We start from the raw sequence: 140,272 nt of genomic DNA, 5'->3' as shown, positions 1-140,272 counted from the left end.
TTCTGAAACCTATTTTGTTTGCTGATGATACTACCCTCATCTACTCCAACCCCAACCCACATACACTAAATGATGTTGTTAATAATGAACTAAAAAAAGTCCACTTATGGATGTCAACCAACAAACTAACACTTAACATAGAAAAGATCTATTACATCCTATTTGGAAGCAAATCTACAAATACAATTCAGCTTCAGATTGACAATGTAAACATTAGCAATAAAAATGATGGAAAGTTTCTTGGCATATTCCTAGACAAGAGACTCAACTTCAGTACCCACATACAACACATAACTAAGAAAGTCTCTAAAACAGTTGGTATACTCTCCAAAATCAGATATTATGTTCCTAACTCTGCTCTCATCTCTCTATATTATGCACTAATCTATCCCTATCTCAACTATGGTATCTGTGCATGGGGTTCAACCACTGCAAACCACCTCAAGTCCATCATCACCCAGCAAAAATCTGCTATCAGAATAATATCAAATTCTGCTTTCAGACAACACACAGCCCCCTTGTTTAACTCCCTAAACATGCTAAACATAATCTCACTCCACAAATTCTCTTGTGTCAACTACATTTACAAAACCCTGTTCTTAAATGCAAATCCTTGTCTGAAACTCTTCCTGGACAGATGTAATAGGACCCATTATCACCACACCAGAAATAAATATCTCTTTAATATCCCCAGAGTTAAACTTAATCTGTGTAAACACTCTATGCAAATAAAGGGACCCAGTTTATGGAACTCACTCCTTACTGAATTGAAAAGCTGTCCAACTTTTACATCATTCAAAATCAATACCAAAAAGTACCTAATTTCATCTTTATAGTTTTTCACTTTTTGCCTTAAAATTGCACTGTATCTATTGCTACCCAATCTCCCAACCTTTATGTTCCCAATTTGAACATCTTTACCATTGTGATCATTGCTGTCTTCTTATATGTGCTGCCAATCTGCTGTATAGTGTTTATAAATCTTGTTTATCTGTATCTTTAGCTACCCAGTCTCCCAATCTTTATGTACCCAATCTGAACATCTTTACCATTGTGATCATTGCTGTCTTATATGTGCTGTCAATCTGCTGTATGCTGTCTATTAATCTTGTTTAAATTACTAATCAAGCTGTCAATGTAATCAATCAGAGCTTTAATATAACAATGTGCTTTAATATACTTACTAAGCTCTCTCATCTTATTTTTCTATTGCAATGTATCTTTATCATTTATCAATTCTGATAGAAATTACCTACTTAAAATTATCTGCTAGATTAAGGACCTGCCCGAAACGCTGCGCGTACTAGTGGCTTTACAAGAATGTAAATACTGTACTATCCAATGTATTCTCACAAACCTAATGTACCTTCTTGTATATATATAAATAAAATAAAATAAATAAAATAAACACTGGCTACTAGTGGTTCCAAAACGTCTACTAGAGGTTCCAACACTGGCTTCTGGAGGTTCCAACACTGGCTACTAGAGGTTCCAACACAGGCTTCTGGAGGTTCCAGCATTAGCTACTATAGGTTCCAACACTGGCTTGTGGAGGTTCCAACATTGGCTACTGGAGGTTCCAACAGTGGTTTCTAGAGGTTCCAACACTGGCTACTATAGAGGTTTCAACACTGGCTACTAGAGGTTCCAATACTGGCTACTAGAGGTTCCAATACTAGCTTCTGGAGGTTCCAACACTGGCTACTAGCGGTTCCAACACTGGCTACCAGAGGTTCCAACACTGCTACTAGAGGTTCCATCACTGGCTTCTGGAGGTTCCAACACTGGCTACTTAAGGTTCCAACACTGGCGTCTAGAGGTTCCAACATTGGCTACTAGAGGTTCCAACACTGCTACTAGAGGTTCAAAAACTGGCTACTAGTGGTTCCAACACTGGCTAGTTGAGGTTCCAACACTGGCTACTAGAGGTTCCAACACTGGCTACTAGAGGTTCCAATACTGCTACTAGAAGTTCCAACACTGGCTTCTGGAGGTTCCAACACTGTCTACTAGAGGTTCCAACACTGCTACTAGCGGTTTCAACACTGCTACTAGAGGTTCCAACACTGGATATTAGAGGTTCCAACACTGGCTACCACAGGTTCCAACACTGGCTACCAGACGTACCAACACTGGATACTTGAGGTTTCAACACTGGATACTAGAGGTTCCAACACTGCTACTAGAGGTTCCAATACTGGCTACTAGAGGTTCCAGCACTGCTACTAGAGGTTCCAACACTGCTACTAGTAGTTTCAACACTGCTACAAGAGGTTCCAACACTGGATACAAGAGGTTCCACCACTGGCTACCAGAGGTTCCAACACTGGTTACCAGACATTCCAACACTGGATACTAGAGGTTTCAACACTGGCTACTAGAGGTTTCAACACTGCTACTAAAGATTCCAATACTGGCTACTAGAAGTTCCAAAACTGGGTAATAGAGGTTCCAACACTGGCTATTAAATGTTCCTACACTGCTACTAGATGTTCCAATAATGCTACTTGAGGATAAAACACTGGCTACTAGAGGTTCCAACACTGGCTACTAGAGGTTCCAAAACTGACTATAAGAGGTTCCAACACTGGCTACTAGAGGTTCCAACCCTGACTACTAGGTGTTCCAACATTGGCTACTAGAGGTTCCAACACTGCTACCAGAGGTTCCAACACTGGCTACTAGAGGTTCCAACACTGGCCAGTAGAGGTTCCAACACTGCTACTAGAGGTTCCAACACTAGCTACTAGAGGTTCCAACACTGGCTACTAAAGATTCCAACACTCCTGCTAGATGTTCCAACACTGGCTACTAGAGGTTTCAACACTGCTATTAAAGGTTCCAACACTGGCTACTAGAGGTTCCAACACTGCTACTAGAGGTTCCAACACTGCGACTAGAGGTTCCAACTCTGGCTACCAGAGGTTCCAACACTTGCTACTAGAGGTTACAACACTGTTACTAGAGATTCCAACCCTGGCTACAAGAGGTTCCAACACTGCTACTAGTGGTTTCAACACTGCTACTAGAGATTCCAACACTGGATACTAGATGTTCCAACACTGGCTACTAAAGATTCCAACACTGCTTCTAAAGGTTCCAACACTGGCTACTAGAGGTTCCAGCACTGCTACTAGAGGTTCCAACACTGCTACTAGAGGTTCCAACACTGGCTACTAGAGGGTCCAACACTGCTATTAGAAGTTCCAACACTGGCTACTAAAGATTCCAACACTGCTGCTAGATGTTCCAACACTGGCTACTAGAGGTTTCAACACTGCTTCTAAAGGTTCCAACACTGGCTACTAGAGGTTCCAGCACTGCTACTAGAGGTTCCAACACTGCTACTAGAGGTTCCAACACTGGCTACTAGAGGGTCCAACACTGCTATTAGAAGTTCCAACACTGGCTACTAAAGATTCCAACACTGCTGCTAGATGTTCCAACACTGGCTACTAGAGGTTTCAACACTGCTTCTAAAGGTTCCAACACTGGCTACAAGAGATTCCAACACTGGGTAATAGAGGTTCCAACATTAGCTATTAGAGGTACCAACACTGCAACTAGAGGTTCCAACACTGGCTACTAGAGGTTCCAACGCTGGCTACTAGAGGTTCAACACTGGCTACTAGAGGTTCCAACACTGCTACTAGAGGTTCCAACACTGGCTTCTAGAGGTTCCAACACCGACTTCTGGACGTTCCAACACTGGCTACTAATGGTTCCAACACTGGCTACTAGAGGTTCCATCATTGCTACTAGAGGTTCCAACACTCGCTACCAGAGGTTCCAACACTGCTACTAAAGGTTACAACATTGCTACTAGAGGTTCCAACACTGGCTAATGTAGGTTTCATCACTGCTACTAAAGATTCCAATACTGGCTACTAGAAGTTCCAACACTGGGTAATAGAGGATCTAACACTGGCGTCTAGAGGTTCCAACACTGGCTACTAGAGGTTCCAACACTGCTACTAAAGGTTCCAACATTGCTACTAGAGGTTCCAACACTGGCTACTAGAGGTTGCAACACTGCTACTAGAGGTTCCAACACTGCTACTAGATGTTCCAACACTGGCTACCAGAGTTTCCAACACTGGCTACTAGAGGTTACAACACTGCCAGTAGAGGTTCCAACACTGGCTACTAGGGGTTCCAACACTGCTACTAGAGGTTACAACACTGCTAGTAGAGGTTCCAATACTGGCTACTAGTGGTTTCAACACTGCTACAAGAAGTTCCTACACTGGATACTAGAGGTTCCAACAATGGCTATTAGAGGATCCAACACTGCTACTAGAGGTTCCAACACTGGCTACTAAAGATTCCAACACTGCTGCTAGATGTTCCAACACTGGCTACTAGAGGTTTCAACACTGCTACTAAAGATTCCAATACTGGCTACTAGAAGTTCCAACACTGGGTAATAGAGGATCCAACACTGGCTATTAGAGGTTTCAACACTGCTACAAGAAGTTCCTACACTGGATACTAGAGGTTCCAACAATGGCTATTAGAGGATCCAACACTGCTACTAGAGGTTCCAACACTGGCTACTAAAGATTCCAACACTGCTGCTAGATGTTCCAACACTGGCTACTAGAGGTTTCAATACTGCTACTAAAGATTCCAACACTGGCTACTAGATGTTCCAACACTGATACTGGAGGTTCCTACACTGCTACTAGAGGTTCCAACACTGTGACTAGAGGTTCCAACTGTGGGAAATTTTTACCCACCATATCTAATAATCATCTAAGAAATGTATAATTTCTATATCATATCTAAATCATATCAAAATCATATCAAAATCATATCTAAATCGTATCAAAATCATATTAGAATCATTATAGATTCATTATATAGCTTGATCCTGGATGACAATGGCACCATGAACACGTACGCAACAGGGGCCCTTTTGATGCCTAAGTGACTTTGTACATGATCTCTCAAGGATCCAGAAGCTTCTAGAAGGATTCGTTAATTAAAAAACTATTGGAACATTGATTCAACATCCGGTAGGATTAAAAATCGAATCCTTAATAAGATTCAGTGGTACTTTCAAATACTACTTATAATCTTTAAATCTTATATCTAATTATATTATAATCACATCTTATCTTAATCATAAGTCTAGACTGTAAAAATAATCAATCAATATTCATAGAAGGCTACCGTGCACAGAGAGCATGGCAGGGCGATGGGGGGAGTGAAGCGCCCACCAACAAAGCCCGAGGCACTCCGCGTTTGTTTACAAATGAGTGAACAAGTGACTGATCCTTAGCGAACATTACCAGCTCAAGGACACCTTATTTAACATTTTTATCGCCAGTGAATACTCTCTAGAACTGGGGGAGTACCTGGACAATATCTACAAGGAAAATCCTAGAACATTTATAAAAATAAGAGTGTAGTGGAGATCACAGTGACGCGGTTTCCACCACCTTCATTCCTATTCTTTATCAAATATCATTCTTCTGCAACGCAGTTAAAGAAAAATCCAAGTAGCAACGCTACCAGATCATCATACAGCAACGCTGTAGCAAAATATAGTGCCTAAACTCGACAAGAGAGTTAATCAGTCTGGCAAACTTGTCAGACAGGCACCCCGACTGGCAGAGAAGTATATTGAGGGTTATTTGGTGTATGATTGGCCAATTGTATGCCTGTGTAACTTTAATATCCTATAAATCTGTCTGTTGGTTAAAAAGCGAGGCAAAGCCTCATTCATCGGTACGTTTATTAAAATTGTAGTGTAGCTGTGAATCTTATCCAAGCACTGAACCTCATGAGTGTCCATTGTGTCAGAAAATAATTCAGCCTCAATAAGTAAAAACCTCACAAGTGTCCATAGTTTTGGAAAAGATTCAGTCAAGCTAACTGTATAAATTGAATATGTCTGCATATATATTTGAATATATAAATTAAGTTATCAATTGCTTGCTTAGTTATTTATAAGTTATCATATAAGTTCATTTAATTGAATATAATTTCTAGTACTTACTTAATAGTATTAAGACTACATTTAAGGTCATTTATTATACTTTTACAATTTAATTTGTTGTTTATAGTATAAGAATCTATTGGCTGTAAGTTATGGTGCTAGGTTAGACTATGTATGTTTAAATCCCTGATTTAAACAGAGCCAGTGTTCAGTCAGATAACTGAATTTATTAAATCTTATCCTTGTATAAAATACAAGCTGATGTGAGATCCCTGTCTACAGGTGGACTGGAACTTCTATCAACTAAGTCATTCACCCCACCTGTCCCTTACAGCCCACAGTTTGTCATTAGGAAAAGAGGATCTAGGATTTACAACCCTAGCTAGAGATTTTAGTTGAATTAATTAGCAGACAGTAAATTTTTAATTTAGTTCAGTACAAGTCCCTGGTAGTCTCCTCTTATATCAATCCCAGCAGGTTTTTCCCACATTAATGGTCCTTCGAACCTAGATAATAATGGTCCTTTGTACCTAGATATTTATGATCATTCGTTTACCGAATATTTCAATGCCAAATACATAAGAAACTTCTTGATTTTGCATTGGAATAATTCTTACATATTCTAGCCTAACCTAGCTATCAGCCAATATTTATCATAGCCATATATCTAAGTAAACAAATAGTTTGCAGTGGCTTAAGCCACCATATCCATTAACTAGTAAGCATTCATAGCATACTAATATTGTTTTGTGTTAAGAAACCACAGTAATTAAGTATATCAGTGTCAAAGACACTACACTGCATCTTAATCATAAAATACCATTATCTACCTCATTGTGGTAACATTACATATATATTTAAGTGTATTATCTAGCATTATCTCTAATCTACTGATTTTCAAAGCTGCTCATTACATAATATTCTTTAAAAAAGTGTTATCATCACTGTAAGAGCATCATTACAATCTATCTATAATCAACTATATCATACCCTATTCCAGGTAAAACCAGTAGGCATTCTACTGTATTTTATCAAACAATTATTATGGTAACAGATTTTGTAATAACTTTGCAAAAATAGTGCCATTTACTATTTTTAAAAAATTATTACAGGATTTACCAACTTGGTGCATTCGTGCATTCGGGTCACAAATCAAATTATTACAGTACTTTTGATAATGAACACCTGCTACAACCAGATTCCAGGGAGGAAATGAAGGACGATCTTTGGAATCATTACCTAAGTAGACAGGAAAGCTCATTTATCAAAATACATTAACATCATACATATTTATCAGAAAAAAAGAGAAAAATCTCGGAATCTCCGAAACTCGGAAAAGGTCAAAATGACTAACAGTATTCCACCAGCAGCTGAAACAGAAAAGAAAAGGACACAAAGTGTCTAAAAAAATCACTTGAATCTACAGCCTACAGACCATTTAAATCAGGTGATAGACAAATGTCATCATCACTTGGCTACAATAGTCTACAATTGGGGATTAAGACCAATCTTAATCTCACATCGCAATCTGAAAGGCTAACAGCCCATTGACAATGTCAATACAAATATTATCATCCATCTAAGATAACTATCTTAATCCAAGAATAAAGTCTTGATCACCTAATCTCATGCTTTCACTGGAGTGAAAGCAGCCTCAGAAAATCTGAAGTTAATCAAGCATCTCAAAGAGACTTACTTAATAGAAAAGGCAAAGCCGAGAAAAAAGAAAAAGCAAAATGCTTCATCACATCATGAATAATGTAGATACACATTATTACAGATACAATTCATCCTTTAAGGAAATCCTTGGAGGAGTACAAGTGTTACATGCTTGTATGACCTACTTGCATGTAATTACTTACCTACAAGTTTTACATACTTGTAACAACATCTTATCACAAAGCCAAATCTTTGATGGACTTCGAGCTTACGTACAAAGATTACGAAGCCGAGGAAAACTTAGATCTCAAGAAAAAATCCCCAAAAGTGAATCCACGGACAAAAATAAAAATGTCCAAAATGGCAGTCAAAAATCAAGGCAACAAAATTCCTCTTCTGCAAAGTGGAAAAAGAATAATGTTGGCTCTTATGCTATATCCCCCACAGTTAACAGAACTGTAGGAAACCAAGCTCCTAAGACAGATAAGACAAAAGGAGCTACAAGTGCCCCAAAATGTTTATTCTGTCAAGAAGCACATACCATTTACCAATGCACAGTTTATGAAGGCCGTGCCAGTCGAATCGATCGACTGAAATCTCTGAACAGGTGCATCCGTTGTTTACGGAAGCACAATACAAGTGAGTGTAACACTCCATTGCAAAACTGCCAATATTGTCATAAAAGTGTACATCACACAGCACTCTGTGGTGATATTAACACTCAATCCAGATCACAAACTTCCAATAATCAACCTGCATCTCAGGCAAAGCCCAAAGATGATAATACCACAACAGCCGTACAATTCTGTACAGTAATGAGCAATGTCAACGACTTGGATACAGAAATTGTTACAACAGCCATATTGCCTACTGCACAGCTAGAACTATGCAATCAAGGAATTTGTATTCCAACTAGAGGCTTTTTTGATCAAGGGTCACAGAAAACCTTTATCAGTAAAAAGATGGCAGAAGATTTACAACTTAAATCTTCAAAGCAAGTATCTACATCCATATCAGGGTTTTTTACTAATTCTGGTCGTAGAATCTTTCCAGTAGTAAAACTCAATGTCTAGGTACATCCCAAAGGACAGTAGAAGCCATAGTAGTTGATAAAATTCCTACTGAAATGGAAGTGACTGGTCTGACAGCAACTATTAAATTCCTAAAAGAAAAAGGAATACAATTAGCAGATCCTCTGCTTGATTCTGACTACATAGGAGATATCGGAATCCTGATTGGAGCTGACTACTATCATCGATTCATTCTGGGATCAGAAGAATCTATGGGTATGAATATACTCAAATCAGCAGGAGGCATATTGATGACAGGACCTATACTAGATCTTGAACCTTCAACTCCTGAAAAATCACATCATACAGAAACTGTAATAGTGGCATGACTAGGCAAAGAACAGTCACCACTTAAAATCCCCCACATGATTGATGATGGATTGGAATCTGTACATCAATTGTGGGAACTTGATGCCATAGGAATAATTCCTGAACAACCAAGTCCTGATGATGTCTGTGCATACAATCAATACTTAGAAACTGTACAGTACCATGATGGACAGTACAGGGTAAGGCTACCATGGAAAATCAACCATAAAACCTTACCTACCAATTATCACATGGCTTATAGTCAATTTAAATCTCAATTAGCAAAGCTAAGAAAAAGGCCTGAGCATTTAAAACTCTATCATGAGATTATTGCTCAACAATTAGAGAATAAATTCATCGAAGTCGTGAAACATGACAATAAGCAAACAGGCCATTTTTTACCACACATGGCTGTAATGAGAGAATCAAAAACAACTCCTTTACGGATAGTTTTTAATTGTAGCTCTAAATCTGGACCCCAAGGAACCAGTCTAAATGATTGTTTGCAAACAGGTCCAAGTCAAACTCAGAAATTGTATGACATACTGTTGAAGTTTAGACTTAACAAATATGCGTATTCAGCAGATATAAGTAAGGCCTTTCTCAGAGTTGGCTTGCAGGAAGAAGATAGAGACTTCACTAAGTTTCTATGGGTAGAGAACCCAGAAGATGTCAATAGTCCTGTAGTGACTTTCAGATTCTCATCAGTTCTTTTTGGTGCGACAAGCAGTCCATTTCTATTGCAAGCAACTCTAGATACTCATCTGAAGAAATCATCAAGTCCCTGTAAGACTGAAATCAGTCAAAATCTATATGTAGATAATTTTCAAGGGACAGTTAACAGTACTACTGAACTGTTACAATTATATCAAGAGGCTAACAAGGAGCTACAAGGTGCAAACATGCCACTACAATCTTGGGCCTCTAATAATGCAACATTGAATAATCAAATAGCAAGAGATTACCCTGAATATCACGTACCAGAATCACAAAAGGTGTTAGGTATGGATTGGGATTTAATCTCGGACACAATATCGATCAAATCCGTGCCAGTAAATTACATCATCACTACAAAAAGGGATTTGCTTTCACAAGTTAGCAAAGTATTCGACCCACTTGGTCTACTAAATCCTTTGACTATCAAGTGGCGTTTATTAGTGCAAGAAGCATGGAAAGCTAAGGTTGGTTGGGATGATCCACTACCAATCCAGTTACAAAAAGCTTGGATGGAAGTGGCTCAAGAACAAACTTTAGTTGAAAAGATAATCTTTCCGAGACACATAGTCGAGGAAAATGAAGAAGTATCACTACATGTATTCGCAGACTCGTCAGCCAAAGCTTTTGGAGCTTGTGCTTATTTAGTGACTTCTAAACAATCATATCTTATCACCTCTAAGGCCAGAGTCGCTCCATTAAAAAAGAGGACTTTGCCTCAGATGGAACTAACAGCACTGCTAACTGGCACACGCTTAGCAGTACATATCAAACAAGTCTTGTCTACCATGAACATCAAAGATGTCATTATATGGTCTGACAATGAAGCTGTCTTACAATGGGTACGAAACGACAACTGTCCTACTCCATATGTAAAAAATCGCGTCTCGGAAATTAAAGAAATTTCCGCAGGCTTTCAATTGTTGCATGTACCAACAAAGGATAATCCAGCTGATCTCTTATCAAGAGGTATGACATTTAAACAGTTTGCAAAGGCAGATATTTGGTTTCATGGGCCTCGATGGTTAGTGAATGGTAGTTGGCCTGAACAAAAGCCACACGTCATTACGACACAAACCATAACTACCACCAGGCAGCAAGCTCAAATATCAGTCTTGGATTGTACTCGTTACTCCTCGCTCATCAAATTAATCAATGTAACACAGAACGTGTTTCATTATCTCAGGAAAAAAGGTATAAAATACACTTTTCCTGATGCACTTATCTATTGGGTAAGACAAGCCCAGAGAGAAACTTATGGGAATAACTATGAAAATCTTCCGCATAAGTTAAAACACAATCTCGGTCTGTGGATAGACCAAGAAAATCACAACATTCTGCGTTGTGGAGGGAGACTTAAACACGCAGATATCAATCTAGATACCGTGCATCCATGGCTTTTACCAAAAAATCATTGGATCACAAGGTTGATTGTGTTGCATACACATCAACAAATCATCAAACATGGAGGAGTGTTAGACACACTCACACAAATCAGACAGCAGTACTGGATTCCTCAGGGAAGACAGTCAGTCAAATCAATCTTGAAGAATTGCATGATATGCCGAAGGTACGATGCAAGAACTTGCTCTTATCCAGGGCCACCACCCCTGCCAAAGGAACGAGTGGTCCATCTACAACCTTTCGAAACGACAGGAGTAGATTATACAGGAGCAATATATCTAACAGGGACTGCAGATAAGCAACCTATCAAGGCATACATCTGTCTGTTCACCTGTGCTACAACCAGGGCAGTACATCTAGAGGTAACACCCGATATGACTGCTCAATCATTTATTCAAGCTTTCCGCAGATTCGCAGCACGCCGATCATGCCCTAAGCTGATGATTTCAGATAACGGAGCAAACTTGGTAGCTGGAGAAGCATGTCTACGGGAAATCTGTTCCCATCCTGCAGTTACTTCCACACTGGAACAGCGTCATTGCAGATGGAAATTTATCCCTCCGAGAGCCCCATGGCACGGAGGATTTTATGAACGGTTAATTGGAACTGTAAAAAGATCCTTGAGAAAATCTCTACACCGTCAGAAAATCAATCTTCAAGAACTCCAGACAGTAATCACGGAAATAGAATCAAGGGTGAATAACCGGCCGTTGACTTACTTGTCTGAGGATCCTACTCAACATGAGCCATTAAGTCCTGCCCACCTAATGTATGGAAGACTTCTGACTCCAGTACCATCTCTAGTGGATGATGAGATCAGAGATCCCTCATATGTGGGTCAGAGCGAGTTGGTTCAGGGGTATAAGCATCTGTCCAGCATAATCCAAAAATGGAATGATGTTTGGACAAAAGAATATCTTACATCTCTACGAGAACATCACTATGGGGCCAATGTCCCACATAATATAGCTAATCTCCAACCTGGCGATATTGTCTTGGTAGACAGTGATGGCCCTAGGGCTGACTGGCCATTAGGTAAAGTTGTCTCAGTCCATCCAGATAGTCAGGGGATTTTGAGAATAGTCAAAATCCTGTCTAAAGGAACAACTTCCCTGAAGACATTGGACAAACTCATCCACATGGAATCAGTGAGCCAGCTGCAGTTAGATCCTGAGAGACCTCAAGACACTCTAACTCCACAAGACCCACAGACTCCTAACAGACACAATCGTCCACAACGGACAGCAGCACAAAAGTGCAAGCAAAATTTGCACTTGTATTATCAATCCAATGGAGAGTAAATAAATACATATGGTTACTATTGTCCTAAGTATTGGACTCTGTGCCAGTTCTCTCCCTCTGGAAGATGTGGGAAATTTTTACCCACCATATCTAATAATCATCTAAGAAATGTATAATTTCTATATCATATCTAAATCATATCAAAATCATATCAAAATCATATCTAAATCGTATCAAAATCATATTAGAATCATTATAGATTCATTATATAGCTTGATCCTGGATGACAATGGCACCATGAACACGTACGCAACAGGGGCCCTTTTGATGCCTAAGTGACTTTGTACATGATCTCTCAAGGATCCAGAAGCTTCTAGAAGGATTCGTTAATTAAAAAACTATTGGAACATTGATTCAACATCCGGTAGGATTAAAAATCGAATCCTTAATAAGATTCAGTGGTACTTTCAAATACTACTTATAATCTTTAAATCTTATATCTAATTATATTATAATCACATCTTATCTTAATCATAAGTCTAGACTGTAAAAATAATCAATCAATATTCATAGAAGGCTACCGTGCACAGAGAGCATGGCAGGGCGATGGGGGGAGTGAAGCGCCACCAACAAAGCCCGAGGCACTCCGCGTTTGTTTACAAATGAGTGAACAAGTGACTGATCCTTAGCGAACATTACCAGCTCAAGGACACCTTATTTAACATTTTTATCGCCAGTGAATACTCTCTAGAACTGGGGGAGTACCTGGACAATATCTACAAGGAAAATCCTAGAACATTTATAAAAATAAGAGTGTAGTGGAGATCACAGTGACGCGGTTTCCACCACCTTCATTCCTATTCTTTATCAAATATCATTCTTCTGCAACGCAGTTAAAGAAAAATCCAAGTAGCAACGCTACCAGATCATCATACAGCAACGCTGTAGCAAAATATAGTGCCTAAACTCGACAAGAGAGTTAATCAGTCTGGCAAACTTGTCAGACAGGCACCCCGACTGGCAGAGAAGTATATTGAGGGTTATTTGGTGTATGATTGGCCAATTGTATGCCTGTGTAACTTTAATATCCTATAAATCTGTCTGTTGGTTAAAAAGCGAGGCAAAGCCTCATTCATCGGTACGTTTATTAAAATTGTAGTGTAGCTGTGAATCTTATCCAAGCACTGAACCTCATGAGTGTCCATTGTGTCAGAAAATAATTCAGCCTCAATAAGTAAAAACCTCACAAGTGTCCATAGTTTTGGAAAAGATTCAGTCAAGCTAACTGTATAAATTGAATATGTCTGCATATATATTTGAATATATAAATTAAGTTATCAATTGCTTGCTTAGTTATTTATAAGTTATCATATAAGTTCATTTAATTGAATATAATTTCTAGTACTTACTTAATAGTATTAAGACTACATTTAAGGTCATTTATTATACTTTTACAATTTAATTTGTTGTTTATAGTATAAGAATCTATTGGCTGTAAGTTATGGTGCTAGGTTAGACTATGTATGTTTAAATCCCTGATTTAAACAGAGCCAGTGTTCAGTCAGATAACTGAATTTATTAAATCTTATCCTTGTATAAAATACAAGCTGATGTGAGATCCCTGTCTACAGGTGGACTGGAACTTCTATCAACTAAGTCATTCACCCCACCTGTCCCTTACAGCCCACAGTTTGTCATTAGGAAAAGAGGATCTAGGATTTACAACCCTAGCTAGAGATTTTAGTTGAATTAATTAGCAGACAGTAAATTTTTAATTTAGTTCAGTACAAGTCCCTGGTAGTCTCCTCTTATATCAATCTCAGCAGGTTTTTCCCACACCAACACTGGTATCTAGAGGTTCCAACACTGCTACTAGAAATTCCAAGACTGCTACTAGAGGTTCCAACACTGGCCTAAGGAGGTTCCAACACTGGCTACTAGAGGATCCAACATTGGCTTCTACAGTTTCAAACACTGGCTATTAGATGTTCCAACACTGGCTACTAGAGGTTCCAACACTGCTACTAGAGATTCTAACTCTGCTACTAGAGGTTCCAACACTGGCTACTTGAGGTTCCAACACTGCTACTAGAGGTTCCAACACTGGCTACTAGAGGTTCCAACACTGGCTACAAGTGGTTCTAACACTGCTACTAGAGATTCCAACACTGGCTTCTACAGTTTCCAACACTGGCTATTACATGTTCCAACACTGGCTACTAGAGGTTCCAACACTGCTACTAGAGCTTCCAACACTGGCTTCTGGAGGTTCCAACACTGGCTTCTGGAGGTTCCAGCACTGGCTACTAGAGGTTCCAACACTGGCTTCTGGAGGTTCCAACACCGGCTACCAGAGGTTCCAGCATTGCTACTATAGGTTCCAACACGGCTACTAGAGGTTCCAACACTCGCCTCTAGAGGTTCCAACAGTGGCTTCTGGAAGTTCCAAAACTGCTACTAGAGATTCTAACTCTGCTACTAGAGGTTCTAACACTGGCTACTAGAGGTTCCAAGACTGCTACTAGAGGTTCCAACACTGCTACTAGAGGTTCCAACACTAGCTTCTAGAGGTTCCAACACTGAATCTGGAGGTTCCAACACTGGCTACTAGTGGTTCCAACACTGGCAACTAGAGGTTCCATCATTGCTACTAGAGGTTCCAACACTCGCTACTAGAGGTTCCAACACTGCTACTAGAGGTTCCAACACTGGCTACTAAAGGTTCCATCGCTGCATTGCCACTAGAGGTTCCCACACTGGCTACAAGTGGTTCCAACACTGGCTACTAAAAGGTTCAAACACTGCTACTAGAGGTTTCAACACTGGCTTCTGGAGGTTTTCAACACTGTCTAATAGAGGTTCTAACACTGACGTCTAGAGGTTCCAACACTGGCTAGCTTACCTTGAGGTTACCTTGAGGTGCTTCCGGGGCTTAGCATCCCAGCGGATCGGTCGTCAACCAGGCCTCCTGCTTGCTGCACTGATCAACCAGGCTGTTGGACGCTTCTGCTCGCAGCCTGACGTATGAGACACAAACTCATATGGCTACTAGAGGTTCCAACACTGCTACTAGAGGTTCCAACACTGCTACTAGAGGTTACAACACTGGCTACTAGAGGTTCCAACACTTTTACTAGAGGTTCCAACACTGCCTACTAGAGGTTCCAACACTGGCTACTAGAGGTTCCAACACTGCTACTAGAGGTTCCAACACTGCTACTCGAGGTTCCAACACTAGCTACAAGAGGTTCCAACACTATCTACAAGAGGTTCCAACACTGCTACTCGAGGTTCCAACACTGCTACTCGACGTTCCAACATTGCTACCAGAGGTTCCAACACTGCTACTAGAGGTTCCAACACTCGCCCCTAGATTTTCCAACACTGGCTTCTGGAAGTTCCAATACTGGCTACTAGAGGTTCCAACACTGGCTACTAGAGGTTCCAAAACTGCAACTAATGGTTCCAACACTGCTACTAGAGGTTTCCAACACTGGCTTCAAGAGGTTTTACTCTCGCTACCAGAGGTTCCAACACTGGCTATCAGAGGTTCCAACACTGGCTACTAGATATTCCAACACTGGCTATTAGAGGTTCCAACACTGCTACTAGAGGTTCCAATACTGGCTACTAGAGGATCCAACACTGGCTACTGGAGGTTCCAACACTGGTTACTATAGGTTCCAATCTGCAACTAGAGGTTCCAACACTGCTACTAGAGGTTCCAACACTGGCTACTAGAGGTTCCAACACTGCTACTAGAGGGTCCAACACTGGCGTCTAGAGGTTCCAATATTAATACTAGAGGTTCCAACACTGCTACTAGAGGTTCCAACACTGGGTACTAGAGATTCCAACACTGCTGCTAGATGTTCTAACACTGGCCACTTGAGGTTTCAAAACTGCTTTTAAAGGTTCCAACCCTGGTTACTAGAGGTTCCAACACTGGCTATTAGAGTTTCCAATACTTGCCACTAGAGTTTTCAACACTGGCTTATGGAGAGTCCAACACTGGCTACTAGAGGTTTCAACACTGGCTTCTGGAGGTTCTAACACTGGCTACCAGAGGTTCCAACACTGGCTTCCAGAGGTTCCAACACTGGCCACTAGAGGTTCCAACACTGGCTTCTTGAGGCTCCAACACTAGCTACTAGAGGTTCCAACACTGGCTTCTAAAGGTTCCAACACTGGCTACTGGAGGTTCCAACACTGGCTTCTGGAGGCTCCAACACTAGCTACTTGAGGTTCCAACACTGGCTTGTAGGGGTTCCAACACTGGCAACTAGACGATCCAACACTGGCTACTAGAGGTTCCAACACTGCTACTAGAGGTTCCAACACTGGCTCCTGGAGGTTCCAACACTGGCTTCTAGAGGTTCCAACACTGGCTACTAGAAGTTCCAACACTGGTTTCTAGAGGTTCCAACACTGGCTACTAGAGGTTCCAACACTGCTCTTAGAGGTTCCAAAACTGGCAACTAGAGGCTCCAACACTGGCTACTAAAGAATCCAACACTGCCACTAGAGGTTCCAACACTGTCTATTAGAAGTTCAAACACTGGTATCTAGAGGTTCCAACACTGCTACTAGAGGTTCCAACACTGGCTTCTGTAGGTTCCAACACTGGCTACTAGAGGTTCCAACACTGGCTTCTGGAGGTTCCAACACTGGCAACCAGAGGTTCCAACATTGCCACTAGAGATTCCAACACTGCTACTAGAGGTTTCAACCCTCTCCTCTAGAGGTTCCAACACTGGCTTCTGGAGGTTCCAACAAGGGCTACTGGAGGTTCCAACACTGGCTGCTAGTGGTTCTAACACTGCTACTAGAGGTTCCAACACTGGCAACTAGAGTTTCCAACACTGGCTACAAGATGTTCCAACACTGGCTACTAGAGGTTCCAACACTGCTACTAGAGGTTCCAACACTGGCTTTTGGAGGTTCCAATACTGCTAATAGAGGTTTCAACACTGGCTTCTGGAGGTTCCAGCACTTGCTACTAGAGGTTCCAACACTGGCTTCTTTAGGTTCCAACACTGGCAACCAGAATTTCCAACATTGCTACTACAGGTTCCAACACTACTACTAGAGGTTCCAAAACTGGTAACCAGAGGTTCCAGCACTGGCTACTAGAGGTTCCAACACTGGCTTCTGGAGGTTCCAACACTGGCTTCTGGAGGTTACAGCACTGGCTACAAGAGGTTCCAACACTGGCTTCTGGAGGTTCCAACACCGGCTACCAGAGGTTCCAACATTGCTACTAGAGATTCCAACACTCGCCTCTTGAGGTTCCAACACTGGCTTCAGGAGGTTCCAACACTGGGTACTAGATTTTCCAACATTGCTACTAGAGGTTCCAAACCTGGCTACTAGAGGTTCAACAATGATATCTAGAGGCTCCAACACTGCTACTAGAAGTTCCAAAACTGCTACTAGAGGTTCCAACTCTGTTACTAGAGGTTCCAACACTGGCTACTAGAAGTTCCAACACTGGCTTCTAGAGGTTCCAACACTGCTACTAGAGGTTCCAACACTGCTACTACAGGTTCCAACACTCGCCCCTAGAGGTTCCAACACTGGCCTAAGGAGGTTCCAACACTGGCTACTAGAGGTTCCAACACTGGCTTCTACAGTTTCCAACACTGGCTATTAGATGTTCCAACACTGGCCACTAGAGGTTCCAACACTGCTACTAGAGGTTCCAACACTGGCTTCTAGAGGTTCCAACACTGACTTCTGGAGGTTCCAACACTGGCTACTAATGGTTCCAACACTGGCTACTAGAGTTCCATCATTGCTACTAGAGGTTCCAACACTCGCTACCAGAGTTTCCAACACTGCTACTAAAGGTTCCAACATTGCTACTAGAGGTTCCAACACTGGCTACCAGAGTTTCCAACACTGGCTACTAGAGGTTACAACACTGCCAGTAGAGGTTCCAACACTGGCTACTAGGGGTTCCAACACTGGGTAATAGAGGATCTAACACTGGCGTCTAGAGGATCCAACACTGGCTACTAGAGGTTCAAACATTGCTACTAGAGGTTCCAACACTGGCTACTAGAGGTTGCAACACTGCTACTAGAGGTTCCAACACTGCTACTAGAGGTTCCAACACTGCTACTAGATGTTCCAACACTGGCTACCAGAGTTTCCAACACTGGCTACTAGAGGTTACAACACTGCCAGTAGAGGTTCCAACACTGGCTACTAGGGGTTCCAACACTGCTACTAGAGGTTACAACACTGCCAGTAGAGGTTCCAACACTGGCTACTAGTGGTTTCAACACTGCTACAAGAAGTTCCTACACTGGATACTAGAGGTTCCAACAATGGCTATTAGAGGATCCAACACTGCTACTAGAGGTTCCAACACTGGCTACTAAAGATTCCAACACTGCTGCTAGATGTTCCAACACTGGCTACTAGAGGTTTCAACACTGCTACTAAAGATTCCAATACTGGCTACTAGAAGTTCCAACACTGGGTAATAGAGGATCCAACACTGGCTATTAGAGGTTCCAACACTGCTACTAGAGGTTACAACACTGCCAGTAGAGGTTCCAACACTGGCTACTAGTGGTTTCAACACTGCTACAAGAAGTTCCTACACTGGATACTAGAGGTTCCAACAATGGCTATTAGAGGATCCAACACTGCTACTAGAGGTTCCAACACTGGCTACTAAAGATTCCAACACTGCTGCTAGATGTTCCAACACTGGCTACTAGAGGTTTCAATACTGCTACTAAAGATTCCAACACTGGCTACTAGATGTTCCAACACTGATACTGGAGGTTCCTACACTGCTACTAGAGGTTCCAACACTGTGACTAGAGGTTCCAACACTGGTATCTAGAGGTTCCAACACTGCTTCTAGAACTTCCAAGACTGCTACTAGAGGTTCCAACACTCGCCTCTAGAGGTTCCAACACTGGCCTAAGGAGGTTCCAACACTGGCTACTAGAGGATCCAACATTGGCTTCTACAGTTTCAAACACTGGCTATTAGATGTTCCAACACTGGCTACTAGAGGTTCCAACACTGCTACTGAAGCTTCCAACACAGGCTTCTGGAGGTTCCAATACTGGCTTGTGGAGGTTCCATCACTGGCTACTTGAGGTTCCAACACTGGCTTCTGGAGGTTCCAACAGCGGCTACCAGAGGTTCCAACATTGCTACTATAGGTTCCAACACTGCAACTAGAGGTTCCAACACTCGCCTCTAGAGGTTCCAAAACTGGCTTCTGGAAGTTATTAAACTGCTACTAGAGATTCTAACTCTGCTACTAGAGGTTCTAACACTGGCTACTAGAGGTTCCAACACTGCTACTAGAGGTTCCAACACTGGCTACTAGAGGTTCCAACACTGGCTACAAGTGGTTCTAACACTGCTACTAGAGATTCCAACACTGGCTTCTACAGTTTCCAACACTGGCTATTACATGTTCCAACACTGGCTACGAGAGGTTCCAACACTGCTACTAGAGCTTCCAACACTGGCTTCTGGAGGTTCCAACACTGGCTTCTGGAGGTTCCAGCACTGGCTCCTAGAGGTTCCAACACTGGCTTCTGGAGGTTCCAACACCGGCTACCAGAGGTTCCAGCATTGCTACTATAGGTTCCAACACGGCTACTAGAGGTTCCAACACTCGCCTCTAGAGGTTCCAACAGTGGCTTCTGGAAGTTCCAAAACTGCTACTAGAGATTCTAACTCTGCTACTAGAGGTTCCAACACTGGCTACTAGAGGTTCCAAGACTGCTACTAGAGGTTCCAACACTGGCTACTAGAGGTTCAACACTGACTACTAGAGGTTCCAACACTGCTACTAGAGGTTCCAACACTGGCTTCTAGAGGTTCCAACACTGAATCTGGAAGTTCCAACACTGGCTACTAGTGGTTCCAACACTGGTAACTAGAGGTTCCATCATTGCTACTAGAGGTTCCAACACTCACTACTAGAGGTTCCAACATTGCTACTAGAGGTTCCAACACGGGCTACTAAAGGTTCCATCGCTGCATTGCTACTAGAGGTTCCCACACTGGCTACAAGTGGTTCCAACACTGGCTACTAAAAGGTTCAAACACTGCCACTAGAGGTTTCAACATTGGCTTCTGGAGGTTTTCAACACTGTCTAATAGAGGTTCCAACACTGACTTCTAGAGGTTCCAACACTGGCTAGCTTACCCTGAGGTTACCTTGAGGTGCTTCCGGGGCTTAGCGTCCCAGCGGATCGGTCGTCAACCAGGCCTCCTGGTTGCCGGACTGATCAACTAGGCTGTTGGACGCTTCTGCTCGCAGCCTGACGAATGAGACACAAACTCATATGGCTACTAGAGGTTCCAACACTGCTACTAGAGGTTCCAACACTGCTACTAGAGGTTACAACACTGGCTACTAGAGGTTCCAACACTTTTACTAGAGGTTCCAACACTGGCTACTAGAGGTTCTAACACTGGCTACTAGAGGTTCCAACACTGCAACTAGAGGTTCCAACACTGCTACTCGAGGTTCCAACACTAGCTACAAGAGGTTCCAACACTAGCTACAAGAGGTTCCAACACTGCTACTCGAGGTTCCAACACTGCTACTAGAGGTTCCAACACTCGCCCCTAGAGGTTCCAACACTGGCTTCTGGAAGTTCCAATACTGGCTACTAGAGGTTCCAACACTGGCTACTAGAGGTTCCAAAACTGCAACTAATGGTTCCAACACTGCTACTAGAGGTTTCCAACACTGGCTTCTAGAGGTTTTACTCTCGCTACCAGAGGTTCCAACACTGGCTATCAGAGGTTCCAACACTGGCTACTAGATATTCCAACACTGGCTATTAGAGGTTCCAACACTGCTACTAGAGGTTCCAATACTGGCTACTAGAGGATCCAACACTGGCTACTGGAGGTTCCAACACTGGTTACTATAGGTTCCAATCTGAAACTAGAGGTTCCAATCTGAAACTAGAGGTTCCAACACTGCTACTAGAGGTTCCAACACTGGCTACTAGAGGTTCCAACACTGCTACTAGAGGGTCCAACACTGGCTTCTAGAGGTTCCAATATTAATACTAGAGGTTCCAACACTGGCTACTAGAGGTTCCAACACTGGCTTCTGGAGGTTCCAACACTGGCAACCAGAGGTTCCAACATTGCCACTAGAGATTCCAACACTGCTACTAGAGGTTTCAACCCTCTCCTCTAGAGGTTCCAACACTGGCTTCTGGAGGTTCCAACAAGGGCTACTGGAGGTTCCAACACTGGCTGCTAGTGGTTCTAACACTGCTACTAGAGGTTCCAACACTGGCAACTAGAGTTTCCAACACTGGCTACAAGATGTTCCAACACTGGCTACTAGAGGTTCCAACACTGCTACTAGAGGTTCCAACACTGGCTTTTGGAGGTTCCAATACTGCTAATAGAGGTTTCAACACTGGCTTCTGGAGGTTCCAGCACTTGCTACTAGAGGTTCCAACACTGGCTTCTTTAGGTTCCAACACTGGCAACCAGAATTTCCAACATTGCTACTACAGGTTCCAACACTACTACTAGAGGTTCCAACACTGGTAACCAGAGGTTCCAGCACTGGCTACTAGAGGTTCCAACACTGGCTTCTGGAGGTTCCAACACTGGCTTCTGGAGGTTACAGCACTGGCTACAAGAGGTTCCAACACTGGCTTCTGGAGGTTCCAACACCGGCTACCAGAGGTTCCAACATTGCTACTAGAGATTCCAACACTCGCCTCTTGAGGTTCCAACACTGGCTTCAAGAGGTTCCAACACTGGGTACTAGATTTTCCAACATTGCTACTAGAGGTTCCAAAACTAGCTACTAGAGGTTCAACAATGATATCTAGAGGCTCCAACACTGCTACTAGAAGTTCCAAAACTGCTACTAGAGGTTCCAACTCTGTTACTAGAGGTTCCAACACTGGCTACTAGAAGTTCCAACACTGGCTTCTAGAGGTTCCAACACTGCTACTAGAGGTTCCAACACTTCTACTACAGGTTCCAACACTCGCCCCTAGAGGTTCCAACACTGGCCTAAGGAGGTTCCAACACTGGCTACTAGAGTTCCATCATTGCTACTAGAGGTTCCAACACTCGCTACCAGAGTTTCCAACACTGCTACTAAAGGTTCCAACATTGCTACTAGAGGTTTCAACACTGGCTAATGTATGTTTCATCACTGCTACTAAAGATTCCAATACTGGCTACTAGAAGTTCCAACACTGGGTAATAGAGGATCTAACACTGGCGTCTAGAGGATCCAACACTGGCTACTAGAGGTTCAAACATTGCTACTAGAGGTTCCAACACTGCCTACTAGAGGTTGCAACACTGCTACTAGAGGTTCCAACACTGCTACTAGAGGTTCCAACACTGCTACTAGATGTTCCAACACTGGCTACCAGAGTTTCCAACACTGGCTACTAGAGGTTACAACACTGCCAGTAGAGGTTCCAACACTGGCTACTAGGGGTTCCAACACTGCTACTTGAGGTTACAACACTGCCAGTAGAGGTTCCAACAGTGGCTACTAGTGGTTTCAACACTGCTACAAGAAGTTCCTACACTGGATACTAGAGGTTCCAACAATTGCTATTAGAGGATCCAACACTGCTACTAGAGGTTCCAACACTGGCTACTAAAGATTCCAACACTGCTGCTAGATGTTCCAACACTGGCTACTAGAGGTTTCAACACTGCTACTAAAGATTCCAATACTGGCTACTAGAAGTTCCAACACTGGGTAATAGAGGATCCAACACTGGCTATTAGAGGTTCCAACACTGCTACTAGAGGTTCCAATACTGGCTACTAGAGGATCCAACACTGGCTACTGGAGGTTCCAACACTGGTTACTATAGGTTCCAATATGAAACTAGAGGTTCCAACACTGCTACTAGAGGTTCCAACACTGGCTACTAGAGGTTCCAACACTGCTACTAGAGGGTCCAACACTGGCTTCTAGAGGTTCCAATATTAATACTAGAGGTTCCAACACTGCTACTAGAGGTTCCAACCCTGGGTACTAGAGATTCCAACACTGCTGCTAGATGTTCCAACACTGGCTACTAAAGATTCCAACACTGCTGCTAGATGTTCCAACACTGGCTACTAGAGGTTTCAATACTGCTACTAAAGATTCCAACACTGGCTACTAGATGTTCCAACACTGATACTGGAGGTTCCTACACTGCTACTAGAGGTTCCAACACTGTGACTAGAGGTTCCAACACTGGTATCTAGAGGTTCCAACACTGCTACTAGAACTTCCAAGACTGCTACTAGAGGTTCCAACACTCGCCTCTAGAGGTTCCAACACTGGCCTAAGGAGGTTCCAACACTGGCTACTAGAGGATCCAACATTGGCTTCTACAGTTTCAAACACTGGCTATTAGATGTTCCAACACTGGCTACTAAAGGTTCCAACACTGCTACTAGAGCTTCCAACACAGGCTTCTGGAGGTTCCAATACTGGCTTCTGGAGGTTCCAGCACTGGCTACTTGAGGTTCCAACACTGGCTACTGGAGGTTCCAACAGCGGCTACCAGAGGTTCCAACATTGCTACTATAGGTTCCAACACTGCAACTAGAGGTTCCAACACTCGCCTCTAGAGGTTCCAAAACTGGCTTCTGGAAGTTATTAAACTGCTACTAGAGATTCTAACTCTGCTACTAGAGGTTCTAACACTGGCTACTAGAGGTTCCAACACTGCTACTAGAGGTTCCAACACTGGCTACTAGAGGTTCCAACACTGGCTACAAGTGGTTCTAACACTGCTACTAGAGATTCCAACACTGGCTTCTACAGTTTCCAACACTGGCTATTACATGTTCCAACACTGGCTACGAGAGGTTCCAACACTGCTACTAGAGCTTCCAACACTGGCTTCTGGAGGTTCCAACACTGGCTTCTGGAGGTTCCAGCACTGGCTCCTAGAGGTTCCAACACTGGCTTCTGGAGGTTCCAACACCGGCTACCAGAGGTTCCAGAATTGCTACTATAGGTTCCAACACGGCTACTAGAGGTTCCAACACTCGCCTCTAGAGGTTCCAACAGTGGCTTCTGGAAGTTCCAAAACTGCTACTAGAGATTCTAACTCTGCTACTAGAGGTTCCAACACTGGCTACTAGAGGTTCCAAGACTGCTACTAGAGGTTCCAACACTGGCTACTAGAGGTTCAACACTGACTACTAGAGGTTCCAACACTGCTACTAGAGGTTCCAACACTGGCTTCTAGAGGTTCCAACACTGAATCTGGAAGTTCCAACACTGGCTACTAGTGGTTCCAACACTGGCAACTAGAGGTTCCATCATTGCTACTAGAGGTTCCAACACTCGCTACTAGAGGTTCCAACATTGCTACTAGAGGTTCCAACACTGGCTACTAAAGGTTCCATCGCTGCATTGCTACTAGAGGTTCCCACACTGGCTACAAGTGGTTCCAACACTGGCTACTAAAAGGTTCAAACACTGCTACTAGAGGTTTCAACATTGGCTTCTGGAGGTTTTCAACACTGTCTAATAGAGGTTCCAACACTGACTTCTAGAGGTTCCAACACTGGCTAGCTTACCTTGAGGTTACCTTGAGGTGCTTCCGGGGCTTAGCGTCCCAGCGGATCGGTCGTCAACCAGGCCTCCTGGTTGCCGGACTGATCAACCAGGCTGTTGGACGCTTCTGCTCGCAGCCTGACGAATGAGACACAAACTCATATGGCTACTAGAGGTTCCAACACTGCTTCTAGAGGTTCCAACACTGCTACTAGAGGTTACAACACTGGCTACTAGAGGTTCCAACACTTTTACTAGAGGTTCCAACACTGGCTACTAGAGGTTCTAACACTGGCTACTAGAGGTTCCAACACTGCTACTAGAGGTTCCAACACTGCTACTCGAGGTTCCAACACTAGCTACAAGAGGTTCCAACACTAGCTACAAGAGGTTCCAACACTGCTACTCGAGGTTCCAACACTGCTACTCGAGGTTCCAACACTAGCTACAAGAGGTTCCAACACTAGCTACAAGAGGTTCCATCACTGCTACTCGAGGTTCCAACACTGCTACTAGAGGTTCCAACACTCGCCCCTAGAGGTTCCAACACTGGCTTCTGGAAGTTCCAATACTGGCTACTAGAGGTTCCAACACTGGCTACTAGAGGTTCCAAAACTGCTACTAATGGTTCCAACACTGCTACTAGAGGTTTCCAACACTGGCTTCTAGAGGTTTTACTCTCGCTACCAGAGGTTCCAACACTGGCTATCAGAGGTTCCAACACTGGCTACTAGATATTCCAACACTGGCTATTAGAGGTTCCAACACTGAAACTAGAGGTTCCAATACTGGCTACTAGAGGATCCAACACTGGCTACTGGAGGTTCCAACACTGGTTACTATAGGTTCCAATCTGAAACTAGAGGTTCCAACACTGCTACTAGAGGTTCCAACACTGGCTACTAGAGGTTCCAACACTGCTACTAGAGGGTCCAACACTGGCTTCTAGAGGTTCCAATATTAATACTAGAGGTTCCAACACTGCTACTAGAGGTTCCAACCCTGGGTACTAGAGATTCCAACACTGCTGCTAGATGTTCCAACACTGGCCACTTGAGGTTTCAACACTGCTTTTAAAGGTTCCAACCCTGGTTACTAGAGGTTCCAATACTGCTACTAGAGTTTTCAACACTGGCTTCTGGAGAGTCCAACACTGGCTACTAGAGGTTTCAACACTGGCTTCTGGAGGTTCTAACACTGGCTACCAGAGGTTCCAACACTGGCTTCCAGAGGTTCCAACACTGGCCACTAGAGGTTCCAACACTGGCTTCTTGAGGCTCCAACACTAGCTACTAGAGGTTCCAACACTGGCTTCTAAAGGTTTCAACACTGGCTACTAGAGGTTCCAACACTGGCTTCTAGAGGCTCCAACACTAGCTACTAGAGGTTCCAACACTGGCTTGTAGAGGTTCCAACACTGGCAACTAGACGATCCAACACTGGCTACTGGAGGTTCCAACACTGCTACTAGAGGTTCCAACACTGGCTACTGGAGGTTCCAACACTGGCTTCTAGAGGTTCCAACACTGGTTACTAGAGGTTCCAACACTGGTTTCTAGAGGTTCCAACACTGGCTACTAGAGGTTCCAACACTGTTCTTAGAGGTTCCAACACTGGCAACTAGAGGCTCCAACACTGGCTACTAGAGAATCCAACACTGCTACTAGAGGTTCCAACACTGTCTATTAGAAGTTCAAACACTGGTATCTAGAGGTTCCAACACTGCTACTAGAGGTTCCAACACTGGCTTCTGTAGGTTCCAACACTGGCTACTAGAGGTTCCAACACTGGCTTCTGGAGGTTCCAACACTGGCAACCAGAGGTTCCAACATTGCCACTAGAGATTCCAACACTGATACTAGAGTTTTAAACCCTCTCCTCTAGAGGTTCCAACACTGGCTTCTGGAGGTTCCAACAAGGGCTACTAGAGGTTCCAACACTGGCTGCTAGTGGTTCTAACACTGCTACTAGAGGTTCCAACACTGGCGACAAGATGTTCCAACACTGGCTACTTGAGGTTCCAACACTGCTACTAGAGGTTCCAACACTGGCTTTTGGAGGTTCCAATACTGCTAATAGAGGTTTCAACACTGGCTTCTGGAGGTTCCAGCACTTGCTACTAGAGGTTCCAACACTGGCTTCTTTAGGTTCCAACACTGGTAACCAGAGGTTCCAACATTGCTACTAGAGGTTCCATCACTACTACTAGAGGTTCCAACACTGGTAACCAGAGATTCCAGCACTGTCTACTAGAGGTTGCAACACTGGCTTCTGGAGGTTCCAACACTGGCTTCTGGAGGTTACAGCACTGGCTACAAGAGGTTCCAACACTGGCTTCTGGAGGTTCCAACAGCGGGTACCAGAGGTTCCAACATTGCTACTAGAGGTTCCAACACTCGCCTCTAGAGGTTCCAACACTGGCTTCTGGAGGTTCCAACACTGGGTACTAGATTTTCCATCATTGCTACTAGAGGTTCCAAAGCTGGCTACTAGAGGTTTAACAATGATATCTAGAGGCTCCAACACTGCTACTAGACGTTCCAAAACTGCTACTAGAGGTTCCAACTCTGTTACTAGAGGTTCCAACACTGGCTACTAGAAGTTCCAACACTGGCTTCTAGAGGTTCCAACACTGCTACTAGAGGTTCCAACACTGCTACTACAGGTTCCAACACTCGCCCCTAGAAGTTCCAACACTGGCCTAAGGAGGTTCCAACACTGGCTACTAGAGGTTCCAACACTGGCTTCTACAGTTTCCAACACTGGCTATTAGATGTTCCAACACTGGCTACTAGAGGTTCCAACACTGCTACTAGAGCTTCCAACACTGGCTTCTGGAGGTTCCAACACTGGATTCTGGAGGTTCCAGCACTGGCTACTAGAGGTTTCAACACTGGCTTTTGGAGGTTCCAACACCGGCTACCAGAGGTTCCAACATTGCTACTAGAGGTTCCTGTTGGAAATTTCCAACACTAATACAACACTGTTGTATTATTATTCATTATTACTAAATCTACTAATCATTGTAGTAATTAAAATTAACCAAACGTAGAGTTCACATGTACTAATAATTACATCTGTACAATAAGGCTAGAATTCTTACGTCACCAGACGCAAGTATTGCGTCAGATTCCATTATAATAAACACATCTATATCCAGTGTGTCTGAGAATTGAGTTTCATTCTCTATAAAACAACGGTGTTCTGTGTGATAATTATTTACAGATAAACTGATCCCCAACTAATGCCAAATAGAGCGTTTATAGTTACAACTGTTATCTGGTAATAAATTTAACGTCACGCGTGAATGCCCTGGAGAGACTTTAATTCATCTCCATTGCTTGTTAACCATCGTAAAACGAGCAATTAATAATATTTAACTCCTTGACGCCATTACCCGAGACTCTTGCTTAAGGACGCCACCGAGAGCGGGAGGAGGAAAGTCGCCACTGTGAGGTGTGAAGATTAGTTGCAGAATATAGCAACTTAGCTGGTTTTTAGTGTCACGGGATACTTCGTGTTGGATTGTCAACGAGAATTAACTTGACGTTCAGTCGGGAACCTGTTAATTGGTTCCGTGTAGCCAACGTGACCGGCCAGAGAAGCGCGTCAATGCCTAGGCTAGGCTCGACACCACGTGTTCATTATTATGACGCCAGAACCTAGGACGCGAGCTTCGGCAAGCCTCAACTTACACAGTGCCCTTTTAGCTAAGTACCTTTATTCCCTTTTGATGCATCATTATGGATAGGTTATAGCCGGGTAGCTTGTCATCACGCCGAGTGACTATAATAAACCACAGGTTATTATCTGTCTCCACTCTCCATTTTAATTTCTTGAACATAGATATTTAGCAACCTAATATGTTGCTACTGAATATATTTTGATTTGCAGCGTGTGCGAAGAATTCCCCGAGCTGTCATTTCCCGTGTTAATCATCTCCCAGTGTTCCATGATGAGTTCAGGAGATTCCGAGGATGAGTCATAACCGATGTCTTGGAAAACGTCTTCAAGCTAAGACCCTTTTCTGTATTCCTTAAATTACATTATCTGTAGTATATCATTCTTGCGGATCACTGTTTTCTGGATTAACATGTGTTTATTATAATCATTAATTTCTCATGTTCATAATCTATGTTCTTATTGGTGATTGTTTTATTGATTCTATAATTGGTCATAGGATTAGATTTATTGCATAATGAACTGGTGCACGAACCACACTAGTTCCTAGGCATATATGAAGTTCTAATAATAACCCCCCAATGTAGGTGTTTGAGGCTTTGATTCAGTTAAATTATATACAGCCCATTAATTATACAAGTGATTATATTCTCTAGTATTTATCCATAGTTACTGGTTCATCTAGGAATTTTCTAATGATCACATTTTATTAGTTTCCCTCTTTACTATAAAAGCGGGTGGTCCTTCGTAATTGATTTTCATTACATTAATATTTAAATAAATAGAGTCAAGCCCCAAATGTCCCACATTATGGTCCTTCGAACCGGATAAACATAAATTATAATTATAAATACTAATTAGTAATAACTAATCCTTGTGTGATGTAGTCTAGACTAACCATTTTAATTAATTGTGTCTGCCAACAGCGTAACACATAAGTTAGTCTAAGTCACACCAATTCATTGCTACTTTCACCTCATGTATAAGGTAGCACTCGTGGGACACAGTCAATTACCCACAGCACTTAGACCTATACCTCATACAGAAGTAAGAATCTTTAGGTCACCAGGAGCAACAGCTCATAACTTTTATAACAATTCCACACTAACACCTGCGTTAGAGTGGCCTCACCATCTAACCATTATATACTTAGGTGGTAATGACATCCATCCTACTCGTCATCCAGCTGAGGTGATCAAGCACCTTAAAGCCATAATTTCTTCTTTCAAGCTCATCAGTAATTCGGTAGTATTCACGTTAGTGGAACCTCGCCAACCAAGTCAAGATAATCGTTGGGGAGTAACACAAGAATACTACCAGAGAGCTGTTAAGTACATAAATTTCAGGCTGAAAAAACGAGTGAGATTGGATGCCACTTATATCCAATTTACAGCCAGCCCTTATAGACAAAACCTGGCCAGAGATGGTGTACACTTGTCAGGTGAGTCTAGGTTGCATGTGGTTGACAAGTTGGTCAACACCATCAACTATCACAAACGGCTGTGGCTAACAAGCCAAACTTAACTGTATATAATTGTTTTCACTTGTGTGTGCAAGTGCACCCTTATAAAAACAAAAAAACTCAAAAATACAGCACAATTATATTCACCTTACTGCACCACAATAATCTTTACCAATCTTATTAGGTAGAATTTAGGCTGAGATTGTGCTGAATTTGGTACAAGCCCAGACTAAATAAATTTATAGTTCTTAGTTAGGAATTATCACGACTAGACTTGAACTAGTCAGTAGTGTATGTATTATACTATTTGTGCTGACCCTATCCAGGGTGGGATTAAACTTTGAGATAACTCTGATTGGAGTGTCTCCATAATATTTCATCTTGTACTCATTATTTTGTGTATTGCTGGATGATCCCCATTACCTTTAATGGTGATATAGAAGAGCTAACCGGACGAGAACTAATGGTGAAGTTCAGACAATGCACAACATATCTAGCTACTTGTTGTTAGGTAGGTACATTTAACCTCAAGTGAGGTAGAGTATAAATTAGCCACATTAAATTAGGCTACATTTAATGTTACTTGTCAACTAATGAACAAGTACCCAAGCTTCATTAGTAATACATATACTAATCCCATGAAGTTTGGACCCAAGCCCAACATGGCTACTCCTGAACAATTAAGGAGAACCTATATTGGCCTTAAAGGTCATTTGACCAGATTAATTAACAAGGCTGAGGGCTTATCTAAAGAAACTCCCATTGACTCTTATCACTTAGAGACATCAGTAAGAGTAGCTGATCTGAAATTTGATCAAGTTAGGTCTACAAGTCAGTCTTATATTACTCAACTGAATACCACAGAAACTGATCCTGATGAAGTGAGTCAAATTGTAGACGATATCTCCCAGTATGAAGATGAGACTCAAGATATACTTTACAGGCTAAACTAGCAAAACAATCTAAATCCAATACCAGTAGCACAGGGTCTCAATTCAGTAACCAACTACCAGATGTTCGTTTACCTACTTTAGACTTGCCTACATTTTCAGGATTAGATACAGAAAATTGGGATAATTTTTGGACTTCATTTGAAGTTCATATACATAAGAAATCGTCTCTTGACAAGGTTTCTAAATTCTCATACCTGCTTAGTCTTCTCAAAGGAGAGGCTAAAAAGGTCATACATAACCTAACTCTCGATGAGAGTAATTATGAGGAAGCTATAAAACTGTTGAAGTTGAACTATTGCAACAAAGAGTTGAGTATAGCTACCCTCTATTACCAATTGCTAGATCTGAATGCACCAAATAGTAGACCAGAGTCACTTCAAAGCTTCAGACTAGAAGTAGAGTCTCTAGTAAAGGCCTTAGGTACTAAAGTTGATATACCAGCTTCAGAATGGTCAATCAAGTTACTTTTGCAGAGGAAATTACCTCGAAATGTCTTAACAGAGCTCTGCTCACACAATAATACCGAGTTTCTCACTCTTGACCAAATATTCGAGGGACTGAGAATAACGGTTAACAGGTTGAAGACCCATGATAAAATTAAACCTGAGTCTAAACCAACTAGTACTGACACTTCGGTCAAACCCAAACCGACTTTGAATAAGTCTAGTAAATATAAATCCAAGACTACTCCATCCACTGGGAAAAGAAGTGGAAATGTAGGTACTTATTCGGTGTCTCCTTCTGAGATAACCAATGACTTGTCTACTAAAGAGACCAAGTCAAACAAGGAGAGAAGGTGTCTGTTTTGTAATAAAGGACATGCCACCTACCAATGCTCTGTTTATCCTACTTATAATACTAGGATTAAAAGGTTGCAAGAAATACACAAGTGCACCAGGTGCATGGGCTCTCATGATCCCAAAAAAATGTGTAGCGCAGCTACGTTCCTGCAACAGATGCAACCAAGGTGTACATCACTACGCCTTATGTAGAAAATCTTCTACACCAACCATGACCACTGGGGAGAATTCCACGAATTCTACCACAGTGCAATATTGCAAAGTGCATCAAGAAATAAATGTACTTGCTACTGAGTCAGGCAATAATACCACTCTGCCTATAGCTCAACTTAGACTAATGAACAGGAGATCTAGAGTTAACACTAGAGGTCTTTTTGATCAAGGATCACAGAAAACCTTCATTACACAACAGTTAGTAGAGCAGTTAAATTTAAAACCTGCCAAAAGTGTGAGGTTAAATATTTCTGGTTTCTTGACTAATAGTGGACCTCGTGAATACCAAGTAGTTAAGGTATTAGTGAGACTTGGATCTTCCACTAGTCCAATACAAGCGGTAGTAGTAGATAAACTTCCTACAGACCTGCAGGTCACAGGGTTAGTTCGCACTGCGAAACATCTTAAACGAAACCGCATGAGGCTAGCAGATTATAAAATAAATTCTGACTGCCTCACTGATGTTGGAATACTTATAGGCGCGGATCATTATTACAAATTTATAACTGGATGCACCAGACAACACGGAATGAATTTGTTGTCATCTGCTGGAGGCAAATTGCTTACGGGACCGGTGCTTTTCCGACAAAATCCAGCGTCGACAAACCAACAGTCTAACAACATAATAGTGGCGTGACTAGGCTTGTAACAGTCACCCCTATGTTTCAGAGAAATATCTGAAGATATTGAGTCTGATCCACCTGTACATCGTCTGTGGGATTTAGACACTTTAGGTATTATCCCTGAACAACCAAGCCCTGATGATATGTGGACTTACCAGCAATATCTGGATACAGTTGTCTATGAAAATAAACAATACTGGGTAAGACTCCCATGGAAGTTGAATCATCCACAACTTCCAGTTAATTATTTTATGGCAGCCTCACAATTGCAGTCTCAATTAGCACGACTACAGAAGCAGCCGGACAAACTGAACATGTATCATCAACTCATCCAACAACAACTTAACAGTAAATTTATTGAAGTTGTTGATAATGATGACCGAAAAATAGGTCATTATTTACTTCATCACGCTGTGGTGAAAGACTCATTGACAACACCTATTCGTATTGTCTTCAACTGTAGTGCTAAAGTAAAGCCCAGCAGTGTGTCTTTAAATGAATGTCTCCAAACGGGACCTAGCCTAACACAAAGGCTACATGATGTGCTGTTACGATTTCGCACTGGTATTTTCGCCTATACTGCTGATATCAGCAAAGCTTTCCTCCGAGTAGGTTTGCAGGAGGAAGATCGTAACTACACAAAATTTCTCTGGATTAAGGACCCACTGGACCCTAACAGTGATATCATCACATATCGTTTTGCCTCAGTATTATTCGGAGCTACGTCCTCACCGTTTCTTTTGCAAGCAACATTAGACACACATTTGAGGAAATCAAATAGCCCTTATAAGGCAGACATTAGCGACAACTTGTATGTCGACAATTTCCAGGGAACAACTAATGATCAAACTAATTTGGTAGAAATCTACCATGAGGCTAACCGTGAGCTATTAGGAGCCAATATGCCACTACAGTCATGGGCCTCAAATAATGAATTACTAAACCAGGTAATCGAGAAAGAATTTCCAGGTTATCAGGTACCCAATCAATTAAAGGTTCTAGGCGTGGAATGGAACACAAGTACTGACGAGATGAATGTCAAGTCAGTACAAACCGATAACTCAACCCTTACCATGAGAACATTGCTCTCGTTTGTCAGTCAACCATTTGACCCTTTAGGCTTACTTAGTCCTATATTAATAAGGGGCAAACTCCTAATGCAGGAGTGCTGGCAGAAACATATGGGATGGGATGATCCGTTACCAAGTGAGTTACAAGCTAAATGGCAGATACTCTCAACGGATTTTAATCAGTTAGGTGTTTTGAAATTTCCTCGTAATGCTTCAGGACCAAACTTACCCACCAATTTGCACGTTTTCTGCGATGCCTCTGGCAAAGCATATGGCGCTGTAGCCTACTTAGTTAATAGTGCACAATCAATTTTGCTCACATCTAAAGCAAGAGTTGCTCCCATTAAGAAGAGATCTTTACCTCAAATGGAGTTGACTGCTTTGCTGGTGGGAGTAAGATTGGCTCATTGCCTGACAAAGACACTCAATAATATCCACTTTGGTGAGATTGTCGTGTGGTCAGACAATGAGGCAGTCTTACAATGGGTAAGAAACAATAACAACAAGACTCCCTACGTCAGTAATCGTGTTAGGGAGATTCATGAGTTATCTGCTGGATATAAATTCAGACATGTTCCTACTAAGGACAATCCTGCAAATTATTTATCTCGAGGATTAACACTAAAACAACTCATCAAGTCTTCGCTGTCGTTCAATGGACCTTCATGGCTTGTTGGTGGTCAGTGGCCCAAACAAAAGCCACAAGTCATAGTGACCAATATCACCACTCCCATGAAAGAACCAGAACCTCAACGAATCTTAGCCATTGATCCTCACAATTATTCTAGCTTAAGTAAGTTATTAAGAGTGACTGCACATGTGTTTGACTTTCTTGCTAAGATAGGAATTCGACATAAGTTTCCCAATCCTATCCTCTACTGGATCAAACGTGCACAACAAGAGACATATGGAAGTGAATATGAAAATCTTCCAGATAAATTAACTAAGTCTCTAGGTATCTGGTATGATGCCGACACTCATAATATACTAAGATGTGGAGGACGTTTGCTTCATGCAAAAATTGATCTGGACACAAAGAATCCAATTCTTCTACCTCGTCACCACATCATCACTAAACTTCTTGTTTTACATCACCATCAATATGGTACTTTACATGGTGGAGTGTTAAATACTCTCACCGACCTTAGACAAAAGTACTGGCTTCCTCATGGTCGTCAGACAGTTAAGTCAATTATTAAATTCTGTGTAATCTGTAAAAGATACGATGCTAGAGTATGTCCGTACCCAGGACCTCCACCACTCCCTGAAGAAAGAGTGGTTCATCTTCGTCCTTTTGAAACCACTGGTGTTGATTACACAGGAGCCTTACTTCTCACTGGCAACCCAGACAAGATACCAGTGAAAGCATACATTTGTCTCTTTACGTGTGCTACAACCAGAGGCGTACATTTAGAAGTGACTTCAGATATGAGTGCTGAAGCCTTCCTCCAGGCCTTCCGTAGATTTGCAGCTCGCAGATCTTGTCCCAAACTAATGATATCGGACAATGGTTCCAATTTTGTGGCAGGAGAGGCTTGTCTGCGAGAAGTCTGGAATCATCCAGAAGTACAGTCAGTCCTGCAGAGACGACAATGTCACTGGAAATTTATAGCACCAAGAGCCCCTTGGCAAGGTGGGTTCTATGAGCGAATGATAGGCACAGTCAAGAAGTGTTTAAGAAAAACCTTACACAGACAAAAGGTCAGTTACTCCGAACTCCAAACCATTGTTGTGAAAATCGAGGCGCGAGTCAATAACCGCCCATTAACATACCTGTCCGATGATTTCACCCAGAGAGAGCCTCTGAGTTCCTCACACTTGATGCATGGAGGTCTACTGAGCCCTCTCATCCCTTTAGCCGAAGAGGACCCCGTAGACCCGTCACATGTAACCACAGGTGACTTAGTAGAAAGCTACCAGCATCTCTCAAGGATTATTAACAGATGGAATGAGGTGTGGACTCGAGAGTATCTCACAGCTCTACGAGAGTACCACTACGGAGCTTCGAGTCCTTATAATAAAGTGCAACTTAAACCAGGGGACCTAGTACTAGTCGACAGTGATGGACCAAGGTCAGAGTGGCCCATAGGCAAAATTGTTGCCATTCATCCAGATCATCAAGGTGTCCTGAGAGTAGTGAAAGTTTTATGCCGAGGCAACACTACTCTAAAAACTTTAGAGAAGCTGGTTCCTCTCGAATTGGCAGAACGAGAGTATCAGCCAGAACCAGTTTCTCCAGTAGTTTCCGAGGACAGTAATTCTGATCCTCCGAGCAACCGCCCCACTAGAGCTGCTGCTCAACAATGTAAGCGGAAACTGCAAGCCTATTACAGCTCTGTCCAAGAGTAAATCCTTTTACATCCAATTTAGATAACCATGATGATACTGTGGTGTGATGTCAAGTAACAAACCATTACAAGTCACTATGACCCAGGACATTCTCATCACCGTAGAATTTGTTGTTTGAATTGTGAGATTCAAATCTTTAATTGTTGTATAGGCTATAAATAATATTATTTATCTAGAGTATCTGAGAGTTTGCAGACTTTGAGATTTTGTAACATACACATTACATGTCATAGCGACACCAGTCACAGAGTCTATTGTAAGTTTTCTTAGTTATTAGCTTTAGGTAATTCATAATAACATGTTCCATTTAACATGAAATCAGCAAGACTTAAGTTTCTTGTATGTCCTTGACAAATACGGGACATTCGTTATGTGTGTACTAACATACTAACATACTAATATTAATACTAACTTCGGGATGGGTGTGTCAGTACTCCACATTACACTGCGACCCTAAAATTCTCCCCCCGGAGTTATGTTGGAAATTTCCAACACTAATACAACACTGTTGTATTATTATTAATTATTACTAAATCTACTAATCATTGTAGTAATTAAAATTAACCAAACGTAGAGTTCACATGTACTAATAATTACATCTGTACAATAAGGCAAGAATTCCTACGTCACCAGATGCCAGTATTGCGTCAGATTCCATTATAATAAACATATCTATATCCAGTGTGTCTGAGAATTGAGTTTGATTCTCCATAAAACAACGGTGTTCTGTGTGATAATTATTTACAGATAAACTGATCCCCAATTAATGCCAAATAGAGTGTTTATAGTTACAACTGTTATCTGGTAATAAATTTAACGTCACGCGTGAATGCCTTGGAGAGACTTTAATTCATCTCCATTGCTTGTTTACCATCGTAAAACGAGCAATTAATATTATTTAACTCCTCTGAATAATAAACCCGTCCTTATCCGAGCATTTCAATCGCAACTGCGAGAAATGATATTATTTGTAGTAAATAATTTGTGTATCAAATGCGGGACGCGGAGCGGGGAGGGAGGAGACGCCATTACCCGAGACTCTTGCTGGAGGACGCCACCGAGAGCGGGAGGAGGAAAGTCGCCACTGTGAGGTGTGAAGATTAGTTGCAGAATATAGCAACTTAGCTGGTTTTTAGTGTCACGGGATATTCGTGTTGGATTGTCAACGAGAATTAACTTGACGTTCAGTCGGGAACCTGTTAATTGGTTCTGTGTAGCCAACATGACCGGCCAGAGAAGCGCGTCAACATCTAGGCTAGGCTCGACACCACGTGTTCATTATTACGACGCCAGAACCTAGGACGCGAGCTTCGGCAAGCCTCAACTTACACAGTGCCCTATTAGCTAAGTACCTTTATTCCCTTTTGATGCATCATTATGGATAGGTTATAGCCGGGTAGCTTGTCATCACGCCGAGCGACTATAATAAACCACAGGTTATTATCTGTCTCCACTCTCCATTTTAATTTCTTGAACATAGATATTTAGCAACCTAATATGTTACTACTGAATATATTTTGATTTGCAGCGTGTGCGAAGAATTCCCCGAGCTGTCATTTCCCGTGTTAATCATCTCCCAGTGTTCCATGATGAGTTCAGGAGATTCCGAGGATGAGTCATAACCGATGTCTTAAAAACGTCTTCAAGCTAAGACCCTTTTCCGTATTCCTTAAATTACATTATCTGTAGTATATTATTCTTGCGGATCACTGTTTTCTGGATTAACATGTGTTTATTATAATCATTAATTTCTCATGTTCATAATCTATGTTCTTATTGGTGATTGTTTTATTGATTCAATAATTGGTCATAGGATTAGATTTATTGCATAATGAACTGGTGCACGAACCACACTAGTTCCTAGGCATATATGAAGTTCTAGTAATAACCCCCAATGTAGGTGTTTGAGGCTTTGATTCAGTTAAATTATATACATCCCATTAATTATACAAGTGATTATATTCTCTAGTATTTATCCATAGTTACTGGTTCATCTAGGAATTTTCTAATGATCACATTTTATTAGTTTCCCTCTTTACTATAAAAGCGGGTGGTCCTTCGTAATTGATTTTCATTACATTAATATTTAAATAAATAGAGTCAAGCCCCAAATGTCCCACAGTTCCATCATTGCTACTAGAGGTTCCAACACTCGCCTCTAGAGGTTCCAACACTGGCTTCTGGAAGTTCCAACACTGGCTACTAGAGTTTTCAACACTGCTACTAGATTTTCCAACATTGCAACTAGAGGTTCCAACACTGTTACTAGAGGTTCCAACACTGGTATCTAGAGGTTCCAACACTGCTACTAGAATTTCCAAAACTGTTACTTGAGGTTCCAACTCTGCTACTAGAGGTTCCAACACTGGCTGCTAGAGGTTCCAACACTGCTACTAGAAGTTCCAGCACTGGCTACTAGAGGTTCCAACACTGGCTACTAGAAGTTTCAACACTGCTACTAGAGGTTCCAATACTGGCTTTTAGAGGTTCCAACACTGAATTCTGGAGGTTCCAACACTGGCTGCTAGAGGTTCCAACACTTTGCTACTAGAGAGGTTCCATAATTGCTACTAGAGGTTCCAAAACTTGGTACTAAAGGTTCCAATACTGCTACTAGAGGTTCCAACACTGGCTACTAGAGTTTCCCACACTGGCTTCAAGTGGTTCCAACACTGGCTTCTGGAGGTTCCAACACTGGCTACTAGAGGTTCCAACATTGGCTTCTGGAGGTTCCAGCACTGGCTACTAGAGGTTCCAACACTGGCTACTAGAGTTTCCCACACTGGCTTCAAGTGGTTCCAACACTGGCTTCTGGAGGTTCCAACACTGGCTACTAGGGTTTCCCACACTGGCTTCAAGTGGTTTCAACACTGGCTTCTGGAGGTTCCAACACTGGCCAAAAGAGGTTCCAACACTGGCTTCTGTAGGTTCCAGCACTGGCTACTAGAGGTTCCAACACTGCTACTAGAGGTTCCAACACTGGTTACTAGAGGTTCCAACAATGGCTACTAGAGGTTCCAACACTGCTACTAGAGGTTCCAGCACTGGATACTACGGGTTCCAACACTGCTACTAGTGGTTCCAACAATGCTACTAGAGGTTCCAACACTGGCTACTAGAGGTTCCAACACTGGCTACTAGAGGTTCCAACACTGGCTACTAGAGGTTCCAACACTGGCTATCAGAGGTTCCATCACTGGCTACTAGATATTTCAACACTGGCTATTAGAGGTTCCAACACAGCTACTAGAGGTTCCAATACTGGCTACTAGAGATTCCAACACTGCTACTAGTGGTTCCAACACTGCTACTAGAGGTTTCCAACACTGGTTTCTAGAGGTTTTACCCTCGCTACCAGAGGTTCCATTACCGGCTATCAGAGGTTCCAAAACTGGCTACTAGATATTCTAACACTGGCTATTAGAAGTTCCAACACTGCTACTAGAGGTTCCAACACTGCTACTAGAGGTCCCAGCTTCTTGTTCTCATATCCCAGCACTTTGTCCCCATATCTCAGCTGCATGTCCTCATGTCCCATCTCCTTGTCTTCATATCCCAGCTCCTTGTCCTCATATCCCAGCTCTTTTTCCTCATATCCTAGATCCTTGTCCTCATATCCCAGCTCCTTGTGTTCATATCCAAGCTCCTTGTCCTCATACCCCAGCTCCTTGTCCTCATAGTCTAGCTCAATGTCCTCATATATCAGCTCCTTGTACTCATATCACAGCACCATGTCGTCATATCCCAGCTCCTTGTTCTCATATCCAAGCTCCTTGTCCTCATATCTCGCCTCCTTGTCCGCATATCCCATCTCCTTGTCCTCATATCCCAGCTCCTTTTCGTCATATCCCAGTTCCTTGTCCTCATATCCCAGCACCTTGTCCTTATATCCCAGCTCCTTGTCCTCATATCTCACCTCCTTGTCCTCATATCCCAGCATTTTGTCCTCATATCCTAGCACCTCGTCCTCATATCCCAGCTCTTTGTCCTTATATCCCAGCTCCTTCTCCTCATATCCCAGCTCCTTGGCCTCATACCCTACCACCTTTTCATCATATCCCAGCACTTTGTCCTCACATCCCAGCTCCTTGTCCTCGTGTCACAAATCCTTGTTCTCATATCCCAGCTCCTTGTCCTCATATCCCAGCTCTTTGTCCTCATATCCCATCTCCTTGTCCTCATATCCCAGCTCTTTGTCCTCATATCCCAGTACCATGTCCTCATATCCTAACTCTTTGTCCTCATATTCCAGCTCCTTGTCTTCATATCCCAGCTCCTTGACCTCATACCCTTAGCACCTTGTCCTCATATCCCAGCACTTTGTCCCAACATCCCAGCTCCTTGTCCTGATGTCCCAATTTCTTGTCCTCATATCCCAGCTCCTTGTCCTCATATCCCAGCTCCTTGTCCTCATATCCCAGCTCCTATTTCTCATATCCTAGCTCCTCTTCCTCATATCCCTGCATCTTGGACTCATATCCCAGCCACTTGTCCTCATATCCTAGCACCTTGTCCTCATATCCTAGCTCCTTGTCCTCATATCCCAGCTTCTTGTCCTCATATCCCAGCTCCTTATTCTCATATCCCAGCTCCTTGTTCTCATTTCCCAGCTCCTTGTCCTCATATCCTAGCTCCTTGTCCTTATATCTCAGTTCTTTGTCCTCATCCCAGCTCCTTGTCCTCATTTCCTAGCTTCTTGTCCTCAAATCCCAGCTCCTTGGCCTCATACCCTAGTACCTTGTTCTCATATCCCCACACTTTGTCCCCACATCCCAGCTCCTTGTCCTCATATCCCAACTCATTGTCTTCATATCCCAGATCCTTGTTCTCATATCAATATTCCTTTTCTTCATATCCCAGATCCTTGTCTTCATATCCCAGATTTTTTTCGTCATTTTCCAGCTCCTTGTCCTCATATCCCAGCACCATGTCCTCATATCCCAGCTCCTTGTCCTCATATCCCAGCTCCTTGTTCTCATATCCCAGCTCCTTGGCCTCATACCCTAGAACCTAGTCCTCATATCCCAGCACCATGTCCTCATATCCCAGCTGCTTGTTCTCTTATCCCAGCTCCTTGTCCTCATATCCCAGCACCTTGTCCTCATATCCCAGCTCTTTGTCCTCATTTCCCAGCTCCTTGTCCTCATATCCCAACTCCTTGGCCTCATACCCTAGAACCTTGTCCTCATATCCCAGCAATTTGTTCTCATATCTCAGCTCTATGTCCTCATATCCCAGCTCCTTGTCCTCATATCCCAGTACCATGTCCTCATAACCCTGCACCATGTCCTCATATCCCTGCACATTTTCCTCATATCCTAGCACCTTGTCTTCATATCCCAGCTCTTTGTCCTCAATTCCCAGCTCCTTGTCCTCATATCCTAGCTCCTTAGCCTCATACCCTAGCACCTTGTCCTCATATCCCAGCACTTTGTCCTCATATCCCAGCACCATGTTCTCACATCTCAGCTCCATGTCCTCATATCTCAGCACCATGTCCTCATGTCCCAACTCCTTGTCTTCATATCCCAGCTCCTTTTCCTCATATCTCAGCTCAATGTCCTCATATCCCAGCTACTTGTCCTCATATCCTAGCACCGTGTCCTCATATTCCAGCTGCTTGTCCTCATATCCCAGCTCCTTGTCCTCATATCCCAGCACCTTGTCCTCATATCCTAGCACCTTGCCCACATATCCCAGCTCTTTGTCCTCATACCCCAGCTCCTTGTCCTTATATCCCAGCTGCTTGGCCTCATACCCTAGCACCTTGTCCTCATGACCCAGCACTTTGCCCCCGTATCCCAGCTCCTTGTCCTCATATCACAGCTCCTTGTCATCATATCCCAGCTCCTTGTCCTCATATCCCAGCTCCTTGTTCTCATATCCCCGCTCCTTGTCCATATAACACAGCTCCTTGTCCTCATGTCCCAGCCCCTTGTCCTCATATCCCAGCACCTTGTCCTCATATCCTAGCACCTTGTCCTCATATCCCAGCTCTTTGTCCTCATATCCCAGCTCCTTTTCCTAATATCCCAGCTCCTTGTCCTCATATCCCAGCTCCTTGGCCTCATACCCTAGCACCTTGTCCTCATATCCCAGCACTTTGTCCCCACATCCCAGCTCCTTGTCCTCATATCCCATCTCCTTATCTTCATATTCCAGCTCCTTGTCCACATATCCCTGCTCCTTGTCCTCATATCCCATCTCCTTGTCCCTATATCCAAGCTCCTTGTCCTCATATCCCAGCTCCTTGTTCTCATATCCCAGCTCCTTGTCCTCATATCCCAGCTCCTTGTCCTCATATCCCATCTCCTTGTCCCTATATCCAAGCTCCTTGTCCTCATATCCCAGCTCCTTGTTCTCATTCCCCAGCACCTTGTCCTCATATCCTAGCACCTTGTCCTCATATCCTAGCTCTTTGTCCTCATATCCCAACTCCTTGTCTTCATATCCCAGCTCCTTGTCCTCATATCCCAGCTCATTTTCCTTATATCCCAGATCCTTGTTCTCATATCCCAGATCCTTGTCCTCATATCCCAGCTCCTTGTCCTCATATCCCAGCTCCTTTTCCTTATATCCCAGATCCTTGTCCTCATATCCCAGATCCTTGTCCTCATACCCCATCTCCTTGTCCTCGTAGCCTAGCTCGATGTCCTCATATCTCTGCTCCTTGTCCTCATATCCCAGCTCCTTGTCTTCATATCCCAACTCCTTGTCCTCATATCCAAGCACCATGTCGTCATATCCCAGCTATTCGTTCTCATATCCAAGCTCCTTGTCCTCATATCTCAGCTATTTGTCATCATATCCCAGCTCCTTTTCTTCATATCCCAGCTCCTTTTCCTCATATCCGATCACCATGTTCTCAAATCCCAGCTTCTTGTCCTCATATCTCAGCTCCTTGTCCTCATATCCCTGCTCCTTGTCCTCATATCTCATCTCCTTTTCCCTATATCCAAGCTCCTTTTCCTCATTTCCCAGCTCCTTGTTCTCATACCCCAGCACCTTGTCCTCATATCCTAGCTCCTTGTCCTCATATCCCAGCTCCTTGTCCTCATATCCCAGCTCCTTGTCCTCATATCCCAGCTCCTTGTTTTCATATCCCAGCTCCTTGTCCTTATACCCAGCTTCTTGTCCTCATATTCCAGCTCCTTTTCCTCATATCCCAGCACCTTGTCCTCATATCCTAGCACCTTGTCCTCATATCCTAGCTCTTTGTCCTCATATCCCAGCTCATTGTCCTCATTTCCCAGCTTCTTTTCCTCATATCCCAGCTCCTTGGCATCATACCCTAGCACCTTGTTCTCATATCCCAGCACTTTGTCCCCACATCTCAGCTCCTTGTCCTCACACCCCAACTCCTTGTCTTCATATCCCAGCTCCTTTTCCTCATATCCAAGCTCCTTGTCCTCATATCTCAGCTTCTTGTCCTTATATCCCAGCTCCTTGTCCTCATATCCCAGCTCCTTTTCGTCATATCCCAGCTTCTTGTCCTCATATCCCATCATCATGTTCTCAAATCCCAGCTTCTTGTCCTCATATCTCAGCTCCTTGTCCTCATATACCAGCTCCTTGTCCTCATATCCCAGCACCTTATAACTATCTGTGATAGACAGGATATCTATTTGTGTGAAATAGTTTAAATCCATTTATTTGATATTCAGCTAATAGTTCTCTATTTTCTACATTCATCCACGTTTCGGTAAGTGCAACAATATCTATTTTTTCTGTACAGACAAGAGCATTTAACTCGTTTATTTTGTTTCTTAGACTTCTACTGTTAGTGTAATATACCCTAAGTGAATTGTTATTTTGAGGCCCTTCTCTTTCCCTGATCATTTTGCCAATTCTTTTCTCCCACGAACACATACTTTTATTATCTCCTTCCTCCAAATCAATTCCCATACCACTATCTACTAACAGTTTAAACCCAAACAAACACCTCTAACCACTGGTTCCAACGAGTTCGCAACAGCAACAACCCCAGCCCTCGATAGATGCACCCCATCACGAGCATACATTTCATTTCGTCCATAGAAGTGTTCCCAGTTGTCTATGAAAGATATTGCATTAGATTTGCAATATCTTTCCAGCCTGCAATTGACACAAGTGCCCTCGACATCCATGATTTGGTGGTTATAGATAGGAGCTGCCTCATATGGGCCAATAGGCTTTCTTCAGTTACCATGTTCTTATGTTCTTATGTATTGGTCCATACGAGGCAGTTCTTATTGGTCTATACGAGGAAGCTCCTATTGGTCCATATGAGGCAGTTCCTATCGGTCCATACGAGTTCAGGAGATTCCGAGGATGAGTCATAACCGATGTCTTAAAAACGTCTTCAAGCTAAGACCCTTTTCCGTATTCCTTAAATTACATTATCTGTAGTATATTATTCTTGCGGATCACTGTTTTCTGGATTAACATGTGTTTATTATAATCATTAATTTCTCATGTTCATAATCTATGTTCTTATTGGTGATTGTTTTATTGATTCAATAATTGGTCATAGGATTAGATTTATTGCATAATGAACTGGTGCACGAACCACACTAGTTCCTAGGCATATATGAAGTTCTAGTAATAACCCCCAATGTAGGTGTTTGAGGCTTTGATTCAGTTAAATTATATACATCCCATTAATTATACAAGTGATTATATTCTCTAGTATTTATCCATAGTTACTGGTTCATCTAGGAATTTTCTAATGATCACATTTTATTAGTTTCCCTCTTTACTATAAAAGCGGGTGGTCCTTCGTAATTGATTTTCATTACATTAATATTTAAATAAATAGAGTCAAGCCCCAAATGTCCCACAGTTCCATCATTGCTACTAGAGGTTCCAACACTCGCCTCTAGAGGTTCCAACACTGGCTTCTGGAAGTTCCAACACTGGCTACTAGTGGTTCTAACACTGCTACTAGAGGTTCCAACACTGGCTACTAGAGTTTTCAACACTGCTACTAGATTTTCCAACATTGCAACTAGAGGTTCCAACACTGTTACTAGAGGTTCCAACACTGGTATCTAGAGGTTCCAACACTGCTACTAGAATTTCCAAAACTGTTACTTGAGGTTCCAACTCTGCTACTAGAGGTTCCAACACTGGCTGCTAGAGGTTCCAACACTGCTACTAGAAGTTCCAGCACTGGCTACTAGAGGTTCCAACACTGGCTACTAGAAGTTTCAACACTGCTACTAGAGGTTCCAATACTGGCTTTTAGAGGTTCCAACACTGAATTCTGGAGGTTCCAACACTGGCTGCTAGAGGTTCCAACACTTTGCTACTAAAGAGGTTCCATAATTGCTACTAGAGGTTCCAAAACTTGGTACTAAAGGTTCCAATACTGCTACTAGAGGTTCCAACACTGGCTACTAGAGTTTCCCACACTGGCTTCAAGTGGTTCCAACACTGGCTTCTGGAGGTTCCAACACTGGCTACTAGAGGTTCCAACATTGGCTTCTGGAGGTTCCAGCACTGGCTACTAGAGGTTCCAACACTGGCTACTAGAGTTTCCCACACTGGCTTCAAGTGGTTCCAACACTGGCTTCTGGAGGTTCCAACACTGGCTACTAGGGTTTCCCACACTGGCTTCAAGTGGTTTCAACACTGGCTTCTGGAGGTTCCAACACTGGCCAAAAGAGGTTCCAACACTGGCTTCTGTAGGTTCCAGCACTGGCTACTAGAGGTTCCAACACTGCTACTAGAGGTTCCAACACTGGTTACTAGAGGTTCCAACAATGGCTACTAGAGGTTCCAACACTGCTACTAGAGGTTCCAGCACTGGATACTACGGGTTCCAACACTGCTACTAGTGGTTCCAACAATGCTACTAGAGGTTCCAACACTGGCTACTAGAGGTTCCAACACTGGCTACTAGAGGTTCCAACACTGGCTACTAGAGGTTCCAACACTGGCTATCAGAGGTTCCATCACTGGCTACTAGATATTTCAACACTGGCTATTAGAGGTTCCAACACAGCTACTAGAGGTTCCAATACTGGCTACTAGAGATTCCAACACTGCTACTAGTGGTTCCAACACTGCTACTAGAGGTTTCCAACACTGGTTTCTAGAGGTTTTACCCTCGCTACCAGAGGTTCCATTACCGGCTATCAGAGGTTCCAAAACTGGCTACTAGATATTCTAACACTGGCTATTAGAAGTTCCAACACTGCTACTAGAGGTTCCAACACTGCTACTAGAGGTCCCAGCTTCTTGTTCTCATATCCCAGCACTTTGTCCCCATATCTCAGCTGCATGTCCTCATGTCCCATCTCCTTGTCTTCATATCCCAGCTCCTTGTCCTCATATCCCAGCTCTTTTTCCTCATATCCTAGATCCTTGTCCTCATATCCCAGCTCCTTGTGTTCATATCCAAGCTCCTTGTCCTCATACCCCAGCTCCTTGTCCTCATAGTCTAGCTCAATGTCCTCATATCTCAGCTCCTTGTACTCATATCACAGCACCATGTCGTCATATCCCAGCTCCTTGTTCTCATATCCAAGCTCCTTGTCCTCATATCTCGCCTCCTTGTCCGCATATCCCATCTCCTTGTCCTCATATCCCAGCTCCTTTTCGTCATATCCCAGTTCCTTGTCCTCATATCCCAGCACCTTGTCCTTATATCCCAGCTCCTTGTCCTCATATCTCACCTCCTTGTCCTCATATCCCAGCATTTTGTCCTCATATCCTAGCACCTCGTCCTCATATCCCAGCTCTTTGTCCTTATATCCCAGCTCCTTCTCCTCATATCCCAGCTCCTTGGCCTCATACCCTACCACCTTTTCATCATATCCCAGCACTTTGTCCTCACATCCCAGCTCCTTGTCCTCGTGTCACAAATCCTTGTTCTCATATCCCAGCTCCTTGTCCTCATATCCCAGCTCTTTGTCCTCATATCCCATCTCCTTGTCCTCATATCCCAGCTCTTTGTCCTCATATCCCAGTACCATGTCCTCATATCCTAACTCTTTGTCCTCATATTCCAGCTCCTTGTCTTCATATCCCAGCTCCTTGACCTCATACCCTTAGCACCTTGTCCTCATATCCCAGCACTTTGTCCCAACATCCCAGCTCCTTGTCCTGATGTCCCAATTTCTTGTCCTCATATCCCAGCTCCTTGTCCTCATATCCCAGCTCCTTGTCCTCATATCCCAGCTCCTATTTCTCATATCCTAGCTCCTCTTCCTCATATCCCTGCATCTTGGACTCATATCCCAGCCACTTGTCCTCATATCCTAGCACCTTGTCCTCATATCCTAGCTCCTTGTCCTCATATCCCAGCTTCTTGTCCTCATATCCCAGCTCCTTATTCTCATATCCCAGCTCCTTGTTCTCATTTCCCAGCTCCTTGTCCTCATATCCTAGCTCCTTGTCCTTATATCTCAGTTCTTTGTCCTCATCCCAGCTCCTTGTCCTCATTTCCTAGCTTCTTGTCCTCAAATCCCAGCTCCTTGGCCTCATACCCTAGTACCTTGTTCTCATATCCCCACACTTTGTCCCCACATCCCAGCTCCTTGTCCTCATATCCCAACTCATTGTCTTCATATCCCAGATCCTTGTTCTCATATCAATATTCCTTTTCTTCATATCCCAGATCCTTGTCTTCATATCCCAGATTTTTTTCGTCATTTTCCAGCTCCTTGTCCTCATATCCCAGCACCATGTCCTCATATCCCAGCTCCTTGTCCTCATATCCCAGCTCCTTGTTCTCATATCCCAGCTCCTTGGCCTCATACCCTAGAACCTAGTCCTCATATCCCAGCACCATGTCCTCATATCCCAGCTGCTTGTTCTCTTATCCCAGCTCCTTGTCCTCATATCCCAGCACCTTGTCCTCATATCCCAGCTCTTTGTCCTCATTTCCCAGCTCCTTGTCCTCATATCCCAACTCCTTGGCCTCATACCCTAGAACCTTGTCCTCATATCCCAGCAATTTGTTCTCATATTTCAGCTCTATGTCCTCATATCCCAGCTCCTTGTCCTCATATCCCAGTACCATGTCCTCATAACCCTGCACCATGTCCTCATATCCCTGCACATTTTCCTCATATCCTAGCACCTTGTCTTCATATCCCAGCTCTTTGTCCTCAATTCCCAGCTCCTTGTCCTCATATCCTAGCTCCTTAGCCTCATACCCTAGCACCTTGTCCTCATATCCCAGCACTTTGTCCTCATATCCCAGCACCATGTTCTCACATCTCAGCTCCATGTCCTCATATCTCAGCACCATGTCCTCATGTCCCAACTCCTTGTCTTCATATCCCAGCTCCTTTTCCTCATATCTCAGCTCAATGTCCTCATATCCCAGCTACTTGTCCTCATATCCTAGCACCGTGTCCTCATATTCCAGCTGCTTGTCCTCATATCCCAGCTCCTTGTCCTCATATCCCAGCACCTTGTCCTCATATCCTAGCACCTTGCCCACATATCCCAGCTCTTTGTCCTCATACCCCAGCTCCTTGTCCTTATATCCCAGCTGCTTGGCCTCATACCCTAGCACCTTGTCCTCATGACCCAGCACTTTGCCCCCGTATCCCAGCTCCTTGTCCTCATATCACAGCTCCTTGTCATCATATCCCAGCTCCTTGTCCTCATATCCCAGCTCCTTGTTCTCATATCCCCGCTCCTTGTCCATATAACACAGCTCCTTGTCCTCATGTCCCAGCCCCTTGTCCTCATATCCCAGCACCTTGTCCTCATATCCTAGCACCTTGTCCTCATATCCCAGCTCTTTGTCCTCATATCCCAGCTCCTTTTCCTAATATCCCAGCTCCTTGTCCTCATATCCCAGCTCCTTGGCCTCATACCCTAGCACCTTGTCCTCATATCCCAGCACTTTGTCCCCACATCCCAGCTCCTTGTCCTCATATCCCATCTCCTTATCTTCATATTCCAGCTCCTTGTCCACATATCCCTGCTCCTTGTCCTCATATCCCATCTCCTTGTCCCTATATCCAAGCTCCTTGTCCTCATATCCCAGCTCCTTGTTCTCATATCCCAGCTCCTTGTCCTCATATCCCAGCTCCTTGTCCTCATATCCCATCTCCTTGTCCCTATATCCAAGCTCCTTGTCCTCATATCCCAGCTCCTTGTTCTCATTCCCCAGCACCTTGTCCTCATATCCTAGCACCTTGTCCTCATATCCTAGCTCTTTGTCCTCATATCCCAACTCCTTGTCTTCATATCCCAGCTCCTTGTCCTCATATCCCAGCTCATTTTCCTTATATCCCAGATCCTTGTTCTCATATCCCAGATCCTTGTCCTCATATCCCAGCTCCTTGTCCTCATATCCCAGCTCCTTTTCCTTATATCCCAGATCCTTGTCCTCATATCCCAGATCCTTGTCCTCATACCCCATCTCCTTGTCCTCGTAGCCTAGCTCGATGTCCTCATATCTCTGCTCCTTGTCCTCATATCCCAGCTCCTTGTCTTCATATCCCAACTCCTTGTCCTCATATCCAAGCACCATGTCGTCATATCCCAGCTATTCGTTCTCATATCCAAGCTCCTTGTCCTCATATCTCAGCTATTTGTCATCATATCCCAGCTCCTTTTCTTCATATCCCAGCTCCTTTTCCTCATATCCGATCACCATGTTCTCAAATCCCAGCTTCTTGTCCTCATATCTCAGCTCCTTGTCCTCATATCCCTGCTCCTTGTCCTCATATCTCATCTCCTTTTCCCTATATCCAAGCTCCTTTTCCTCATTTCCCAGCTCCTTGTTCTCATACCCCAGCACCTTGTCCTCATATCCTAGCTCCTTGTCCTCATATCCCAGCTCCTTGTCCTCATATCCCAGCTCCTTGTCCTCATATCCCAGCTCCTTGTTTTCATATCCCAGCTCCTTGTCCTTATACCCAGCTTCTTGTCCTCATATTCCAGCTCCTTTTCCTCATATCCCAGCACCTTGTCCTCATATCCTAGCACCTTGTCCTCATATCCTAGCTCTTTGTCCTCATATCCCAGCTCATTGTCCTCATTTCCCAGCTTCTTTTCCTCATATCCCAGCTCCTTGGCATCATACCCTAGCACCTTGTTCTCATATCCCAGCACTTTGTCCCCACATCTCAGCTCCTTGTCCTCACACCCCAACTCCTTGTCTTCATATCCCAGCTCCTTTTCCTCATATCCAAGCTCCTTGTCCTCATATCTCAGCTTCTTGTCCTTATATCCCAGCTCCTTGTCCTCATATCCCAGCTCCTTTTCGTCATATCCCAGCTTCTTGTCCTCATATCCCATCATCATGTTCTCAAATCCCAGCTTCTTGTCCTCATATCTCAGCTCCTTGTCCTCATATACCAGCTCCTTGTCCTCATATCCCAGCACCTTATAACTATCTGTGATAGACAGGATATCTATTTGTGTGAAATAGTTTAAATCCATTTATTTGATATTCAGCTAATAGTTCTCTATTTTCTACATTCATCCACGTTTCGGTAAGTGCAACAATATCTATTTTTTCTGTACAGACAAGAGCATTTAACTCGTTTATTTTGTTTCTTAGACTTCTACTGTTAGTGTAATATACCCTAAGTGAATTGTTATTTTGAGGCCCTTCTCTTTCCCTGATCATTTTGCCAATTCTTTTCTCCCACGAACACATACTTTTATTATCTCCTTCCTCCAAATCAATTCCCATACCACTATCTACTAACAGTTTAAACCCAAACAAACACCTCTAACCACTGGTTCCAACGAGTTCGCAACAGCAACAACCCCAGCCCTCGATAGATGCACCCCATCACGAGCATACATTTCATTTCGTCCATAGAAGTGTTCCCAGTTGTCTATGAAAGATATTGCATTAGATTTGCAATATCTTCCCAGCCTGCAATTGACACAAGTGCCCTCGACATCCATGATTTGGTGGTTATAGATAGGAGCTGCCTCATATGGGCCAATAGGCTTTCTTCAGTTACCATGTTCTTATGTTCTTATGTATTGGTCCATACGAGGCAGTTCTTATTGGTCTATACGAGGAAGCTCCTATTGGTCCATATGAGGCAGTTCCTATCGGTCCATACGAGGCCGCTGATATTACATAAGAACATAAGACCAAAGGCAACTGCAGAAGGCCTATTTGCCCATACAAGGCAGCTCCTATTTATAACCACCCAATCCCACTCATATACATGTCCAACCCGCGCTTGAAACAATCGAGGGACCCCACCTCCACCACGTTACGCGGCAATTGGTTCCACAAATCAATAACCCTGTTACTGAATAGTATTTACCCAAGTCTTTCCTAAATCTAAACTTATCCAATTTATACCCATTGTTTCGTGTTCTGTCTTGTGTTGATACTTTTAAAACCCCTATTAATATCCCCTTTGTTATGTCCATTCATCCACTTGTAAACCTCTATCATGTCACCCCTAACTCTTCGCCTTTCCAGTGAATGCAACTTAAGTTTTGTTAGTCAATCTTCATATGAAAGATTTCTAATTTGGGTAATTAACTTAGTCATCCTACGCTGGACACGTTCCAGTGAATTTATATCCATTTTATAATACGGCGACCAAAACTGAACTGCTATGTTCTTAAATACTGGTTCAGTAACAGGGTTGTTGATTTGTGGAACCAATTGTCGCGTAACATGGTGGAGGTGGGGTCCCTCCATTGTTTCAAGCGCGGGTTGGACAAGTATATGAGGGGATTGGGTGGTTATAGATAGGAGCTGCCTCGTATGGGCCAATAGACCTTCTGCAGTTACCTTTGTTCTTATGTTCATTAATCTAAATGGGGCCTAACCAAAGCAAGATATAGCTGAAGAACCACACCAGGTGTCTTGTTACTAACGCAGCGATTAATAAATCCGAGTGTCCGATTTGCCTTATTACGAACATTCATGCATTGATCTTTTTGTTTTAAATTCTTACTAATCATAACTCCCAGATCCCTTTCGCAATCCGATTTCGCATTCTCAACACCATCTAGCTCGTATCTTGTAATTCTATCATCATTACCTAGCCTCAGAACTTTACATTTATCAGCATTAAACTGCATCTGCCAATCCTTTGACCATTTCAAAACCCTATCTAGATCAAGTTGAAGTGATAGTGAGTCCTCCTCCGAATTAATTTCCCTACCGATTTTCGTATCATCGGCAAATTTGCAAATGTTGCTACTCAAACCTGAATCTAAATCATTTATATATATTATAAACAATAGAGGTCCCAGGACATAGCCTTCAGGCACTCATAAGAACATAAGAACAAAGGTAACTGCAGAAGGCCCATTGGCCCATACGAGGCAGCTCCTATCTATAGCCACCCAATCCCACTCATATACATGTCCAACCCACGCTTGAAACAATCGAGGGACCCCATCTCCACCACGTTACGCGGCAATTGGTTCCACAAATCAACAACCCTGTTACTGAACCAGTATTTACCAAAGTCTTTCCTAAATCTAAACTTATCCAATTTATACCCATTGTTTCGTGTTCTGTCTTGAGTTGATAATTTTAATACCCTATTAATATCCCCTTTGTTATATCCATTCATCCACTTGTAAACCTCTTTCATGTCACCCCTAACTCTTCGCCTTTCTAGTGAATGCAACTTAAGCTTTGTTAATCTTTCTTCATACGACAGATTTCTAATTTGGAGAATTAACTTAGTCATCCTACGCTGGACACGTTCAAGTAAATTTATATCCATTCTATAGTACGGCGACCAAAACTGGACTGCATAATCTAAATGGGGCCTAACCAGAGCAAGATATAGCTTGAGAACCACACCAGGTGTCTTGTTACTAACGCTTCGATTAATAAATCCCAGTGTCCTATTCGCCTTATTACGAACAATCATGCATTGATCCTTTTGTTTTAAATTCTTACTAATCATAACTCCCAGATCCCTTTCACAATCCGACTTCGCAATCTCAACACCATCTAGCTCGTATCTTGTAACTCTATCATCATTACCTAGCCTCAAAACTTTACATTTATTAGCATTAAACTGCATCTGCCAGTCTTTTGACCTTTTTAAAACCCTATTTAGATCAACTTGAAGTAATAGCAAGTCTTCTTTCGTGTTAATTTCCTTACCGATTTGTGTATCATCTGCAAATTTGCAGATTTTGCTCAAAACTTTACATTTATTAGCATTAAACTGCATCTGCCAGTCTTTTGACCTTTTTAAAACCCTATTTAGATCAACTTGAAGTAATAGCAAGTCTTCTTTCGTGTTAATTTCCCTACCGATTTGTGTATCATCTGCAAATTTGCAGATTTTGCTACTCAAACCTGAATCTAAATCATTTATATATATTATAAACAACAGAGAACCCAGGACAGAGCCCTGAGGTACTCCACTAACAACATTATCCCACTCTGACTTAACCCCATTTATACTAACTCTCTGTTTCCTTTGGAATAGCCATGCCCTAATCCAACTTAATATAGCACCCCCAATACCATGAGCTTCTATTTTTTTAATTAGTCTTTCATGTGGCACTGTATCAAAAGCTTTTCTAGTGTCAAGGTACACAACATCACAATCCTTACCACTATCAACTGCCTCGACTATGCTGGAATAAAAAGTTAGCAAATTTGTTAAACATGAACGGCCATTTGTAAAACCATGTTGCGACTCATTTATTAATTTATGTTTTTCAAGATGAAGACGAATTGTATTTGCAATTATTGATTCAAGTAACTTTCCCACAATAGACGTTAGGCTAATTGGCCGATAGTTTGACGCAAGTGATCTATCTCCTTTCTTAAAAATTGGTACCACATTAGCTACCTTCCATGACTCTGGAACTCTGCCTGACTCTATTGATTTATTAAATATGATAGACAGTGGCTCGGAAATCTCCTCTTTGCATTCTTTAAGCACCCTGGCAAACACTTCATCCGGCCCTGGTGATTTGTTTGGTTTTAGTTTTTCTAATTGTTTAATTACATACTCCCTGGTAACTGCTAAACTAGTCAACCTGTCCTCATCCGCACCCACATAGACTTGTTCGGCTGAAGGCATATTGTTAAGTTCTTCTTTAGTAAATTCAGATATAAAATATTTGTTAAAAATACTACTTATCTCCTTGTCATTATCCGTTATTTGACCTGTCTCAGTTTTTAATGGACCTATCCTTTCCCTTGTCTTAGTTCGATATAACTAAAAAAAAACTTTAGGATTTGACTTTGCTTGCTCTGCTATGCGAACTTCATAGTTTCTTTTTGCTTTCCTAATCTCTTTTTTAACATTTCTAACCAGTTGTATGAATTCCTGTTCTAAACTGACTTCCCCATTCTTAATCGTTTTGTACCAAGCTCTCTTTTTACCTATAAGGTTCTTCAAATTAATTGTTATCCACTTTGGGTCATTAGTATTCCATCTATTCAATTTGTATGGTATACTATGTTCCTGTGCTTTGTTTAGAATATTCTTAAATAAGTTATATATTAAATCCACACCGAAATCCCCTTTTACGTCACCTATCGCTGGGTTCATGTCTCGCTCCAAGACCGGCCCACACCCCATACCAAGACTTTCCAATCTATTTGACCCAAAAAATTTCTTAGGCTATTAAAATCGGCTTTTCGAAAATCTGGCACTTTAACGGAATTTTTTCCTACAGGTCTATTCCATTCTATGCTAAATCTGATTTATTTGTGATCACTGTTCCATAGCTCACTCCCTATTTCGATGTCATTAATTTGTGTTTCCCTGTTAGTTAACACTAAATCTAAAATATTATTTTCCCGCGTTGGTTCATTAATGTGTTGCGTAAGAAAGCAATCGTCAATTAATTCTAGAAAATCTTCTGCTTCACTATTCCCTGTTTTGTTCAACCAGTTTATTCCACTAAAGTTAAAGTCACCCATGACATATATACTGTGTAATGTGACGGTAAAGCGTTGGTGTTCGGCTGTTTCAAAAGCTGGGGGCAGGGCCTCGTCACATAACAAAAAAAAAAAGAGAAGTTTGTCCTTTTGTCTGTGGTAAGGTAATGGGAAGACACACAAAACACAAAGTATAAACAATGAAATTTTAATTACTCCAGAAAACAAGATATGAATAAAGACAATCTCGTAAAATTCAAAACAAGTCAACAAACAAAACAACATGAATAATTACTGGCAATGAAAAGTTACTCTAAGACAAGTAAGTGCAAGTTAAAATAAATCAAATAAGTGAGGTGCTGGGAATACTGGCTTCAAGCTGCCACCTCCCTTAGTACACGACAGCCAGGGCTTAGTCTACTAGCGAGAGATGTCAACTCCATGGAGCACAGAGATATTCTGAGGAGTCGGCGTGCTGCTGGCCCAGACGTCGACTCATGGTGGTGGCGTGAGTGCAGGTGCGGCGAAACACCAGCCAATCAGCAACAGGCAGGCGGAGAATGAGCAGTTTGCTGGTTGACGGCGGGCGGTAGCATGGTTGTGCATGGTACGCTTTGCTTCCTGGGCAAAACGTTTGGCGATACTGGTGGACGTATCTTCAATATAGTATCTTGTACTTATCTTGAGGTTATCTTGAGATGATTTCGGGGCTTTAGTGTCCCCGCGGCCCGGTCCTCGACCAGGCCTCCACCCCCAGGAAGCAGCCCGTGACAGCTGACTAACTCCCAGGTACCTATTTACTGCTAGGTAACAGGGGCATTCAGGGTGAAAGAAACTTTGCCCATTTGTTTCTGCCTCGTGCGGGAATCGAACCCGCGCCACAGAATTACGAGTCCTGAGCGCTATCCACCAGGCTCAGGTATCATCTTGTGCCTCTTCATACTTCCAAGACGACTGAATCTCTTCCCACACTCTGGACAGTCGTGAGGTTTATCACCTGAATGCACTAACATGTGCCTTATTATAGTTTCACGTTTTCTAAATTTTTTACCACACTCGGCACATTGAAAAGGTCTCTGATCCGCATGCACCATCCTGTGAGTCTTCATACTTCCAAGATGACTGAATCTCTTTCCACACTCTGGACATTCATGAGGTTTGTCACGTGAATGCACTAACATGTGCCTTATTATTTTTCCACGTTCTGTAAATTTTTTGCCACACTCGGCACATTGAAAAGGTCTCTCATCCGCATGTATCATCTTGTGCCTCTTCATACTTCCAAGACGACTGAATCTCTTCCCACACTCTGGACACTCGTGAGGTTTGTCACCTGAATGCAATAACATGTGTGTCTTCATATTTCCACGCCGAGTGAATCTCTTCCCACACTCTGGACAGTCGTGAGGTTTATCACCTGAATGCACTAACATGTGGCTTATTATAGTTCTACGTTCTCTAAATTTTTTGCCACACTCGGCACATTGAAAAGGTCTCTCATCCGCATGCACTATCCTGTGAGTCTTCATATTTCCAAGCAGCCTGAATCTCTTACCACACTCTGGACACTCGTGAGGTTTGTCACCTGAATGCAATAACATGTGTGTCTTCATACTTCCACGCTGAGTGAATCTCTTCCCACACTCTGGACAGTCGTGAGGTTTATCACCTGAATGCACTAACATGTGCCTTATTATAGTTCTACGTTCTCTAAATTTTTTGCCACACTCGGCACATTGAAAAGGTCTCTCATCCGCATGTATCATCCTGTGAGTCTTCATACTTCCAAGCAGACTGAATCTCTTCCCACACTCTGGACACTCGTGAGGTTTATCACCTGAATGCAATAACATGTGTGTCTTCATATTTCCACGCCGAGTGAATCTCTTCCCACACTCTGGACATTCATGAAGTTTGTCACCTGAATGCACAAACATGTGACGCTTTGCATCTCCAGAACGGGTGAATACCTTTGGACACTGTGGACACTGGTGAGGTTTATCACCTGAATGCACTAACATGTGAGTCTTCACATGTGAAGGACTGGGGAATACCTTCAGACACTGTGGACACTGGTGAGTCTTCATCTTCTTTATGACGGGTGCAGTTTGTGTGAAGGTTTTCTCCCCCGGATGTTGGGAGAAGCGTCAAGGCTTGAGTGTTGTTTCTTAGAGTTAGATCTTGATGTGAGCACTTGGCGGTCAATGGTGGTGCTTCTTCTTTATGATAGGTGCATTTTGTGTCAAGGTTTTCCCTTAATGCTCGTGCTGGACATCCCCGGCTGTAGCGCTGCTAAAATGGCGACGGTTGTTTTACTTGAAAGACGTAAATATGTAGGGAAGAGCAGGCTCAAACTATCTTGAAAGAGATTATCGTCACAACTCTCCCCCGAAGCCTGCGGTTCTGGAAGAAGTTACGTCTTCATGTGGTGGAGTGATAGCTGGAGTTGCTTCTACTTCATAGACTCTGGAGAGGGCGTCGGCTATGATGTTGTCAGAACCCATGATATAGCGGATCTCCAGGTTGAAATCTTGCAGATATAAAGCCCATCGTTGAAGACGTTGGTTATTGAATTGGGCTTGATGTAAGAAGCGGAGAGGATTGTGGTCTGAGAAGATGGTGGTAGACCTGGCACCTTGTAGGTATGGAGCAAAGTGCTGGAGATTTAGGACGATGGAGAGTAGCTCCTTCTCGATAGTGCTGTAGTTCCTCTGGTGGGGTTTCAACTTGTAGCTGTAGTAGCTGATAGGCAGAACCTCCTCGCCTCGTTGCTGCATCAGGACAACTCCGATGCCGGTACCACTGGCGTCGACATGAAAGATGAAAGGCTTGGTGATATCTGGCCAGGCGAGAATTGGATTAGAACAGAGGAGGAATTTGAGTTGTTCGAAAGCAACGGTTTGCTGCATGGTCCAATTATACCGTTGCTTGGGACTGGTTAAAGTAATTAATTGTGTTGCTACCGTACTAAAATTTTTCACAAACCTACGGTAGTAGGAGGCAAGACCAAGGAAGCGCAGGAGCTGCTTTCTGGTGGTAGGCTGTGGATAATGCTGGATGGCTTGAGTGTGTGTGTTTAACGGAGCTAGGCTGCCACTCCCAATTACATGACCCAGATAACGCACTTTACCTTTGGCAAAGGTGGACTTGCCCAGGACAAGGAGATGCGATATGATGACAAAAAGCTAGGATATGGCGACATGGTGCTAGGGTATGAGGAAAAGGAGCTGGGATATGGGGACAAGGAGCTGGGATATGAGGACAAGGAGCAGGGATATGAGGACAAGGATCTGGGATATGAAGACAAGGAGTTGCGATATGAGGACAAGGAGCTGGTATGTGGGGACAAAGTGCTGGGATATGAAGACAAGGTTCTAGGTTATGAGGCCAAGGAGCTGGGATATGAGGACAAGGAGCCGGGATATTAGGAAAAGGAGCTGGGATATGAGGACAAAGAGCTGGGATATGAGAACAAGGTGCTTGGATATGAAGACAAGATGCTGGGATATGAGGACAAGGAGCTGGGACATGAAGATAAAGTGGTGGGGTATAAGGACAAGGAGCTGGGATATGAGAACAAGGAGCTGGGATATGAGGACAAGGAGTTGGGACATGAGGACAAGGAGCTGAGGTATGAGAACAAGGAGTTGGGATATGATGACTTGGAGCTGGGATATGTGGACAAAGTGCTGGGATATGAAGACACAGAGCTGGGATATGTGGACAAGGTGCTAGGATATGAGGACAAGGTGCTGGGATATGAGGACAAGGAGCTGGGATATGAGTACAAGCAGCTGGGATATGAGGACATGGTTCTGGGATATGAGAACAAGGAGCTGGGATATGAGGACATGGAGCTGAGATATGAGGACAAGGAGCTGGGATATAGGGACAAGAAGCTGGGATATGAGGATATGGAGCTGAGATATGAGGAAATAGTGCTGGGATATGAGAACAAGGAGCTGGGATATGATGACATGGAGCTGAGATATGTGGACAAAGTGCTGGGATATGAGGACAAGGTGCTAGGGGTATGAGGCCAAGGAACTGGGATATGAGGCAAGGACCTGGGAAATGAGGACAAAGAGCTGGGATATGAGGATAAGGGCTGAGATATGAGGACAAGGAACTTGGATATGAGAACAAGGAGCTTGGATATGAGGACAAGAAGCTTGGATATGAGAACAAGGAGCTTGGATATGAAAACAAGAGCTTGGGAAATGCGGACATGGTGCTGGGATATGAGGACAAGGAGTTGGGATATGAGAACAAAGAGCTGGGATATGAACATAAGGTGCTAGGGTATGAGGACAAGGGGCTGGGATATAAGGACAAGGAGCTTGGATACAGGGCCAAGGCGCTGGGGTATAAGGGCAAGGAGCTGGGATATGAGAACAAGGAGCTGGGATATGAGGACAAGGAGCTGGGATATGAGAACAAGGAGCTGAGATATGAGGAAAAGGAGCTAGGATATGGGGACAAGGAGCTGGGGTATGAGAACAAGGAGTAGGGTTATGAGGACAAGGAGCTGGGATATGGGGGCAATAGCTGGGATATGAGGAAAAGGAGCTGGGATATGAGGACAAGGAGCTGGGATATGAAGACCAGGAGTTGGGATATGAGGACGAGGAGCTGGGATGTGGGGACAAAGTGCTGGGATATGAGGACAAGGTGCTAGTGTATGAGGCCAAGGAGCTGGGATATGAAGACAAGGAGCAGGGATATGAGGAAAAGAAGCTGGGATATGAGGACAAAGAGCTGAGATATGATGACAAGGTGCTAGGATATGAGGGCAAGGAGCTGGGATATGAGGACAAGGAGCTGGGACATGAGGACATGGAGCTGGGGTATAAGAACAAGGAGCTGGGATATGAGAACAAGGAGTAGGGATATTAGGACAAGGATCTGAAATATGATGACAAGGGGCTGGGATATGAGGACAAGGAGCTGGGATGCGGGGACAAAGTGCTGGGTATTGAGGACAAGGTGCTAGGATATGAGGAGAAAGAGCTGGGATATGAGGACAAAGAGCTGGGATATGAGGACAAGGTGCTAGGATATGAGGACAAGGTGCTGGGATATGAGGAGAAGGAGCTGGGATATGAGGACAAAGAGCTGGGATATGAGGACAAGGTGCTAGGATATGAGGACAAGGAGTTGGGACATGATGACAAGGAGCTGGGATGCGGGGACAAAGTGCTGGGATATGAGGACAATGAGCTGGAATATGAGGACATGGAGCTGGGATATGAGGACAAGGAGCAGGGATATGACGGCAAGGAGCTTGGATATGAGGACATGGAGCTGGGATATGAAGAGAAGGAGTTGGGATATGAGGACGAGGAGCTGGGATGTGGGGACAAAGTGCTGGGATATGAGGACAAGGTGCTAGGGTATGAGGCTAAGGAGCTGGGATATGAGGACGAGGATCTGGGATATAAGGGAAAAGCTGGGATATGAGGACAAGGTACTAGAATATGAGGACAAGGTGCTGAGATATGAGGACAAGGAGCTAGGACATGAAGACAAGGAGCTGGGGTATAAGAACAAGAAGCTCGGATATGAGAACAAGGAGCTGGAATATGAGGACAAGGAGCTGGGATATGATGACAAGGAGCTGATAAATGAGGACAAGGAGTTGGGACATGAGGACAAGGAGCTGGGATGCGGGGACAAAGTGCTGGGTTTTGAGGACAAGGTGCTATGGTATGAGGCCAAGGAGCTGGGATATGTGTACAATGAGCTGGGATTTGAGGACAAAGAGCTGGGATATGAGGACAACGTGCTAGGATATGATGACAAGGTGCTGGGATATGAGGACAAGGAGCTGGGATATGAGGACAAGCAGCTGGGATATGAGGACATGGTGCTGGGATATGAAGACAAGGAGCTGGGATATGAGGACATGGAGATAAAATATGAGGAGAAGGAGCAGGGATATGAGGACAAGGAATTGGGTCATGAGGACATGGAGCAGGGATGTGGCGAAAAGTGCTGGGATATGAGGACAAGGTGCTAGGGTATGAGGCCAAGGAGTTGGGATATGAGGACAAGGAGCTGGGATATGACGACAAAGAGCTTGGATATGAGGACAAGGTCCTAGGGTATGAGGCCAAGGAGCTGGGATATGAGGACAAGGACCTGGGAAATGAGAACAAAGAGCTGGGATATGAAGATAAGGTGCTAGGATATGAGGACAAGGTGCTGGGATATGAGGACAAGGAGCTGGGGTATGAGGACAATCAGCTGGGATATGAGGACATGGTGCTGGGATATGAGGACAAGGAGCTGGGATATGAGAACATGGAGCTGAGATATGAGTACAAGGAGCTGGGATATGAGGACAAGGAGCTGAGATATGAGGACAATGAACTGGAATATGAGTACATGGAGCTGGGATATGAGGACAAGGAGCTGGGGAATGAGAACAAGGAGCTGGGATATGAGAACAAGGAGCTGGGATATGGGGACAAGGAGCAGGGATATGACGGCAAGGAGCTTGGATATGAGGACATGGAGCTGGGATATGAAGAGAAGGAGTTGGGATATGAGGACGAGGAGCTGGGATGTGGGGACAAAGTGCTGGGATATGAGGACAAGGTGCTGAGATATGAGGACGAAGATCTGGGATATAAGGGAAAAGCTGGGATATGAGGACAAAGAGCTGGGATATGAGGACAAGGTACTAGGATATGAGGACAAGGTGCTGAGATATGAGGACAAGGAGCTGGGACATGAAGACAAGGAGCTGGGGTATAAGAACAAGAAGCTCGGATATGAGAACAAGGAGCTGGAATATGAGGACAAGGAGCTATGATATGATGACAAGGAGCTGATAAATGAGGACAAGTAGTTGGGACATGAGGACAAGGAGCTGGAATGCGGGGACAAAGTGCTGGGTTTTGAGGACAAGGTGCTATGATATGAGGCCAAGGAGCTGGGATATGTGTACAATGAGGTGGGATATGAGGACAAAGAGCTGGGATATGTGGACAAGGTGGTAGGATATGAAGACAAGGAGCTGGGATATGAGGACATGGAGCTGAGATATGAGGACAAGGAGCAGGTATAAGAGGACAAGGAGTTGGGACATGAGCACAAGGAGCTGAGATATGAGAACAAGGAGTTGGGATATGATGACTTGGAGCTGGGATATGTGGACAAAGTGCTGGGATATGAAGACACAGATATGGGATATGTGGACAAGGTGCTAGGATATGAGGACAAGGTGCTGGGATATGAGGACAAGGAGCTGGGATATGAGTACAAGCAGCTGGGATATGAGGACATGGTTCTGGGATATGAGAACAAGGAGCTGGGATATGAGGACATGGAGCTGAGATATGAGGACAAGGAGCTGGGATATAGGGACAAGAAGCTGGGATATGAGGATATGGAGCTGAGATATGAGGAAATAGTGCTGGGATATGAGAACAAGGAGCTGGGATATGATGACATGGAGCTGAGATATGTGGACAAAGTGCTGGGATATGAGGACAAGGTGCTAGGGGTATGAGGCCAAGGAACTGGGATATGAGGCAAGGACCTGGGAAATGAGGACAAAGAGCTGGGATATGAGGACAAGGAGCTGAGATATGAGGACAAGGAACTTGGATATGAGAACAAGGAGCTTGGATATGAGGACAAGAAGCTTGGATATGAGAACAAGGAGCTTGGATATGAAAACAAGAGCTTGGGAAATGCGGACATGGTGCTGGGATATGAGGACAAGGAGTTGGGACATGAGAACAAAGAGCTGGGATATGAACATAAGGTGCTAGGGTATGAGGACAAGGGGCTGGGATATAAGGACAAGGAGCTTGGATACAGGGCCAAGGCGCTGGGGTATAAGGACAAGGAGCTGGGATATGAGAACAAGGAGCTGGGATATGAGGACAAGGAGCTGGGATATGAGAACAAGGAGCTGAGATATGAGGAAGAGGAGCTAGGATATGGGGACAAGGAGCTGGGGTATGAGAACAAGGAGTAGGGTTATGAGGACAAGGAGCTGGGATATGGGGGCAAGGAGCTGGGATATGAGGACAAGGAGCTGGGATATGAGGACAAGGAGCTGGGATATGAAGACCAGGAGTTGGGATATGAGGACGAGGAGCTGGGATGTGGGGACAAAGTGCTGGGATATGAGGACAAGGTGCTAGTGTATGAGGCCAAGGAGCTGGGATATGAAGACAAGGAGCAGGGATATGAGGAAAAGAAGCTGGGATATGAGGACAAAGAGCTGAGATATGATGACAAGGTGCTAGGATATGAGGGCAAGGAGCTGGGATATGAGGACAAGGAGCTGGGACATGAGGACAAGGAGCTGGGGTATAAGAACAAGGAGCTGGGATATGAGAACAAGGAGTAGGGATATTAGGACAAGGATCTGGAATATGATGACAAGGGGCTGGGATATGAGGACAAGGAGCTGGGATGCGGGGACAAAGTGCTGGGTATTGAGGACAAGGTGCTAGGATATGAGGAGAAGGAGCTGGGATATGAGGACAAAGAGCTGGGATATGAGGACAAGGTGCTAGGATATGAGGACAAGGTGCTGGGATATGATGACAAGGAGCTGGGATGCGGGGACAAAGTGCTGGGATATGAGGACAATGAGCTGGAATATGAGGACATGGAGCTGGGATATGAGGACAAGGAGCTGGGGAATGAGAACAAGGAGCTGGGATATGAGAACAAGGAGCTGGGATATGGGGACAAGGAGCAGGGATATGACGGCAAGGAGCTTGGATATGAGGACATGGAGCTGGGATATGAAGAGAAGGAGTTGGGAAATGAGGACGAGGAGCTGGGATGTGGGGACAAAGTGCTGGGATATGAGGACAAGGTGCTAGGGTATGAGGCTAAGGAGCTGGGATATGAGGACGAGGACCTTGGATATAAGGGAAAAGCTGGGATATGAGGACAAGGAGCTGGGATGTGAGGACAAGGTACTAGAATATGAGGACAAGGTGCTGAGATATGAGGACAAGGAGCTGGGACATGAAGACAAGGAGCTGGGGTATAAGAACAAGAAGCTCGGATATGAGAACAAGGAGCTGGAATATGAGGACAAGGAGGTGGGATATGATGACAAGGAGCTGATAAATGAGGACAAGGAGTTGGGACATGAGGACAAGGAGCTGGGATGCGGGGACAAAGTGCTGGGTTTTGAGGACAAGGTGCTATGGTATGAGGCCAAGGAGCTGGGATATGTGTACAATGAGCTGGGATTTGAGGACAAAGAGCTGGGATATGAGGACAACGTGCTAGGATATGATGACAAGGTGCTGGGATATGAGGACAAGGAGCTGGGATATGAGGACAAGCAGCTGAGATATGAGGACATGGTGCTGGGATATGAAGACAAGGAGCTGGGATATGAGGACATGGAGCTAAAATATGAGGAGAAGGAGCAGGGATATGAGGACAAGGAATTGGGACATGAGGACATGGAGCAGGGATGTGGCGAAAAGTGCTGGGATATGAGGACAAGGTGCTAGGGTATGAGGCCAAGGAGTTGGGATATGAGGACAAGGAGCTGGGATATGACGACACAGAGCTTGGATATGAGGACAAGGTCCTAGGGTATGAGGCCAAGGAGCTGGGATATGAGGACAAGGACCTGGGAAATGAGAACAAAGAGCTGGGATATGAGGATAAGGTGCTAGGATATGAGGACAAGGTGCTGGGATATGAGGACAAGGAGCTGGGGTATGAGGACAATCAGCTGGGATATGAGGACATGGTGCTGGGATATGAGGACAAGGAGCTGGGATATGAGAACATGGAGCTGAGATATGAGTACAAGGAGCTGGGATATGAGGACAAGGAGCTGAGATATGAGGACAATGAACTGGAATATGAGTACATGGAGCTGGGATATGAGGACAAGGAGCTGGGGAATGAGAACAAGGAGCTGGGATATGAGAACAAGGAGCTGGGATATGGGGACAAGGAGCAGGGATATGACGGCAAGGAGCTTGGATATGAGGACATGGAGCTGGGATATGAAGAGAAGGAGTTGGGATATGAGGACGAGGAGCTGGGATGTGGGGACAAAGTGCTGGGATATGAGGACAAGGTGCTGAGATATGAGGACGAAGATCTAGGATATAAGGGAAAAGCTGGGATATGAGGACAAAGAGCTGGGATATGAGGACAAGGTACTAGGATATGAGGACAAGGTGCTGAGATATGAGGACAAGGAGCTGGGACATGAAGACAAGGAGCTGGGGTATAAGAACAAGAAGCTCGGATATGAGAACAAGGAGCTGGAATATGAGGACAAGGAGCTGGGATATGATGACAAGGAGCTGATAAATGAGGACAAGTAGTTGGGACATGAGGACAAGGAGCTGGAATGCGGGGACAAAGTGCTGGGTTTTGAGGACAAGGTGCTATGGTATGAGGCCAAGGAGCTGGGATATGTGTACAATGAGGTGGGATATGAGGACAAAGAGCTGGGATATGTGGACAAGGTGGTAGGATATGAAGACAAGGAGCTGGGATATGAGGACATGGAGCTGAGATATGAGGACAAGGAGCAGGTATAAGAGGACAAGGAGTTGGGACATGAGGACATGGAGCAGGGATGTGGCGAAAAGTGCTCGGATATGAGGACAAGGTGCTAGGGTATGAGGCTAAGGAGTTGGGATATGAGGACAAGGAGTTGGGATATGAGGACAAGGAGCTGGGATATGACGACAAAGAGCTGGGATATCAGGACAAGGTGCTAGGGTATGAGGCCAAGGAGCTAGGATATTAGGACAAGGACCTGGGAAATGAGGACAAAGAGCTGGGATATGAGGACAAGGAACTGAGATATGAGGACTAGGAGCTTGGATATGAGAAAAAGGAGCTTGGATATGAGAACAAGAAGCTGGGAAATGCGGACATGGTGCTGGGATATGAGGACGAAAAGCTGGGATATGAGGACAAGGAGTTGGGATATGAGAACAAAGAGCTGGGATATGAACATAAGGTGTTAGGATATGAGGACAAGGGGCTGGGATATGAGGACAAGGAGCTGGGATATGAGAACAAGGAGCTGGGATATGAGGAAAAGGAGCTGGGATATGAGGACAAGGAGCTCGGATATGAGGAAGAGGAGCTGGGATATGAGAACAAGGAGCTGGGATATGAAGACAAGGAGCTGGGAGTTGGCGACAAGGAGCTGGGATATGAGGACAAGGAGTTGGGATATGAGGACAAGGAGCTGGGATATGAAGACAAGGAGTTGGGATATCAGGACAAGGAGCTGGGATGTGGGGATAAAGTGCTGGGATATGAGGACAAGGTGCTAGGGTATGAGGCCAAGGAGCTGGGATATGAGGACAAGGAACTGGTATGTGAGGAAAAGGAGCTGGTATACTCAACAACATACTCAACACCTTGAGAAGTTCAGGAAAGCTACTCAACGCCTTGAGAAGCTCAGGAAACATACTCAACGCCTTGAGAAGCTCAGGAAACATACTCAACACCTTGAGAAGCTCAGGAAACATACTCAACACCTTGAGAAGCTCAGGAAACATACTCAACACCTTGTGTAGCTCAGGAAACATACTCAACACCTTGAGAAGCTCAGGAAACATACTCAACACCTTGAGAAGCTCAGGAAACATACTCAACACCTTGAGAAGCTCAGGAAACATACTCAACACCTTGAGAAGCTCAGGAAACATACTCAACACCTTGAGAAGCTCAGGAAACATACTCAACACCTTGAGAAGCTCAGGAAACATACTCAACACCTTGAGAAGCTCAGGAAACATACTCAACACCTTGAGAAGCTCAGGAAACATACTCAACACCTTGAGAAGCTCAGGAAACATACTCAACACCTTGAGAAGCTCAGGAAACATACTCAACACCTTGAGAAGCTCAGGAAACATACTCAACACCTTGAGAAGCTCAGGAAACATACTCAACACCTTGAGAAGCTCAGGAAACATACTCAACACCTTGAGAAGCTCAGGAAACATACTCAACACCTTGAGAAGCTCAGGAAACGCACAAACCTAACCATACCACTTAACCTATCAAGGGCTTGGGGAAATGTCCATTTTACGGTGCTTTCAAGTTATTGAAAATGTGTCGCATTTTTAATTGGCGGATTCCGTTACAAAATTGACACTTGGTGAGATCGATTGACATTATTGTCAATCTGTTACTCTCTGGAAGCTTCTAGAAGGTTCTAGAAGGTTCTCGAAGCTTTTAGAATGCTTTAAAGGTGTCTATAATTTTCTGGAAGTTTCCAGAAGTTTCTAAAGGGGTTCTGGAAGCCTTAAGAAAGTTATAAAGGTTCTAGAAGTTTCTGAAAGCTTTAAAAAGGTTCTAGAAGCTTCTAGAAGCTTCTAGAAGGTTCTGAAAGCTTTTAAAAAGGTTCTAGAAGATTCTAGAAGCTTCTAGAGTATGTCATAGTTCCCTTTTGATAAACAACACATCAGCAGAATCACACGTCTTTCCCTAATAACTCACATATATTACAATATGTATGAATACATACATATTCATACACATGGCCATTATATCTCAAAATATATATACTTTATTGAAGCAAGTTAGATATAATAATTAAAGTTTATGTCAATCTGTTGCTAGAAGCTTCTAGAAGGTCCTAGAAGGTTCTAGAAGGTTTTGGAAGCTTTTAGAAAGTTTTAAAGGAGTCTAGAAATTTTTGGAAGCTCTTGGAAAGTTCTAGAAGGTTCTAGAAGCTTTTGGAAGGTTCTAGAAGATTTTAAAAGGTTCTGGGAGCATTTAGAAAGTTTTAAAAGAGTCTAGAAATTTTTGGAAGCTCTTGGAAGGTTCTAGAAGCTTCTGGAAGGTTCTAGAAAATTTTAAAAGGTTCTGGGAGCATTTAGAAAGTTTTAAAGGAGTCTAGAAATTTAAGGAAACTTTTAAAAAGTTCTAAATGGTTCAAGAAGATTCTAGAAGGTTATGAAAGTTCTACCTTTAATACTCGAATTACATATATCACATCAATCCTGGATAGTTTGCTAATGCCTTTTCGAACTGAATTCTAAATCCTATTTCAGTTAGGGGTTTAAGAGCATTTTTTTGACGGCCTTGGAGGGATTCGAACAGGGTTTGTGTTGGTGGAACAAGAGATTAAGGGATTATCCGTAGTGCCTCTTGAGATGAGCTTGAGTGTGATGACAGAACAAAGCCTATTGGGCTTTGGCTATTTATTGTCCTTTATTGCCTTATTCCTCTGATTCTCTCTTTACTCATTGTTTTTATTCAGGACACTTTTACTCAGGAGACCTTTACTCATCACCTTGGGTAACTCAGAGGACCTTTACTCATCACCTTGAGTAACTCAGAGGACCTTTACTCATTACCTTGAGTAACTCAGAGGACCTTTACTCATCACCTTGAGTAACTCAGAGGACCTTTACTCATCACCTTGAGTAACTCAGAGGCCCTTTGCTCATCACCTTGGGTAACTCAGAGGACCATTACTCATTACCTTGAGTAACTCAGAGGACTTTTACTCATCACATTGAGTAACTCAGAGGACCTTTACTCATCACCTTGAGTAACTCAGAGGTCCTATACTCATCACCTTGAGTAACTCAGAGGCCCTTTACTCATCACCTTGGGTAACTCAGAAAACCTTTACTCAGCACCTTGGGTAACTCAGGAGACCTTTACTCATCACTTTAAATAACTCAGAGGACCTTTACTCATCACCTTGGGAAACTCAGAGGACCATTACTCGTAACCTTGGGTAACTCAAAGGACCTTTACTCATCACCTTGTGTAACTCAGAGGACCTTTACTCAGCACCTTGAGTAACTCAGAGGACCTTTACTCATCACCTTCAGTAACTTAGAGGACCTTTACTCACCACCTTGGGTAACTCAGGAGACCTTCACTCAGCACCTTGGGAAACTCAGGAGACCTTTACTCATCACCTTGGGTAACTCAGAGGACCTTTACTCATCACCTTGGGTAACTAAGAGGTCCTTTACTCACCACCTTGTGTAACTCAGAGGACCTTTACTCATCACCTTGAGTAACTCATAGGCCCTTTACTCAGCACCTTGGGTAACTCAGGAGACCTTTACTCATCACCTTGGGCAACTCAGAGGACCTTTACTCATCACCTTGAGTAGCACAGAGGTCCTTTACTCATCACCTTGGGTAACTCAGAGGACCTTTACTCATCACCTTGAGTAACTCAGAGGACCTTTACTCAGCACCTTTGGAAACTCAGAGGATCTTTACTCATCACCTTGAGTAACTCAGAGGACCTTTACTCATCACGTTGTGTAACTCAGGAGACCTTTACTCATCACCTTGAGTAACTCAGAGGATCTTTACTCATCACTTTGTGTAACTCATAGGTCCTTTACTCATCACCTTGGGTAACTCAGGAGACCTTTACTCATCACCTTGTGTAACTCAGAGGACCTTTACTCATCACCTTGTGTAACTCAGAGGACCTTTACTCATCACATTGGGTAACTTAGAGGACCTTTACTCATCACCTTGAGTAACTCAGAGGACCTTTACTCATCACCTTGGGTAACTCAGAGGACCTTTACTCATCACCTTGAGAAACTCAGAGGACCTTTACTCATCACCTTGAGTAACTCAGAGGACCTTTACTCACCACCTTGTGTAACTCAGAGGCCCTTTACTCATCACCTTGGGTAACTCAGAGGACTTTTACTCATCACATTGAGTAACTCAGAGAACCTTTACTCATCACCTTGAGTAACTCAGAGGTCCTTTACTCATCACCTTGAGTAACTCAGAGGACCTTTACTCATCCCCTTGAGTAACTCAGAGAACATTTACTTAGCACCTTGGGTAACTCAGGAGACCTTTACTCATCACTTTCAATAACTCAGAGGACCGTTACTCATCACCTTGGGTAAATCAGAGGACCTTTACTCATCACCTTGGGTAACTCAAAGGACCTTTACTCATCACCTTGAGTAACTCAGAGGACCTTTATTCATCACCTTCAGTAACTTACAGGACCTTTACTCACCACCTTGGGTAACTCAGGAGACCTTTACTCAGCACCTTGGGAAACTCAGGAGACCTTTACTCATCACCTTGGGTAACTCAGAGGTCCTTTTCTCACCACCTTGTGTAACTCAGAGGTCCTTTACTCATCACCTTGGGTAACTCAGAGGACCTTTACTCATCACCTTGAGTAACTCAGAGGACCTTTACTCATCCCCTTGGGTAACTCAGAGAACCTTTACTCAGCACCTTGGGTAACTCAGGAGACCTTTACTCATCACTTTAAATAACTCAGAGGACCTTTACTCATCACTTTGGGTAACTCAGAGGACCTCTACTCATCACCTTGAGTAACTCAGAGGACCTTTACTCAGCACCTTGGGTAACTCATGAGACCTTTACTCATCACCTTGGGTAACTCAGAGGACCTTTACTCAGCACCTTGGGTAACTCAGGAGACCTTTACTCATCACGTTGAGTAACTCAGAGGACCTTTACTTATCACCTTGAGTAACTCAGAGACTTTTACTCAATACATTGAGTAACTCAGAGGACCTTTACTCATCACCTTGAGTAACTCAGAGGACCTTTACTCAGCACCTTGGGTAACTTATGAGACCTTTACTCATCACCTTGGGTAACTCAGAGGACCTTTACTCATCACCTTGAGTAGCTCAGAGGTCCTTTACTCATCACCTTGGGTAACTCAGAGGACCTTTACTCATCACCTTGAGTAACTCAGAGGACCTTTACTCAGAACCTTGGGTAACTCAGAGGATCTTTACTCATCACCTTGAGTAACTCAGAGGACCTTTACTCATCACCTTGTGTAACTCAGAGGACCTTTACTCATCACCTTGTGTAACTCAGAGGACCTTTACTCAGCACCTTGAGTAACTCAGAGGACCTTTACTCATCACCTTCAGTAACTCAGAGGACCTTTACTCACCACCTTGGGTAACTCAGGAGACCTTCACTCAGCACCTTGGGAAACTCAGGAGACCTTTACTCATCACCTTGGGTAACTCAGAGGACCTTTACTCATCACCTTGGGTAACTAAGAGGTCCTTTACTCACCACCTTGTGTAACTCAGAGGTGCTTTACTCATCACCTTGAGTAACTCATAGACCCTTTACTCAGCACCTTGGGTAACTCAGGAGACCTTTACTCATCACCTTGGGAAACTCAGAGGACCTTTACTCATCACCTTGAGTAGCACAGAGGTCCTTTACTCATCACCTTGGGTAACTCAGAGGACCTTTACTCATCACCTTGAGTAACTCAGAGGACCTTTACTCAGCACCTTTGGTAACTCAGAGGATCTTTACTCATCACCTTGAGTAACTCAGAGGACCTTTACTCATCACGTTGTGTAACTCAGAGGATCTTTACTCATCACCTTGAGTAACTCAGAGGATCTTTACTCATCACTTTGTGTAACTCATAGGTCCTTTACTCATCACCTTGGGTAACTCAGGAGACTTTTACTCATCACCTTGTGTAACTCAGAGGACCTTTACTCATCACCTTGGGTAACTCAGAGGACCTTTACTCATCACATTGGGTAACTTAGAGGACCTTTACTCATCACCTTGAGTAACTCAGAGGACCTTTACTCATCACCTTGGGTAACTCAGAGGACCTTTACTCATCACCTTGAGAAACTCAGAGGACCTTTACTCATCACCATGAGTAACTCAGAGGACCTTTACTCACCACCTTGTGTAACTCAGAGGCCCTTTACTCATCACCTTGGGTAACTCAGAGGACTTTTACTCATCACATTGAGTAACTCAGAGAACCTTTACTCATCACCTTGAGTAACTCAGAGGTCCTTTACTCATCACCTTGAGTAACTCAGAGGACCTTTACTCATCCCCTTGAGTAACTCAGAGAACCTTTACTTAGCACCTTGGGTAACTCAGGAGACCTTTACTCATCACTTTCAGTAACTCAGAGGACCTTTACTCATCACCTTGGGTAAATCAGAGGACCTTTACTCATCACCTTGGGTAACTCAAAGGACCTTTACTCATCACCTTGAGTAACTCAGAGGACCTTTACTCATCACCTTCAGTAACTTAGAGGACCTTTACTCACCACCTTGGGTAACTCAGGAGACCTTTACTCAGCACCTTGGGAAACTCAGGAGACCTTTACTCATCACCTTGGGTAACTCAGAGGTCCTTTTCTCACCACCTTGTGTAACTCAGACGTCCTTTACTCATCACCTTGGGTAACTCAGAGGACCTTTACTCATCACCTTGAGTAACTCAGAGGACCTTTACTCATCCCCTTGGGTAACTCAGAGAACCTTTACTCAGCACCTTGGGTAACTCAGGAGACCTTTTCTCATCACTTTAAATAACTCAGAGGACCTTTACTCATCACTTTGGGTAACTCAGAGGACCTCTACTCATCACCTTGAGTAACTCAGAGGACCTTTACTCAGCACCTTGGGTAACTCATGAGACCTTTACTCATCACCTTGGGTAACTCAGAGGACCTTTACTCAGCACCTTGGGTAACTCAGGAGACCTTTACTCATCACGTTGAGTAACTCAGAGGACCTTTACTTATCACCTTGAGTAACTCAGAGGACTTTTACTCAATACATTGAGTAACTCAGAGGACCTTTACTCATCACCTTGAGTAACTCAGTATTATAGTCTATGGGTTGGTTGGTGTTGTCGTCGTCGATCCTTCTCTATGGACAACCCAACCCACAACTCGGCAGAGTGCTTATACTAGGAGATCACCCTTGGCGCTTCTGGCTCTTGGAGAGGGGCTCAACGTCACACGTTTAGGGGATGCGGCTCCAACACTTAGCCTCGTTGTCACGTGCACACACCCACTCGAGCCGCTGTGACTCCCCACTCTCTCCTTATGAGATATGATCTCCTCAATCCCCTATGACTTACTAGTATTACCTCTTACCCTGTCCACAGCAGTGGTTCTTGGTTCTTTCTCTCTCTCTCTCCTTCTTCACTACTTCCTGGGAAGCCTCACTAGGACAAGGGCAAACACCAGCAAATTGTGACACATTTACTGGACAAAGCACATACACGATACATACACACATATAATAATAATGAATCCTACACTCTATAATATCACAATCAGGTTGCACTCCAACACCATCAGAACTCTATTATCAGCTTATCAAGTGGTATCCTATCTCCTGGTTCACCACCTGATACTATTAACCTCCTCAAGTTGGTCAAGCCTACATACACTGTTGCACTATCAGCAAGATAATGTATATATAGAAAATCAGCATTTGAATGCAATAACATATATCAGTATAAATGTTCATTGATACACAACAATGATTAATCGATCAATATCAGTCTTAGAACGCATGCATCTGTAGGTAATCAAGCCTACGACTGTAACTCTAAACTTCAGTATAAAACACTTCCTGACATAAGAATGCAAACAGTCACTCACCTCTCACTGCGTCTTGCATGCTACTGACAACCAAACACTATCAACTCCCTACAAGTAATCCACCAGAACTTCCCCTTCCACCTCTGGAAGTTCACAACCCTAATATCCTTAGGTTCTTCCGGGCTTCACTACCAGGATCCTCTGCAGCTCCTCCAGGCTGCTATCATGAAGTTTCCTTGAGTAACTACGGTGCTTCACCCTTCTGCTAGGTTCCTCCACAGCTCTCTTGGCTGCTACACCATGAAGTTTCCCCGAGCAACTGTGGTGCTTCTCCACCTCTACAGAAGCACGTGACACTCCTCTTCACTGCTGCTTCTCCTCACAGCTCGAGGTTCTCTGCTCCACTACCTTGGAGTCTCATCAGCTACTTCATCTGCTGGCTTCGAAGTTCTCAGCGACTTCTTCCCCAAAGAACAAACCTGCAACCCATCGACACTCCAATAAAATGTTCCCCTTTAACACATAAACAAAAATAACCACACAATATGCTTGCCTCAAACCTCTATCTGTCCTCTACATACAGTGAGAGTGGACTCCCCCGTTTTGGGCGGGTCCATACTCCACCTCGCCTGGCGGCGGTCCTCACTCGCTGGGAGGGTCTTCCTACATCTGGAGCCAGGCTCCCTCAGTCGTCCGCCAGCGCTCAGAGGGGGCGGACGTCGCTCCGTGTTCCTCCCTCTCCACTCTCTTATTTCAGGCCTTCTGCCTTATTAAAACATGTCTAACTTATAAATAAACATCGCTACTGTCGCTGGGCACACGACCAACTATAAGCAATCACTATGAACTGGCGTATATCGTGCTTACCACAGATTAACTGGTCGAGGGTGCTTTCCCTCTGACGGCGTCTGGTCAGGGCGCTCCACACAGCCCACGAAAATGCCTCTGAGTAGCTTATTAAACTCTGCTCGTCGACCAGGACTTGATACCACAACGTTCCCAGCTCGGTTCCACAGCTGGCACGTCTACACACTTCTCTTCTCTTCGAGATATATCACTAGGGGTTCCCTTCTGGCGGGAGCTCACGGAGCGCAGCTTTCCCCTGCGATGTCTGGCACTCAAGTGAGGTCAAGGTCCTCCGGAAGCGAGCCTCACGCCTCCAGCAAAATGTCCACATCTCCTAGCCAGTCATTTATCTATTTCCTTACTTACTGCCCATAATCTTAAATTGTTTTACATATCCAACCAGCCATTTTACATATGGGTTATCACCTCAATATTTGTTAGACCTTCTAATCAGGTCAGGCTTGCTGAATAACTCTCAAGAAGGGAGACTCGTTTCTCCTGCAGGCTGAGATCATAACACTCCCCTCCCCTTATTTTTGAGAGTTATTCCAGTGGCAAAGCTCGGGATAATACATCCGCCACCATACTGTCTCGTTCTTCAACCGATATACTCTCTTAGGAGTCTACAATTAATTCGTTGCACCTTGCAACATCTGGCTCACAACTCTCCAGAAACACGATCTTCTCATAAACGATTTGACTTCTCTGGCACCTCTTGGCTAGGCTGTCCCCCTTGGACGCCTGCAATCCATTGGTCCACTCTACTTACTGTCTCCACCCTCCGTTTCTTCGTCTTCTTCTCTTCACGTCCAGAGTCAGACATCTGCTGTCTGTACCTCCTCTGTCGTCTTCACACTTCCATCTACTGCCATTATACTTTCGTCTCCTGTCATCATACTTCACTTCCTCGTCTTCACCGACGATCCTCCCTTTTGTCTCCTCATTTATCCGAGACCTCATCCTGTTTGACTTCCATCGAGTCCTCGGCTTTCTTCTACTCATCCATGCTTGCATCATCATCCTCTTCCCACATCTCTCACCTCTATACAACTCCATTTCTTCTCCTTCAACTCTTCTTCGTTCCCTAAAAGTTTCTTCGGGCACTATACTACATCCAACAGCACTCGACCGTACACGTCGCCTTGCCTCTCCCAGAGTGCTCGTAACCATCTCTCCACACATACTGTCTCTTCTCCTTTCATTTTCTCGACTATCACTCTTCTTCATTATTTCTCCGCCACGTTTTCTGTGAAACATGTCAACTCCTGACATCTCAAACAACTTAACTCTACTATCCAGATGCCTCTGTGCTCGTGGACAACTTGACGTTCTACTTCCGTCCTCAGTCTGTCCACATCTTTCCTCATTCCCACTCAGCACAGTTGCATTCGCCTTCCGACTCTTAATTTCAGCAGTCTGGGCTCTACTCAGGTCCGCTCTCTTCACATGATTCTTCTTCGGCTGGGTCATCCTCACTTTCGACCTCACCGAGACTCCATTTGCCTGGGCTGGACCTTCATCAAACAGCCATGCTATATCTACATCGATATCTTCCACTGGTTGAATCGACACTGTATCATCTTCTCCAGCGTCTTCCTTGTCGGCCACCTCTGCCTTCCTCACTACCGAGACAGGGTACTCAATGGCTTGGCGGTCTCCTGACTCATCCCCTCGGATGTCAGTCAGGTTCACACTCTCAGGTGTCCCACTCGTGCCCTGGCCTCCTGGGCACTCCTCTGGCACAGTCTCCGCTACGACTCTCGGCAACACCTTTGTCCCGCACAAGTCATTTCCCAGGATCACTTGGACTCCTGGAACAGGTATGTCGGGGCACACTCCCAACATCACCTCTGCCGACACATATTCCGACCTTAGCTGGACAGTACAAACGGGCATGTCACTTTCAGACAACAACCCATATACCCTCATCTTACTCCTGCCAGCTAACCGTCGATCATTCCCAATCAGGCTTCTCGCAATCAAGCTCTGATTAGCTCCGGTATCCCTTAAGATACCAACTTCTACTTCAGGCTGGCCTCCTATACTGATCCAACCTTTGCTCATGAACGGCCTATACCTCTCGTTCACTAAGTTCGCTCTCTGTGGTTTGTCTTGGAACACATTAGTATATTTACTTTGGGGGTCACACATGGCCAGGGTCACAACTCTCTTGCCCCGCCGACAATCTCGCATCACGTGACCCAATCCGTTACAATTGTAACATCTCACCTGGGAAATGTCTCTTCTATATGTACCAGAGTAGCTCTGACTCTGCCCACTCGCATGAGAATTCCTCGGGCCAGGTACACTACCTGCACTCTGTGGGGTTTTACTGGACTCTTGATTTCCAGGATAACGATTAGTTTCTCGTTTAGCTCCTCCATCTTCACTTTCAGATGAAGTGCGCGACCTACTCTTCTGAGTTTTAGGGTACTTACTTTTATGTGCCCATTTATCAAAATTTTTCTCACCCCAGACTCTTCTGGGTCTCTCATAATTTCTTCCTCCCCAGACTCCACTGGGTCTGCCATTGCTGCGTCTCACCTCGCTTCTCACTCTGTTCTCCTTTAAGCTCTTATATGCTTCAGTAATCATATCCGCCCTATCTGCGGCATCTTTCACCTCCATTATCCCTGCTTCCTGGATCTTGAACTTTGTTTCGGGATGCATCATCTCCAAGAACTTCTCCATGACCATCAGTTGCTTCAGGTCAGCGTAAGATCCAACTCCAGCAGCCTCAATCCACTTCTGGAATCGTCTTTCCAGATCTCTTGCTGTCTCAGCAAACGTACATGCTCCAACTTTGCTCATCTCTCTGAAGCGCTTTCTATAAGCTTCTGGGGTTAACTGAAACGAGCGCAATATGCTGCTCTTTACTGTGGCATAATCCTGGCACTCTTCCAGTGACAATTGGGTGTATGCCTCCCTGGCTGCACCGGTCAATCTTAACTGGACCAGCTGGGCCCATTCCTCCTGTGGCCACTCCTTGATGCTGGCTACTTTTTCAAAGTGCTCGAAAAAGCTCTCTGCCTCTTCGGGAACAAACAAGGGAATGTCCTTCTCCCTAACCCTAACATCTGGTGGGTGTGATACCTGGGTGGTGCTCTCTGGCAACCCATGTTCAATCCTTTGCTCAGCCAAGGTTCTATTCGCTTCTATCTGCATTTGTTATGTTCTCTCTTTTTCTTTTTCGACCTGGGCTCTTTCTTTTTCGACCTGGGCTTTTTCTTTTTCTTTCTCCTGTTCCAACTCCAGTTCTCTTACTCTGGTTTTCTCTTTTTCTATTTCCAGTCTGGTTTTCTCTTTTTCCTTCTCGGCTTCATTTTTCATCTGGAGTTCCAATTTCATCTTTTCCAGCTGGAACTGTCTCTCCTCACGCTGTTGTTGGATCTGGAGCTCTAACTGGAATCTCTCCAAGCTCCTATTTCGGCTACTCCTACTACTGCGGCTACTCTTGCTGCTCCTACTCGATCCCTGGGACCTCACTTCATCCTGCCCATCATCCTCCTTTCCACTTTCAGCTCCTTTCTGGGCTCCTTGTTCTGCCGCTTCATTTTTGGCTCTTAACTGCCTCAGGATCTCTTCCTTCATCCCAGCTACTTTAGATGCTTTCAACCTAATGCCACATTTTTCTGCTATTTGTTTCAATTGATCCCTCGTGCAACCTTCCAAGTCCTCAGGCTTGCCTGACTCCACAAATGCTTGCACCTTATCCATCTTTGTCCTGTGAGTCTTCCCAAGAGAGAGAATATACACCTGCGGTCACACAGTTTATCTATTTCAGCAAGGGTGTACAAATCCACTCTTGGACAGGGTGTGGGTGTGTCAGTTCACTCTCCCGGACAGGCCCCCAATTTATTATAGTCTATGGGTTGGTTGGTGTTGTCGTCGTCGATCCTTCTCTATGGACAACCCAACCCACAACTCGGCAGAGTGCTTATACTAGGAGATCACCCTTGGCGCTTCTGGCTCTTGGAGAGGGGCTCAACGTCACACGTTTAGGGGATGCGGCTCCAACACTTAGCCTTGTTGTCACGTGCACACACCCACTCGAGCCGCTGTGACTCCCCACTCTCTCCTTATGAGATATGATCTCCTCAATCCCCTATAACTTACTAGTATTACCTCTTACCCTGTCCACAGCAGTGGTTCTTGGTTCTTTCTCTCTCTCTCTCCTTCTTCACTACTTCCTGGGAAGCCTCACTAGGACAAGGGCAAACACCAGCAAATTGTGACACATTTACTGGACAAAGCACATACACGATATATACACACATATAATAATAATGAATCCTACACCCTATAATATCACAATCAGGTTGCACTCCACCACCATCAGAACTCTATTATCAGCTTATCAAGTGGTATCCTATCTCCTGGTTCACCACCTGATACTATTAACCTCCTCAAGTTGGTCAAGCCTACATACACTGTTGCACTATCAGCAAGATAATGTATATATAGAAAATCAGCATTTGAATGCAATAACATATATCAGTATAAATGTTCATTGATACACAACAATGATTAATCGATCAATATCAGTCCTAGAACGCATGCATCTGTAGGTAATCAAGCCTACGACTGTAACTCTAAACTTCAGTATAAAACACTTCCTGACATAAGAATGCAAACAGTCACTCACCTCTCACTGCGTCTTGCATGCTACTGACAACCAAACACTATCAACTCCCTACAAGTAATCCACCAGAACTTCCCCTTCCACCTCTGGAAGTTCACAACCCTAATATCCTTAGGTTCTTCCGGGCTTCACTACCAGGATCCTCTGCAGCTCCTCCAGGCTGCTATCATGAAGTTTCCTTGAGTAACTACGGTGCTTCACCCTTCTGCTAGGTTCCTCCACAGCTCTCTTGGCTTCTACACATGAAGTTTCCCCGAGCAACTGTGGTGCTTCTCCACCTCTACAGAAGCACGTGACACTCCTCTTCACTGCTGCTTCTCCTCACAGCTCGAGGTTCTCTGCTCCACTACCTTGGAGTCTCATCAGCTACTTCATCTGCTGGCTTCGAAGTTCTCAGCGACTTCTTCCCCAAAGAACAAACCTGCAACCCATCGACACTCCAATAAAATGTTCCCCTTTAACACATAAACAAAAATAACCACACAATATGCTTGCCTCAAACCTCTATCTGTCCTCTACATACAGTGAGAGTGGACTCCCCCGTTTTGGGCGGGTCCATACTCCACCTCGCCTGGCGGCGGTCCTCACTCGCTGGGAGGGTCTTCCTACATCTGGAGCCAGGCTCCCTCAGTCGTCCGCCAGCGCTCAGAGGGGGCGGACGTCGCTCCGTGTTCCTCCCTCTCCACTCTCTTATTTCAGGCCTTCTGCCTTATTAAAACATGTCTAACTTATAAATAAACATCGCTACTGTCGCTGGGCACACGACCAACTATAAGCAATCACTATGAACTGGCGTATATCGTGCTTACCACAGAATAACTGGTCGAGGGTGCTTTCCCTCTGACGGCGTCTGGTCAGGGCGCTCCACACAGCCCACGAAAATGCCTCTGAGTAGCTTATTAAACTCTGCTCGTCGACCAGGACTTGATACCACAACGTTCCCAGCTCGGTTCCACAGCTGGCACGTCTACACACTTCTCTTCTCTTCGAGATATATCACTAGGGGTTCCCTTCTGGCGGGAGCTCACGGAGCGCAGCTTTCCCCTGCGATGTCTGGCACTCAAGTGAGGTCAAGGTCCTCCGGAAGCGAGCCTCACGCCTCCAGCAAAATGTCCACATCTCCTAGCCAGTCATTTATCTATTTCCTTACTTACTGCCCATAATCTTAAATTGTTTTACATATCCAACCAGCCATTTTACATATGGGTTATCACCTCAATATTTGTTAGACCTTCTAATCAGGTCAGGCTTGCTGAATAACTCTCAAGAAGGGAGACTCGTTTCTCCTGCAGGCTGAGATCATAACACTCAGAGGGCCTTTACTCAGCACCTTGGGTAACTTATGAGACCTTTACTCATCACCTTGGGTAACTCAGAGGACCTTTACTCATCACCTTGAGTAGCTCAGAGGTCCTTTACTCATCACCTTGGGTAACTCAGAGGACCTTTACTCATCACCTTGAGTAACTCAGAGGACCTTTACTCAGAACCTTGGGTAACTCAGAGGATCTTTACTCATCACCTTGAGTAACTCAGAGGACCTTTACTCATCACCTTGTGTAACTCAGAGGACCTTTACTCATCACCTTGTGTAACTCAGGAGACCTTTACTCATCACCTTGAGTAACTCAGAGGATCTTTACTCATCACCATGTGTAACTCATATGTCCTTTACTCATCACCTTGGGTAACTCAGGAGACCTTTACTCATCACCTTGTGTAATTCAGAGGACCTTTACTCATCACCTTGGGTAACTCTGGAGACCTTTACTCATCGCCTTGGGTAACTCATAGGATTTTTACTCACCACGTTGAGTAACTCAGAGGACCTTTACTCATCACCTTGAGCAACTCAGAGGACCTTTACTCTTCGCCTTGAGAAACTCATAGGGCCTTTACTCATCACCTTGAGTACTCAGAGGACCTTTACTCATCACCTTGAGCAACTCAGAGGACCTTTACTCGTCACCTTGAAAAACTCATAGGACCTTTACTCATCACCTTGAGTACTCAGAGGACCTTTACTCAACACCTTGAGCAACTCAGAGGACCTTTACTCATCACCTTGAGTAACTCAGAGGACCTTTACTCATCACATTGAGTAACTCAGAGGACTTTTACTCATCACCTTGTGAAACTCATAGGACCTTTACTCATCACCTTGAGTACTCAGAGGACCTTTACTCATCACCTTGAGTACTCGGAGGACCTTTACTCGTCACCATGAGAAACTCATAGGACCTTTACTCATCACCTTTAGAAACTCAGAGGACCTTTACTCATCACCTTGGGCAACTCAGAGGACCTTTACTCATCACCTTGAGCAACTCAGAGGACCTTTACTCATCACCTTGTGCAACTCATGATACCGTTACCAATAATGATACCAACGGACCAATAGCAGCTGCCTCGTATGGACCAATAGGAGCTCCCTCGTATGGATTAATAGGAGCTCCCTCGTATGGACCAATAGCAGGTGCCTCGTATGGACCAACAGCAGCTGCCTCACATGAACCAATAAGAACTGCCTCGTATGGACCAATAGCAGCTGCCTCGTATGGACCAATAGCAGCTGCCTCATATGGACCAATAGCAGGTGCCTCGTATGGACCAATAGCAGCTGCCTCACATGGACCAATAAGAACTGCCTCGTATGGACCAATAGCAGCTGCCTGGTCTGGAGCAATAGCAGCTGCCTCGTATGGACCAATAGCAGCTGCCTCGTATGGACCAATACCAGCTGCCTCGTATGGACCAATAGGAACTGCCTAGTATGGACAGATAGTGATGAAGAGATGAGTAGTATTTTTAATAAATATTTTGTATCTGTATTTACTAAAGAGGAACTTAACAATATGCCTTCAGCCGAACAAGTCTATGTGGGTGGGGACGAGGACAGGTTGACGAGTTTAGCAGTTACCAGGGAGGATGTTCTTAAACAAATAGTAAAACTCAAACCAAACAAATCCCCAGGGCCGGATGAAGTGTTTGCCAGGGTGCTTAAAGAATGCAAAGAAGAGCTTTGCGACCCACTGTCAACCATATTTAATAAATCAATACAGTCAGGCAGAGTGCCAGGGTTTTGGAAAGTTGCTAATGTGATACCAGTTTTTAAGAAAGGAGATAGATCACTTGCGTCTAACTATCGATCAATTAGCCTAACGTCTATTGTGGGGAAGTTACTCGAATCTATAATAGCAAATAAAATTCGTCTTCATCTTGAAAAACATAAATTAATAATTGAGTCGCAACATGGTTTTATAAATGGCCGTTCATGTTTAACAAATTGGTGATCTTTTTATTCTATCATTGTTGAGGCAGTTGATAGTGGTAAGGATTGTGATGTTGTGTACCTTGACTTTAGCAAAGCTTTTGATACAGTGCCACATGAAAGACTGATTAAAAAGAGTCTCATGGTATTGGGGGTGCTATATTAAGCTGGATTAGGGCATGGCTATACAAAAGGAAACAGAGAATTAGTATAAATGGAGTCAAGTCAGAGTGGGAAAATGTTGTAAGTTGGGTGCCTCAAGGCTCTGTCCTGGGACATCTGTTGTTTATAATATATATAAATGATTTAGATTCAGGTTTGAGTAGCAACATTTGCAAATTTGCCGATGATACGAAAATCGGTAAGGAAATTAATTCGGAGGAGGACTCACTATCACTTCAAGTTGATCTAGATATGGTTTTGAAATGGTCGAAGGATTGGCAGATGCAGTTTAATGCTGATAAATGTAAAGTTCTGAGGTTAAGTAATGATGATAGGGCTACAAGATACGAGCTAGATGGTGTTGAGATTGCGAAGTCAGATTGCGAAAGGGATCTGGGAGTTATGATTAGTAAGAATTTAAAACAAAAGGATCAATGCATAAATGTTCGTAATAAGGCAAATCGGACTCCTGGATTTATTAATCCCAGCGTTAGTAACAAGACACCTGGTGTGGTTCTCAAGCTATATCTTGCTCTAGTTAGGCCCCATTTAGATTATGCAGTTCAGTTTTGGTCGCCATATTATAGAATGGATATAAATTCACTTGAACCTGTCCAGCGTAGGATGACTAAGTTAATTCCCCAAATTAGAAATCTTTCATATGAAGAAAGAATAACAAAGCTTAAGTTGCATTCACTGGAAAGGCGAAGAGTTAGGGGCGACATGATAGAGGTTTACAAGTGGGTGAATGGACATAACAAATGGGATATTAATAGGGTATTAAAAGTATCAACACAAGACAGAACACGAAACAATGGGTATAAACTGGATACGTTTAGATTTAGGAAAGACTTGGGTAAATACTGGTTCAGTAACAGGGTTGTTGTTTTGTGGAACCAATTGCCACGTAACATTGTGGAGGTGGGGTCCCTCGATTGTTTCAAGCATAGGTTGGACATGTATATGAGTGGGATTGGGTGGTTATAAATAGGAGCTGCCTCGTATGGGTCAATTGGCCTTCTGCAGTTGCCTTTGTTCTTATGTTCTTATGGACCAATAGCAGCTGCCTCGTATGGACCAATAGCAGCTGCCTCGTATGGACCAATAGCAGCTGCCTCGTATGGGCCAATAGCAGTTCCCTTGTATGAACTAATAGCAGCTGCCTCGTATGGACCAATAGCAGCTGCCTCGTATGAACCAATAGCAGCTACCTTGTCTGGACCAATAGCAGCTGCTATTAGTTCATACAAGGGAACTGCTATTGGCCCATACGAGGCAGCTGCTATTGGTCCATACGAGGCAGCTGCTATTGGTCCATACGAGGCAGCTGCTATTGGTCCATAAGAACATAAGAACAAAGTCAACTGCAGAAGGCCAATTGGCCCATACGAGGCAGCTCCTATCTATAACCACCCAATCCCACTCATATACATGTCCAACCCGCGCTTAAAACAATCCAGGGACCCCACCTCCACAATGTTACGCGGTAATTGGTTCCACAAATCAACAACCCTGTTACTGAACCAGTATTTACCCAAGTCTTTTCTAAATCTAAACTTATCCAATTAATACCCATTGTTTCGTGTTCTGTCTTGCGTTGATACTTTTAATACCCTATTAATATCCCTTTTGTTATTTCCATTCACCAACTTGTAAACCTCTATCATGTCACCCCTGACTCTTCGCATTTCCAGTGAATGCAACTTAAGCTTTGTTAATCTTTCATCATATGAAAGATTTCAAATTTGGGGAATTAACTTAGTCATCCTACGCTGGACACGTTCAAGTGAATTTATATCCATTCTATAATATGGCAATCAAAACTGAACTGCATAATCTGAATGGGGCCTAACTAGAGCAAGATATAGCTTGAGAACCACACCAGGTGTCTTGTTACTAACGCTGCGATTAATAAATCCAAGTGTCCGATTTTCCTTATTACAAACATTTATGCATTGATCCTTTTGTTTTAAATTCTTACTAATCATAACACCCAGATCCCTTTCGCAATTCGACTTCGCAATCTCAACACCATCTAGCTCGTATCTTGTAACCCTATCATCATTACCTAACCTCAGAACTTTACGTTTATCAGCATTAAACTGCATCTGCCAATTCTTCGACCATTTCAAAACCCTATCTAGATCAACTTGAAGTGATAGTGAGTCCTCCTCCGAATTAATTTCCTTACCGATTTTCGTATCATCGTCAAATTTGCAAATGTTGCTACTCAAACCTGAATCTAAATCATTTATATATATTACAAACAACAGAGGTCCCAGGACAGAGCCCTGAGGCACCCCACTTACAACATTTTCCCACTCTGACTTGACTCCATTTATACTAAGTCTCTGTTTCCTTTGGTATAGCCATGCCCTAATCCAGCTTAATATAGCACCCCCAATACCATGAGACTCTATCTTTTTAATCAGTCTTTCATGTGGCACTGTATCAAAAGCTTTGCTAAAGTCAAGGTACACAACATCGCAATCCTTACCACTATCAACTGCCTCAACAATGATAGAATAAAAAGATAACAAATTTGTTAAACATGAATGGCCATTTATAAAACCATGTTGCGACTCAATTATTAATTTATGTTTTTCAAGATGAAGACAAATTTTTTTGCTATTATAGATTCGAGTAACTTTCCCACAATAGTTAGGCTAATTGGTCGATAGTTGACGCAAGTGATCTATCTCCTTTCTTAAAAACTGGTATCACATTAGCAACTTTCCAAAACTCTGGCACTCTGCCTGACTCTATTGATTTATTAAATATAGTTGACAGTGGGTCACAAAGCTCCTCTTTGCATTCTTTAAGCACCCTGGCAAACACTTCATCCGGCCCTGGGGATTTGTTTGGTTTGAGTTTTACTATTTGTTTAAGAACATCCTCCCTGGTAACTGCTAAACTCGTCAACCTGTCCTCGTCCCTACCCACATAGACTTGTTCGGCTGAAGGCATATTGTTAAGTTCCTCTTTAGTAAATACAGATACAAAATATTTATTAAAAATACTACTCATCTCTTCATCACTATCTGTTATTTGACCTGTCTCAGTTTTTAATGGACCTATCCTTTCCCTAGTCTTAGTACGATATAACTGAAAAACGCCTTTAGGATTTGTCTTTTCTTGCCCTGCTATGCGAACTTCATAGTTTCTTTTTGCTTTCCTTGTCTCTTTTTTAACATTTCTAACAAGTTGTACGAATTCCTGTTCTAAAGTGACCTCCCCATTTTTAATCCTTTTGTACCAAGCTCTCTTTTTACCTATAAGGTTCTTCAAATTCTTTGTTATCCACTTTGGGTCATTAGTATTCGATCTATTCAATTTGTATGGTATACTACGTTCCTGTGCTTCGTTTAGTATATTCTTAAATAAGTTATATATTGAATCCACATCGAAATCCCCATTTACGTCACCTATCGCTGGGTTCATGTCTCACTCCAAGACCGGCCCCCACCCCATACCCAAAACTTTCCAATCAATTTGACCCAAAAAATTTCTTAGGCTATTAAAATCAGCTTTTCGAAAATCTGGCACTTTAACAGAATTTGCTCCTACAGGTCTCTTCCATTCTATGCTAAATCTGATTTCTTTGTGATCACTGTTCCCTAGCTCACTCCCTATTTCGATGTCATTAATTTGTGTTTCCCTGTTAGTTAACACTAAATTTAAAATATTATTTTCCCATGTTGGTTCCTTATTGTGTTGCGTAAGAAAGCAATCGTCAAATAATTCTAGAAAATCTTCTGCTTCACTATTCCCTGTTTTGTTCACCTAGTTTATTCCACTAAAATTAAAGTCACCCATGACATAAATACTGTTAGATCTAGATGCTCTAGATATTTCATCCCATAGATGCTTTGCTTCCATTCTGTCTAAATTTGGTGGCCTATATATAACTCCTATTATAATATTATTTGCTTTTTCGTATAATTCTATCCAAATAGTTTCTGTGTGTGGCTCAGTTTTGATTCCCTCTTTGAGACTACATTTCAAATTGTCCCTAACATATATGGCTACTCCTCCTCCTCGTCTAATATATCTATCTGTGTGAAATAGTTTAAATCCATTTATTTGATATTCAGCTAATAGTTCTCTATTTTCTACATTCATCCACGTTTCGGTAAGTGCAATAATATCTATTTTTTCTGTGCAGACAAGAGCATTTATTTCGTTAATTTTATTTCTTAGACTTCTACTGTTAGTGTAATATACCCTAAGTGAATTGTTATTTTGAGGCCCTTCTCTTTCCCTGATCATTTTGGCAATTCCTTTCTCCCACAAACACATACTTTTATTATCTCCTTCCACCAAATCAATTCCCATACCTCTATCTACTAACAGTTTAAACCCAAACAAACACCTCTAACCACTTCTTCCAACGAGTTCGCAACAGCAACAACCCCAGCCCTCGATAGATGCACCCCATCACGAGCATACATTTCATTTCTTCCATAGAAGTGTTCCCAGTTGTCTATGAAATATATTGCATTTGATTTGCAATATCTTTCCAGCCGGCAATTGACACTAATTGCCCTCGACATCCATTCATTTCCCACTCCCTTTCTTGGAAGAATGCCACATATGATCGGGATTCCTCCCTTGCTCCTAACTAATTCAATGGCTGTCCTGAATCTCTGTATTAGTTCCTCACTCCTAACTCGTCCAACATCATTACCCCCTGCACTAATACAAATAATGGGTTTGTTTCCATTTCCTGTCATAATATCATTCATGTTTCCAACAATATCACCAATTCCAGCTCCCGGATAGCAAACCCTTAATCTGTTCCCCCTATCTCTGGCACAAAACGTTCTGTCTAAATACCTCACCTGGGAATCACCCACAACCAAAATTCGCTTCGATTTTCCCTTTTCCTTTCGAGCAGTTTGAGGGACCTGCGCTTCAATGCTCCTCGTTACTTTGTCTTTGCCACCTCGTTGAACAACAGGTTCAACACAGCACTGGTCCTCTAATACGTCAAATGCGTTAAAAGTCCTTAGGTGTAGGCTATTAGTTGTCGGTTTTGCCAAAGTCTTCTTAAGACCCCTGTCTTTCACAACTTACCAAGACGAGGACTTCTTAATTCTGGTCCCGTCAGTCCTTCTTAATGAGGTCCCGTCAACACTGGCCTCCTCCTTCGTTTTCTCCCGAAGTCTCAGCCGTCGTACCTCCTCCCGCAGGGAATCCATCTCTGCCCTCAGAGCTCCAACCAGACTCACCAAATCCTTCAATAATCCTTCCATTATTGCAATAATAATGTTATTAGAATCGGAGCTCCAGCTAACACAACCTCTCACTGTGACTGCACCTGACTGGAATAGAATGGATATAAATTCACTTGAACCTGTCCAGCGTAGGATGACTAAGTTAATTCCCCAAATTAGAAATCTTTCATATGAAGAAAGATTAACAAAGCTTAAGTTGCATTCACTGGAAAGGCGAAGAGTTAGGGGTGATATGATAGAGGTTTACAAGTGGATGAATGGACATAACAAAGGGGATATTAATAGGGTATTAAAAGTATCAACACACAACAGAACACGAAACAATGTGTATAAATTGGATAAGTTTAGATTTAGGAAAAACTTGGGTAAATACTGGTTCAGTAACAGGGTTGTTGATTTGTGGAACCAATTGCCGCGTAACGTGGTGGAGGTGGAGTCCCTCGATTGTTTCAAGCGCGGGTTGGACATGTATATGAGTGGGATTGGGTGGTTATAAATAGGAGCTGCCTCGTATGGGCCAATAGGCCTTCTGCAGTTGCCTTTGTTCTTATGTTCTTATGTAATATCAGCGGCCTTGTATGGACCGATAGGAACTGCCTCATATGGACCAATAGGAGCTTCCTCGTATAGACCAATAAGAACTGCCTCGTATGGACCAATACATAAGAACATAAGGGCATGGTAACTGAAGAAAGCCTATTGGCCCATATGAGGCAGCTCCTATCTATAACCCCAAAATCATGGATGTCGAGGGCACTTGGTGTCAATTGCAGGCTGGAAAGATATTGCAAATCTTATGCAATATCTTTCATAGATAACTGGGAACACTTCTATGGACGAAATGAAATGTATGCTCGTGATGGGGTGCATCTATCGAGGGCTGGGGCTGTTGCTGTTGCGAACTCGTTGGAACCAGTGGTTAGAGGTGTTTGCTTGGGTTTAAACTGTTATAATAATAATAATAATAATAATTTTTATTTAGGTAAGGTACATGCATAAAGAGATTTTACAAAGTTTGTTGGCTTTATAGATAGAGCTAGTACATACAATGCCTTAAGCCACTATTACGCAAAGCGTTTCGGGCAGGATATGGGATATGGGATATGTTAGTAGATAGTGGTATGGGAAATGATTTGGAGGAAGGAGATAATAAAAGTATGTGTTTGGGGGAGAAAGGAATTGGCCAAATCATCAGGGAAAGAGAAGGGCCTCAAAATAAAAATACACTTAGGGTATATTACACTAACAGTAGAAGTCTAAGAAATTAAATAAACGAATTAAATGCTCTTGTCTGCACAGAAAAAATAGATATTATCGCTCTTACCAAAACGTGGATGAATGTAGAAAATAGAGAACTATTAGCTGAATATCAAATAAATGGATTTAAACTATTTCACACAGATAGATATCCTGTCTAACACAGATAGATAGAAGGTGCTGGGATATGAGGAAAAGGAGCTGAGATATGGGGACAAGGAGCTGGGATATGAGGACATGGTGATGGGATATGAGGACAAGGAGCAGAGCTATGACGAAAAGGAGCTGGGATATGAGAACAAGGAGCTGGGATATGAGGACATGGAGCTGAGATATGAGGACAAAGTGCTGGGATATGAGGACAAAGTGCTAAAGTATGAGGCCAAGGAGCTGGGATATGAGGACAAGGAGCTGGGAAATGAGGACAAAGAGCTGGGATATGAGGACAAGGTGCTAGGATGTGAGGACAAGGAGCTGGGATATGAGGACAAGGAGCTGAGATATGAGGACATGGTGCTAGGATACGAGGAAATGGAACTGAGATATGAGGACATGGTGCTGGGATATGAGGACAAGGAGCTGGGATATGAGGACATGGAGCTGAGATATGCGGACAAAGTTCTGGGATATGAGGACAAGGTGCTAGGGTATGTGGCCAAGGAGCTGGGATATGAGGACAAGGAGCTGGGAAATGAGGACAAAGAGCTGGGATATGAGGACAAGGTGCTGGGATATGATAACAAGGTGCTGGGATATGAGGACAAGGAGCTGGGATATGAGGAGATGGAGCTGAGATATGAGAAGATGGTGCTGGGATATGAGGACAAGAAGCTGGGAAATGAGGACAAGGAGTTTGGATATGTGAATAAGATACTGGGATATGCGGACATGGTGCTGGGATATGAGGACGAGGAGCTGGCATATGAGGACAAGGAGTTGGGATATGAGGACAAAGAGCTGGGATATGAAGACAAGGATCTAGGATATGAGGAAAAGCTGGGATATGAGAACAAGGAGCTGGGAAATGAAGACACGGAGTTGGGATATGAGGACAAGGAGCTGGGATGTGGGGACAGAGTGCTGGGATATGAGAATAAGGTGCTAGGGTATGAGGTCAAGGAGCTGGGACATGAGGACAAGAAGCTAAGAAATGAGGACAAGGAGCTGGGATGAGGACAAAGAACTGGGATATAAGGACAAGGAGCTGGGATATGAGGACAAGGAGCTGGGATATGAGGACAAAGAGCTGGGATATGAGGACAAGGGGCTGGGATATGAGGACAAGGTGCTGGGATATGAGGACAAGGGGCTGGGATATGAGGACAAGGAGCTGGGATATGAGGACAAAAAACTGGGATATGAGTACAAGGGGCTGGGATATGAGGACAAGAAGTTGGGACATGAGGACAAGGTGCTAGGGGTATGAGGTCAAGGAGCTGAGATATGAGGACAAGGAGCTGGAATATGAGGACAAAAAGTTAGGATATGAGGATATGGTACTGGGATATGAGGACAAGGAGCTGGGATATGAGGAGAAGGAGCTGGGATATGAGGACATGATGTTGGGATATGATGACAAGGAGCTGGGATATAAGGACATGGTGCTGGGATAAGAGGACAAGGAGTAGGGATATGAGGACAAGGAGCTGGGATATAAGGAAAAGGAGCTGGGATATGAGGACAAGGATTTGTGACATGAGGACAAGGAGCTGGGATGTGATGAAAAAGTGCTGGGATATGATGGCAAGGTGCTAGCGTTTGAGGCCAAGGAGCTGGGATATGAGGACAAGGAGCTGGGATATAAGGACAAAGAGCTGTGATATGAGGACAAGGTGCTAGGATATGAGGACAAGGTGCTGGGATATGAGGACAAGGATGTGAGATATGAGAACAAGGAGCTAGGATATGAAGACAAGGTGCTGGGATATGAGGAAAAGGAGCTGGGATATGACGAAAAAAAGCTAGGATATGAGGACAAGGAGCTGGGATATGAGGACAAGGAGGAGAGATATGAGGACAAGGAGATTGGATATAAGAACAAGGAGCTGGGATATGACGAAATGGTTCTGGGATATGAGGACAAGAAGCTGGGATATGAAGACAAGGAGCTGGGATATGATGACAAGAAGCAAAGATATAAGGATATTGAGCTAGGCTATGAGGACAAGGAGCTGGGGTATGAGGACAAGGATCTTGGATATGAGTACAACGAGCTGGGATATGAGGACAAGGATCTGGGATATGAGGACAAGGAGCTGGGAAATAGGGACAAAGAGCTGGGATATGAGGACAAGGTGCTGGGATATGATAACAAGGTGCTGGGATATAAGGACAAGGAGCTGGGATATAAGGACATGGAGCTGATATATGAGAAAGATGGTGCTGGGATATGAGGACAAGGAGCTAGGAAATGAGGACAAAGAGCTGGGATATGAGGACAAGTAGCTGAGATATGAGGACAAGGAGTTTGGATATGTGAACAAGATACTGGGATATGCGGACATGGTGCTGGGATATGAGGACGAGGAGCTGGGATTTGAGGACAAGGAGTTGGGATATGAGGACAAAGAGCTGGGATATGAGGACAAGGTGCTAGGATATAAGGAAAGGGGGCTGGGATATGAGAACAAGTAGCTGGGATAAGAGGACAAGGAGCTGGGATATGAAGACATGGTGCTGGGATATGAGGAAAAGAGCTGGGATATGACGAAAAGGAGCTGGGATATGAGGACAAGGATCTGGGATATGAGGAAAAGAAGCTGGGATATGAGAACAAGGAGCTGAGATATGAAGGCACGGAGTTGGGATATGAGGACAAGAAGCTGGGATGTGGGGACAGAGTGCTAGGATATGAGAATAAGGTGCTAGGGTATGAGGCCAAGGAGCTGGGATATGAGGACAAGAAGCTAAGAAATGAGGACAAGGAGCTGGGGAGAGGACAAAGAACTGGGATATAAGGACAAGGAGCTGGGATATGTGGACAAGGAGCTGGGATATGAGGACAAGGAGCTGGGATATGAGGACAAGGTGTTGGGATATGAGGACAAGGGGCTGGGATATGAGGACAAGGAGCTGGGATATGAGGACAAAGAGCTGGGATATGAGGACAAGGGGCTGGGATATGAGCACAAGGTGCAGAGATATGTGGAATAGGAGCTGGGGTATAAGGACAAGGAGCTGGGATATGAGGACAAGGTGCTAGGGGTATGAGGTCAAGGAGCTGAGATATGAGGACAAGGAGTTGGGACATGAGGACAAGGTGCTAGGGGTATGAGGAGAAGGAGCTGGGACATGAGGACAAGGTGCTAGGGGTATGAGGTCAAGGAGCTGAGATATGAGGACAAGGAGCTGGAATATGAGGACAAAAAGTTGGGATATGAGGATATGGTACTGGGATATGAGGACAAGGAGCTGGGATATGAGGAGAAGGAGCTGGGATATGAGGATATGGTGTTGGGATAAGAGGACAAGGAGCTGGGATTTGAGGACATGGTGCTGGGATATAAGGAAAAGGAGCTGGGATATGAGGACAAGGATTTGTGACATGAGGACAAAGTGCTGGGATATGATGGCAAGGTGCTAGGGTTTGAGGCCAAGGAGCTGGGATATGAGGACAAGGAGCTGGGATATAAGGACAAAGAGCTGTTATAGAGGACAAGGTGCTAGGATATGAGGACAAGGTGCTGGGATATGAGGACAAGGAGGTGAGATATGAGAACAAGGAGCTGGGATATGAGGACAAGGTACTGGGATATGAGGAAAAAGAGCTGGGATATGACGAAAAGGAGCTGGGACATGAGGACAAGGAGCTGGGATATGAGGACAAGGAGGTGAGATATGAGGACAAGGAGATTGGATATGAGAACAAGGAGCTGGGATATGACGAAATGGTTCTGGGATATAAGGACAAGAAGCTGGGATATGAAGACAAGAAGCAAAGATATAAAGACATTGAGCTAGGCTATGAGGACAAGGTGCTGGGGTATGAGGACAAGGAGCTTGGATATGAGTACAAGGAGCTGGGATATGTGGACAAGGATCTGGGATATGAGGACAAGGAGCTGGGAAATGAGGACAAAGAGCTGGGATATGAAGACAAGGTGCTGGGATATGATAACAAGGTGCTGGGATATGAGGACAAGGAGCTGGGATATGAGGACATGGAGCTGAGATATGAGAAGATGGTGCTGGGATATGAGGACAGGGAGCTGGGAAATGAGGACAAAGAGCTGGGGTATGAGGACAAGGAGCTGAGATATGAGGACAAGGAGTTTGGATATGTGAACAAGATACTGGGATAGGCGGACATGGTGCTGGGATATTAGGACAAGGAGCTGGGATATGAGGACAAGGAGTTGGGATATGAGGACAAAGAGCTGGGATATGAGGACAAGGTGCTAGGATATGAGGAAAAGGGGGCTGGGATATTAGAACAAGGAGCTGGGATAAGAGGAAAAGGAGCTGGGATATGAGGACATGGTGCTGGAATATGAGGACAAAGAGCTGGGATATGACGAAAAGGAGCTGGGATATGAGGACAAGGATCTGGGATATGAGGAAAAGAAGCTGGGATATGAGAACAAGGAGCTGGGATATGGAGACACGGAGATGGAATATGAGGACAAGGAGCTGGGATGTAGGGAGAGAGTGCTGGGATATGAGAATAAGGTGCTAGGGTATGAGGCCAAGGAGATGGGATATGAGGACAAGAAGCTAAGAAATGAGGACAAGGAGCTGGGATGAGGACAATGAACTGGGATATAAGGACAAGGAGCTGGGATATGAGGACAAGGAGCTGGGATATGAGGACAAGGAGCTGAGATATGAGGACAAGGAGCTGGGATATGAGGACAAGGAGCTGGGATATGAGGACAAGGTGCTGGGATATGAGGACAAGGGGCTGGGATATGAGGACAAGGAGCTGGGATATGAGGACAAACAGTTGCGACGTGAGGACAAGGTGCTGGGATATGAGGACAAGGAGTTGGGACATGAGGACAAGGTGCTAGGGGTATGAGGTCAAGGAGCTTAGATATGAGGACAAGGAGCTGGAATATGAGGACAAAAAGTTGGGATATGAGGATATGGTACTGGGATATGAGGACAAGGAGCTGGAATATTAGGAGGAGCAGGGATATGAGGACATGGTGTTGGGATATGAGGACAAGGAGCGGGGATATGAGGACATGGTGCTGGGATATGAGGACAAGGAGCTGGGATATGAGGAAAAGGAGCTGGGATATGACGAAAAGGAGCTGGGATATGAGGACAAGAAGCTGGGATATGAGGAAAAGGAGGTCAGATATGAGGACAAGGAGATTGGATATGAGAACAAGGAGCTTTGATATGACGAAATGGTTCTGGGATATGAGGACAAGAAGCTGGGATATAAAGACAAGGAGCTGGGATTCGATGGCAAGGAGCAAAGATATAACGACATTGAGCAAGGCTATGAGGACAAGGAGCTGGGGTATGAGGACAAGGAGCTTGGATATGAAGACAAGGAGCTAGGATATGAGGACAAGGTGCTGGGATATGAGGACGAGGAGTTGGGATATGAGTACAAGCAGCTAGGATATGAGGACATGGTGCTGAGATATGAGGACAAGGATCTGGGATATGAGGACATGGAGCTGAGATATGAGGACAAGGAGCTGGGATATTGGGACAAGGATTTGAGACATGAGGACATGGTGCTGGGATATGAGGAGAAGGAGCTGTGATATGAGAACATGGAGCTGATATATGTGGACAAAGTGCTGGGATATGATGACAAGGAGCTGGGAAATGAGGACAAAGAGCTGGGATATAAGGACAAGGAGCTGAGATATGAGGACAAGGAGCTTGGATATGAGAACAAGAAGCTGGGAAATGCGAACAAGGAACTGGGATATGAGGACAAGGAGTTGGGATATGAGGAAGAGGAGCTGGGATATGAGGACAAGGAGCTGGGGTATAAGGACAAAGAGCTGTGATATGAGGACAAGGAGCTAGGATATGAGGACAAGGTGTTGGGATATGAAGACAAGGAGGTGAGATGTGAGAACAAGGAGCTGGGATATGAGGAAAAGGAGCTGGGATATGAGAAAAAGGAGCTGGGATATGAGGACAAGGAGCTGGGATATGAGAACAAGGAGGTGAGATATAAGGACAAGGAGATTGGATATGAGAACAAGGAGCTGGGATATGACGACATGGTGCTGGGATATGAGGACGAGGAGCTGGGATATGAAGACAAGGAGCTGGGATATGATGACAAGGAGCAGAGATATAAGGACATTGAGCTAGGCTATGAGGACAAGGAGCTGGGGTATGAGGACAAGGAGCTTGGATATGAGTACAAGGAGCTGGGATATGAGGACAAGGATCTGGGATATGAGGAAAAGGAGCTGGGATATGAGGACAAGGAGCTGGGATATGAAGACAAGGAGCTGGGATATAATGACAAAAAGCTAGGATATAACGACAAGGTGCAAGGATACGAGGACAATGTGCTGGGATATGAGGACAAGGAGCTGGGATATGAGAACAAGCAGTAGGGATATAAGGAAAAGGAGCTGGGATATGAGAACAAAGAGCTGGGATATGAGGACAAGGAGCTGGGATATGAGGACAAGGAGCTGGGATATGAGGACAAGGAGCTGGGATATGAGGACAAGGAGCTGGGTTATGAAAACCGGGAGGTGGTATATGAGGAAAAGGAGCTGGGATATGGGGACAAGGAGCAGGGATATGAGGACAAGAAGCTGGGAAATGAAGATAAGGAGTTGTGATATGAGGACAAGGAGCTGGGATGTGGGGACAAAGTGCTGGGATATGAAGTCAAGGTTCTAGGTTATGAGGCAAAGGAGCTGTGATGTCGGGACAATGAGCAGGGATATTAGGAAAAGGAGTAGGGATATGAGGACAAAGAGCTGGGATATGAGAACAAGGTGCAAGGATATGAAGACAAGGTGCTGGGATATGAAGACAAGGAGCAGGGATGCGGGGACAAGGAGCTGGGATATAAGGACAAAGAGCTGGGATATGTGAACAAGGTGCTAGGATATGAGGACAAGGTGCTGGCATATGAGTACAAGCAGCTGGGATATGAGGACATGGTGCTGGGATATGAGGACAAGGAGCTGGGATATGAGGACATGGAGCTTAGATATGAGGACAAGGAGCTGGGATATAGGGACAAGGAGTTGGGACATGAGGACATGGTGCTTGAATATGAGGAAAAGGAGCTGGGATATGAGGACATGGAGCTTAGATATGAGGACATGGTGCTGGGATATGAGGAGAAGAAGCTGGGATATGAGGACATGGAGCTGAGATATGTGGACAAAGTGCTAGGATATGAGGACAAGGTGACAGGGTATGAGACCAAGAAGCAGGAATATGATGACAAGGAGCTGGGAAATGAGGACAAAGAGCTGGGATATAAAGACAAGGAGCTGAGATATGAGGACAAAGGGCTTGGATATAAGAACAAGGAGCTTGGATATGAGAACAAGAAGCTTGGAAATACGGACATGGTGCTGGGATATGAGGACAAGGGGCTGGGATATGAGTACAAGGAGTTGGGATATGACAACAAAGAGCTAGGATATGAGGACAAGGGGTGTGATATGAGGACAAGGAGCTGGGATATGGGGACAAGGAATTGGGGTATAAGGACAAGGAGCTGGGATATGAGAACAAGGAGCTAGGATATGAGGACAAGGAGCTGGGATATGAGGACAAGGATCTGGGATATGAGGAAGAGGAGCTGGGATATGAGGACAAGTAGCTGGGGTACGAGAACAAAGAGCTGGGATATGAGAAAAAGAAGCTGGGATATGGGGACAAGGAGCTGGGATATGAGGACAAGGAGCTTGGATGTGAGGACATGGAGCTGGGATATGAAGAGAAGGAGTTGGGATGTTAGGAAAAGGAGCTGGGATATGAGGACAAAGAGCTGGGATATGAGGACAAGGAGCTGTGATATGATGACAAGGAGCTGGGATATGAGGAAAAGCTGGGATATGAGGACAAGGTGCTAGGATATGAGGACGAGGTGCTGGGATATGAGGACAAGGAGCTGGGTCATGAGGAGGAGCTGGGGTATAAGATTAAGGAGCTGGGATATGAGAACAAGGAGCTGGGATATGAGGACAAGGAGCTAGGATATGATGACAAGGAGCTGGGTTATGAGGACAGGGAGTAAGGACATGAGGACAAGGAGCTGGGATGCGGGGACAAGGTGCTAGGTTTTGATGACAAGGAGCTAGGGTATGAGGCCAAGGAGCGGGGATATGAGTACAAGGAGCTGGGATATGTGGACAAAGAACTGGGATATGAGGACAAGGTGCTAAGATATGATGACAAAGTGCTGGGATATGAGGACAAGGAGCTGGGATATGAGGACAAGCAGCTGGAATATAATGACATGGTGCTGGGATATGAGGACAAGGAGCTGGATTATGAGGACAAGGAGTTAGGACATAAGGACATTGAGCAGGGATGTGGGGAAAAGTGCTTGGATATGAGGACAAGGTTCTTGGGTATGAGGCCAAGGAGTTGGGAAATGAGGACAAGGAGCTCAGAAATGAGGACAAGCAGCTGGGATATGAGGACATAGTGCTGGGATATGAGGACAAGGAACTGGGATTTGAGTACATGGAGCAGAGATATGAGGACAAGGAGCTGGGATATGAAGACAAGGAGCTGGAATATGAGGAAAATGAGCTGGGATATGAGGACAAGGAGCTGGGATATGAGAATAAGAAGCTGGGATATGGGGACGAGGAGCATGGATATGAGGACAAGGAGCTTGGATATGAGGACAAGGATCTGGGATATGAGGAAAAGCTGGGATATGAGGACAAAGAGCTGGAATATGAGGACAAGGGGCTAGGATATGAGGACGAGGTGCTGGGATATGAGGACAAGGAGCTGGGTCATGAGGAGGAGCTGGGGTATAAGATTAAGGAGCTGGGATATGAGAACAAGGAGCTGGGATATGAGGACAAGGAGCTGGGATATGATGACAAGGAACTGGGTTATGAGGACAGGGAGTAAGGACATGAGGACAAGGAGCTGGGATGCGGGGACAAGGTGCTAGGTTTTGATGACAAGGAGCTAGGGTATGAGGCCAAGGAGCGGGGATATGGGTACAAGGAGCTGGGATATGAGGACAAAGAACTGGGATATGAGGACAAGGTGCTAAGATATGATGACAAAGTGCGGGGATATGAGGACAAGGAGCTGGGATATGAGGACAAGCAGCTGGAATATAATGACATGGTGCTGGGATATGAGGACAAGGAGCTGGATTATGAGGACAAGGAGTTAGGACATAAGGACATTGAGCAGGGATGTGGGGAAAAGTGCTGGGATATGAGGACAAGGTTCTTGGGTATGAGGCCAAGGAGTTGGGAAATGAGGACAAGGAGCTGGGAAATGAGGACAAAGAACTGGGATATGAGGACAACGTGCTGGGATATGAGGACAAAGTGCTGGGATGCGGGGACAAAGTGCAGGATTTTGAGGACAAGGTGCTAGGGTATGAGGCCAAGGAGCTGGGACATGAAGACAAAGAGCTGAGGTATAAGGACAAGCAGCTGGGATATGAGAACAAGGAGGTGGAATATGAAGACAGGGATCTGGGATATGATGTCAAGGAGCTGGGATATAAGGACAAAGAGCTGGGATATGAGGACAAGGTGCTATGATATGAGGACAAAGTGCTGGGATATGAGGACAAGGAGCTGGGACATGAAGACAAAGAGCTGAGGTATAAGGACAAGGAGCTGGGATATGAGAACAAGGAGGTGGAATATGAAGACAGGGAGCTGGGATATGATGAAAAGGAGATGGAATATGAGGACAAGAAGTTGGGACATGAGGACAAGGAGCTGGGATGCGGGGACAAAGTGCAGATGTTTTGAGGACAAGGTGGTAGGGTATGAGGCCAAGGAGCTTGGATATGAGGACAAGGAGCTGGGATATGAGGACAAAGAGCTGGGATATGTGGATAAGGTGCTAGGATATGAGGACAAGGTGCTGGGATATGAGGACAAGGAGCTGGGATTTGATGTCAAGGAGCTGGGATATGAGGACAAGGTGCTAGGATATGAGGACAAGGTGCTGGGATATGAGCACAAGGAACTGGGATATGAGGAGAAGCAGCTGGGATATGAGGATATGGTGCTGGGATATGAGGACATGGAGGTGAGATATTAGGACAAGGAGATTGGATATGAGAACAAGCAGCTGGGATATGACGACATGGTGATGGGATATAAGGACAAGGAGCTGGGATATGAAGACAAGGAGCTGGGATATGATGACAAGGAGCAGATATATAAGGACATTGAGCTAAGCTATGAGGACAAGGAGCTGGGGTATGAGGACAAGGAGCTTGGATATGAGTACAAAGAGCTGGGATATGAGGACAAGGATCTGGGATATGAGGAAAATGAGCTGGGATATGAGGGCAAGGAGCTAGGATATGAAGACAAGGAGTTGGAATATGAGGACATGGAGCTGGGATGTGGGGACAGAGTGCTGGGATATGAGAATAAGGTGCTAGGGTATGAGGCCATGGAGCTGGGATATGAGGACAAGAAGCTAAGAAATGAGGACAAGGAGCTGGGATGAGGACAAAGAACTGGGATATAAGGACAAGGAGCTGGGATATGAGGACAAGGTGCTGGGATATGAGGACAAGGAGCTTGGATATGAGAACAAGAAGCTGGGAAATGCGGACAAGGAACTGGAATATGAGGACAAGTAGTTGGGATATGAGGAAGAGGAGCTGGGATATGAGGACAAGGAGCTGGGGTATAATAACAAAGAGGTGTGATATGAGGACAGGGTGCTAGGATATGAGGACAAGGTGCTGGGATATGAAGACAAGGAGGTGAGATATGAGAACAAGGAGCTGGGATATGAGGAAAAGGAGCTGGGATATGACAAAAAGGAGCTGGGATATGAGGACAAGGAGCAGGGATATGAGAACAAGGAGGTGAGATATAAGGACAAGGAGATTGGATATGAGAACAAGGAGCTGGGATATGACGACATGGTGCTGGGATATGAGGACAAGGAGCTGGGATATGAAGACAAGGAGCTGGGATATGATGACAAGGAGCAGAGATATAAGGACATTGAGCTAGGCTATGAGGACAAGGAGCTGGGGTATGAGTACAAGGAGCTTGGATATGAGTACAAGGAGCTGGGATATGAGGACAAGGATCTGGGATATGAGGAAAAGGAGCTGGGATATGAGGACAAGGAGCTGGGATATGAAGACAAGGAGCTTGGATATGAGGACAAGCAGCTGAGATGTGAGGACAAAGTGCTGGGATATGAGAACAAGGTGCTAGGGTATGATACAAAGGAGCTGGGATATAAGGACAAGAAGTTGGGTAATGAGGGCAAGGAGCTGCGATATAATGACAAAAAGCTACGATATAACGACAAGGTGCAAGGATACGAGGACAAGGTGCTGGGATATGAGGACAAGGAGCTGGGATATGAGAACAAGCAGTAGGGATATAAGGAAAAGGAGCTGGGATATGAGAACAAAGAGCTGGGATATGAGGACAAGGAGCTAGGATATGAGGACAAGGAGCTGGGATATGAGGACAAGGAGCTGGGGTATGAAAACCGGGAGCTGGTATATGAGGAGAAGGAGCTGGGATATGGGGACAAGGAGCAGGGATATGAGGACAAGAAGCTGGGAAATGAAGATAAGGAGTTGGGATATGAGGACAAGGAGCTGGGATGTGGGGACAAAGTGTTGGGATATGAGGACAAGGTTCTAGGTTATGAGGCAAAGGAGCTGTGATATCGGGACAATGAGCTGGGATATTAGGAAAAGGAGCAGGGATATGAGGACAAAGAGCTGGGATATGAGAACAAGGTGCAAGGATATGAGGACAAGGTGCTGGGATATGAGGAAAAGGAGCTGGGATATGACGAAAAAAAGCTGGGATATGAGGACAAGGAGCTGGGATATGAGGACAAGGAGGAGAGATATGAGGACAAGGAGATTGGATATAAGAACAAGGAGCTGGGATATGACGAAATGGTTCTGGGATATGAGGACAAGAAGCTGGGATATGAAGACAAGGAGCTGGGATATGAGAACAAAGAGCTGGGATATGAGGACAAGGAGCTAGGATATGAGGACAAGGAGCTGGGATATGAGGACAAGGAGCTGGGGTATGAAAACCGGGAGCTGGTATATGAGGAGAAGGAGCTGGGATATGGGGACAAGGAGCAGGGATATGAGGACAAGAAGCTGGGAAATGAAGATAAGGAGTTGGGATATGAGGACAAGGAGCTGGGATGTGGGGACAAAGTGTTGGGATATGAGGACAAGGTTCTAGGTTATGAGGCAAAGGAGCTGTGATATCGGGACAATGAGCTGGGATATTAGGAAAAGGAGCAGGGATATGAGGACAAAGAGCTGGGATATGAGAACAAGGTGCAAGGATATGAGGACAAGGTGCTGGGATATGAGGAAAAGGAGCTGGGATATGACGAAAAAAAGCTGGGATATGAGGACAAGGAGCTGGGATATGAGGACAAGGAGGAGAGATATGAGGACAAGGAGATTGGATATAAGAACAAGGAGCTGGGATATGACGAAATGGTTCTGGGATATGAGGACAAGAAGCTGGGATATGAAGACAAGGAGCTGGGATATGATGACAAGAAGCAAAGATATAAGGATATTGAGCTAGGCTATGAGGACAAGGAACTGGGGTATGAGGACAAGGATCTTGGATATGAGTACAACGAGCTGGGATATGAGGACAAGGATCTGGGATATGAGGACAAGGAGCTGGGAAATAGGGACAAAGAGCTGGGATATGAGGACAAGGTGCTGGGATATGATAACAAGGTGCTGGGATATAAGGACAAGGAGCTGGGATATAAGGACATGGAGCTGAGATATGAGAAAGATGGTTCTGGGATATGAGGACAAGGAGCTAGGAAATGAGGACAATGAGCTGGGATATGAGGACAAGTAGCTGAGATATGAGGACAAGGAGTTTGGATATGTGAACAAGATACTGGGATATGCGGACATGGTGCTGGGATATGAGGACGAGGAGCTGGGATTTGAGGACAAGGAGTTGGGATATGAGGACAAAGAGCTGGGATATGAGGACAAGGTGCTAGGATATAAGGAAAGGGGGCTGGGATATGAGAACAAGTAGCTGGGACAAGAGGACAAGGAGCTGGGATATGAAGACATGGTGCTGGGATATGAGGAAAAGAGCTGGGATATGACGAAAAGGAGCTGGGATATGCGGACAAGGATCTGGGATATGAGGAAAAGAAGCTGGGATATGAGAACAAGGAGCTGAGATATGAAGGCACGGAGTTGGGATATGAGGACAAGAAGCTGGGATGTGGGGACAGAGTGCTAGGATATGAGAATAAGGTGCTAGGGTATGAGGCCAAGGAGCTGGGATATGAGGACAAGAAGCTAAGAAATGAGGACAAGGAGCTGGGGAGAGGACAAAGAACTGGGATATAAGGACAAGGAGCTGGGATATGAGGACAAGGAGCTGGGATATGAGGACAAGGAGCTGGGATATGAGGACAATGAGCTGGGATATGAGGACAAGGTGTTGGGATATGAGGACAAGGGGCTGGGATATGAGGACAAGGAGCTGGGATATGAGGACAAAGAGCTGGGATATGAGGACAAGGGGCTGGGATATGAGCACAAGGTGCAGAGATATGAGGAATAGGAGCTGGGGTATAAGGACAAGGAGCTGGGATATGAGGACAAGGTGCTAGGGGTATGAGGTCAAGGAGCTGAGATATGAGGACAAGGAGTTGGGACATGAGGACAAGGTGCTAGGGGTATGAGGAGAAGGAGCTGGGACATGAGGACAAGGTGCTAGGGGTATGAGGTCAAGGAGCTGAGATATGAGGACAAGGAGCTGGAATATGAGGACAAAAAGTTGGGATATGAGGATATGGTACTGGGATATGAGGACAAGGAGCTGGGATATGAGGAGAAGGAGCTGGGATATGAGGATATGGTGTTGGGATAAGAGGACAAGGAGCTGGGATTTGAGGACATGGTGCTGGGATATAAGGAAAAGGAGCTGGGATATGAGGACAAGGATTTGTGACATGAGGAGAAAGTGCTGGGATATGATGGCAAGGTGCTAGGGTTTGAGGCCAAGGAGCTGGGATATGAGGACAAGGAGCTGGGATATAAGGACAAAGAGCTGATATATGAGTACAAGGTGCTAGGATATGAGGACAAGGTGCTGGGATATGAGGACAAGGAGGTGAGATATGAGAACAAGGAGCTGGGATATGAGGACAAGGTACTGGGATATGAGGAAAAAGAGCTGGAATATGACGAAAAGGAGCTGGGACATGAGGACAAGGAGCTGGGATATGAGGACAAGGAGGTGAGATATGAGGACAAGGAGATTGGATATGAGAACAAGGAGCTGGGATATGACGAAATGGTTCTGGGATATAAGGACAAGAAGCTGGGATATGAAGACAAGAAGCAAAGATATAAAGACATTGAGCTAGGCTATGAGGACAAGGTGCTGGGGTATGAGGACAAGGAGCTTGGATATGAGTACAAGGAGCTGGGATATGAAGACAAGAAGCAAAGATATAAAGACATTGAGCTAGGCTATGAGGACAAGGGGCTGGGGTATGAGGACAAGGAGCTTGGATATGAGTACAAGGAGCTGGGATATGAGGACAAGGATCTGGGATATGAGGACAAGGAGCTGGGAAATGAGGACAAAGAGCTGGGATATGAAGACAAGGTGCTGGGATATGATAACAAGGTGCTGGGATATGAGGACAAGGAGCTGGGATATGAGGACATGGAGCTGAGATATGAGAAGATGGTGCTGGGATATGAGGACAGGGAGCTGGGAAATGAGGACAAAGAGCTGGGGTATGAGGACAAGGAGCTGAGATATGAGGACAAGGAGTTTGGATATGTGAACAAGATACTGGGATAGGCGGACATGGTGCTGGGATATTAGGACGAGGAGCTGGGATATGAGGACAAGGAGTTGGGATATGAGGACAAAGAGCTGGGATATGAGGACAAGGTGCTAGGATATGAGGAAAAGGGGGCTGGGATATTAGAACAAGGAGCTGGGATAAGAGGAAAAGGAGCTGGGATATGAGGACATGGTGCTGGAATATGAGGACAAAGAGCTGGGATATGACGAAAAGGAGCTGGGATATGAGGACAAGGATCTGGGATATGAGGAAAAGAAGCTGGGATATGAGAACAAGGAGCTGGGATATGGAGACACGGAGATGGAATATGAGGACAAGGAGCTGGGATGTGGGGACAGAGTGCTGGGATATGAGAATAAGGTGCTAGGGTATGAGGCCAAGGAGATGGGATATGAGGACAAGAAGCTAAGAAATGAGGACAAGGAGCTGGGATGAGGACAATGAACTGGGATATAAGGACAAGGAGCTGGGATATGAGGACAAGGAGCTGGGATATGAGGACAAGGAGCTGGGATATGAGGACAAGGAGCTGGGATATGAGGACAAGGTGCTGGGATATGAGGACAAGGGGCTGGGATATGAGGACAAGGAGCTGGGATATGAGGACAAACAGTTGCGACGTGAGGACAAGGTGCTGGGATATGAGGACAAGGAGTTGGGACATGAGGACAAGGTGCTAGGGGTATGAGGTCAAGGAGCTTAGATATGAGGACAAGGAGCTGGAATATGAGGACAAAAAGTTGGGATATGAGGATATGGTACTGGGATATGAGGACAAGGAGCTGGAATATTAGGAGGAGCAGGGATATGAGGACATGGTGTTGGGATATGAGGACAAGGAGCTGGGATATGAGGACATGGTGCTGGGATATGAGGACAAGGAGCTGGGATATGAGGAAAAGGAGCTGGGATATGACGAAAAGGAGCTGGGATATGAGGACAAGAAGCTGGGATATGAGGAAAAGGAGGTCAGATATGAGGACAAGGAGATTGGATATGAGAACAAGGAGCTTTGATATGACGAAATGGTTCTGGGATATGAGGACAAGAAGCTGGGATATAAAGACAAGGAGCTGGGATTCGATGGCAAGGAGCAAAGATATAACGACATTGAGCAAGGCTATGAGGACAAGGAGCTGGGGTATGAGGACAAGGAGCTTGGATATGAAGACAAGGAGCTAGGATATGAGGACAAGGTGCTGGGATATGAGGACGAGGAGTTGGGATATGAGTACAAGCAGCTAGGATATGAGGACATGGTGCTGAGATATGAGGACAAGGATCTGGGATATGAGGACATGGAGCTGAGATATGAGGACAAGGAGCTGGGATAATGGGACAAGGAGTTGAGACATGAGGACATGGTGCTGGGATATGAGGAGAAGGAGCTGTGATATGAGAACATGGAGCTGATATATGTGGACAAAGTGCTGGGATATGATGACAAGGAGCTGGGAAATGAGGACAAAGAGCTGGGATATAAGGACAAGGAGCTGAGATATGAGGACAAGGAGCTTGGATATGAGAACAAGAAGCTGGGAAATGCGAACAAGGAACTGGGATATGAGGACAAGGAGTTGGGATATGAGGAAGAGGAGCTGGGATATGAGGACAAGGAGCTGGGGTATAAGGACAAAGAGCTGTGATATGAGGACAAGGAGCTAGGATATGAGGACAAGGTGTTGGGATATGAAGACAAGGAGGTGAGATGTGAGAACAAGGAGCTGGGATATGAGGAAAAGGAGCTGGGATATGACAAAAAGGAGCTGGGATATGAGGACAAGGAGCTGGGATATGAGAACAAGGAGGTGAGATAAAAGGACAAGGAGATTGGATATGAGAACAAGGAGCTGGGATATGACGACATGGTGCTGGGATATGAGGACAAGGAGCTGGGATATGAAGACAAGGAGCTGGGATATGATGACAAGGAGCAGAGATATAAGGACATTGAGCTAGGCTATGAGGACAAGGAGCTGGGGTATGAGGACAAGGAGCTTGGATATGAGTACAAGGAGCTGGGATATGAGGACAAGGATCTGGGATATGAGGAAAAGGAGCTGGGATATGAGGACAAGGAGCTGGGATATGAAGACAAGGAGCTGGGATATAATGACAAAAAGCTAGGATATAACGACAAGGTGCAAGGATACGAGGACAATGTGCTGGGATATGAGGACAAGGAGCTGGGATATGAGAACAAGCAGTAGGGATATAAGGAAAAGGAGCTGGGATATGAGAACAAAGAGCTGGGATATGAGGACAAGGAGCTGGGATATGAGGACAAGGAGCTGGGATATGAGGACAAGGAGCTGGGATATGAGGACAAGGAGCTGGGTTATGAAAACCGGGAGCTGGAATATGAGGAAAAGGAGCTGGGATATGGGGACAAGGAGCAGGGATATGAGGACAAGAAGCTGGGAAATGAAGATAAGGAGTTGTGATATGAGGACAAGGAGCTGGGATGTGGGGACAAATTGCTGGGATATGAAGTCAAGGTTCTAGGTTATGAGGCAAAGGAGCTGTGATGTCGGGACAATGAGCTGGGATATTAGGAAAAGGAGTAGGGATATGAGGACAAAGAGCTGGGATATGAGAACAAGGTGCAAGGATATGAAGACAAGGTGCTGGGATATGAAGACAAGGAGCTGGGATGCGGGGACAAGGAGCTGGGATATAAGGACAAAGAGCTGGGATATGTGAACAAGGTGCTAGGATATGAGGACAAGGTGCTGGGATATGAGTACAAGCAGCTGGGATATGAGGACATGGTGCTGGGATATGAGGACAAGGAGCTGGGATATGAGGACATGGAGCTTAGATATGAGGACAAGGAGCTGGGATATAGGGACAAGGAGTTGGGACATGAGGACATGGTGCTTGAATATGAGGAAAAGGAGCTGGGATATGAGGTCATGGAGCTTAGATATGAGGACATGGTGCTGGGATATGAGGAGAAGAAGCTGGGATATGAGGACATGGAGCTGAGATATGTGGACAAAGTGCTAGGATATGAGGACAAGGTGACAGGGTATGAGACCAAGAAGCAGGAATATGATGACAAGGAGCTGGGAAATGAGGACAAAGAGCTGGGATATAAAGACAAGGAGCTGAGATATGAGGACAAAGGGCTTGTATATAAGAACAAGGAGCTTGGATATGAGAACAAGAAGCTTGGAAATACGGACATGGTGCTGGGATATGAGGACAAGGGGCTGGGATATGAGTACAAAGAGTTGGGATATGACAACAAAGAGCTAGGATATGAGGACAAGGGGTGTGATATGAGGACAAGGAGCTGGGATATGGGGACAAGGAATTGGGGTATAAGGACAAGGAGCTGGGATATGAGAACAAGGAGCTAGGATATGAGGACAAGGAGCTGGGATATGAGGACAAGGATCTGGGATATGAGGAAGAGGAGCTGGGATATGAGGACAAGTAGCTGGGGTACGAGAACAAAGAGCTGGGATATGAGAAAAAGAAGCTGGGATATGGGGACAAGGAGCTGGGATATGAGGACAAGGAGCTTGGATGTGAGGACATGGAGCTGGGATATGAAGAGAAGGAGTTGGGATGTTAGGAAAAGGAGCTGGGATATGAGGACAAAGAGCTGGGATATGAGGACAGGGAGCTGTGATATGATGACAAGGAGCTGGGATATGAGGAAAAGCTGGGATATGAGGACAAGGTGCTAGGATATGAGGACGAGGTGCTGGGATATGAGGACATGGAGCTGGGTCATGAGGAGGAGCTGGGGTATAAGATTAAGGAGCTGGGATATGAGAACAAGGAGCTGGGATATGAGGACAAGGAGCTAGGATATGATGACAAGGAGCTGGGTTATGAGGACAGGGAGTAAGGACATGAGGACAAGGAGCTGGGATGCGGGGACAAGGTGCTAGGTTTTGATGACAAGGAGCTAGGGTATGAGGCCAAGGAGCGGGGATATGAGTACAAGGAGCTGGGATATGTGGACAAAGAACTGGGATATGAGGACAAGGTGCTAAGATATGATGACAAAGTGCTGGGATATGAGGACAAGGAGCTGGGATATGAGGACAAGCAGCTGGAATATAATGACATGGTGCTGGGATATGAGGACAAGGAGCTGGATTATGAGGACAAGGAGTTAGGACATAAGGACATTGAGCAGGGATGTGGGGAAAAGTGCTTGGATATGAGGACAAGGTTCTTGGGTATGAGGCCAAGGAGTTGGGAAATGAGGACAAGGAGCTCAGAAATGAGGACAAGCAGCTGGGATATGAGGACATAGTGCTGGGATATGGGGACAAGGAACTGGGATTTGAGTACATGGAGCAGAGATATGAGGACAAGGAGCTGGGATATGAAGACAAGGAGCTGGAATATGAGGAAAATGAGCTGGGATATGAGGACAAGGAGCTGGGATATGAGAATAAGAAGCTGGGATATGGGGACGAGGAGCATGGATATGAGGACAAGGAGCTTGGATATGAGGACAAGGATCTGGGATATGAGGAAAAGCTGGGATATGAGGACAAAGAGCTGGAATATGAGGACAAGGGGCTAGGATATGAGGACGAGGTGCTGGGATATGAGGACAAGGAGCTGGGTCATGAGGAGGAGCTGGGGTATAAGATTAAGGAGCTGGGATATGAGAACAAGGAGCTGGGATATGAGGACAAGGAGCTGGGATATGATGACAAGGAACTGGGTTATGAGGACAGGGAGTAAGGACATGAGGACAAGGAGCTGGGATGCGGGGACAAGGTGCTAGGTTTTGATGACAAGGAGCTAGGGTATGAGGCCAAGGAGCGGGGATATGGGTACAAGGAGCTGGGATATGAGGACAAAGAACTGGGATATGAGGACAAGGTGCTAAGATATGATGACAAAGTGCGGGGATATGAGGACAAGGAGCTGGGATATGAGGACAAGCAGCTGGAATATAATGACATGGTGCTGGGATATGAGGACAAGGAGCTGGATTATGAGGACAAGGAGTTAGGACATAAGGACATTGAGCAGGGATGTGGGGAAAAGTGCTGGGATATGAGGACAAGGTTCTTGGGTATGAGGCCAAGGAGTTGGGAAATGAGGACAAGGAGCTGGGAAATGAGGACAAAGAACTGGGATATGAGGACAACGTGCTGGGATATGAGGACAAAGTGCTGGGATGCGGGGACAAAGTGCAGGGTTTTGAGGACAAGGTGCTAGGGTATGAGGCCAAGGAGCTGGGACATGAAGACAAAGAGCTGAGGTATAAGGACAAGCAGCTGGGATATGAGAACAAGGAGGTGGAATATGAAGACAGGGATCTGGGATATGATGTCAAGGAGCTGGGATATAAGGACAAAGAGCTGGGATATGAGGACAAGGTGCTATGATATGAGGAAAAAGTGCTGGGATATGAGGACAAGGAGCTGGGGCATGAAGACAAAGAGCTGAGGTATAAGGACAAGGAGCTGGGATATGAGAACAAGGAGGTGGAATATGAAGACAGGGAGCTGGGATATGATGAAAAGGAGATGGAATATGAGGACAAGAAGTTGGGACATGAGGACAAGGAGCTGGGATGCGGGGACAAAGTGCAGAGGTTTTGAGGACAAGGTGGTAGGGTATGAGGCCAAGGAGCTTGGATATGAGGACAAGGAGCTGGGATATGAGGACAAAGAGCTGGGATATGTGGATAAGGTGCTAGGATATGAGGACAAGGTGCTGGGATATGAGGACAAGGAGCTGGGATTTGATGTCAAGGAGCTGGGATATGAGGACAAGGTGCTAGGATATGAGGACAAGGTGCTGGGATATGAGCACAAGGAACTGGGATATGAGGAGAAGCAGCTGGGATATGAGGATATGGTGCTGGGATATGAGGACATGGAGGTGAGATATTAGGACAAGGAGATTGGATATGAGAACAAGGAGCTGGGATATGACGACATGGTGATGGGATATAAGGACAAGGAGCTGGGATATGAAGACAAGGAGCTGGGATATGATGACAAGGAGCAGATATATAAGGACATTGAGCTAAGCTATGAGGACAAGGAGCTGGGGTATGAGGACAAGGAGCTTGGATATGAGTACAAAGAGCTGGGATATGAGGACAAGGATCTGGGATATGAGGAAAATGAGCTGGGATATGAGGGCAAGGAGCTAGGATATGAAGACAAGGAGTTGGAATATGAGGACATGGAGCTGGGATGTGGGGACAGAGTGCTGGGATATGAGAATAAGGTGCTAGGGTATGAGGCCATGGAGCTGGGATATGAGGACAAGAAGCTAAGAAATGAGGACAAGGAGCTGGGATGAGGACAAAGAACTGGGATATAAGGACAAGGAGCTGGGATATGAGGACAAGGTGCTGGGATATGAGGACAAGGAGCTTGGATATGAGAACAAGAAGCTGGGAAATGCGGACAAGGAACTGGAATATGAGGACAAGGAGTTGGGATATGAGGAAGAGGAGCTGGGATATGAGGACAAGGAGCTGGGGTATAATAACAAAGAGGTGTGATATGAGGACAGGGTGCTAGGATATGAGGACAAGGTGCTGGGATATGAAGACAAGGAGGTGAGATATGAGAACAAGGAGCTGGGATATGAGGAAAAGGAGCTGGGATATGACAAAAAGGAGCTGGGATATGAGGACAAGGAGCAGGGATATGAGAACAAGGAGGTGAGATATAAGGACAAGGAGATTGGATATGAGAACAAGGAGCTGGGATATGACGACATGGTGCTGGGATATGAGGACAAGGAGCTGGGATATGAAGACAAGGAGCTGGGATATGATGACAAGGAGCAGAGATATAAGGACATTGAGCTAGGCTATGAGGACAAGGAGCTGGGGTATGAGGACAAGGAGCTTGGATATGAGTACAAGGAGCTGGGATATGAGGACAAGGATCTGGGATATGAGGAAAAGGAGCTGGGATATGAGGACAAGGAGCTGGGATATGAAGACAAGGAGCTGGGATATAATGACAAAAAGCTAGGATATAACGACAAGGTGCAAGGATACGAGGACAATGTGCTGGGATATGAGGACAAGGAGCTGGGATATGAGAACAAGCAGTAGGGATATAAGGAAAAGGAGCTGGGATATGAGAACAAAGAGCTGGGATATGAGGACAAGGAGCTGGGATATGAGGACAAGGAGCTGGGATATGAGGACAAGGAGCTGGGATATGAGGACAAGGAGCTGGGTTATGAAAACCGGGAGCTGGTATATGAGGAAAAGGAGCTGGGATATGGGGACAAGGAGCAGGGATATGAGGACAAGAAGCTGGGAAATGAAGATAAGGAGTTGTGATATGAGGACAAGGAGCTGGGATGTGGGGACAAAGTGCTGGGATATGAAGTCAAGGTTCTAGGTTATGAGGCAAAGGAGCTGTGATGTCGGGACAATGAGCTGGGATATTAGGAAAAGGAGTAGGGATATGAGGACAAAGAGCTGGGATATGAGAACAAGGTGCAAGGATATGAAGACAAGGTGCTGGGATATGAAGACAAGGAGCTGGGATGCGGGGACAAGGAGCTGGGATATAAGGACAAAGAGCTGGGATATGTGAACAAGGTGCTAGGATATGAGGACAAGGTGCTGGGATATGAGTACAAGCAGCTGGGATATGAGGACATGGTGCTGGGATATGAGGACAAGGAGCTGGGATATGAGGACATGGAGCTTAGATATGAGGACAAGGAGCTGGGATATAGGGACAAGGAGTTGGGACATGAGGACATGGTGCTTGAATATGAGGAAAAGGAGCTGGGATATGAGGACATGGAGCTTAGATATGAGGACATGGTGCTGGGATATGAGGAGAAGAAGCTGGGATATGAGGACATGGAGCTGAGATATGTGGACAAAGTGCTAGGATATGAGGACAAGGTGACAGGGTATGAGACCAAGAAGCAGGAATATGATGACAAGGAGCTGGGAAATGAGGACAAAGAGCTGGGATATAAAGACAAGGAGCTGAGATATGAGGACAAAGGGCTTGGATATAAGAACAAGGAGCTTGGATATGAGAACAAGAAGCTTGGAAATACGGACATGGTGCTGGGATATGAGGACAAGGGGCTGGGATATGAGTACAAGGAGTTGGGATATGACAACAAAGAGCTAGGATATGAGGACAAGGGGTGTGATATGAGGACAAGGAGCTGGGATATGGGGACAAGGAATTGGGGTATAAGGACAAGGAGCTGGGATATGAGAACAAGGAGCTAGGATATGAGGACAAGGAGCTGGGATATGAGGACAAGGATCTGGGATATGAGGAAGAGGAGCTGGGATATGAGGACAAGTAGCTGGGGTACGAGAACAAAGAGCTGGGATATGAGAAAAAGAAGCTGGGATATGGGGACAAGGAGCTGGGATATGAGGACAAGGAGCTTGGATGTGAGGACATGGAGCTGGGATATGAAGAGAAGGAGTTGGGATGTTAGGAAAAGGAGCTGGGATATGAGGACAAAGAGCTGGGATATGAGGACAGGGAGCTGTGATATGATGACAAGGAGCTGGGATATGAGGAAAAGCTGGGATATGAGGACAAGGTGCTAGGATATGAGGACGAGGTGCTGGGATATGAGGACAAGGAGCTGGGTCATGAGGAGGAGCTGGGGTATAAGATTAAGGAGCTGGGATATGAGAACAAGGAGCTGGGATATGAGGACAAGGAGCTAGGATATGATGACAAGGAGCTGGGTTATGAGGACAGGAAGTAAGGACATGAGGACAAGGAGCTGGGATGCGGGGACAAGGTGCTAGGTTTTGATGACAAGGAGCTAGGGTATGAGGCCAAGGAGCGGGGATATGAGTACAAGGAGCTGGGATATGTGGACAAAGAACTGGGATATGAGGACAAGGTGCTAAGATATGATGACAAAGTGCTGGGATATGAGGACAAGGAGCTGGGATATGAGGACAAGCAGCTGGAATATAATGACATGGTGCTGGGATATGAGGACAAGGAGCTGGATTATGAGGACAAGGAGTTAGGACATAAGGACATTGAGCAGGGATGTGGGGAAATGTGCTTGGATATGAGGACAAGGTTCTTGGGTATGAGGCCAAGGAGTTGGGAAATGAGGACAAGGAGCTCAGAAATGAGGACAAGCAGCTGGGATATGAGGACATAGTGCTGGGATATGGGGACAAGGAACTGGGATTTGAGTACATGGAGCAGAGATATGAGGACAAGGAGCTGGGATATGAAGACAAGGAGCTGGAATATGAGGAAAATGAGCTGGGATATGAGGACAAGGAGCTGGGATATGAGAATAAGAAGCTGGGATATGGGGACGAGGAGCATGGATATGAGGACAAGGAGCTTGGATATGAGGACAAGGATCTGGGATATGAGGAAAAGCTGGGATATGAGGACAAAGAGCTGGAATATGAGGACAAGGGGCTAGGATATGAGGACGAGGTGCTAGGATATGAGGACAAGGAGCTGGGTCATGAGGAGGAGCTGGGGTATAAGATTAAGGAGCTGGGATATGAGAACAAGGAGCTGGGATATGAGGACAAGGAGCTGGGATATGATGACAAGGAACTGGGTTATGAGGACAGGGAGTAAGGACATGAGGACAAGGAGCTGGGATGCGGGGACAAGGTGCTAGGTTTTGATGACAAGGAGCTAGGGTATGAGGCCAAGGAGCGGGGATATGGGTACAAGGAGCTGGGATATGAGGACAAAGAACTGGGATATGAGGACAAGGTGCTAAGATATGATGACAAAGTGCGGGGATATGAGGACAAGGAGCTGGGATATGAGGACAAGCAGCTGGAATATAATGACATGGTGCTGGGATATGAGGACAAGGAGCTGGATTATGAGGACAAGGAGTTAGGACATAAGGACATTGAGCAGGGATGTGGGGAAAAGTGCTGGGATATGAGGACAAGGTTCTTGGGTATGAGGCCAAGGAGTTGGGAAATGAGGACAAGGAGCTGGGAAATGAGGACAAAGAACTGGGATATGAGGACAACGTGCTGGGATATGAGGACAAAGTGCTGGGATGCGGGGACAAAGTGCAGGGTTTTGAGGACAAGGTGCTAGGGTATGAGGCCAAGGAGCTGGGACATGAAGACAAAGAGCTGAGGTATAAGGACAAGCAGCTGGGATATGAGAACAAGGAGGTGGAATATGAAGACAGGGATCTGGGATATGATGTCAAGGAGCTGGGATATAAGGACAAAGAGCTGGGATATGAGGACAAGGTGCTATGATATGAGGACAAAGTGCTGGGATATGAGGACAAGGAGCTGGGACATGAAGACAAAGAGCTGAGGTATAAGGACAAGGAGCTGGGATATGAGAACAAGGAGGTGGAATATGAAGACAGGGAGCTGGGATATGATGAAAAGGAGATGGAATATGAGGACAAGAAGTTGGGACATGAGGACAAGGAGCTGGGATGCGGGGACAAAGTGCAGAGGTTTTGAGGACAAGGTGGTAGGGTATGAGGCCAAGGAGCTTGGATATGAGGACAAGGAGCTGGGATATGAGGACAAAGAGCTGGGATATGTGGATAAGGTGCTAGGATATGAGGACAAGGTGCTGGGATATGAGGACAAGGAGCTGGGATTTGATGTCAAGGAGCTGGGATATGAGGACAAGGTGCTAGGATATGAGGACAAGGTGCTGGGATATGAGCACAAGGAACTGGGATATGAGGAGAAGCAGCTGGGATATGAGGATATGGTGCTGGGATATGAGGACATGGAGGTGAGATATTAGGACAAGGAGATTGGATATGAGAACAAGGAGCTGGGATATGACGACATGGTGATGGGATATAAGGACAAGGAGCTGGGATATGAAGACAAGGAGCTGGGATATGATGACAAGGAGCAGATATATAAGGACATTGAGCTAAGCTATGAGGACAAGCAGCTGGGGTATGAGGACAAGGAGCTTGGATATGAGTACAAAGAGCTGGGATATGAGGACAAGGATCTGGGATATGAGGAAAATGAGCTGGGATATGAGGGCAAGGAGCTAGGATATGAAGACAAGGAGTTGGAATATGAGGACATGGAGCTGGGATGTGGGGACAGAGTGCTGGGATATGAGAATAAGGTGCTAGGGTATGAGGCCATGGAGCTGGGATATGAGGACAAGAAGCTAAGAAATGAGGACAAGGAGCTGGGATGAGGACAAAGAACTGGGATATAAGGACAAGGAGCTGGGATATGAGGACAAGGTGCTGGGATATGAGGACAAGGAGCTTGGATATGAGAACAAGAAGCTGGGAAATGCGGACAAGGAACTGGAATATGAGGACAAGGAGTTGGGATATGAGGAAGAGGAGCTGGGATATGAGGACAAGGAGCTGGGGTATAATAACAAAGAGGTGTGATATGAGGACAGGGTGCTAGGATATGAGGACAAGGTGCTGGGATATGAAGACAAGGAGGTGAGATATGAGAACAAGGAGCTGGGATATGAGGAAAAGGAGCTGGGATATGACAAAAAGGAGCTGGGATATGAGGACAAGGAGCAGGGATATGAGAACAAGGAGGTGAGATATAAGGACAAGGAGATTGGATATGAGAACAAGGAGCTGGGATATGACGACATGGTGCTGGGATATGAGGACAAGGAGCTGGGATATGAAGACAAGGAGCTGGGATATGATGACAAGGAGCAGAGATATAAGGACATTGAGCTAGGCTATGAGGACAAGGAGCTGGGGTATGAGTACAAGGAGCTTGGATATGAGTACAAGGAGCTGGGATATGAGGACAAGGATCTGGGATATGAGGAAAAGGAGCTGGGATATGAGGACAAGGAGCTGGGATATGAAGACAAGGAGCTTGGATATGAGGACAAGCAGCTGAGATGTGAGGACAAAGTGCTGGGATATGAGAACAAGGTGCTAGGGTATGATACAAAGGAGCTGGGATATAAGGACAAGAAGTTGGGTAATGAGGGCAAGGAGCTGCGATATAATGACAAAAAGCTAGGATATAACGACAAGGTGCAAGGATACGAGGACAAGGTGCTGGGATATGAGGACAAGGAGCTGGGATATGAGAACAAGCAGTAGGGATATAAGGAAAAGGAGCTGGGATATGAGAACAAAGAGCTGGGATATGAGGACAAGGAGCTAGGATATGAGGACAAGGAGCTGGGATATGAGGACAAGGAGCTGGGGTATGAAAACCGGGAGCTGGTATATGAGGAGAAGGAGCTGGGATATGGGGACAAGGAGCAGGGATATGAGGACAAGAAGCTGGGAAATGAAGATAAGGAGTTGGGATATGAGGACAAGGAGCTGGGATGTGGGGACAAAGTGCTGGGATATGAGGACAAGGTTCTAGGTTATGAGGCAAAGGAGCTGTGATGTCGGGACAATGAGCTGGGATATTAGGAAAAGGAGCAGGGATATGAGGACAAAGAGCTGGGATATGAGAACAAGGTGCAAGGATATGAGGACAAGGTGCTGGGATATGAAGTCAAGGATCTGGGATGCGGGGACAAGGAGCTGGGATATAAGGACAAAAAGCTGGGATATGTGAACAAGGTGCTAGGATATGAGGACAAGGTGCTGGGATATGAGTACAAGCAGCTGGGATATGAGGACATGGTGCTGGGATATGAGGACAAGGAGCTGGGATATGAGGACATGGAGCTTAGATATGAGGACAAGGAGCTGGGATATAGGGACAAGGAGTTGGGACATGAGGACATGGTGCTTGAATATGAGGAAAAGGAGCTGGGAAATGAGGACATGGAACTTAGATATGAGGACATAGTGCTGGGATAAGAGGAGAAGAAGCTGGGATATGAGGACATGGAGCTGAGATATGTGGACAAAGTGCTAGGATATGAGGACAAGGTGACAGGGTATGAGACCAAGGAGCAGGGATATGAGGACAAGGAGCTGGGAAATGAGGACAAAGAGCTGGGATATAAAGACAAGGAGCTGAGATATGAGGACAAGGGGCTTGGATATGAGAACAAGGAGCTTGGATATGAGAACAAGAAGCTTGAAAATACGGACATGGTGCTGGGATATGAGGACAAGGGGCGGGGATATGAGTACAAGGAGTTGGGATATGACAACAAAGAGCTAGGATATGAGGACAAGGGGTGTGATATGAGGACAAGGAGCTGGGATATGGGGACAAGGAATTGGGGTATAAGGACAAGGAGCTGGGATATGAGAACAAGGAGCTAGGATATGAGGACAAGGAGCTGGAATATGAGGACAAGGAGCTGGGATATGAGGAAGAGGAGCTGGGATATGAGGACAAGTAGCTGGGGTACGAGAACAAAGAGCTGGGATATGAGAAAAAGAAGCTGGGATATGGGGACAAGGAGCTGGGATATGAGGACAAGGAGTTGGATGTGAGGACATGGAGCTGGGATATGAAGAGAAGGAGTTGGGATGTTAGGAAAAGGAGGTGGGATATGAGGACAAAGAGCTGGGATATGAGGACAGGGAGCTGTGATATGATGACAAGGAGCTGGGATATGAGGAAAAGCTGGGATATGAGGACAAAGAGCTGGAATATGAGGACAAGGTGCTAGGATATGAGGACGAGGTGCTGGGATATGAGGACAAGGAGCTGGGTCATGAGGAGGAGCTGGGGTATAAGATTAAGGAGCTGGGATATGAGAACAAGGAGCTGGGATATGAGGACAAGGAGCTGGGATATGATGACAAGGAGCTGGGATATGAGGACAGGGAGTAAGGACATGAGGACAAGGAGCTGGGATGAGGGGACAAGGTTCTAGGTTTTGATGACAAGGAGCTAGGGTATGAGGCCAAAGAACGGGGTTATGAGTACAAGGAGCTGGGATATGAGGTCAAAGAGCTGGGATTTGAGGACAAGGTGCTAAGATATGATGACAAAGTGCTGGGATATGAGGACAAGGAGCTGGATTATGAGGACAAGGAGTTAGGACATAAGGACATTGAGCAGGGATGTAGGGAAAAGTGCTGGGATATGAGGACAAGGTTCTTGGGTATGAGGCCAAGGAGTTGGGAAATGAGGACAAGGAGCTGGGAAATGAGGACAAAGAACTGGGATATGAGGACAACGTGCTGGGATATGAGGACAAAGTGCTGGGATGCGGGGACAAAGTGCAGGGTTTTGAGGACAAGGTGCTAGGGTATGAGGCCAAGGAGCTGGGACATGAAGACAAAGAGCTGAGGTATAAGGACAAGGAGCTGGGATATGAGAACAAGGAGGTGGAATATGAAGACAGGGAGCTGGGATATGATGTCAAGGAGCTGGGATATAAGGACAAAGTGCTGGGATATGAGGACAAGGAGCTGGGACATGAAGACAAAGAGCTGAGGTATAAGGACAAGGAGCTGGGATATGAGAACAAGGAGGTGGAATATGAAGACAGGGAGCTGGGATATGATGGAAAGGAGCTAGGATATGAGGACTAGAAGTTGGGACATGAGGACAAGGAGCTGGGATATGAGGACAAGGAGCTGGGATATGAGGAAAATGAGCTGGGATATGAGGACAAGGAGCTGGGATATGAGGACAAGGAGCTGGGGTATAAGAACAAGGAGCTGGGATATGAGAATAAGAAGCTGGAATATGGGGACGAGGAGCAGGAATATGAGGACAAGGAGCTTGGATATGAGGACAAGGATCTGGAATATGAGGACAAGGATCTGGGATATGAGGACAAGGATCTGGGATATGAGGAAAAGCTGGGATATGAGGACAAAGAGCTGGAATATGCATAATGAGATATGGGGACAAGGCGCTGGGATATGAGGAGAAGGAGCTAGGATATGGGGCAAGTAGGTGGGATATGGGGACAAGGAGCTGGGATATGAGGACAAGGAGCTGGTATATGAAGACAAGGAGTTGGGATATGAAGATAATGGGCTTGGATATGAGGACAAGGAGGTTGGATATGAGGACAAGGAGCTGGTATATGAGGACATGGAGTTGGGATATGAAGACAATGAGCTCGGATATGAGGACAAGGAGTTGGGATATGAAGACAAGGAGCTGGGATATGAGGACAAAGAGATGGGATATGAGGACAAGGTGTTGGGATATGGGGACTAGGAGCTGGGATATGAGGGCAAGGAGGTGGGATATGAGGATAAGGAGCTGGGATATGAGGAGAAGGAGCTGGGGTATAATAACAAAGAGGTGTGATATGAGGACAGGGTGCTAGGATATGAAGACAAGGTGCTGGGATATGAAGACAAGGAGGTGAGATATGAGAACAAGGAGCTGGGATATGAGGAAAAGGAGCTGGGATATGACAAAAAGGAGCTGGGATATGAGGACAAGGAGCAGGGATATGAGAACAAGGAGGTGAGATATAAGGACAAGGAGATTGGATATGAGAACAAGGAGCTGGGATATGACGACATGGTGCTGGGATATGAGTACAAGGAGCTGGGATATGAAGACAAGGAGCTGGGATATGATGACAAGGAGCAGAGATATAAGGACATTGAGCTAGGCTATGAGGACAAGGAGCTGGGGTATGAGTACAAGGAGCTTGGATATGAGTACAAGGAGCTGGGATATGAGGACAAGGATCTGGGATATGAGGAAAAGGAGCTGGGATATGAGGACAAGGAGCTGGGATATGAAGACAAGGAGCTTGGATATGAGGACAAGCAGCTGAGATGTGAGGACAAAGTGCTGGGATTTGAGAACAAGGTGCTAGGGTATGATACCAAGGAGCTGGGATATAAGGACAAGAAGTTGGGTAATGAGGGCAAGGAGCTGCGATATAATGACAAAAAGCTAGGATGTAACGACAAGGTGCAAGGATACGAGGACAAGGTGCTGGGATATGAGGACAAGGAGCTGGGATATGAGAACAAGCAGTAGGGATATAAGGAAAAGGAGCTGGGATATGAGAACAAAGAGCTGGGATATGAGGACAAGGAGCTGGGATATGAGGACAAGGAGCTGGGATATGAGGACAAGGAGCTGGGATATGAGGACAAGGAGCTAGGGTATGAAAACCGGGAGCTGGTATATGAGGAGAAGGAGCTGGGATATGGGGACAAGGAGCAGGGATATGAGGACAAGAAGCTGGGAAATGAAGATAAGGAGTTGGGATATGAGGACAAGGAGCTGGGATGTGGGGACAAAGTGCTGGGATATGAGGACAAGGTTCTAGGTTATGAGGCAAAGGAGCTGTGATGTCGGGACAATTAGCTGGGATATTAGGAAAAGGAGCATGGATATGAGGACAAAGAGCTGGGATATGAGAACAAGGTGCAAGGATATGAGGACAAGGTGCTGGGATATGAAGTCAAGGATCTGGGGTGCGGGGACAAGGAGCTGGGATATAAGGACAAAAAGCTGGGATATGTGAACAAGGTGCTAGGATATGAGGACAAGGTGCTGGGATATGAGTACAAGCAGCTGGGATATGAGGACATGGTGCTGGGATATGAGGACAAGGAGCTGGGATATGAGGACATGGAGCTTAGATATGAGGACAAGGAGCTGGGATATAGGGACAAGGAGTTGGGACATGAGGACATGGTGCTTGAATATGAGGAAAAGGAGCAGGGAAATGAGGACATGGAACTTAGATATGAGGACATAGTGCTGGGATAAGAGGAGAAGAAGCTGGGATATGAGGACATGGAGCTGAGATATGTGGACAAAGTGCTAGGATATGAGGACAAGGTGACAGGGTATGAGACCAAGGAGCAGGGATATGAGGACAAGGAGCTGGGAAATGAGGACAAAGAGCTGGGATATAAAGACAAGGAGCTGAGATATGAGGACAAGGGGCTTGGATATGAGAACAAGGAGCTTGGATATGAGAACAAGAAGCTTGAAAATACGGACATGGTGCTGGGATATGAGGACAAGGGGCGGGGATATGAGTACAAGGAGTTGGGATATGACAACAAAGAGCTAGGATATGAGGACAAGGGGTGTGATATGAGGACAAGGAGCTAGGATATGGGGACAAGGAATTGGGGTATAAGGACAAGGAGCTGGGATATGAGAACAAGGAGCTAGGATATGAGGACAAGGAGCTGGAATATGAGGACAAGGAGCTGGGATATGAGGAAGAGGAGCTGGGATATGAGGACAAGTAGCTGGGGTACGAGAACAAAGAGCTGGGATATGAGAAAAAGAAGCTGGGATATGGGGACAAGGAGCTGGGATATGAGGACAAGGAGTTGGATGTGAGGACATGGAGCTGGGATATGAAGAGAAGGAGTTGGGATGTTAGGAAAAGGAGGTGGGATATGAGGACAAAGAGCTGGGATATGAGGACAGGGAGCTGTGATATGATGACAAGGAGCTGGGATATGAGGAAAAGCTGGGATATGAGGACAAAGAGCTGGAATATGAGGACAAGGTGCTAGGATATGAGGACGAGGTGCTGGGATATGAGGACAAGGAGCTGGGTCATGAGGAGGAGCTGGGGTATAAGATTAAGGAGCTGGGATATGAGAACAAGGAGCTGGGATATGAGGACAAGGAGCTGGGATATGATGACAAGGAGCTGGGATATGAGGACAGGGAGTAAGGACATGAGGACAAGGAGCTGGGATGCGGGGACAAGGTGCTAGGTTTTGATGACAAGGAGCTAGGGTATGAGGCCAAAGAGCGGGGATATGAGTACAAGGAGCTGGGATATGAGGTCAAAGAGCTGGGATTTGAGGACAAGGTGCTAAGATATGATGACAAAGTGCTGGGATATGAGGATAAGGAGCTGGGATATGAGGTCAAGCAGCTGGAATATAATGACATGGTGCTGGGATATGAGGACAAGGAGCTGGATTATGAGGACAAGGAGTTAGGACATAAGGACATTGAGCAGGGATGTGGGGAAAAGTGCTGGGATATGAGGACAAGGTTCTTGGGTATGAGGCCAAGGAGTGTGGAAATGAGAACAAGGAGCTGGGAAATGAGGACAAAGAACTGGGATATGAGGACAACGTGCTGGGATATGAGGACAAAGTGCTGGGATGCGGGGACAAAGTGCAGGGTTTTGAGGACAAGGTGCTAGGGTATGAGGCCAAGGAGCTGGGACATGAAGACAAAGAGCTGAGGTATAAGGACAAGCAGCTGGGATATGAGAACAAGGAGGTGGAATATGAAGACAGGGAGCTGGGATATGATGTCAAGGAGCTGGGATATAAGGACAAAGAGCTGGGATATGAGGACAAGGTGCTAGGATATGAGGACAAAGTGCTGGGATATGAGGACAAGGAGCTGGGACATGAAGACAAAGAGCTGAGGTATAAGGACAAGGAGCTGGGATATGAGAACAAGGAGGTGGAATATGAAGACAGGGAGCTGGGATATGATGGAAAGGAGCTAGGATATGAGGACTAGAAGTTGGGACATGAGGACAAGGAGCTGGGATATGAGGACAAGGAGCTGGGATATGAGGAAAATGAGCTGGGATATGAGGACAAGGAGCTGGGATATGAGGACAAGGAGCTGGGGTATAAGAACAAGGAGCTGGGATATGAGAATAAGAAGCTGGAATATGGGGACGAGGAGCAGGAATATGAGGACAAGGAGCTTGGATATGAGGACAAGGATCTGGAATATGAGGACAAGGATCTGGGATATGAGGACAAGGATCTGGGATATGAGGAAAAGCTGGGATATGAGGACAAAGAGCTGGAATATGCATAATGAGATATGGGGACAAGGCGCTGGGATATGAGGAGAAGGAGCTAGGATATGGGGCAAGTAGGTGGGATATGGGGACAAGGAGCTGGGATATGAGGACAAGGAGCTGGTAAATGAAGACAAGGAGTTGGGATATGAAGATAATGGGCTTGGATATGAGGACAAGGAGGTTGGATATGAGGACAAGGAGCTGGTATATGAGGACATGGAGTTGGGATATGAAGACAATGAGCTCGGATATGAGGACAAGGAGTTGGGATATGAAGACAAGGAGCTGGGATATGAGGACAAAGAGATGGGATATGAGGACAAGGTGTTGGGATATGGGGACTAGGAGCTGGGATATGAGGGCAAGGAGGTGGGATATGAGGATAAGGAGCTGGGATATGAGGAGAAGGAGCTGGGGTATGAGGACATGGAGCTGGGTTATGAAGACATAGAGGTAGGATAGGAAGACAAGGAGCTTTGATATTAGGACATGGAGCTGGGGTATGAGGACAAGGAGTTTGGATTTGAGGACAAGGAGCTTCGGTATGAGGACAAGGAGCTGGGATATGAGGAAAAAGAGCTGGGATATGAAGACATGGAGCTGGGATATCAGGACTAGGTGCTGGGATATAAGGACAAAGAGCTAGGATATGAGGACAAGAAGCTGGGATCTAGAGACAATGTGCTGGGATATAAGGACAAGGAGCTGGGATATGATGACCAGGCGCTGGGATATGAGGAGAAGGAGCTGGGATATGAGGACAAAGAGCTGGGATATAAGGACAAGGTGTTGGGATATAAGGATAAGGAGCTGGGATATGAGGAGAAGGAGCTGGGAAATGAGGACAAGGTGCTGTGATATGAGGACAAGGAGCTGGGATATGAAGAAAAGTAGCTAGGATATGAGGGCAAGGAGCTGGGATATGAGGACAAGGTGCTGTTATATGAGGACAAGGAGCTGGGATATGAAGAAAAGTAGCTAGAATATGAGGGCAAGGAGCTGGGATATGAGGACAAGGAGCTGGGATATGAGATCATATAGCTTAGATATGAGGACAAATAGCTGGGATATGAGGACAAGGAGCTGGGATATGTGGACAAGAAGCAGGGATTTGGGGACAATGAGCTGGTATATGAGGACAAGGAGCTGGGATATGAGGACAAGGAGCTGGAATATGAGGACAAGGAACTGGGATATGAGGACAAGAAGCTGGGAAATGAGGACAAGGAGGTGGGATATGAGGACAAGGAGCAGGGATATGAAGGCATCGAGCTGGGATATGAAGGCATGAAGCTGGGATATGAGGACAAGGAGCTGACATATGAGGACAAGGAGCTGGGGTATGAGGAAAAGGAGCAGGGATACGAGGACAAGGAGATTGGATATGAGGACAAGGAGTTTGGATTTGAGGACAAGGAGCTTCGGTATGAGGACAAGGAGCTGGGATATGAGGAAAAAGAGCTGGGATATGAAGACATGGAGCTGGGATATCAGGACTAGGTGCTGGGATATAAGGACAAAGAGCTAGGATATGAGGACAAGAAGCTGGGATCTAGAGACAATGTGCTGGGATATAAGGACAAGGAGCTGGGATATGAGGACCAGGCGCTGGGATATGAGGAGAAGGAGCTGGGATATGAGGACAAAGAGCTGGGATATAAGGACAAGGTGTTGGGATATAAGGATAAGGAGCTGGGATATGAGGAGAAGGAGCTGGGAAATGAGGACAAGGTGCTGTGATATGAGGACAAGGAGCTGGGATATGAAGAAAAGTAGCTAGGATATGAGGGCAAGGAGCTGGGATATGAGGACAAGGTGCTGTTATATGAGGACAAGGAGCTGGGATATGAAGAAAAGTAGCTAGAATATGAGGGCAAGGAGCTGGGATATGAGGACAAGGAGCTGGGATATGAGATCATATAGCTTAGATATGAGGATAAATAGCTGGGATATGAGGACAAGGAGCTGGGATATGTGGACAAGAAGCAGGGATTTGGGGATAATGAGCTGGTATATGAGGACAAGGAGCTGGGATATGAGGACAAGGAGCTGGAATATGAGGACAAGGAACTGGGATATGAGGACAAGAAGCTGGGAAATGAGGACAAGGAGGTGGGATATGAGGACAAGGAGCAGGGATATGAAGGCATCGTGCTGGGATATGAAGGCATGAAGCTGGGATATGAGGACAAGGAGCTGACATATGAGGACAAGGAGCTGGGGTATGAGGAAAAGGAGCAGGGATACGAGGACAAGGAGATTGGATATGAGGACAAGGAGCTGGGATATGAGGACAAGCAGCTGGGATATAAGGACAAGGAGCTGGGATATGAGGACAAGAACCTGGGATATGAGGACAAGGAGCTAGGATATGAGGACAAGAAGCTGGGATATGATACCTGGTTGATAGGGTTCTGGGAGTTCTACTCCCCAAGCCCGGCCCGAGGCCTGGATATACTTGTGAGAGTTTTGTCCACTAGGCTGCTGCTTGAAACGGCCCGCAGGCCCACATACCCACATCGCCTTGAAATTGGTGACCTGACTCCTAATTACTCTCTCAAATACCTTTATTATGTGCGATGTTAGTGCAACTGGTTTATAATTCTTTGTCAATGCTTTGCTCCCTCCCTTGTGTAGAGGGGCTATGTCTACTACTTTAAGTGCATCTGGTATCTCCCCCGTGTCCAAGCTCTTCCTCCACACTATACCACAAAGTGCTACCGGCACTTTGCATTTCTTTATAAATATTGAATTCCATGAATCTGGACCTGGGGCCGAGTGCATGGGCATGTTTTCAATTTCTTTTTCAAAGAATAGTGCGCTCGTGTTTATATCAGTCATATCTACAGGGATTTGAATATCCCGCATAAAGAAATTGTCTGGATCTTCCACTTTCATGTTGTTTATTGGAGTGCCTCATACTCATACAGTATGTCCTCATACTGCCTTTTTTAGGATTTCACTAATTTCTTTGTCATCCTCCGTGTATGAACCTTCACTTGTACGAATAGGTCCAATACTGGCAGTGGTTTTTGATTTCGCATATGTGAAGACGTATTTTGGATTTTTCTTTATTTCCTGAATTGCTTTCTGTTCTAACTGCCTTTCTTCAGTTTGATATGTGAGTTTCAATTTCCGCTCGATTTCTTCAATCTCCCTATTTAAATTATTCCTTCTCTGACGGGAAATTCGTGTCTGCATAAGCAGTTCCGTTATTTTTTTCCTGCGTTTATAGTGTCGTCTGCGTTCTCTTTTTTCGTTGGATCTCTTTCTGTCTTTCCTCAAAGGAACATGTTTCAGACAGACTTGATACGCTTCCGAAGTCAGTTTTTCTGTTCCTTCTGTAGGACTTGTATTACTTAGAACAGTTTCCCATGGAATGTTTGTAAGTTCCCTGTTTATTATCTCCCAGTCTATCCTTTTATTATTAAAATTGAATTTACTGAATAGCCCCTCTCGCTTTATCAACATTTTAGGTATATTCTGAGTATTGATGGTCGTTTGCACTTCAATGAGCTTGTGATCTGAATATGTGGTATCTGATATCGTAATGTCTCTGATAATGTCTTCATTGTTCGTAAAGAACAAATCTAGAATATTTACATTTCTCGTTGGCTCCGATATCTGCTGTTTGAGTGAAAATTTGTCACAAAATCTAAGTAGTTTTCTAATCTGTGGTTATTAAGGTCCCGATAGATATCCTGGTACAATATTATTGTTTGCTATTCTCTATTTGCAGATATTAATATTCTCTATCTGTTCTATTTGCAGTGGATATGAGGACAAGGAGCTGGGATATGAGGACAAGGAGCTGGGATATGAGGACAAGGAGCTGGGATATGAGAACAAGGATCTGGGATATAAGGACAATGATCTAGGATATAAGGACAAGGAGATAAGATATGAAGACAAGAAGCTGGGAATATAAGGATAATTATATATAACTAGGATATGTATGAACTTGGATATGTATGCTGCATGTTGAAGTGTTGTCTGTTACCCTCATGCTGCTGCTGTATGCTGCAGGCACTGCTGCCTATCACCTCGTGCCATTGCAAGGATGACGCTACATTCCATCTGACAAATTAAACTCTTGGTATCAAAGGATTTAATTAAACTAATGGAAGTTTTTGACAGTCCGATACATCGCAGATGACTGCGAAAAAAGTCCATTGCAAAGGTTTAAAAAAAAGAGGATCATTGCAGAGATTCAAATGAAATCATTGCAGAGGCTCTAAAACTGAGCCCAAGAGACTTTAGTGGACCCCAGTGGACTTTAGTGGACACCAGTGGACTTTAGTGGACCCCAGTGGACTTTAGTAAACCCCAGTGGACTTTAGTGGACCCCAGTGGACACCAGTGGACACCAGTGAACTTTAGTGGACCCTTGTGAACTTTAGTGGACACCAGTGAACTTTAGTGGACCCCAGTGGACTTCAGTGGACACCAGTAGATTTTAGTACACCCCTGTGGACTTTAGTGAATACCAGTGAACTTTGGTGGACTCCAGTGGACCTTAGTGGACCCCAGTGGGCCTTAGTGGACCAGTGTGGACTTTAATGGACCCCAGTGGACTTTTCTGGACACCAGTGGATTTTAATTGATCCCAGTGGACTTTAGAAGACCCCAGTGGATTTTAGAGGACCCCAGTGGATTTTAGAGGACCCCAGTGGACTTTAGAGGACCCCAGTGGACTTTAGAGGACCGCAGTGGACTTTAGTGGACACCAGTGAACTTTAGTGGACACCATTGGACTTTAGTGGACCCTAGTGGACTTTAGTGGACCCCAGTGGACTTTAGTGGACACCAGTGGACTTTAGTGGACACCAGTGCAATTTAGTGGACCCCAGTGAACTTTAGTGGACCCCAGTAGACCCCAGTGGACTTTAGAGAACCCCAGTTGAGGTTAGAGGACCCCAGTGCACTTCAATGGACTTTAGAGGACCCCAGTGGACTTTAGTGGACCCCAGTGGATTTTAGTGGACACCAGTAGATTTTAGTGGACCCCAGTAGACTTTAGTGGACCCCAGTGGACTTTAGTGGACCCCAGTGGACTTTAGTGGACAACAGTGGACCCCAGTGGACTTTAGCGGACAACAGTGGACCCCAGTGAACCCCATTGGACTTTAGAGGAACCCAGTGGACTTAAGAGAACCCCAGTGGACTTTAGAGGTCTCCAGTGGACTTTATTGGATCCCAGTGGACTTTAGTGGACCCCAGTGGACTTTAGAGGACCCAAGTGGACCCCAGTGGACTTTAGGGTACCCCAGTGGACCCCAGTGAACTTTAGTGAAAACTAGTGGACCCCAGTGGACTTTAGAGGACCCCAGTGGGCTTTAGAGAACCCCAATGGATTTTAGTGGATCCTAGTGGACTTAAGAGGACCTCAGTGGACATTAGAGGACCAAAGTGGACCCCAGTGGACTTGAGTGGACCCAAGTGGACCCCAGTGGACTTTAGACCCCAGTGGACTTTAGTGGACCTTAGTGGACTTACGACAACCCCAGTAGACCCAAGTGGACTTTAGTGGTCCCCAGTGAACTTTAGTGGTCCCCAGTAAACTTTAGGGGACCCCAGTGGACCCCAGTGGACTTTAGTGGACCCCAGTGGATACCCGTGGACTTTAGAGGACCCTATTGAACCCCAGTGGACTTTAAAGTACCCCAGTGTACCCCAGTAGACCCCAGTGGATTTTAGTGGACCCCCGGGGACATAAGAGGACCCCAGTGGACATAAGAGGACCCCAGTGGACCCCAGCGGACTTTTGGGTACCCTAGTAGACTTTATGGCACCCCAGTGAATCCCAGTGAAGTTTAGTGGAAACCAGTGGACCTCAGTGGACTTTAGATGACCTACAGTGGACTTTAGAGAACCCCAATGGATTTTAGTGGACCCTAGTGGACTTAAGAGGACCCCAGTGGACATTAGAAGACCAAAATGTACCCCTAGTGGACATGAGTGGACCCAAGTGCACCCCAGTGGACTTTAGAGGACCCCAGTGGACTTTAGCGGACCTTAGTGGACTTACGAGGACCCCATTAGACCCAAGTGGACTTTAGTGGTCCCCAGTGAACTTTAGAGGACCCCAGTGGACTTTAGAAGACCCCAGTAAACCCCAGTGGACTTTAGTGGACCCCAGTGGATACCCGTGGATTTAGAGGACCCTATTGAACCCCAGTGGACTTTAAAGTACCCCAGTGTACCCCAGTAGACCACAGTGGACTTTAGTGGACCCCCGGGGACATAAAAGGACCCCAGTGGACATAAGAGGACCCCAGTGGACCCTAGTGGACCCCAGTGGACTTTAGGGTACCCTAGTGGACTTTAGGGTACCCCAGTTGACCCCAGTGAACTTTTGTGGAAGCCGGTAAACCCCAGTGGACTTTGGATGACCCCCAGTGGACTTTAGACAACCCCAATGGATTTTAGTGGACCCTAGTGGGCTTAAGAGGACCCCAGTGGACATTAGAAGATCAAAATGGACCCTAGTGTACCCCAAGACTGGACCCAAGTTGACCCCATTGGAATTTAGAGGACCCCAGTTGACTTTAGAGGACCCCAGTGGACTTTAGTGGACCTTAGTGGACATAAGAGGACCCCAGTAGACCCTAGTGGGCTTAAGAGGACCAAAGTGGACATTAGAAGATCAAAATTGACCCTAGTGTACCCCAAGATTGGACCCAAGTTGACCCCAGTGAACTTTAGAGGACCCCAGTGGACTTTAGAAGACCCCAGTGGACCCCAGTGGACCCCAGTGGACTTTAGTGGACCCCAGTGGATCCCGGTGGACTTTATAGGACCCCATTGGATCCCAAAGGACTTTAAAGTACCCCCAGTCTACCCCAGTGGACCCCAGTGGACTTTAGTGGACCCCTGGGGACATATGAGGACCCCAGTGGACATAAGAGGACCCCAGTGGACCACAGTGGACTTAAGAGAACCCCAGTGGACTTAAGAGGATCCAAGTGTACATCAGTAGACCACAGTGGACCCCAGTGGACTTTAGTGGATCCCAGGGAACCCCAGTGGATTTTATTGGACCTCAGTGGACTTTAGTGGAACCCAGTAGACTTTAGCGGACCCCAGTGGACCCCAGTGAACTTTAGAGGACACCAGTGGACTTCAGAGTACCCTGTGGACTCTAAGTAGAACCCAGTGGACTTTAGCGGACCCCAGTGGACCCCAGTGAACTTTAGAGAACACCAGTGGACTTTAGAGTACCCCAGTGGACTTTAGTGGACCCCAGTGGACGTTAGTGGACCCCAGTGCACCCCAGTGGACTTTAGTGGACTCCAGTGAACCCTAATGGACTTTATTGGACCCCTATGCACTTAAGATGACCCCAGTGAACATCAGAGGACCCCAGTGGACCCCAGTAGACTTTAGTGAACCCCAGTAGTCTTTAGTGGACCCCAGTGGACTTAAGAGGACCCCAGTGGATTTAGTGGACCCCAGTAGACTTAAGAGAACCCCAGTAGACATTAGTGGACCCCAGTGGGTTTTAGTACACCCCAGTAGACTTTAGTGGACCCCAGTGAACTTTAGTGGACCCCAGTGGACCTCAGTGGACTTTAGTGGACCTCAGTGGACTTTATTGGACCCAAGTGTACTTTAGTGGAACCCAGTGGATCTTAGTGGACCCCAGTGGACTTTAATGGACCCCAGTGAACTTTAGTGGACCCTTGTGGACCCCAGTGGAATTTAGTAGACCACAGTGAAATTTAGTGGACCCCAGTAAACTTTAGTGGACCAAAGTGGTCTTTAGTGGACCCCAGTGGACTTTAGTGGACCCCAGTAGGCTTTAGTGGCCCCAGTGGACTTTAGTGGACCCCAGTGGAGTTCAGTGGACCCCAGTGGACTTTAGTGGACTTTAGTAGACCCCAGTGGACTTTAGTGGACCCAAGTGGACTTTAGTGGACCTTAGTGGACTTTAATGGACTCCAGAGGATCCCAGTGGACTTTACAGATTCCAGTGAACTTTACTAGACTTCAGTGGACTTCAGAGGGCACCAGTGGACCCCAGTGGAATTAAGAGGACCCCAGTCAACCCCAGTGGACCCCAGAGGACATTAGTGGACCTCAGTGGACTTTATAGGACCCCAGTGAACTTTAAAGGACCCCAGTGAACCCCAGTGGACTTTAGTGGACCCCAGTAGACCTTAGTGAACCCCAGTAGTCTTTAGTGGACCCCAGTGGACTTAAGAGGATCCCAGTGGACATTAGAGGACCCCAGTATATCCCAGTGAATCCTAGTAGACTTTAGTGGACCCCAGTGGACTTTCGTGGACCCCAGTGGATTTAGTGGACCCCAGTAGACTTAAGAGGACCCCAGTGGACATTAGTGGACCCCAGTGGGTTTTAGTAGACCCCAGTAGACTTTAGTGGACCCCAGTGAACTTTAGTGGACCCCAGTGGACGTCAGTGGACTTTAGTGGACCTCAGTGGACTTTATTGGACCCAAGTGTACTTTAGTGGAACCCAGTGGATCTTAGTGGACCCCATTGGAATTTAATGGACCCCAGTGAACTTTAGTGGACCCTTGTAGACCCCAGTGGAATTTAGTAGACCCCAGTGAAATTTAGTGGACCCCAGTAAACTTTTGTGGACCAAATTGGACTTTAGTGGACCCCAGTGAACTTTAGTGGACCCCAGTGGACTTTAGTGGACCCCAGTGGAGTTTAGTGGACCCCAGTGGACTTCAGTGGAGTTTAGTAGACCCCAGTAGACTTTAGTGGACCCATGTGGACTTTATTGGACCTTAGTGGACTTTAATAGACTCCAGAGGATCCCAGTGGACTTTACAGATTCCAGTGAACTTTACTAGACTCCAGTGGACTTCAGAGGGCACCAGTCGACCCCAGTGGAATTTAGAGGACCCCAGTCAACCCCAGTGGACCCCAGAGGACTTTAGTGGACCTCAGTGGACTTTAGGGACCCCAGTGGACTTTATAGGACCCCAGTGAACTTTAGAGGACCCCAGTGGACCCCAGTAGACTTTAGTGGACCCCAGTGGACTTTAAAGGACCCCAGTTTATTCCAGTGGACTTTAGTGGACCCCAGTGGACTTTAGATGACCCAAGTGGACTTTAGAGGACCCCAGTGGACGTTAGTGGACCCCAGTGGTCTTTAGTGGACCACAGTACACTTTAGTTGACCCCAGTGGATTTTATTGGACCCCAGTAGATTTAGGTGGACCTCCGGTGAACCCAAGAGGACTTTAGTGGACCCCAGAGAACCCCAGTGGACCCCAGTGGACTTTAGTGGACCGCAGAGGACCCCAGTGGACTTTAGTGGACCCCAGTGGACATTAGAGGGCGCCAGTGGACTTTACTGAACTCCAGTAGACTTTTTTGGACCCCCAGTAAACCCCATTGGACCCCAGCGGACTTTTAGGGGACCCCAGTGGACTTTAGAGGACCCCAGTGGACGTCAGAGGACCTCAGTGGACCCATGTGGACTTTAGAGGACCTCAGTGGACCCCAGTGGACTTTACTTGACCCTAGTGGACTTTACTGGACCCCCAGTAGAATTTAGATGACCCCAGTTGACTTTAGAAGACCCCACTGGACTTTAGTGGACCCCAGTGGACATTAGTGGACCTCTATGGACTTTAGTTGACCCCAGTAGGTTTTATTGGACTCCAGTTGATTTTAGTGAACCCTTGTGAACCCCATTGGACTTTAGAGGAACACAGTGGACTTTAAAGGTCCCCAGTGGATTTTAGTGGACCCCAGTGGACCCCTGTGAACTTTAGAGGATACCCATTGGAGTTTTGAGGACTCAAGTGGACCCTAGTGGTATTTTGAGGACCCCAGTTGTCTTTAGTGGAGCCCAGTAGACCCCAGTGGACTTTAGAGGACCCCAATGGAGTTTAGAGGACCCAGTGGACCCCAGTAGACTCTAGTGGAGCCCAGTGTACTCCAATGGACTTTAGTGGACCCTAGTGGACTTTAGTGGACCCCAGTGGACTTTAGTGGACCCCAGTAGACTTTAGTGGACCCCAGTAGACTTTAGTGGACCCCAGTGGACTTTAGTGGACCCCAGTGGACTTTAGTGGACACCAGTGGACCCCAGTGAACCCCATTGGACTTTAGAGGAACCCAGTGGACTTTAGTGGACCCCAGTGAACTTTAGTGGACACCAGAGGACCCCAGTGAACCCCATTCGACTTTAGTGGAACCCAGTGGACTTTAGTGGACCACAGTGGACCTCCATATAATTTAGAGGACCCCCATTAGACTTTAGAGGACCCCAGTGGGCTTTTGAGGACCCCAGTGGGCTTTTGAGGACCCCAGTAGACGTTAGTGGACCCTCGTGGACCCCAGTGGACTTTAGAGGACCCCAGTGGACTTTAATGGACCCCAGTAGACTTTAGAGGACGACAGTGGACCCCAGTGGACTTTAGTAGACCCAAGTGAACTTTAGAAGACCCCAGTGGACCGCAGTGGACTTTTGTTGACCCTAGTGGACTTTAGTGGACCCCAGTAGACTTTAGATGACTCCAGTGGACTTTAGAGGTCGCCAGTGGTCTTTACCGGACTCTAGTGGACTTTAGTGAACCCCCAGTGAACCCCAGTGGACCCTAATGGACTTCAGTGGACCCCAGTGGACCCCACTGGACCCGAGTGGACTTTAGAGGGCCCCAGTCAACCCCAGTGGACCCCAGTGTACTTTAGTGGACCACAGTGGACTTTAGTGGACCCCAGTAGACTTTAGTGGACCCCAGTAGACTTTAGTGGACACCAGTGGACTTTAGTGGACCCCAGTGGACTTTAGTGGACACCAGTGGACCCCAGTGAACCCCATTTTACTTTAAAGGAACCCAGTGGACTTTAGTGGACCCCAGTGGACTTTAGTGGACACCAGTGGACCCCAGTGAACCCCATTTTACTTTAGAGGAACCCAGTGGACTTTAGTGGAACCCAGAGGACTTTAGTGGACCACATTGGACCTCCATATACTTTAGAGGACCCCCATTAGACTTTAGAGGACCCCAGTGGGCTTTTGAGGATCCCAGTAGACGTTAGTGGACCCCAGTAGACGTTAGTGGACCCTCGTGGACCCCAGTGGACTTTAGAGGACCCCAGTGGACTTTAATGGACCCCAGTAGACTTTAGAGGACGACAGTGGACACCAGTGGACTTTAGTGGACCCAAGTGAACTTTAGAAGACCCCAATGGACCGCAGTGGACTTTAGTTGACCCTAGTGGACTTTAGTGGACCCCAGTAGACTTTAGATGACCCCAGTGTACTTTAGAGGTCGCCAGTGGTCTTTACTGGACTCTAGTAGACTTTAGTGAACACCCAGTGAACCCCAGTGGACCCTAATGGACTTCAGTGGACCCCAGTGGACTTCAGAGGACCCCAGTGGACTTTAGAGGACCCCAGTCAACCCCAGTGGACCCCAGTGTACTTTAGTGGACCCCAGTGGACTTTAGTGTACCCCAGTGGACTTTAGTGGACCCCAGTGGACTTTAGATGAACCCAGTGGACTTTAGAGGACCCATGTGGACTTTAGTGGACCCCAGTGGACTTTAGTGGACCGCAGTAGACTTTAGTGAACCCCAGTGGATTTTAGTGGACCCCAGTAGACTTTAGATGATCCCAGCGGACTTTAGAGGTCGCCAGTGGACTTTACTGGACTCTAGTGCACTTAAGTGAACCCCCAGTGAACCCCAGTGGACCCTAATGGACTTCAGTGGACCCCAGTGGATCCCAGTGGACCCGAGTGGACTTTAGAGGACCCCAGTGGACTTCAAAGGACCCCAGTGGACTTTAGAGGATCCCAGTCAACCCCAGTGGACCCCAGCGTACTTTAGTGAACCCCAGTGGACTTTAGTGGACCCCAGTGGACTTTATAGGACCCCAGTGGACTCCAGTGAACTTTAGTGGACCCCAGTGAACTTTAGTGGACCCCAGTGAACTTTAGTGGACCCAAGTGGACTTTATTGGACCTTAGTGGACTTTAATAGACTCCAGAGGATCCCAGTGGACTTTACAGATTCCAGTGAACTTTACTAGACTCCAGTGGACTTCAGAGGGCACCAGTGGACCCCAGTGGAATTTAGAGGACCCCAGTCAACCCCAGTGGACCCCAGAGGACTTTAGTGGACCTCAGTGGACTTTAGGGACCCCAGTGGACTTTATAGGACCCCAGTGAACTTTAGAGGACCCCAGTGGACCCCTGTAGACTTTAGTGGACCCCAGTGGACTTTAATGGACCCCAGTTTATTCCAGTGGACTTTAGTGGACCCCAGTGGACTTTATATGACCCAAGTGGACTTTAGAGGACCCCAGTGGACGTTAGTGGACCCCAGTGGTCTTTAGTTGACCACAGTAGACTTTAGTTGACCCCAGTGGATTTTATTGGACCCCAGTAGATTTAAGTGGACCTCCGGTGAACCCAAGAGGACTTTAGTGGACCCCAGAGAACCCCAGTGGACCCCAGTGGACTTTAGTGGACCGCAGAGGACCCCAGTGGACTTTAGTGGACCCCAGTGGACATTAGAGTTCGCCAGTGGACTTTACTGAACTCCAGTGGACTTTTTTGGACCCCCAGTAAACCCCATTGGACCCCAGCGAACTTTTAGGGGACCCCAGTGGACTTTAGAGGACCCCAGTGGACGTCAGAGGACCCCAGTGGACCCATGTGGTCTTTAGTGGACCCCAGTGGACTTTATAGGACCCCAGTGGGCTTTAGAGGACCTCAGTGGACTCCTGTGGACTTTAGTGGACCCCAGTGAACTTTAGAGGACCTCAGTGGACCCCAGTGAACTTTAGAGGATCTCAGTGGACCCCAGTGGACTTTACGTGACCCTAGTGGACTTTACTGGACCCCCAGTAGACTTTAGATGACCCCAGTTAACTTTAGAAGACCCCAGTGGACCTTAGTGGACCCCAGTGGACTTTAGTGGACCTCAATGGACTTTAGTTGACCCTAGTAGGTTTTATTGGACCCCAGTTGATTTTAATGAACCCTAGTGAACCCCAGTGGACTTTAGAGGACCACAGTGGACTTTAAAGGTCCCCAGTGGATTTTAGTGGACCCCAGTGGACCCCTGTGAACTTTAGAGGATACCCATTGGACTTTTGAGGACTCAAGTGGACCCTAGTGGAATTTTGAGGACCCCAGTTGTCTTTAGTGGACCCCAGTAGACCCCAGTGGACTTTAGAGGACCCCAATGGAGTTTAGAGGACCCCAGTGGACCCCAGTAGACTTTAGTGGACCCCAGTGCACTCCAATGGACTTTAGTGGACCCTAGTGGACTTTAGTGGACCCCAGTGGACTTTAGTGGACCCCAGTAGACTTTAGTGGACCCCAGTGCACTCCAATGGACTTTAGTGGACCCTAGTGGACTTTAGTGGACCCCAGTGGACTTTAGTGGACCCCAGTAGACTTTAGTGGACCCCAGTAGACTTTAGTGGACCCCAGTGGACTTTAGTGGACATCAGTGGACCCCAGTGAACCCCATTGGACTTTAGAGGAACCCAGTGGACTTTACTGGACCCCAGTGGACTTTAGTGGACACCAGAGGACCCCCAGTGAACCCCATTCGACTTTAGTGGAACCCAGTGGACTTTAGTGGACCACAGTGGACCTCCATATACTTTAGAGGACCCCCATTAGACTTTAGAGGACCCCAGTGGACCCCAGTGGGCTTTTGAGGACCCCAGTGGGCTTTTGAGGACCCCAGTAGACGTTAGTGGACCCCAGTAGACGTTAGTGGACCCTCGTGGACCCCAGTGGACTTTAGATTACCCCAGTGAATTTTAATGGACCCCAATAGACTTTAGAGGACGACAGTGGACCCCAGTGGACTTTAGTGGACCCAAGTGAACTTTAGAAGACCCCAGTGGACCGCAGTGGACTTTAGTTGACCCTAGTGGACTTTAGTGGACCCCAGTAGACTTTAGATGACCCCAGTGGACTTTATAGGTCGCCAGTTGTCTTTACTGGACTCTAGTGGACTTTAGGAACCCCCAGTGAACCCCAGTGGACCCTAATGAACTTCAGTGGACCCCAGTGGACCCCACTGGCCCCGAGTGGACTTTAGAGGGCCCCAGTCAACCCCAGTTGACCCCAGTGTACTTTAGTGGACCACAGTGGACTTTAGTAGACCCCAGTAGACTTTAGTGGACCCCAGTAGACTTTAGTGGACCCCAGTGGACTTTAGTGGACCCCAGTGGACTTTAGTGGACACCAGTGGACCCCAGTGAACCCCATTTTACTTTAGAAGAACCCAGTGGACTTTAGTGGAACCCAGTGGACTTTAGTGGACCACATTGGACCTCCATATACTTTAGAGGACCCCCATTAGACTTTAGAGGACCCCAGTGGGCTTTTGAGGACCCCAGTAGACGTTAGTGGACCCCAGTAGACGTTAGTGGACCCTCGTGGACCCCAGTGGACTTTAGAGGACCCCAGTGGACTTTAATGGAACCCAGTAGACTTTAGAGGACGACAGTGGACCCCAGTGGACTTTAGTGGACCCAAGTGAACTTTAGAAGACCCCAATGGACCGCAGTGGACTTTAGTTGACCCTAGTGGACTTTAGTGGATCCCAGTAGACTTTAGATGACCCCAGTGGACTTTAGAGGTCGCCAGTGGTCTTTACTGGACTCTAGTAGACTTTAGTGAACCCCCAGTGAACCCCAGTGGACCCTAATGGACTTCAGTGGACCCCAGTGGACCCCACTGAACCCGAGTGGACTTTAGTAGACCCCAGTGGACTTCAAAGGACCCCAGTGGACTTTAGAGGACCCCAGTCAGCCCTAGTGGACCCCAGTGTACTTTAGTGGACCCCAGTGGACTTTAGTGTACCCCAGTGGACTTTAGTGGACCCCAGTGGACTTTAGATGACCCCAGTGGACTTTAGAGGACCCATGTGGACTTTAGTGGACCCCAGTGGACTTTAGTGGACCGCAGTAAACTTTAGTGAACCCCAGTGGATTTTAGTGGACCCCAGTAGACTTTAGATGATCCCAGTGGACTTTAGAGGTCGCCAGTGGTCATTACTGGACTCTAGTAGACTTTAGTGAACCCCCAGTGAACCCCAGTGGACCCTAATGGACTTCAGTGGACCCCAGTGGATCCCAGTGGACCCGAGTGGACTTTAGTGGACCCCAGTGGACTTCAGAGGACCCCAGTGGACTTTAGAGGACCCCAGTCAACCCCAGTGGACCCCAGCGTACTTTAGTGGACCCCAGTGGACTTTATAGGACCCCAGTGGACTCCAGTGAACTTTAGTGGACCCCAGTGAACTTTAGTGGACCCCAGTGGACTTTAGATGACCCCAGTGGACTTTAGAGGACCCCTGTGGACTTTAGTGGACCCCAGTGGACTGTAGTGGACCGCAGTGGACTTTAGTGGACCCCAGTGGATTTTAATGGACCCCAATAGACTTTAGTGGACTCCAGTGAACTTTAGTGGTCCCCAGTGGACCTCCATATACTTGAGAGGACCCCCCCAATGGACAATGTACCCCCCAAAATCCTCAGTGGATTCCAGTGGGCTTTTGAGGCCCCTGACTGGGCTTTTGAGGACCCCAGTGGATTTTAGATGACCCCAGTGGGCTTTAGAGGACCCCAGTGGACTTTAGTGGACACCAGTAGACGTTAGTGAACCCAGTAGACGTTAGTGGACCCCAATGGACTTTAGAGGGCCCCAGTGGACTTTATAGGTCTCCAGTGGACTTTAGTGGACTCCAGTGGACTTTAGTGGACCCCAGTGGACTTTAGTAGACCCCAATTGACCTCCATATACTTTAGAGGACCCCCAATGGACTTTAGAGGACCCCAGTGGACCCCAGTGGGCTTTTGAGGCCCCTCACTGGGCTTTTAAGGACCCCAGTGGACATTAGAGGACCCCAGTAGACGTTTGTGAACCCCACTGGACCCCTGTGGACTTTAGAGGACCCCAGTGAACCCCAGTGATTTTTAGAGCACCCCAGTGGACTCTAGTGGACTTTAGAGAACCCCAGTGAACATTTAAGGACCCCGTGGACTTTAGAGGACCCCAGTGCACTTTAGAGGACCCCAGTGGACTTTAGAGGACCCCAGTTGACCTCAGTGGACTTTAGTGGTCCCCAGAACCTCAAGATAACTTCAAGATAACCATAAGATAACTCAAGATAACCTCATGATAACCTCAAGATTCCCTGAAGATAACCTCAAGATAACCTCAAGATGACCTCAAGGTAACCTCAAGATAACCTCGAGATAACCTCAAGATAACATCAAGACAGCCTCAAGATACCCTCAAAATAACCTCGAGATAACCTCAAGATACCTCAATATAACCTCAAGATAACTCAATATAACCTGTAGAATACTTCAAATTAACCTCAAGATAACTCATGATAACCTCAAGATGACCTCAAGATAACCTCGAAATAACCATGTAAATAACCTCGAGATAACCCTCAAGATAACCTCAAGATAACCTTAAGGTAACCTCAAGATAACCTCAAGATAACCTCAAGGTAACCTCGAGATATTCCCAAGATAACTCAAGATAACCTCAAGAAAACCTCAAGATGACCTGAAGATACCCCTCAAGATACTCCTCAAGATACCCCTCATGATAACCTAATGATAACCTCAAGATGACCTCAAGATAACCTTATGATAATCACAGGATAACTTGAAGATGACCTCAAGATAACCTTACGATAACCTTAAAATAACCTCAAGATAACGTCAAGATAACCTTGAGATAACCCTCAAGATAACCTCATGATACTCTCAAGATAACATCAAGATACCCTCAAGATAACCTCAAGGTAACCTCAAGATAACCTCGAGATAACCTCAAGATAAACTCCAGATAACCTCAAGAAAACTCGAGATAACCTCAAGATAAACTCGAGATAACCTCAAGATATCCTCAAGATAACCTTAAGATACCCTCAAGGTAACTTCAAGATACCCTCAAGATAACCTCAAGATACCATCAAGATATCCTCAAGATAACCCTGAAGATAAACTCTAGATAACCTCAACGTAACCTCAAGATAATATCAAAGTAACCTCAAGATAACCTCAAGAAGATGATAATTTAGGAGAGATGTCCTTGTGTCTTGTGTGAGTGTGAGTTCTGCAGATATTGACGTCTCCCCCTTCTTTCAGGGCCCCAGACCCCCCAAACCCCTTCAGAAGATTAAAAATAATTCATGGAACTGCAGTGGGGTCCATTGGACCCCCCCAAAAAAACAAACAACCCTCATAGATAACCCCAGATGACCCCATAGATAGCCAGATACACCAATGTCACTATATTTATCCATTCCATTACATTAATTACAAATAAATATATATATATTGCAATATATTGCAATATAATATTGCAAGCTGCTGTTGCATAATATGGCATTATGGTCCAATGAAGAGCATCATACTTGCAATATATTGGAATATTATTACTTTACATTTAATTGAAATATAATTAATTGCACGATAACTGAATTTTTCAGGTATTGTGCAATATTGCATTCAATGATATTGGCAGTGTTAGTTATTATGGTTTTGTTATATTACGATTATTTTGTATTTTGTTTGTATTAAATAGCTTTGTGTTGCTTGGGATTGTTAGTTGTATTTTAATGTGTTTTCTGTGTAATTCTGTGTTACGCTACACTATACACTATCGTGCTCGCTCCGTTAAAATCGTGACATTAACCGGGATTTCTTAGGACTACTGCCATGGATTACTGATTACAGACATAACAAAGTGCATAGTGACCCGCTGGAAAATTGAAAACAGTCATTAACAATAGAACTTTGTGTTAAATAGAGAATAAACTGGAGACCACGTGTGAGCCAGTGAACGAGGCTTTGGGTACATGCGTGTATTAGGAAAAAAATAGTGAACGGTGATTCGTGGAACAGTGATGTGGAACGGGTATCACAACAACATATAAGTTGGAAGTGAAGGAAAATCGTGCATAGAATATTATAAATATAGAATACTAGAAATATAGAATAGTGGCAAGAGGCGGCATCAGTGGTTATAAATCGGGTAACTGGAAACTGGTGA

At 45.3% G+C, this 140,272-nt stretch overlaps 14 protein-coding genes across 14 annotated transcripts; 12 read left to right on the top strand and 2 right to left on the bottom strand.

Moving 5' to 3' along the window:
• Positions 1–39,422: 39,422 nt before the first annotated feature.
• On the bottom strand, positions 39,423–42,781 carry LOC138368560 (golgin subfamily A member 6-like protein 7). The gene is made up of 3 exons (XM_069331084.1): positions 42,666–42,781; positions 41,309–41,531; positions 39,423–39,755 (listed from the first exon to the last, which is right to left on the bottom strand). Exons 1-3 carry the CDS (start codon positions 42,779–42,781, stop codon positions 39,423–39,425), a joined length of 672 nt encoding a protein of 223 aa, XP_069187185.1.
• Positions 42,782–42,838: 57 nt separating this feature from the next.
• LOC138368559 (golgin subfamily A member 6-like protein 7) lies at positions 42,839–48,284 on the bottom strand. The gene is made up of 3 exons (XM_069331083.1): positions 47,959–48,284; positions 46,201–46,489; positions 42,839–43,072 (listed from the first exon to the last, which is right to left on the bottom strand). The coding sequence occupies exons 1-3, from the start codon at positions 48,282–48,284 to the stop codon at positions 42,839–42,841; spliced, it is 849 nt and encodes a 282-aa protein (XP_069187184.1).
• A 10,789-nt stretch (positions 48,285–59,073) lies between these two features.
• Positions 59,074–59,732, top strand: LOC138368558 (postacrosomal sheath WW domain-binding protein-like). Its single transcript, XM_069331082.1, has 2 exons — positions 59,074–59,218; positions 59,554–59,732. The coding sequence occupies exons 1-2, from the start codon at positions 59,074–59,076 to the stop codon at positions 59,730–59,732; spliced, it is 324 nt and encodes a 107-aa protein (XP_069187183.1).
• A 529-nt stretch (positions 59,733–60,261) lies between these two features.
• On the top strand, positions 60,262–63,213 carry LOC138368557 (coiled-coil domain-containing protein 70-like). Its single transcript, XM_069331081.1, has 2 exons — positions 60,262–60,543; positions 63,019–63,213. Exons 1-2 carry the CDS (start codon positions 60,262–60,264, stop codon positions 63,211–63,213), a joined length of 477 nt encoding a protein of 158 aa, XP_069187182.1.
• A 508-nt stretch (positions 63,214–63,721) lies between these two features.
• On the top strand, positions 63,722–65,179 carry LOC138368556 (golgin subfamily A member 6-like protein 25). Its single transcript, XM_069331080.1, has 2 exons — positions 63,722–64,024; positions 64,955–65,179. The coding sequence occupies exons 1-2, from the start codon at positions 63,722–63,724 to the stop codon at positions 65,177–65,179; spliced, it is 528 nt and encodes a 175-aa protein (XP_069187181.1).
• A 23,961-nt stretch (positions 65,180–89,140) lies between these two features.
• On the top strand, positions 89,141–97,235 carry LOC138368555 (trichohyalin-like). Its single transcript, XM_069331078.1, has 3 exons — positions 89,141–89,353; positions 95,668–96,150; positions 96,858–97,235. Exons 1-3 carry the CDS (start codon positions 89,141–89,143, stop codon positions 97,233–97,235), a joined length of 1,074 nt encoding a protein of 357 aa, XP_069187179.1.
• A 736-nt stretch (positions 97,236–97,971) lies between these two features.
• LOC138368554 (microtubule-associated protein 1A-like) lies at positions 97,972–98,328 on the top strand. The gene has a single exon (XM_069331077.1). The coding sequence runs from the start codon at positions 97,972–97,974 to the stop codon at positions 98,326–98,328; it is 357 nt and encodes a 118-aa protein (XP_069187178.1).
• A 3,369-nt stretch (positions 98,329–101,697) lies between these two features.
• Positions 101,698–104,065, top strand: LOC138368553 (golgin subfamily A member 6-like protein 7). The gene is made up of 3 exons (XM_069331076.1): positions 101,698–101,784; positions 102,793–103,047; positions 103,865–104,065. The coding sequence occupies exons 1-3, from the start codon at positions 101,698–101,700 to the stop codon at positions 104,063–104,065; spliced, it is 543 nt and encodes a 180-aa protein (XP_069187177.1).
• A 2,375-nt stretch (positions 104,066–106,440) lies between these two features.
• Positions 106,441–108,999, top strand: LOC138368551 (golgin subfamily A member 6-like protein 22). Its single transcript, XM_069331075.1, has 3 exons — positions 106,441–106,954; positions 107,536–107,829; positions 108,641–108,999. The coding sequence occupies exons 1-3, from the start codon at positions 106,441–106,443 to the stop codon at positions 108,997–108,999; spliced, it is 1,167 nt and encodes a 388-aa protein (XP_069187176.1).
• Positions 109,000–111,296: 2,297 nt separating this feature from the next.
• LOC138368550 (golgin subfamily A member 6-like protein 24) lies at positions 111,297–115,678 on the top strand. The gene is made up of 4 exons (XM_069331074.1): positions 111,297–111,677; positions 112,406–112,685; positions 113,497–113,846; positions 115,400–115,678. The coding sequence occupies exons 1-4, from the start codon at positions 111,297–111,299 to the stop codon at positions 115,676–115,678; spliced, it is 1,290 nt and encodes a 429-aa protein (XP_069187175.1).
• Positions 115,679–116,425: 747 nt separating this feature from the next.
• Positions 116,426–118,036, top strand: LOC138368549 (microtubule-associated protein 1A-like). Its single transcript, XM_069331073.1, has 2 exons — positions 116,426–116,638; positions 117,569–118,036. Exons 1-2 carry the CDS (start codon positions 116,426–116,428, stop codon positions 118,034–118,036), a joined length of 681 nt encoding a protein of 226 aa, XP_069187174.1.
• A 308-nt stretch (positions 118,037–118,344) lies between these two features.
• Positions 118,345–119,459, top strand: LOC138368548 (microtubule-associated protein 1A-like). The gene is made up of 2 exons (XM_069331072.1): positions 118,345–118,398; positions 119,181–119,459. The coding sequence occupies exons 1-2, from the start codon at positions 118,345–118,347 to the stop codon at positions 119,457–119,459; spliced, it is 333 nt and encodes a 110-aa protein (XP_069187173.1).
• Positions 119,460–121,427: 1,968 nt separating this feature from the next.
• On the top strand, positions 121,428–121,943 carry LOC138368547 (coiled-coil domain-containing protein 70-like). Its single transcript, XM_069331071.1, has one exon. It carries the CDS (start codon positions 121,428–121,430, stop codon positions 121,941–121,943), a length of 516 nt encoding a protein of 171 aa, XP_069187172.1.
• Positions 121,944–122,251: 308 nt separating this feature from the next.
• LOC138368546 (trichohyalin-like) lies at positions 122,252–126,166 on the top strand. Its single transcript, XM_069331070.1, has 3 exons — positions 122,252–122,305; positions 124,183–124,460; positions 126,010–126,166. The coding sequence occupies exons 1-3, from the start codon at positions 122,252–122,254 to the stop codon at positions 126,164–126,166; spliced, it is 489 nt and encodes a 162-aa protein (XP_069187171.1).
• Positions 126,167–140,272: the final 14,106 nt, after the last annotated feature.

Source organism: Procambarus clarkii, chromosome 25 (assembly GCF_040958095.1).
Source record: "Procambarus clarkii isolate CNS0578487 chromosome 25, FALCON_Pclarkii_2.0, whole genome shotgun sequence".
Classification (NCBI taxonomy): domain Eukaryota; kingdom Metazoa; phylum Arthropoda; class Malacostraca; order Decapoda; family Cambaridae; genus Procambarus; species Procambarus clarkii.
The sequence above is the reverse complement of the archived record's forward strand: the minus strand, read 5'-3'. Positions and strand labels throughout refer to the sequence as shown.

Coding starts and splice junctions, on each gene's coding strand:
- LOC138368550 (XM_069331074.1), top strand. CDS start 111,297: ATGGAGCTTAGATATGAGGACAAGGAGCTGGGATATAGGGACAAGGAG. Junction 112,686..113,496: donor TATGAGGACAAGGTTCTTGG/GTATGAGGCCAA, acceptor GACATTGAGCAG/GGATGTGGGGAAAAGTGCTG. Junction 113,847..115,399: donor AGCTGGGATATGAGGACAAG/GTGCTATGATAT, acceptor TATGAGGAAAAG/GAGCTGGGATATGAGGACAA.
- LOC138368548 (XM_069331072.1), top strand. CDS start 118,345: ATGAGATATGGGGACAAGGCGCTGGGATATGAGGAGAAGGAGCTAGGA. Junction 118,399..119,180: donor AGAAGGAGCTAGGATATGGG/GCAAGTAGGTGG, acceptor TATGAGGAAAAG/GAGCTGGGATATGAGGACAA.
- LOC138368555 (XM_069331078.1), top strand. CDS start 89,141: ATGGTGCTAGGATACGAGGAAATGGAACTGAGATATGAGGACATGGTG. Junction 89,354..95,667: donor AGCTGGGATATGAGGACAAG/GTGCTGGGATAT, acceptor TATGTGAACAAG/GTGCTAGGATATGAGGACAA. Junction 96,151..96,857: donor AGCTTGGAAATACGGACATG/GTGCTGGGATAT, acceptor TGCGGGGACAAG/GTGCTAGGTTTTGATGACAA.
- LOC138368557 (XM_069331081.1), top strand. CDS start 60,262: ATGAGGACGAGGATCTGGGATATAAGGGAAAAGCTGGGATATGAGGAC. Junction 60,544..63,018: donor TGCTGGGTTTTGAGGACAAG/GTGCTATGGTAT, acceptor TATGAGGCCAAG/GAGCTGGGATATGAAGACAA.
- LOC138368546 (XM_069331070.1), top strand. CDS start 122,252: ATGAGATATGGGGACAAGGCGCTGGGATATGAGGAGAAGGAGCTAGGA. Junction 122,306..124,182: donor AGAAGGAGCTAGGATATGGG/GCAAGTAGGTGG, acceptor GAGGATAAATAG/CTGGGATATGAGGACAAGGA. Junction 124,461..126,009: donor TATGAGGACAAGGAGCTGGG/GTATGAGGAAAA, acceptor TTCTATTTGCAG/TGGATATGAGGACAAGGAGC.
- LOC138368554 (XM_069331077.1), top strand. CDS start 97,972: ATGTGGGGAAAAGTGCTGGGATATGAGGACAAGGTTCTTGGGTATGAG.
- LOC138368560 (XM_069331084.1), bottom strand. CDS start 42,781: ATGGTGCTTGGATATGAGGACAAGGAGTTGGGATATGAAGACAAGGAG. Junction 41,532..42,665: donor TACGAGGACAAGGAGATGGG/GTATGAGGACAA, acceptor CATGGTGCTGAG/ATATGAGGACATGGAGCTGA. Junction 39,756..41,308: donor TGCAGGGTTATGAGGACATG/GTACTGGGATAT, acceptor TATGAGTACAAG/GAGCTGATATATGAGGACAT.
- LOC138368553 (XM_069331076.1), top strand. CDS start 101,698: ATGGTGCTGGGATATGAGGACGAGGAGCTGGGATTTGAGGACAAGGAG. Junction 101,785..102,792: donor AGCTGGGATATGAGGACAAG/GTGCTAGGATAT, acceptor TATGATGGCAAG/GTGCTAGGGTTTGAGGCCAA. Junction 103,048..103,864: donor TGGGATATGAGGACAAGGAG/GTGAGATATGAG, acceptor TATGAGGACAAG/GATCTGGGATATGAGGAAAA.
- LOC138368556 (XM_069331080.1), top strand. CDS start 63,722: ATGAGGACGAGGACCTTGGATATAAGGGAAAAGCTGGGATATGAGGAC. Junction 64,025..64,954: donor TGCTGGGTTTTGAGGACAAG/GTGCTATGGTAT, acceptor ACGAAGATCTAG/GATATAAGGGAAAAGCTGGG.
- LOC138368551 (XM_069331075.1), top strand. CDS start 106,441: ATGGAGCTTAGATATGAGGACAAGGAGCTGGGATATAGGGACAAGGAG. Junction 106,955..107,535: donor TATGGGGACAAGGAATTGGG/GTATAAGGACAA, acceptor ACAAGGTGCTAG/GTTTTGATGACAAGGAGCTA. Junction 107,830..108,640: donor TATGAGGACAAGGTTCTTGG/GTATGAGGCCAA, acceptor GACATTGAGCAG/GGATGTGGGGAAAAGTGCTG.
- LOC138368559 (XM_069331083.1), bottom strand. CDS start 48,284: ATGGTGCTGAGATATGAGGACATGGAGCTGAGATGTGAGAACATGGTG. Junction 46,490..47,958: donor TATGAGGACAAGGTTCTAGG/GTATGAGGCCAA, acceptor CAAGGAGCTGAG/ATATGAGGACATTGAGCTAG. Junction 43,073..46,200: donor TGGAACTTCTAATAGCCAGT/GTTAGAATATCT, acceptor TATGAGGACAAG/GAGCTAGGATATGAGGACAA.
- LOC138368558 (XM_069331082.1), top strand. CDS start 59,074: ATGGTGCTGGGATATGAGGACAAGGAGTTGGGATATGAGAACAAAGAG. Junction 59,219..59,553: donor CAAGGCGCTGGGGTATAAGG/GCAAGGAGCTGG, acceptor TGGGATATGAAG/ACAAGGAGCAGGGATATGAG.
- LOC138368549 (XM_069331073.1), top strand. CDS start 116,426: ATGGAGCTGAGATATGTGGACAAAGTGCTAGGATATGAGGACAAGGTG. Junction 116,639..117,568: donor AGCTTGAAAATACGGACATG/GTGCTGGGATAT, acceptor GCAGGGATGTAG/GGAAAAGTGCTGGGATATGA.
- LOC138368547 (XM_069331071.1), top strand. CDS start 121,428: ATGTGGGGAAAAGTGCTGGGATATGAGGACAAGGTTCTTGGGTATGAG.